This window comes from Acomys russatus, chromosome 19 (assembly GCF_903995435.1).
Source record: "Acomys russatus chromosome 19, mAcoRus1.1, whole genome shotgun sequence".
In the NCBI taxonomy this organism is placed as follows: Eukaryota; Metazoa; Chordata; class Mammalia; order Rodentia; family Muridae; genus Acomys; species Acomys russatus.
The window spans coordinates 55,759,752-55,899,298 of NC_067155.1; the positions used below are offsets into that span (position 1 = coordinate 55,759,752).

A 139,547-nucleotide genomic window follows, 5' to 3' on the forward strand; every position below is an offset into this window, starting at 1 on the left:
GGGCCGGTGGCCAGGGCCTAAGGAGGGAGTTCCGGGGCATGGACCACACAGATCTTTAGTGGTTAAGATCTTTGTCTGTCTGCTCAGCCTGATCTTAAAAAGAGCCCTGCCCAGGCAGCAGCAGTGCAGAACACACTGTTTACTTCTAGGGAACTTTCTCCCAGGCTCAGAATGCTGACTTCCTGGTGGCTGAGTGCCTCTGAGCCACCTCCTCTGGCTTGTTCCGAGCTGTGTGTGCCAGAGCTAGGGAAACTGTGTTTCCACTGCCTGCACAGGCCCCATCCCTACGTCCCTTCGAGTTTCCAGCTGCCTTTCAGACAAGTGGAAATGCAAAAGCCAGCTGTTATCCTAGAGGAGGCTGGGGAAGGCCAGCCCGGTGACCATCCCCTGATGATGTCATCCTGGCCCCTCTACCGTGACTCTTGTGGTATGCTTTGCTCCTGGCCATGCAGGTCACCTGGAAGGTGCTTTTCAGAATGTACCAAAGTCTGGGGGTCGGGGTTGGGGGTGCTGGTGGGGTTTTTAACAGCCTGGGTTGGAGAGAGCCTGGTTAATATGTGTGAGCCGGCTCTTCTTCTGTAGACCTGATACCTATTCCTCATGGGAGGCTCTTGAGGAGGAGGCTGGGCAGGTCCTGTCACCAGGGTAGGTGAGTGCCAGTGGTCACTGGGGCTGTGACTGCACAGGCAGGGGTTCTGGAGCAGACACATCAAGCAGGGCCTCAGTGGGATCAGGGGCTAGATCATACACTGTGCTGACATACGGAAACGTCACAGGGCATCCTCTGCTTACCTCCTGATGGGCGTGTGTTCCTCAGAGCCAGTCCATGGGGTCAGTTCCCCACCTCAACTTGCAGGCCGCATGTTCTACCCTCTCAACTTTGACACATCCCTTCTGCTCTTCTGTGGGGTCCTTAATTGTCCTCCTCCCTGGAACACTGCCAAGCCCCTGAGCACAGCTCATACAAGGGACAATGGGCCCTTAGGAGCTGGAGTGACTCCAGCCTTGGAGCTGGGCAGCCAAACAGGCACAGGCAGGGGAGCTGCAGCTTAGACCGCAAGAGCTTTTGGACCTGAAGCTACCAAAACCTCCACATGAAAGGGCTGGGAGGGCTGGTGGCTCCCTGCCCACCACTTATGACCTTTCCGTAATCCCTAAATATCCTCCCCAGCCACCTGCATGGCTGAAGGAGGCTTTGTGGAGTCACCTGTGGCTTCCTTGAAAAGCCCTTCAGTGACCCAGGTTACCCAGAGCTTTCAGCCCTGTCCCTGTGTGAGAGCCACTAACAAGTCTCAAGCCTTGCCAAGCTGTGTGTTGCCTTCTCCACAGTGGAGGGCTGCCTGGTTGGATGCACAGGACAAAGGGGGAGGGGGAGAACTTGACTCCTGCCCGGACATTTGAGCCATGTTTTTCCATTCTGTGCTTTCAGGAAAGTTCTGTCCTTTTTCACCCTTGTATAGATTTGTCCCTCTGTCACCAGTCATTGAAAGAATATCTCAGGATACAGAAGGACCCTGCCATGCCCCTTAACACCCCCCGGGTTCTGCCTGGTGCACTCTGAGTAAACACTGCCAGGTCCTGTGCCTGGCTCTGCCTTGTGGGAGTGTGTGATCTTCAGGCAAGAGCCTCTATTCACATCAGTCCTGATTTGTTGATTCTTTATGCACTGGACCGACACTGGTCTGTGCTTTGGGGACACCACAGTGACTGTGACAAAGTCCATGTTGGTATGGAGCTGACATTTGGCCAAGGGAATAGGCAAACATGCCAGATTTGTCTGAGCATTCTCTGGGCCACATAGGGGTCAGAGACAGACGGCTGTGGGAGTTTGCAGAGTAGCCAAAAGCAGTGTCTTTGGAGAAAGCTGACTGTTTAAAGGTCCTTAGGCAGAAAGTTCCAGAATAACTAGGGCTCAGGGTTGTGGTAGAGAAGAGGTAAACGTGATAAGATGACATAAAGTGGGTACTTTTTTTTTTTTTTAATGTATACATGTGAGCCAGCAGACCAGAAGAGGGCACCAGATCTCATTATAGATGGTTGTGAGACACCATGTGGTTGCTGGGAATTGACCTGGGGGGCCTTTGGAAGAGCAACCATCTCTTCAGCTCTGAAGGAAGAACTTTTTAATTGGAGTGTGCTGAGGGTAAATGCTTAGGGTTTCTCAGGGAGGCAGACACTGATAGTTTTTAAGCAGAAGACCAACTATCTTAGTGGTTGCATATGTGTGTATGTGTGTATCATAGTGTGTGTGTGTGTGTGTGTGCGCGCACATGCATGTATACATGGAAGGTGCACATGTTCATGCATGCATGTATGGAGGTCAGAGGTTATATTCTACTGTCTTATTTGAGGCAAGGTCTCGCACTGAACCTGAAGCTCACATTTAACTAGACTGGCAAGCAGCAAGCCCCCACGTGACAACCTCCCTCCCCCCCCCCCCCCCCCCGCCCCAGTGCTGGTGTTAAAGCCTCACCATGCACAGCTGGGGCTCTGGGTGAGAGGCTTCATGTTTATGCTGCATGTATCTTACCAGCTGAGCAGTCTCCCCAGCCCTGCTGTAGTTTTCTTAAGGTGGTTATGCTGAACTAGGAAGTTAACACACACACACACACATCAGATTTCTCTGGTATAGAAAAGGTCATGGGGCAGGACAGTAAAAGGACAAGTCCATGGAAGGGCTTGGGTTGGTCCAGAGGAGAGATGGCAGAGCAGAAGAGCCAGTGAGAAGTTTAAAAAGGCAACTAAATAGCCTGGTTTACAGAGAGAGTTCCAGGACAGCCAGGGCTACATAGGAGACCCGGTCTGGAGCACATTTGCTGAACCTGCCTGCATGGTCACATTTGTAACAGGACAAACCCTTTGGGGTTCTTGTGTTTCGGTACTCCATCAGTGTGCCTGCCACACATCACACTAGAGCTAGAAGTGGTGTTGTGTGCTTACTCTGTGCACACACCGCACATGCGATACTTGCTCCAAAGCTGTAATCAACAGAGGAACCATAGGAGGAACCCAGTGTTTAGACACTGTCATTTGCTGTCCCCATTTTCCAGTAGCACAAACCACCTGCCTAGGGAAGCCATGGGGGGGATGGGGGGGTAATGGAGGGTGGGGGAGAATTGGGTTGGGGACTGGACTGGACGTGCCTCTGAGGTGGAGCACTCTCCTGGTGTGTGTGGGTCCCTGGGTTCTCTCCCCACCTCGGGACAGGGGTGTGCTGTGGTGCAGTGGGGTGTTAGGGGCTATTAGACATAAGTGACAGAGCTCAGCATTGGGAACTACAGGTTTAAGGCTTTGTCCTAAAATGTAGCTCGGGCACACACCTTTCAGAGATCTTGAAGACAGAGCCAACTGGCTGCCGAGGGCCCATGAGAAGGGCGGGCTCGGGCAGCTGGTGGGAGCAGAGAAAGGCACCATTATTAGGGATTTGTTTGCTGGGATTTTTTCTTTTTGAGGCGGGGTCTCACTGTAGCCCTTGTTATGACTTTCCTGCCCCAGTCGACAGAGTGCTGGGATTGCATCAGGCCGCCGTGCCTGGCCTGGTCTAGTCTGTTCTCCCCAGAGGTTAATCTTGTGACCTGCCACCTGACCTCTAGGTATTTATTTACTCCAAAGGAATGAGCACGCACACTCCCACAGCCAGCCTGGCCCCTCAGCGGCTGCACCTGGGTCACGGTCAGTGGATGTCGGGATGGACACCGGGGGCTTGCAAGCACTGTTACAGGAAGGGACAACAACAACACAGAACTGACTGGCACGTTGCACAACTCGATGCGTCTCAGAATAATTACAGTGAGAGGAGGAGGAGGCAGGCAGGCGTGCAGATCAGGCAGGGCTCTTACAGAACGTCGTAAGGCACACTGCGTGGAACAGGAGGCTCAGGACATCAGGGCTCTTCATCCTTTTATCTAGTTTATTTATTTATTTATATGTTTTTGGTTTTTTTCAAGGCAGGGTTTCTCTGTGTAGCCCTGGCTCTCCTGGAACTCGCTCTGTGGCCCAGGCTGGCTTTGAAATTAGAGATCCACCTACCTCTGCCTCCTGAGTGCCGAGATTAGAGGTGTGTGTGACATCACTGCCTGCCTTCATTCATCCTTAGTTTTTTACAGTGCTGGGGATTGACTCAGGGCCTCCTGCACACTAAGCTAGTGTGCTCCTGCTGAGCTGTGTCACTGATCCACTTTTACCTTCCATTTATTTTAAAAAATTTTGAGACATGGTTTTGCTATATAACCCTCCCTGGTCTGGAACTTGCTATATAGACCAGGCTAGCCTTAACCTTAAACCCTCCTGCCTACACCTCTTGAGTGCTACGGCTAAAGGAATGTGCCATCACACTTGGCTTATTGTTTTTAGATTTTAATACTTATTGTCTATTTGTGCATGGAAATCAGGGGACACCGTGAGAGTCCGTTTTCTACTTCATTCGTGTGGGTCCCCAAGATTGAGCTCAGGTCATCAGGCTTGAGAGCCTCGCTCCTCTGAGCCATCTCTCTGGTGGGTCCTACGTTTTATTCTGAGACCGAGATTTCGAGTCTGGCCTGGACTTGAGCTCTGCAACCCGGGCAGGCTTTGACTTTGCAATCGTCCTGCCTCGGCCTCTCACATAGCTGGGAGTCCAGGCACGCGCAGCACAGGCCCCATTGGTTCAACTTCTTGACTTAGCTGCTGCTCTTGCAAGTGTACGTAGACATAAAATATGGGGTTGGGGGCTGGAGAGATGGCTCAGAGGTTAAGAGCACTGGCTGTTCTTCCAGAGGTCCAGAGTTCAATCCCCAGGAAACCATGTGGTGGCTCACAACCATCTATAATGAGATATGGTGCCCTCTTCTGGCATGCAGGTGTACCTTCAGACACAACATTGTATACATAATAAATCTAAAACAAAAAACAAGGGGTTGGGCTGAGGGTAGAGCACCCACAAGGTCCTGGGTTCCATTCCAGGCACCACCTTAAACACAACTTGTCAAGCTGCACACTGTAAACATATGTTTTATGCTTGTCAACAGTCCCATCCGGGTTTTATAAATTTGTGGGGAGAGCCTTGTGGATGGCCATACTCAGTGACCCCTGGCCTGCATTTCTAGGTCAGAGATCTTGGGACCCAGGCCTCTTCTGTCATAGCCTGTGTAGTTGTATGTACCCCACATCTGCCTTCCACCAGCCATGCAAATGACGATATCTAACCATTGGGTTCCTCCTACGGAAACCTCGTTTATAGTGTGGGTTGTGGGGAACTAGATTGTCATAGATTAATTTCTTTTTTTTTTTTTAAAGATTTATTTATTTTATGTATATGCACACTGGAAGAGAGCACCAGATCACATTACAGATGGTTGTGAGCCACCATGTGGTTGCTGGGAATTGACCTCAGGACCTCTGGAAGAGCAGATAGTGCTTTTAACCTCTGAGCCATCTCTCCAGCCCTGACTAATTTCTTCTCAGTAAGTTAACCAAGTGAATTCACTGCCCTGTGCTCAAATTCCCCGCGTGGATCAGGAGAGAACTGGAATTGTGACAGGCCACGCGCACGGGCTCAGACCTTGGATGTCAGAGGGTCCCATTGACCTTTCTGCTCGTACAGCCAGAGCACAGAAAGAGCACCTCTTGGCCAGCTGACCCAGGACTAGAGCCAAACTTGGCTCTCATTGGCTGGCCGCAGTGCCCGCCATGATCCCTCGGCTGCCAGGGCCAGGTCAGCTGCCTGTAAGCCAAGCCAAACAGTGGCTGAGGCTGGGAGAGGGCACTTGGCCAGGACAAAGCAGGACAGGGTTCTGGGAGAGGTGGGCACAGGTGGGAGAGGGGTAGGGGGTTGGGGGAGAAGCAACAGATGGTCCTGCCCCTACCCGGAAGGGGCAGAAACATCCACTTTGGTTAAATGTTTGACTCGGCAGGATCTCTACGAGCTTCCCAAAGTCTATGCAGCAACTTCTGCCCTTCTGCCTGCTCTTACCCCTCACGGACAGCCTGTTTCTTTGTTTTACTTCCCTGAATTTCCTCTATAGATTTGTAGACATGTGCCAGTTTAGCCATTCCCACCCTCTCTCCCTCCACTCTTTGGTGCCTCTTTTTCTTTAAGAGAATTACATTTGTCTATTTGTTGGAGAGGCTTGGAGTTCATACAAGTCATGGTTCACGTGTGGAGGCCAGAGGACAATTTAAGAGTCTTTACTCTCTCTCTCTCTCTTTTTTTTTTTTTTTTTTTGAGACAGTGTTTCTCTGTGTAGCCTTGGCTGTCCTGGACTCACTTTGTAGACCAGGCTGGCCTTGAACTCACAGCGATCCACCTGTCTCTGCTTCCCGAGTGCTGGGATTAAAGGCATATGCCATAAGAGTCTTTACTCTTTCTACCATGTGAGTCCCATGGATTGAACTCAGGTCATTGGGCTTGATAGCAAGCACTTTTTTCTGTCAGGTTATCTTGCTGGCACATTTTATTTTTCTTATTTAAAGCATTTTTGACCAGCCACCAGGCCTCTCTCGTGCCGAGTGGTTCTGTTATCTTAAGCCTGGCTTCTAAGTGGGCCTCTCCTCTCTTCTAACGCAGATGGGGGCAACCATAGCATCCATGACTCCCCGCTTCCCAGCCTGGTCTCCGGGGACGGGGCCCAGGCCGACAGTCCCCCCTCCACTCCCACTGGACACAACTGGGAGATGAATTATCAAGAAGCGGCGATCTACCTCCAGGTGAGTGTGCATCTGGGGTGTACCCGAGGCAGGAGTTTGTTAGCTTTCTCAGCTCACCCTTTGGAGCCATGAGCATTGAGGTTCTGGTGCCCTGGAGACTTGAACCCCAGACAACAGGAGGCCTGGGGTGGGCAGTCTGTACACAAGCCCAGAGCTCTCTTTGGGAGCTCAATGAGATCCTGCGATATGGATTCTCAGCCCATCTTTTCTGGTGAAGATTAAACCCACCCCTACCACCACCACTTCTGGGTGGTTATGAGTCCTGGGGTTCAGAGCTGAGCCCCTTCCCATTGGGATGTCATACCTTCCTCTTCCTTAGCGGTTGGTTGGACCCAGTTGCACAAGAGTTGCATTTTTTTTTTTTTTTTAGTAATTTAAAACAGAAGCTTCCAGACCTCCTGTGCTTCTGAGGCTGCAGTGAGATTGTGGGGGACCCTGCCCTGCCATGGACCACAGGGCCCTGCGGCCTCCCCTCCACACAACCCTGTCACTTGCTTCTTCCGTTTGGTTTGTGGTTTGCCTTCTGTTGGCTGATGAGGGCAGTAGCATGCAGATTTAAGGAAGTGACTCGAGTTCCTCAGCTGCCTCAGAAGAGGAAGAGAGGGTCATGGGGACAACAAGGGTTGCCCTGCAGCATGACTGGTTTCCCAGTACATTCCTTGATGTGAGAATCTGGCTGCCCCCCCCCCCCCCAGGACATTGAGTCACTGGTGTGTGAATGAAGTGAGGCTCCAACCTCTGTACTGCGGCATTTGCAGTGCACTGTTGTTCATCGTGTGTGGGGCTGTTCTGTGCATCATAGAACACTGAACTACGTCCTGTGGTCTGCCTGGGGTGAAATCGGGGTGCTGCATCCTTCTACATTGGAAAGCCCTAAGCAAGGAACCATGTGTACACAGCACAACAGAGGCGCTACTGGGCCTAGTCGTTGGCTCCTCCCAAGTGATACTGTCACTCAACATCCTATGGGGACTGTTTGGTGTGCCAGCCATCAGATTCCTGGCATAAGGCCCCCTTTCTTCACCTACCTCTGGGGAAGTCCAGCCTTGCCCTGTTCACCCTTGGCAAGGAGGTCAAGGGACTTTACTAGGCCCACGCTGCTAGTTTGGCCCGTTCGTGAACGCTTTATTTCAAGGCTTAAGAATTTCATCCCCTGTAGGGATCAGACACATCTATGTGCCTAAGAGACGGTCAGTTTTAACAGATTTAAGGGGCATTTCTTGAGCCATCATCAGGCAGAGGTGGGGCCATTCAGCGAGGCTAACCTGTCTAGGGCCTGAACCATGGCTTGGCCTCAGCAACCCGCCCCACTTTGTGCCGCCCCGCACCTCTCCAACCCTGGCACCTCCGTGCATGCGTGCTGCTCAGCCTCTCCGTCTTTGTAGGAAGGCCAGAACAACGACAAGTTCTTCACCCACCCCAAGGATGCCAGAGCGCTGGCGGCCTACCTCTTCGCACACAACCACCTCTTCTACATGATGGAGCTCCTCACAGCCCTGCTGCTGCTGCTGCTGTCACTGTGCGAGTCGCCCGCCGTCCCTGCGCTCCGGCTTGGCATTTATGTGAGTGCCCCGGGAAAGGGGGCTGCTGTGCCTGGTCCATGATTTCAGGGGACCGGGAGAAGGTGCCCTTCTGGTTTCTAGCAACTCCAAGGACAGGCCTGAGGCCTTGCAGAGCTCACTTAGAGGCCCGTCTCACCTGGCCACCCTGTAGTTAGGCCTGGGAGAGCCACAGCCAATGTGGGTGAAGCCCCACTGAGGGCCTCCCTTGAGTCACTGTCCTTTCGTTCCATGGGGAAGTGCTGGCTATAGAGGTTGCTGTTCACATATCCTTTTTTGTTTTTTGTTTTGATTTACTTTTTGAGACAGGGTTTCTCTGTGTAGCCTTGGCTGTCCTAGGCTCACTTTGTAGACCAGGCTGGCCTCGAATTTACAGAGCTCCAGCTGCCTTTGGCTCTCAAGTGCTGGGATTAACGGCGTGCGCCACCATGCCTGGCTCACGTATCTTTCTTTTTAAAAGAAGTTACTTATTAGATGATGGTTAAACTTGGTGTCCTTTGTCTTGTTTTTGTTTTTTATCCTGTTTTTTGCTTTCTGGATGCCTTTTGTGGAATTTTTGTAAGTACTGTATAGTTCTTCCCTAGAACATGGCTTTTTTTTTTTTTTTTTGGTTCTCCTTGAGCCTCAGACTCCTTCCTAACTTTACACTAGGTGGGTCCACATCTCTTGAATGTCAAGTTTATTATTAGTTGTCTGGGAAAAGTTCTGTCTCCAAGGCCTTATCTTGGCATTTTGTGGTTTGGTAGCTGTGTGTGTGTGTGTGTGTGCGTGCACGCTCTTTCGCTTTGGGAGAAGTCCCAGGAGAGGGGAGTTACCATGGATGGGCTCCTTGAAGACAACCTTTCCCCTCTGTGGCTGCAGGTCCACGCTACCCTGGAGCTGTTCGCCCTCATGGTGGTGGTGTTTGAACTCTGCATGAAGTTGCGGTGGCTGGGCTTCCACACATTCGTCCGGCACAAACGCACCATGGTCAAGGTAATACATCTGTCCATCCCACTGCAGCATGTTCTCCTGGGTCCCTGTCACACCTGTGTCTGTGGCTCCATTTTAAAATCCCCTTGGGCCCAGTGTATGCTCAGAGTGTAGCCCACTGAGCCCATTTGCGTATGCCGGAACCTACATGGTCACCCCAGGGGCAACTGCCCTGGCCTTCTCATTTCACATGCAGCCAAAGAAAGAGTGAGGTCACATCCCCAGAAAGTGGGGTTCAGACCCAGCTCTGTGACCTCAGTGGGATCATGCCACAGGCTATGCACTTCATCTAGGAAAACATCCTCAAATGAGGAAGCTGGGCATGGTGACGCATGTCTGTAATCTCAGCACTTGGGAGACAGAGGCAGGCGGATTTCTGTGAGTTCGAGGCCAACCTGGTCTACAAAGTGAGTCCAGGACAGCCAAGGCTACACAGAAAAACCCTGTCTTAAAAACCAAGCAAACAGTGCCAGGCGTAGTGGCTCATGCCTTTAATCCCAGCACTTGGGAGGCAGAGGCAGGTGAATTGCTGTGAGTTCAAGGCCAGCGTGGTCTACAAAAGTGAATCCAGGACAGCCAGGATTATTACACAGAGAAACCCGGTCTCGAAAACCAAAACCAAAAACCAAAACCAAAACCAAAAAACAAACAAACAAAACCACAAGCAAACAAATCCCCAAATGAACTGAGTCCTCAGGGGCTTCCTGGTACCGTGAGCTTGTCGGGAGAGTATCCACGGGCACACACAGACAGGGTGCTGTTCCACTGTAGAGAGGAGCCGGACACCAGCTTTATGTCCGGCCACACATCTGTACTGCTGTTGAGAGAGGCAGACGTGAGAGGAGCCCTGCCGGTCCCTGTGGGCCATGCCCATCAATGTCGCAGTACGTTGGAGGCCAGGACAGGCAGGTAACTGTGTTCCGACCCATCATCTGCAGACATCTGTTCTGGTGGTGCAGTTCATCGAGGCCATCGTGGTGCTGGTGCGGCAGACATCCCACATGCGGGTGACCCGGGCACTACGCTGCATTTTCCTGGTGGACTGTCGATACTGTGGCGGCGTGCGGCGGTAAGGCCTGAGGCTCAGTGGCCAGATAGTCCTATGTGGTTGCCTGGTCCTCCAGGGTGACAGGGAGGGGAGTAAGCAGGAGCTGAATTGACTAGCCGTAGCCCAGTCCTGTTTCCAGGCCTAAGTGCCTTAGTATGTGTGAGTGCATGCCGCCTCCTTCCTGTGGAAGGTGACCTTGGTCTCCCAGGTGATCTAGCCTCCTGCCATGCCTTCTCTCTTAAGGCACTGTCACAGGTACCGGGTGGAGGTGGCTGCAAGTGCCCTCGTTGTCCCTGTCACCCACTGAGTAGAGGCCTCAGGTGCATTAGGCCTAAGCTAAACATGGTGCCCTCCCGGGTACAGTAGGATGTGGTGTTGTAAGTCAGGTGTACCAGACCCATGTCCCCGACACGGACAGCCCCTCCCCCCTTGCCCTCCTTCAGCTGGCCGTCTTTCTCCATAGCAACCTGCGGCAGATATTCCAGTCGCTGCCACCTTTCATGGACATCCTTTTGTTGCTGCTCTTCTTCATGATCATCTTCGCCATCCTTGGTGAGCGCCCTGCGTCCGCCAGTCAGTCTCCTTCCTCGAGCCTGCACCACAGCGCCCTACGCTGAGCAGCTCAGCAGCAAGAGATGCTCAGCTGCTTGCAGCTCTGGAGGCTGCAAACCCAGCACCTTACTACCTCCCTATGTGGTAGAGGGGCCTGGGCAGCTGGGTCTCACTGTGTAGCCCAGGCTGGCTTAGAGCCCTTGAGTGTCCTGCTTCAGTCTCCTGAATATTGGGGCTGCACTCATGCACTGCCACCCACTCTTGTCGGATTACATTTGTCTTCTATGTGGGGGAAGGGTCTTTCCTCTGGGTCAGATTTCTCAGGCTCCTGAGGAAGGGCAGAGTAATGACCCTGCCTGGCTGCCTTTTGTATGACTTGGCTGTCCTGTCCTCAGAGTACAGAGACGCTCTGTCGGCAGACTGCATCTATAATCCAGCTCACAGATGTGATCCGTTTAGTTTGAAAACTTCGAACCAGTATCTTAAAATTCAATCTTACACAAAAATACAGATTACTGGTTGGGCATAGTAGTGCACGCCTTTAATCCCAGCACTCAGAAGGCAGAGGCAGGCGGATCACTGTGAGTTCAAGGCCAGCCTGATCTACAAAGAGTTCCGGGGCAGCCATGCCCTTTTTTCTCGAAAAAAGGGAAAAAAAAAAAGATTATCAACCATTTTAAAAGAACCTGCCTGACAGAGCCAACACTTATTCCCAGGCGTCAGCAGGTTTGCACACAGCGGCAGGACCCTTTAGACAGCAGATGTGTTCTCCAGAGTGCTACAGTCCATGCCATGCCCTAGTGCCCTCCCCCAGCCTCCCTCCCCCAGCCCACCCCCTCTCATTCATTTTGGATCCCCCCACCCCACCCCACGTGCGCACCCCTGTGTGGGAGCTCCACCCTAACTCCACTCTTGGTCTGCTTTTCTACCACATTCTAGGTTTCTACTTGTTCTCCACTAACCCTTCTGACCCTGTAAGTAATTAGTTCTTGGTCCCTTGGGGAGGCCTTTCTGTCAGAAAGGGTAGCTGGGAGGACCCTGGCCACATTAGGAGTCCCCATCCCTCAGACCTGAGGGCTGCTGTTATGGGCAAAGCTTCCAGGATCAGGTTTGGAATGTTGGAGCAGTCTAGTAGAGAAGGGTGGAGGGGAGCTCCTTGCAGGGACAGGTGGCAACCCTGGGGAGACCCCCTCCCTCCCCTAGTAGCCTGCTCGTACCATCCATGCAGACTCATGAAGCGCAGGCCTCCGTGTGTACGTGCTGCACCTCTGCTTTAATGCCCCTTGTATTCCAAGGGCGAAGGTGGGGGGAGAGGTGAGCCCCGGAAATGACTGTCCAGACCAGGCACCACACACACACACACACACACACCTTGCCTTGTAGTACTTCAACACCCTGGAGAACAGCATCGTCAACTTGTTTGTTCTTCTGACCACAGCCAAGTAAGTGTGGGTTTGCTTCCACCACTGACCTCTGTCCTCACTGCAGCCCAGAACCGTCTCCTTCCACCCAAGGCTCTCCCCTTCTCAGTGCACACAAGGCTGGGCGGAGGGGAAGAGGGGTGTGTGGGAGTGAAGGAGAACGGCCATCCCTAGCAAGGCGTCCTTAGAGGTTAAGGTAACCCTCTGCCACACAGCTTTCCGGACGTGATGATGCCCTCCTACTCTCGGAACCCCTGGTCCTGCGTCTTCTTCATAGTGTACCTCTCCATTGAGCTGTACTTCATCATGAACTTGGTGAGTGTCTGGTCTGGACCCCACTGCAGTGGTGGGCCCCAGGGCCGGAGATAGCGGGACACCAAGCAGGTGTGTCCCAGGTCCACAGTCCGGTGCAGTGCCCTGCAGAATGCTGTGGGCACGGCCAGGGTTCCCAGGCTCTGTGCTACCACTGCTGCAGACAGTGCTGGACTTTTTTTTTTTTTTTTTTTTTTAAAGATTTATTTATTTATTTATTTATTATGTATACAGTGCTCTGTCTGCATGTACATGTACAGGCCAGAAGAGGGCACCAAATCATATTATAAATGGTTGTGAGCCACCATGTGGTTGCTGGGAATCGAAGTCTGGGCCCTTAACCTCTGAGCCATCTCTCCAGCCTCCACGGTGCTGGACTTTTAAGAGGGAGGCAAACTCTCGACTCTTCATCTTTGCCTCCTTACGGTAAACATTTTGCCTTAACGAAACCAGCCAGGATTGTACGTAAATACAGCCTCAGCCATGCTGCGGATCTGTCAGCGTCGTGTGCAGGGAAGGCAGCTGAGACTTACAGGGACATGTGTGCCCTTCACCCTGCAGCTCAGAGTAGCCCGGCACTGCATCCTGTCCCACCGTGTGCCAGGAACTTCTGCCCCATTACTCATGAACCATGAGAAAATCTAAGCCGAATGCATTCCATGAGGGACACAAAGTTCTTGTGCACACTGGGGCCGCAGCGACACTTGCTGTAGCTCAGGGCCACCAGGAGTGTTTTCTGCCATCACAGACTGTAGCCCACACCAGGCCAAGACCTACAGCAGCAGGGGAGTGAGCAGAGACTGGGGCTTCCCATGACCTTTGGGGTTTTTGTGGTGCTGGGAATCAAACCTACATCCTTTGGGATGCTGGCCAAGCTCTCTACCCCTGGACCACCCCTCACCCATTGCATTTGAGATTACAGGCATGTAACCTGGTTTTACGGGGTGCTGGGCATGGAATGGGGGGCCTTCTCCACATTAGATATCCACCCCTCCAGCTGAACACCCCCCCCCGCCCCAGCTCTTACTTGTGAAGTTATTAAAAGCATCCTGTCGCTGGTTCCCACAGTCAGGCCCAGGAAGAAATGGAGGGCTGGCTTAGTGCCCAAGGGCGCTTACTGCCTTTGGAGAGGGCCTGGGCTTGGTTCCCAGCACCTACAATGATGACTCAGTTCTGACCTCCGAGGGCTTCTCCTCATAGACGGTGCACAAACACGCACACCCGGGCGCACACGCATGAATTAGAAAAACCAAAAGGAAGAAAAGAAATGGAACATACACTCTGTGTGTGTGGCTTGGTGAAGTCTGAAAATGTGCAGAGTTGAGCTTTTCAAATTCCTCAAATCACAAAGTAACACCCCCGCTGCTTCCTGTAGTGGTTTAAAGTTGTCATCTATTGAGCGGCGTTTGGAGAAGCAGACTCTCTTTTCCTCTCTCACCACAGCTGCAAGAGACTTGAGAAAGCCCACAAGGTGAGGGACCTTTTTTCCCCATCAGCCAGCGAGCAGCACCACAGTGGACACTGACTGGGTGTCTTCAATACAGTCCAGTGTGACACTGTGCACTGTCCTACAAGCACAGCCCTCACCCACCTCAGTGGGGGATAGGAGACCATTTATTCTGGAACTAAATATGAGTGACCGTGGCCTGGGAACACAGATTGAGGCTACATCAAATCCCGTGTTCTGTGGAATGTTTGTCATAACAGAACAAAGAACGTCATGAATCAAGGAACTTTTCAAATACGTTGGTAGCAATGCCATTAAGAAACAGGAGAGATGGGGCTGGAGAGATGGCTCAGTGGTTAAGAGTATTGCCTGTTCTTCCAAAGGATCCGGGTTCAATTCCCAGCACCCACGTGGCAGCTCGCAACTGTCTGTAACTCTAAGATCTGGCACCGCTACACCAATGCACATAAATTAAAATTAAATAAAATATTTAAAAAAAAAAAAAAAAAAGAAACAGGAGAGCTCTGCTGTGGACCTCAGGTGCTGGCCCAGGGCATCCTCAGCCTTTGGGTTGGTGGTATGCTTTGCACATTCTGAAGGATTTCCTTAGTAGCCACCTAGCCGTTAGGTGGCATGCAGAGGTGGGTAGGGAGTGGCTGTGAAGGACCCGACATAGTTTGTAATTAGGTCCTGGACCAGCCACATTCTCCAGGCTTTGAAGGTCTCATCAGCCTGTAGTCAAGCAGGTGTGTGTACTTTCCAGCAGCCTTTGCCCACAGCATTATCTAGACAGTGCCAGGCCCTACACAGGTCAAGTGCTTGGTCCCCAAGCTTCAGGAAGCTATAAACACCAGGGGACCCTTTTGCTTCTTACTCACTAGCTGCATATCTGGGTGCCTGTAACCTCCACCTCAGGGTCAGTAATTTCCTCAAGGGACGCGCAGAGTGAGGGAGATATGATCGCAGGTTTATCGTAAAGGAAGTGCAGGGAGTCCAGACGGAGATGTGCATGGGTATGGTGGATACCATCCTGCCCTCTCCAGACTGGCAAACCGCCCAGTGTGAGGCTCTCTGGAAACATCACCACCCTCTCCTCTGGGTGTCTAGAGAGACTCCATTATCCAGGGATGATGGAAGTGTGGACAGCCACAGGGAACTGCATAGAGGAGTGTGGCAGGCACAGCGCTGCCAGGCTGAGTGGGCAAAGCCCCCCACTGCCACCGCCTCAGCATTCTCCCTCCAGAGTGAGGCGGGACCCTGGGATGCCGAGGGTCTGATGACTAGACCAAGGGAAGCTCTCCCTTCCATGTGGCTGGCACTACATCAGAACAGCAGGGAAGGCTTGTGCCTGGTGCCACATGGCCTGTATCCCTGGCACACAGGAGGCAGAGGCAGGAGAATGGCAAATTCCAAACCAGCCATGGCTGTATAGTGAGACTTGAGTCTCAAAAACTGAAAGAGAGGGCCAGTGTGATAGCTCAGCAGGTAGAAGCAGTTGCCTACAAGCCTCACAGCCTGAGAGAACAGAGCCCCAAACGTTGTCCTCTGACACCTCCCCCACACAGAGATGTGCGCGCGCGCGCACGCACGCACGCACGCACACACACACACACACACACACGCACGCACGCACGCACGCACACACACACATGCAATAATTACTTTTAGTAAGCTTTACTGGCACCCAGCCACATCCTTGTATTTATTCTCATCTGTGGCTGATCTCTCCTTGGAACGGTCTAACCACAGGGTAGAGTAAACTTGTGCCAGAGCCCATCTGTCCATGCATCCTAAAGTCTTCCCTGTGTGGCTTGTGGTAGAAACATACTTGCCTGCCCCCTACATGGAAAACTGGGGTGGGGTGGGAGGGTGCTCAATTGTATCAATAGAAGGAACAGGAGCTTTCAACAGCTTTGAAGGACAAAGTGCCCTCAGATGTTCCGCGCCCTCTGTTCCCCTCCCTTGTTAGTAAGCTGACTTTGCTCTGGAGTCATTCTAGAATGTTCGCTCCTTGCATGCAGACTCCTGGTATCCCTGGTGACTCACAGGAAAAGTGACCATGGTAGGAGGAGGAAGCTCTAGGGTCAATGTCCATAGGGCTTTATTCCTGGGCCTGCCCTCTGGCCAGCTATGTGGGACAGAATAGGGGCCTGAGGAAAACCTGGAGATAGTGTCTTCAGGAGAGAGATGTGCCAAGGGTGGCCATTCATGTCCTCCACTGTCAAGTAGCTGCCGCTGTCCTGAACAGTGCAGCCCACTGGAGGGGCTCCTCAGTGGCTACCCAGCCCCATGTGGCTGGATGAAAGCCCAGTCTTTGGCTGGAGGATGGACCCTGAGGCTCCACGTTTGTCCTTTACAGCTCCTGGCTGTGGTATTTGACACCTTCAATGACATCGAAAAGCACAAGTTCAAGTCTTTGCTGCTGCATAAGCGAACCGCCATCCAGCACGCTTACCGCCTGCTCGTCAGCCAGCGGGTAGGCAGCCAGGCTCAGTCACGGGGGCGGGGACTTCATTCCCTCTCCCCACCGAAAGTAGCCCTTTCGGCTTTGCCAGAGCCGGCGACCCTGTGGCTGCCATGCATGCAACCGATGGCAGAAAATGCAGGTTGCCAAAATGGGTTATGGGAATAACCGCCCCCAGGCATGGTGCCGCCTGTGTGCTCATGTCACTGTGTTACACCGCACTGCCTTCCCTCTCCCCCAGAGGCCCGCTGGCATCTCCTACAGGCAGTTTGAAGGCTTGATGCGCTTCTACAAGCCCCGGATGAGTGCGAGGGAACGCTTCCTGACTTTCAAGGCTCTGAATCAGAGCAACACACCTGTGCTCAGGTAAGAGCCAGGTGCCCTGTGGGGGCAGTGTGGCCAGACCGTCCCATCCTGAGGTTCTGGGCATTAGGAGGTGGGCATAGGGAGACCATGGCAGGAGTTTACACAACCCTCACGTGGTCGTGTTCCTCCGTAATCTTTGACAAGCCACAGAAGCCGAACAACAGCCCCTTTCAGTCTGGTTTGATAGAAACGTTTGGAGCTAGAAATGGTGGTGCGCGCCTCTAAAACTGGTACTTGGAAGGCTGTGGCAGGAGAATTGGAAATTTAATGCCACCTTCAGCTGTGTAGTGAGTTTGAGGCCAGCTTGGACTATTTCAAATTTTGTCTCAAAATAATAAAATGATGAAAAGGCTGGAGAGGTAAGATGGCTCGGCAGATGAAAGTGCCTGTTGCTAAGCCTGATGACACGAGTTTCGTCTCTGGGACCCACATGGTGGAAGGAAAGAATCAACTCCTGAAAGCTGTCCTCTGACTTACACACAAGAGTTCCCTACAACCAGGCAGTGGTGGCACACGCCTTTAATACTAGCACTTGGAAGGCAGAGGCAGACAGATCGCTGTGAATTTGAGGCCAGCCTGGTCTACAAAGTGAGTCCAGGACAGCCAAGGATACACAGAGAAACGCTGTCTTGGAAAACCAAAAAAAGGAAAAAGAAAAGAAAAAGAGTTCCCTACATATGTGCATGCATACATATTCCTGCTTGGAAGGGCTGAGGCTGAGAGATCCTGGGTTTCGGTGCTGGCCTTGAGGCTGGTAAATGCGAGGGTGCTGTCTACTCAGCTGGGTACTGCCTGCTGTGGAAGCGAGGGCAGCAGGCTCTCTGAGCAGAGGTCACTACTCTGTCAGTCCCTGGAGGCCTCTGTTCCCCTAAGGGGCAGTGTTCCAGGGCAGAGGTGGTAGTTGGTGTGGACTAAGCAGATTGAGTCATCCTAGCCCCTGCTGGGCAGAGGCGACTAGGACGCTGCAGGTGTGAGAGTCCTGGCTCACTGCTGGGCCCCACAAGGTGTCCATCTTCCTGTGAAAGGTAGCCTTGGTCAGGTGTTGGGAGCAAACGCTGAATGTCATGTGTGTGACTATCTTGTCACTTTGCTTGTGACAGCCTGAAGGACTTCTATGATATTTATGAAGTTGCTGCCCTACAGTGGAAGGTGAGTGTCCCCAAGTCTGCACTCAGCAGGTAAGAAGGGCACCTCAGCCACAACTGTAATGGAATGCAGACCCTGTGACTCAACCTCCCCAGATAATAGCATCCCTTCTCAGAGAGATGGGCCATACGCAAATATGGTCCATACACGGAGCACTATGGGCACTCGGTCCCTAAATGCCACTGCTGTTTCCAGTTTAGCAGCAGGAGGCTAGCCCCTGTGGAGGCTTTGGCTAGGGTCTGGTCCCTGGTCATCTCCCCCTGTGCCCACACCCTGCCCTGGGCTAGGTTCTGATCCCTGACCCTGCTATCACCTCCCCTGGGCCCTCTGCATTGCAGGCAAAGAAGAACAGACAACACTGGTTTGACGAGCTCCCCCGGACGGCTTTCCTCATCTTCAAAGGTGAGTGTTTGTGACCAAGCTGGGAAATAAACAGTTAACTCAGGAAGAACCAAGATGGATCAGCCAGACACCCATAATCACAGCACTGGAGAGCCAGGACAGGACACGGGACAAGAAGGTGGCGAGTGTGAGATCATTCTGGGTTATATTGCAACACCCTATCTTGAAAATAAACAAAGCTGGGTGTGGTAGCCCACACCTTTAATCCCATCACTTGGGAGGCAGAGGCAAGTGGATCGCTGTGAGTTCAAGGTCAGCCTGGTCTACAAAGCGAGTCCAGGACAGAGAAACCCTGACTTGAAAAACCAAAAAAAGAAAAAAGAAAGGAAGAAAGGAAGAAAAGAAAATAAATAAGAATGTTAAACCAGATGCCCATTCACTACTGTTTATGGAATAGTCACCCTTTAGTTTCAAGGCCATTTTTTTGTTTTGTTTTTTAAAGACAATGCCTGGCTGTTCTGTAACTTGCTATGTAGACCAGGCTGGCTGCCCCAAACCCAGATCTACCTACCCTTGCCTTCCAAGTGCTGAGTGCTAGGGTTTAAGGTGTATGCCCTTGCCTCGGCTAGTCTTGAACATTCTAACCTTTACATTTCCTTCTCTTCAAACAGGAATTAACATCCTTGTAAAGTCCAAGGCCTTCCAGTATTTCATGTGTAAGTGTCACTGCTCTGGACCCCTGTCCCTCTTAGTCTTTTGTTCTTGAAGGTGGAGGGACAAGAGGTCAGAAGGTGCCAAGCATGTGGCTCAGGCTCTGAGTTCTGTCCCCAGCACCCCTGCCTCCCAAGAAACGGCAAAATTCTGTAATCCAGGCACACCCGGATTGCTGTGCTTATTATGTGTGGCAATGTCATTATGTGTGGTCATTTCCTGGTGCAGTCCTATGGCTGCTGTAGCCCAGGGTCCTTTGGGACTACAGTGTTGATAGGGCCCTTTCCTCTGCAGACCTGAGCCTGTGCAGTGGTTAAGGAAGCAGGTCTGTTTTCTCTCTGCCTGACCCCCACGTACTCCTCATAATTCGGTACTTACATCCAGAGTCTGGCCAATCTGACACAGTTCCATTAGCCACATGTCATTCTTTTTTTTTTTTTTTTAAAGATTTATTTATTATTATGTATATAGTGGCTCTGCCTGCATGTACACCTGCAGGCCAGAAGAGGGCGTCAGATCTCATTATAGATGGTTGTGAGCCACCATATGGTTGCTGGGAATTGAACTCAGGACCTCTGGAATAGCAGTCAGTGCTATTAACCTCTGAGCCATCTCTCCAGCCCTCACACGTCATTCTTAACATTTAAGCTAACTGGGAAAAGAAATGTAGCCAAGTGTGGTGGCTCCTGACTGTAGTCCCAGCACTTGGGAGGCGGCAGAGTGATTGCCACGAGTTCGAGGACAGCCTGACCCAACAGCAAGCCCTTAAAACGTTTCGGGGATGGAAATACCACTCGGCGGTGGGGGGAGCTGGGCAGCACCTTCAGAGAAGCTCGCGGAGCTCCCATAGACTCTGTTGTGGTCGATGAGCTCTGATTCCTTCTGGGAAGAAAGGATGCCCAGATGCGCAGTGTGACTGACAGGTAGAGGAGCTCACTGCGCAGCACTGACTGTTTCCAGGCTTTCCTCAGACAAGGTAGCAGATCTCTATGGAAACTGACCTCCTGGGTAGGATAGATCTTCTTGATCACATCATCAATAAAAAGTGCCTGAAGCTGGGTATGGTGGCACAGGAGGCAGATCGCTGTTAGTTTGAGGCCAGCATGGTCTACAGAGAGAGTCCAGGACATCCAAGATAACGTAGAGAAACCCTGTCTCCAAACAAACAAACAACCAAACAAAGAAGTGTGCCTTATTCATTTATTTTCATTTTCCTTTTCTGTTTTTAATTTTTGAGATGGGGTCTGTCTTACTCGGGAACCCAGGCTACCCTGCAGTGTGCTGTATAACCCAGGCTGGCCTTGAACACATGCCTCTCCTCCTCCCAACTGCACCTCCGAAGTGTTAGGGCCACAGATGTGAGACAACATGGTCAGCTGGATTTTGCCTTTTTATTGATAACAAATTAGGAGTCTACCTTGGGACTTCAGATTTTCAGCCCCAGGGCTTTAACCTGACTCACTACTCTAACATACCTTAACCGTAGGGTCCCCAGCAGTGCAAGCACATGACCTGTGGCCCAGGGTCCCAGCATAGCTATGACCCTGTGTCACCTGGAACATTGCCTAGGGACACACACAAGCACTGTGCTTCAGAGATAGTTGCTGTCTATGCATGGGGATGTCACTGAGCCTTTTGTTTTGAGACAGGGTCTCACTATGTGGCCCTGGTTGGTCTGGAATTCACAGAAATCTGTCTTCCTCTGCTTTCCCAGGTGTTGAGATGAAACGTGCCACTACACTGGCTTCTTTCTTTTTTGTTTCTTGAGACAGTTTTTCTGTGTAGCCCTGGCTGTCCTGGAACTCACTCTGAACCAGGGTGGCCTCAAACTCAGAGATCTGCCTGTCTCTGCCTCCTGAGTGCTGGGATTAAAGGCCCGTGCCACCACCGCTACACTGCCTTTCTTTATTTCATTTTATTTAATATTTTTAGAGGTTCTTTCTTTTAGCTTTATATTATTAATTCTGTAGTATATTTATATAGTTTTAAGTCATTTTTAAAACAAAATATATTCAAGTAAATATAGATTATATCCATTACCTCACAATGGCTGACATTTTTTATGGCTTATATTTCTGTTGTTTAAAAGCTGTAAGAGGGCCACCATGGTGGCTCAGGGGCTAATGAAACTAGTTGCCAAGTCTCCACGGACCCAAAGAGGAGACCGACTCCCATAGGTTGTCCTCTGACCTCCACAGACACCTGGTGACACATGGCCCACACTGCTCCCCACAAATAAACAGCCAATAAATAAACAAGTATAATGTCTGAAGCCTGTAATTCTAGTACTCAAGGGGCTGAGGCAGGAGGATTGTTAGGAGTTTGAGGCTAGCTTAGAGCACATAGCAAATAACCAGGCTAGTCAAGGCCACATATAACACATTCCTATTTATAAAAAGAAAAAACAGGCTGGAGAGATGGCTCAGAGATTAAGAGCACTGGCTGCTCTTCCAGAGGTTCTGAGCTCAATTCCCAGCAACCACATGGTGGCTCACAACCATTTATAATGAGATCTGGTGCCCTCTTCTGGTGTGCAGGTGTACTTGTGGGCAGAACACTGTATACATAATAATACATTTTTTTATTATTATGTATATGTTTGCATATACACGCGCAGGCCAGAAGAGGACACCATTATAGATGGTTGTGAGCCACCATGTGGTTGCTGGGAACTGAACTCAGGACCTCTGGAAGAGCAGTCAGTGCTTTTACCCTTTGAGCCATCTCTCCAGCCCAATAATAAAATTTAAATACCAACAACACATGCATATAGCTCCCCACCATAGATGCACGAGCACACTTGAGACAGCCTCCCCAACTGTGGCATGTGTCTCTGGTGTAGAGAGCACTGCATAGTAACACGGATTTCCCGTCATGTGCATGTTTCCCTGTGTTGCGCATTGTGGCACACGCCTGTAATCCCAGCACTGGGGAGGCAGAGGCAGGCGGATCGCTGTGAGTTTGAGGCCAGCCTAGTCTACAAAGCGAGTCCAGGACAGCCAAGGCTATAAAACCAAAAAAACTTATTTCCCCGTGCATCTAGATTCTGGTCCTGGGGTGGATCTCAGAATCCAGATTGCCAGGTGGAAGGTTCATGCATGTATGATGTTGCTATGCTCGTGTAGTCATTTTGAGAGAAAGTCTTATATTTTATGAGTGTGAGCGTGTTGCCTGCCTGTGTATCTGTGCACACCTCATGTGTGCTGGAGCATTCAGAAAGTCAGAAGAGGGCATCATATCACTGGGACTGGAGTTAACAGGTGGTTGTCAGCCACCATCTGGGTGCTGGAAACCGAACTCAGTCCCCGTGCAAGAGCAACAAATGCTCTTAACATCAGTCATTTTGAAGGGGCGAGCCCATGTGTACTGGCTGTGTTGAGGACGTGGACTCATCTGAACCCAGTTGCTATGGTGACACAAAGTGCTCCACTGCCGCCTTTAGCCATTCCTGCCTGCTTCCTAGAGGAAGTCCCTGGTTGATGCTCTAAGCAGATAGTGAGAGCTCTCAGCAGAAGTGAGAACCCTCCAGGAATGGTGTGTGGCCCAGGCTTGCTCTGTTCACACCTCCAGGGGTTCCTGCCCATGGCCCTGTAGGCTGGTGGGGGGCTGTCCCTCTGACTCCCTCTCGTGGCTTCTCTTTCTCAGACTTGGTGGTAGCTGTCAATGGGGTGTGGATCCTGGTGGAGACATTCATGTTGAAAGGTGAGCTGTGGCTGGGGCCTCTCCCTGCCTTACTCAGAACCCCCACCCCTATCCCCACTGACCACAGCCTCCACTTCTCTGCCTTCCAGGTGGGAATTTCATCTCAAAGCACGTGCCTTGGAGTTACCTCGTGTTTCTTACCAGTAAGTGTGCTGCGTGGCTCTGCCTGGCTGCTGGCTTAAACCTACCTGTGGAGCTCTAACCGGGCTATAGCACCTCATGGACCTTCCCCAAAATGGAACTTTTGAAGGACCCTTTACCCTGTTCTAAATCACTGCTCTTCAGCCCTTAGCCATGTCTCTCAGCCTCGCCTCATGCTGGACTTTCTGCCCACAGTGGGCTGAGGAGAGAGCCCAGATCAGCCGCTGATATCTCCTCCCTCTTGTCCTAGTCTATGGAGTTGAGCTGTTCATGAAGGTGGCTGGCCTGGGCCCTGTGGAGTACCTGTCTTCCGGATGGAACCTGTGAGTAGGGTACACCACCACCCTGGGCGGAGGTGTCCATGTCAGCCGTCCTCTCCCCACCTATACCCAAAGGGCAGGCAGCTGTGGGGCCTCAGCCCTGGAGGCTCAGAGGACAGCTAGCTCTGTCTGCCTGTGGTTCAAGACTTCCCTGGGGCCACCCACACCAGTCTGGGCTGGTCCCTAGTTATCCAGCATCTTATTAAAACCACAAAAGTCACAGAAGGTGTCACCTCCTCTTGGCTGGCAGTGGCAGCAAAGGCCTGCCATCCCAGCACTCAGGAAGTAGAGGCAGGAGAATCAGGAGTCCAGGCTCATCCTTGGCTATATGATATATACACCTAGCCTGGGCTATGTGAGATCCTGTTTTGTTTTGTTCGTTTTTTGAGACAGGGTCTCTCTGTGTAGCCTTGGCTGTTCTGGATTCTATTTGTAGACCAGGCTGACCTTGAACTCACAGTGATCCACTGCCTCTGCCTCCTGAGTACTAGGATTAAAGGCATGTACCACCATGCCTGGCCCGTTTTGTTTTTGTCTTCCTCTGTCTATTTATTTTATTTGTTTATTTATTTTTGGTGGTGGTGGGTTTTTTTGAGACAGAGTTTCTCTGTGTAGCCTTGGCTGTCCTGGACTTGGCTTTGTAGTCCAGGCTGGCCTCAAACTCACAGCATTCCATCTGCCTCTGCCTCCAAAGTGCTGGGATTAAAGGCATGCGCCACCACGCCTGGCCTTTTGTCCTTTTTTAAAATGTTTGAGACCAGGTTTCTCTGGTGTGTAGCTCTGGCTGTCTGGTATACTCACTCTGTAAACCAGGCTGGCCTCAAACTCACAGAGGTATCTGCCTCTGCCTCATGAGTGCTGGGATTAAAGTGTGTGCCACCACCACACTGTGGTGATACCCTTTTTTAAAAAAATATTTTATTTAATTTTAATTTATGTCCGTTGGTATGGGAGCATCAGATCTTGGAGTTAGACAGTTGTGAGCTGCCATGTGGGTGCTGGGAATTGAACCCGGGTCCTTTGGAAGAGCAGGCAGTGTTCTTAACCACTGAGCCATCTCTCTTACCCTTTTTTTAAAAAAAGCAAAAGCAAATGAAAAGAGCCACAGGGCCTCACTGTGGCTCTGGAGGTGCCACACCCTCCTTGATTTAAAGTTAACTCGTGTGTGAAGTCAGACCACACTCACGAGGGCTTGGGTCATCAAAATACAACCCAGCCAGAGCAAGGATGAGATCAGGGTGGTTGGGCACACCTGTCATCACCACTCAGGGCAGAAGTCCGAGGTCTGCCTGGCCAACACAGAGACATCATATTAAGGCAGGGGCCTGGGGGAACAAAGGACAAAAGATGAATGGGCTGGACATCGTAGACGCTTGTGTGTCATGCATGAGGCCCTGGGTCCCATCCCTGGCACTGTGTCATACAAGAACAGTGGGATGTGTGCTTACCTGATGTGTCTGAGTCCTGCCTTCAGTTCCCAGTGTGGCCAGCCAGCCAGGGGCTTCTGCCTTGCCCTTAAGAGCAACACAGGGTCCACAGAGGCAGTTTCTAGGCACACAGGCCCTGGAGTCAGAATGCCCGAGAGTGACTCTCAGACCCGAGTGGTGGCCGGGGGAATGGCCAACTGTAGAATGTTGTCCTGGGCACTGTGGACCTGCGCGCTGTGGTTGGTCAGGTCTCTGTGGAAGCCAGTAAGAGCTGTGATGTCACTGACAAACTGGCATCTTTCCCGGCCCCAGGTTCGATTTCTCCGTCACAGCCTTTGCCTTCCTGGGATTGCTCGCGCTGACACTCAACATGGAGCCCTTCTATTTCATTGTCGTCCTGCGTCCCCTTCAGCTGCTGAGGTGACCAGCAGGGCTTGGAAATGGGCAGGGGGGGTGGATGAGAACCCTTGGAACTGGCTAAGAGGTTTGCTAGCTAGTAGCAGGGGCCCCCATCTTTAGCAGTGCTATGCAGGACAGGGGCACCCGATGCTCTCGATGGGCAGGATAGCCCAGCCTGCAACCCAGGAAGAGCCACACCACTTATCGGCCCCATCTTTAGTCGGGGCATCTTACCTTTTTTTTTTTTTTTTTTTTTTTTAAATTTTATTTTATGCTTTGGTGTGGGGATGTCAGATCCCTTGGTACTGGAATTACAGATAGTTGTGAGCTGCCATGTGGGTGCTGGGAATTGAACCAGGGTCCTTTGAAAGAGCATACAGTGCTCTTAACCACTGGGCCATCTCTCCAGCCGTAGGGCATCTTACCTTTGAGGGACTGGAGGGACATCCCTGGTCATTGCTTCCTGTTTCAACCTGTGTTCTTGGGCACTTTGCCAGTGGAGTCCCATTTTTTCAGGTCTAGTGAGGCTCTAGTGGAGCCCCCCTTGCCTATGTGCCTTCCTCGGGATTTGGGCTCTCGGAGCCTCAGGAGTCAGGGCTGCCTTGACTGCCTGCCGTATCCCCACTCCTACCATTCCTTCCAGGGCAAGTCCGCTGTTGCTCATCCCTTCTTTGTACCTCTCTTCCTGAGAGTCTCTGAGTGTGACTTTGCACCCCTTTCCTGGATGGGCTTGTCATTCTGTCTGAGCTGCTGGCTTCATCTGCCCACTCCAGTAGGGACTTGCTGCATTTTTAAAAAAGATTTATTTATTATATACATAGTATTCTGCCTGCATGTACACCTGCACACCAGAAGAGGGCACCAGATCTCATTATAGATGGTTGTGGGCCACCATGTGGCTGCTGGGAATTGAACTTAGGGCCTTTGGAAGAGCAGCCAGTGGTCTTAACCACTGAGCCATCTCTCTAGCCCCCTTGCTGCATTAAAAACAAACAAACCAACACATAACATGATATGAAACTAGCATAGTTGGTAGCACCCCAGAGGGTCTTGGCCTGCTCCTGTGTCCCGCATCTGTCCCGTCCAGTGCCACAGTTTGAGTCACGAAGGAAGTGAGCTCGGCTGTGCATGATTTCTCAGCCTTGGCTTGACCTGGGGAGAGGAGGAGGAGGGCTTACAAGGTTCTGGCCCATTTGAGGAAGCGGGCTGTGGCCATGCCCCTGCCTCTGTAGCCCCAACAACACAGGGTTCTCATTGCCTCAGGTTGTTTAAACTGAAGAAACGCTACCGCAATGTATTGGACACCATGTTTGAGCTGCTGCCACGAATGGCCAGGTACTGCCCTCCTCTCAGCCTGCAGGTCCAGGAGGCATAAGGCTTGTGTTAGGGGTTCAGGGGAAAGCAGGAAGAAGGAGGCATCTCAGGAGGGCTGGCTTCAGGGGTGTGTGGGCGGGAGTCTTCAAAGAGACAGAGTCTGGACCATACAGGTCCCCTCGGCAGCACTGGCCTGGCTGAATTGTCTAGTGGGGAGGGCAGGAGGCTGTCAACTCACCACCTGTGTCTACGTTCACAGGTAAGGGGTCACCTGTGAGCCTACCTTCACAGGTAAGGGGTGCATCTCTGGTCAAGGGCCGTCTGTCCCTAGTGTCCCCCCGCCATGAGCCACACGGCCCCTCCCCTGTAGGCATTTTTTGGTGGTCACTTGGCCGGGGCTAGGGGCATGCCTCCCGCAGTCAGTGCCAGGGGACCAGGACGCGCTGCAGCCACCCCTCCCGCCTCCCGCCCTGACTATCCTGTCCCTCTGCCTCCCCAGCCTCGGCCTTACACTGCTAACCTTCTACTATTCCTTCGCCATCGTGGGCATGGAGTTCTTCAATGGGCGACTGTACCACAACTGCTGCAAGTAAGCATAGGCCGTGGGTGGCCCCGAGCCTGCACAGCATGGCCTTTGATCCTAGGCTGGGAGTACACAGCTGAGTGACAGTGTGGGAGCCAGCCAGTGTTACCCGTCCCTAGCAGGGTTCTCGATCCACACACACCCCCTACACCCTTCCCCAGAACAAGAGCAATCCTCACCCCTGATCCAGGAGATGCTGGGACTGAGGAGACTAGAGAGATGACACATGACAAGGTGATAGGGATGGGGCATGAAGAGAGAGGATGGCACCCTTGTGGTTCTACCCATTCCTCCCTTCCAGAAGGAAATGAGGATGGTCCACTACTGCTGTGTCCACTTAAGACTGGCCCACTCGGCCTTGAGCACTGATAGGTAACCAGTGACCGTGGTATATATCCAGCTGAGGGCTGCACCTAGAGCCCACAATGATGGTCACCATGGCGCTCAAATGCACATTCCAGACCTCTCTTTCAGGGTCTGGGTACCTATCAGGCCTTGCTATCAAGCTCCCTGGTGGCGTGGGCATCTACTTTTACAAGTGGCAGCAAGGATTTTAACAGATTATAAAGCTGGAATATGGCAGATAGGGTCCCCTCCAGGTGGGGCAACTGTGTCAAAGCTGGAACACATGGGCAGTGCTCCAGAGAAGCCTGGGGGAGCAGAGGGAGCCCCATCTCTCACTAGTTCCACCTCCCCCTTAGCATGTTGCAGATATGCCCAGTGATGGTACATGGGGCAGGATATTGGAGGGGGCACTGAGAGACAAGGAGACCCCCTAGCCAGATCTTGGTTTGCACACTTGGCCTAGTGAAGGCGTTCAGTCATCCAGTGACCCTCCTGCCCTTATGTCCTCCTTGTTAGCACCAGCACTGTGGCTGACGCCTACCGATTTATCAACCACACAGTGGGCAATAAGACCAAGGTGGAGGAAGGCTACTACTATCTCAACAACTTTGACAACATCCTCAACAGCTTTGGTGAGTAAGGCCTGGAGCATCCTCCAGGACCTAAGGGGTCTGGCTCAGAGCTGCAGAAGGCCCTCCCTCTCCCTCTAGGCACCGGGCGGCCTTCCTAGGGTCCCTTCTACTGCAGCGCTGGTGGTTGGAGAACAGGCAGATCCAGTCTTGCTCAGGCACCAGACCTCACAGTGACAGAGATAAGAGGCCCTGGCTGGAGGGCTGTGGTGTCAACATGGCACGGCTTGTCAGTGCCATCAGAGGCAACCCAGCACACAAGTGCTATTTCAGTAGTCACAGCCCTCGACCGAGGCCCTGGGCCTCCTCTCTGCTCCCTGGCTCCTTGCAAAAGCCTGATGATGGGGAGGGCTGGACACGGCCTCTCGAGGGAAGGGAGAGCTCCTCTTTCTCCAATCTATACTCAGTTGAGTCTGCTGCTTTCTCTTCACCACCAGCTGCAGCCAGACCTGGCCCTGCCATGGGCTCTTCTGGCAAAGGGCACACCTTTTGGGGGGGGGATAGTTTGGGGACGGAGAGGGCCTTTGACACTGGCCTGAGGAGTACTCCTTTCCCTTCCAGTGACCTTGTTTGAGCTCACAGTTGTCAACAATTGGTACATCATCATGGTAAGCTCTGGGCCCCGTCCCCACCCTTGTCCTCACTCAGAGTTTGGGTGCATTTCTCTTCCATGGGTGTGGGAGGGTCTTTATCATGTACTGTGGGTGACACCACCCCTCAGCTCTGTGCTGCTGGCTCCCCCACCGCCTTGTGCACCCAGGCAGCCTCTGGGTACCTGTTGGTCAGTAGTGTATCACACCAGGCCCTGTGGTGAGTGCCTGTAGTGTCAGCTGCGTGGGAGGCTGAGGCAGGAGGATTGCTGTAGTCCACAGACTGTCTCTATCTAAAGAGCATGGTGAGGGTGGGTACAGTCCCTGGCCCCATTCTTTTTTTTTTTTTAAGATTTATTTATTTATTATTATGTATACAGTGCTCTGGCTGCATGTACACCTGTAGGCCAGAGGAGGGCATCAGATCACATTATAGATGGTTGTGAGCCACCATGTGGTTGCTGGGAATTGAACTCAGGACCTCTGGAAGAACATTCAGTGCCCTTAACCTCTGAGCCATCTCTCCAGCCCCCCGGGCCCCCATTCTTAAAAATCTCTCCAGTCAAAGACTTATCTGTGCTGGCCCAGCCTCTAGTTGGCCATGCTGAAGAGAGCTGGGGGCTGATGTTGCAGAAAGGAACACTCAGATAACAGGAGTTACAGGCCGTCACCTCAGTGGCCCACATAAGGCGGGCCAGGGAAGAGCTGAGGCTCTGGGCCTGGGCTCACTCACTGCCCCCTCCAGGAAGGTGTCACCTCGCAGACCTCCCACTGGAGCCGCCTGTACTTCATGACTTTCTACATTGTGACCATGGTAAGTCCCACCACAGCCCTTCACGGTCCCTCTGGGCTGCAGGGTCGGGGAGGAGAGGAAGCGCCTCGCCTAACGGGGCCATGGCACCCACACGCTGCCTCTCCCTGGCCAGGTGGTGATGACCATTATCGTGGCCTTCATCTTGGAGGCCTTCGTCTTCCGCATGAACTACAGCCGCAAGAGCCAGGATTCGGAAGGTTAGCACGCTTGTCTGCCTAGGTCTCATCTGTCCCCACTGCTAGAAAACTCTAATTGCAGAAAGTGCTTACAGTTTCTAAATGTAAAACAAGAAGCCGCCATCATTTCGTTTTTAGTGGGGAAGGCTGTGGGAGGAGTGGCCCTTTGTCTCCCTCCCATCTGTGCACAGACTGACCAGCACATACTGCTAAGAGCCAACACCCAGAGAACATGTCCTTCTGTCCAGGGCTGCGTTTCGTCATAATACCCCGCAGCTACTGATTCCCAGTGTGAATTCTCAGTTCCTACAGTTCTCTGCGCCCACACTGCTCTGTAATACACTCAGACCACTACAGCTCCCGGCCTCCCATGTGTGAACTTCCCTGCAGAGGTGACCAGTGTCCCTTCTGCAACTCAGTCACTAGGCTGTGTTCGCTTCTTCCTGCATTACACTTGCATTACAGAAGAGGGCACCAGATCTCATTACAGATGGTTGTGAGCCACCATGTGATTGCTGGGAATTGAACTCAGGACCTCTGGAAGAGCAGCCAGTGCTCTCAACCTCTGAGCCATCTCTCCAGCCCCTGAGCTAGTTGCTTTTATATATGCCCAAAAATATGTGTGACTAGAGACAGGTTTACTATGTAAGTGATCCTCCTGTTTCTGCATCCTGTATGCCACCTGATACGTTTCCATTTTCTTGGAGACTTTGTCTTCAAGCCCTCTGTGAGATAAGTGCTCGTGTAGGCCAAGCTGGCCTCAGACTTGCTAGGTAGCCAAGGCTAGCCTCGAGATGGTTCATCCATTCTGTACACCCAATGTTGAGATTGTAGCACCCGGTTCTCCTTGATGCCCTGAGTGCCTGTAAGCTGTTGACATGCACGTTATGGGGGGGGGGGGAGGGACCGCCAGTGGCTGGGGCAAGGAGTAGGTGCTGCTTGGGAGGGAAGATCCCAGTTACACCATGGGGGGAAGCGGTTATGGGACCTGGCTCTCCCCACCCTCAGTGGACAGTGGCATCATCATTGAGAAAGAACTGTCTAAAGAAGAGCTTCTGGCCATCCTGGAGCTCTACCGCGAGGTGCGGGGTACTTCCTCCGACGTCACCCGGCTGCTCGACACCCTCTCTCAGATGGAGAAATACCAGGTAACAGGCCATAGGTTCTGCAGTTGCAGAGCGGGGCCTTCCATCTCAAGCTGGTGGCACTCTAGGGCCCAGCCCCAGGTGAGTCCGTGCCACCTGTAGCCATACATGACTCATGACCTTCCGTTCCTCCCTAGCAAAATTCTTTGGTCTTTCTGGGACGGAGATCAAGAACCAAAAGTGACCTGAGTTTGAAGATGTACCAGGAGGAGATCCAGGTAGGGGTCGCCGCCCTGGGACGGTCCCTTCTGGTGGAGGGCTCAGGAAGGCTCCGTGTCCTCTGTGGGACTCAGGACCAAGGCCCTTCGCAGCAGCATTCCTGGGTGGCCACTTTCCCACCCAGTCCACTACATGGCCATGCTGCCCCTTGAGAGTGTCCAGTGCCCCACCCCCTGTTGTTCTTTCTAGAGATCTGAATGACAGGAGGGAAGAGACCAGAGCCCCCGCAGGACCTGCCACCCAGGCAGGGCGGCCGCTCCCCTTTCCTGCCTATTGCCTGATGGGAACAGGGGCCTTGCTATTTGTTTTAAGAAGGATAAAATCAATCTTCCTTCCTTCCCTTCCTCCCTTTCCTTCCCTCCACCATCTCACAATCTTTCCATGCTGGCAGCTGTTAGAAGCATATAAACACCATTTGGGTTGGCACCATGCCCTTCCTGCAGAACCCAGTGGCGTGAGTCCAGCTTGGGCTCTCTTGCAGAGTAATGCAGCAGTTCATTATCGCAGGACATTGTGGTCGGTTCCCTTACGGATGTGGAGGCCACTGGTGCCACTGACGCTGACCCCACCCCAAACAACAGAACAGTCTGTGCCTCCCAGAGCAATGCGGCAGCTCAAGGCATCTTAGAGGCTATTGGCACCCTTCTCCTAGCCTGCCCAGCCACTCTGGCATCAGCCTCCCTTCTGCTAATGAGGGGCACAGACTTTGGGGAATGTTTTAGGCTCTAAATGTCCCATTTCTTTAAATATGGGAGAGCAGTTCAACGCTTGCCCTACCTGAGTGCCCTAGGCCTTAGAAGCAGCTGGCTCTGCCTCCACTGTTTCCCCTGCTGACCCCTGTAGAGGTTCTTTTGCAGCCCCTCTTTGGCTCTGTATCCCTCGATTCAGCTTGGGGAGTGGGATGGTCGGCAGGCGAGCCACCCGCCCCAAGCGCCTGCTTCTTCTCTAGGAGTGGTATGGGGAACACGCCAGGGAACAGGAGCAGCAGCAGCAGCAGCAGCTCGGGGGCAGCGTGCCCGGAGTGGCCACCCAGCAGCCCCCTGGCAGTCGCCAGCGCTCCCAGACTGTCACCTAGCCGGGTCTCATCAAGCCAGTTCTTCTATGCAATAACACCATAGTATTATGTACTACGATGTATGGACACCATGTGTGTGTGCAGACACACTCATATATATGCACATACTTACACAGAGACAGAAGGACTAGCCAGGGCCTGTTTGAACCACCTCATTCTGCCTTCCTGAGCTCCTTAAGTAGGCTTGGACTAGCTAGAGACCCAGGCCTGGCTGAGCCCTTCCTACCATGGAAAACTCTGGAAGCCCTCTGCTCAAGAAGCCCCTGAAATAGGCTGTGCTGTCTTAGCGATGCCAGCTTTCCCAGTGGCTACACAGGTGGGACGTGACTGCCTCCCTGCTGCCACCTCAGGCTTTATCCCTGCCTTGTCCCCACTAGTCCTGCAGTCACCACAGGTGTGTGTCCAGTATTAGGGACAAAACCACTAGGAAGAAACCCCACATCCTGCAGGATGGTGTCTGTAGATGACAAAGTACCAGAAGGTTCCCTTGAGAGATCAGCGCCTGGTACCGAGTGGGACATCTAGTCCAGCCTCTGCTGGACAGAGATGGCACCAGATAGCAGCGCGCACACTCCGCCATCTAGTCTGTCCTTGCTGCTCAAGCCCTACAACAGCCTCCTGGGGAAGCTAGGCCCGGCAGAGAAAGCCAACAGGCATTAGGCCAGGGCACAGCGTCGTCCTTTCTTTAAGTCACCTGCTCAGCAGTTAATGTGAGCTGGTGCTGAAGGCAGCGCCCCCCCCCCTTTCTTCACACAGTGCAGTAATAGATACCCTGTCTGAGGAGGGAGCCACAGCACAGCACCCTTACTGCCCATCACAGCACTCCCTGGCCACCACCATACCATGGGGAGCTGCTTTTCAGGGACTCCAGGCACAATGAGGATTGGCTTCCCCCAAGGTTCTCATAAGCTAGGGGTGTGTGTGTGTGTGTGTGTCTTGGTGTGTCGAGTGAACATTCGGCCACCTTCTACCAGTGCCTTGTGGGAGTTTTGACCTCTCAACAAGGTGGTAAACCGATGGGAGCAAAGGTAGCAGAAGCGGGGATAGAGCTATGGTCACCTCATTCCACTGCTCTGTCCACCAGAGGATGAGGTGCAGAGGCAGCCAGGGCTGGGGAGAGTTAGGGAAGCAGCTCCCATCTCTGCCTGGCACTCCTGCTAACCTGGCCTTCCCTACCCGCTGTTGCTTTGGAGTAAGCAGGCTTAGGTCCCCTCATGGTCCCACAGCTGAAGAACGCAAGCTGGGAAGTGCATGTTTTCACTTTAAATAAAGCACAGCCCCCTGGGAAAACCACTGGTTCCCACAGTCAGGAGACTGGTGAGGTCCCTTTCACTTTAACCGGCTCTCTGGAGCTCAAGTCTGGACTCTGGGCCACAGCCCCCTCCCAGAGAAGCAGTTTCGTTGCACAGCTGGGTGCCTTAGCTTCTGAGTGTGAGTGGCATTTGGGAAGCAGGAAGACGGGAGGCCTCCAAAGAGGGCCTGGGGCCTTCGAGCATCCAGCCTGGTTATAGGCCCTTAGTCTACCCTAGGAATCTTTTTTTTTTTTAAACCCTAGGAATCTTAAGTATCCCTCAGGCTAGGGGAGCAGGGCCCAATGTAGAGTTACTAAAACCTCTGGGTTTAACACATACCGGCCAGGTGCCAGAGGGGAAGAGGGCTGGCAGGCCAATCTGCAACCTGTCATGTCCACTGGGGACACCTGTCCCTCCCTACGGGATCACCAGGGGACTGAGAGTTACCCAGGCTGTGAGCTGAGGGCCCTGGAACCCTGTCTAGCGCAGATACCCCTTCCCTCAGTTCAGCTGAGTGGGGACCGGCAGCTCTGTGTCACAGCCTAGCTGGGGTAGCTCTGGGACCACGCTTTTCCCAATGAGGCAAAGGCACTCTGCGGGGATAGTGGCCAGCCCCTTCCTCCTTGCTTCCCCTCCCCCACCCCAGCCTTACTCCACGCCATGCAGACAATCATTTTGTATGGGTCAGGAGCCACGTTGGAAGGTTTTATATGATTTGTTACCTAGAAACCCACTGTGCCCAGATTTCTGGTGTCAATAAAGAGACTCTGCTTTGTAGCCACGCCTGCAGCCTTTGACTTCCAGCTCATCAGTGGGTGAGCCACCGACCCCACCCAACCTTACAGTCATGCATGGGCCTCTTCTGGTACACTTGCTTGAAATAGCTTGTCTTTTATTCTTTGAAGGGAAAAGGGAAAAAAGCCAAATCTCCTAGTTACGGCTGAAGGCAGTCAGGGAATGACTGGCATTTTTAAAAGGCTGGTCACACCCTTGCAAGGAGCCCCTGGGGAGGAGCACACCTCCTGGCTCCCCTTGAGGTAGGCGCAGGGCCCAGGCTGGCTCCTGTTCTGTAGATTGGGGAACCGAAGTCCTGAACACAAAGTTCTAGAAGAGCCTAGATCCACAGTCCAATGTGGAAGCCAGTCACTGAGCAGGGCAGGGCCCAGGCTGTTCGGAGCCACCTGGCTCAGTACTGTGTTTTACTGTTAACTTGACCTATTTCCCTTGGTTGTACCGACCCAGAGGCCAAGAAACCTATGTGGTGTCCACGAGCTGACTCTGCTCAGCCAGCACTACACTGTGGGACTCAGCTGAGCCTGCGAGGAAGGCACAGGGCTGCCCAAAGCCCAGCAGTGATGGGGGCTGACAGGACACCCTCCCCACAACCTCTGCAGTCACTCAAACTCCCATCGTTTCCACCTGCCATTGTCCCCAGCAAAGCCAGCCGCCAGATCCCCGCACTAAAGCTATTGGGGGCCAGCAGTTAGGACCTTCTGACCCCCACGGCTTTACCCTAGCAGTGATCGGCCACCGTTCTGGGAGCTACAATGGGAACTACAGAGGGTCTCCTCTCAGGAGGCTAGGGGAATGGCTCCGAAGCCACCAGGCCAAGCAGCTTCAGTCAGTCAGACCTTCTTCAAGTGAATCACCCCAAATTCCGTGAGCAGGACCACAACAAGGAAGCTGAGGTAGAAGAGAAGCAGGCAGAAGCCATAGGCCTTGCTGAGTCGGAAACACTGAAGTGGGACAGAGACCAGAGAGAAGACCAGGCTGAGGCCCAGGGCGCTGGCCAGCACCCACACCAGCAGTCCATCTGGCTCCAGCTGTGGGGAAAACAGAGGTGGTTCAGTGCCCATCATGGGAACCGCCTGGGCCAATGGGCACCATACCAGGGGGACGAGAGCGTTATTATGGGGTCCTTGGCACACAGCTATGGGGTCTGCCATGTGGGATAGCAAGGCTCTGTTTTGTAGATGGAAACTTCCAGACTCCAAAAGCAGAAGGGACCTTACCTAGCAGCTTTCACTTCGGCCAGCTTCGGCTTTTCTTCCTGGCTCCCTGTGCTGGCACGACGGGCATGCATTCCCACACCCTGTTTTAGGGGCGCTGGGGATTCAAACCCAGGGCTTTGTGCACACTAAGCAAACATCCTGCTAACTGAGCCACACCCTTAGTCACCCAATGGCCTTTTGGATACAGGACCTTGCTCTGTAGCTTAGTCTGGCTTTGAACTTGGGGGTAATCCTCCTGCCTCAGTCTTCCCAGTACTGGGATAACAAGTGTACACCACATCCATTTCTGGCTGCATACTGCTACATACTGGCTTCTGTGTAGCCAAGGAGATGTTCCTACATCAACACACTGGGTGGGTGTGGGCAGGATGCAGGAGGTGAGAGGACACATCTTTCAAGCCCAGAAACGGCAGCTGTGTGACTATGTGCTTGTGTTTAGAACTTGCTGTCTCTCAGGCCCTTCTATACCCCCACTGAAACTACAGGTGGCCCCAGGTGCACTTCCCAGCACTTACACTGGGGGTGCAGGGTTTGTTTGCTTTGTGCAAAAGCTTCTGTAGAATGTCACCTAGGCATCCTGTCACCTAGCCATCCTCCTCTGAGGTCCACAGGCCTGTACAGGTTGCCTGGCCCTGCTTTCTGCAGTTTATCAGCCTTTGAAGGGAGTTTCTAGGCAGAACCCTTGTACAACACACATTGGTCCCAAAGAATCTTGGTTAAAATGTAGATTCTGGGCCAGGCAGTGGTGGGGCACGCCTTTAATTCCAGCACTTGGGAGGCAGAGGCAGGCGGATTTCTATGAGTTCGAGGCCAGCCTGATCTACAAAGCAAGTCCAGAACAGTCAAGGCTACAAAGAGAAACCCTGTCTTGGGGGGAAAAATATAGATTCTAGTCTGAGAGTGTTAGCCTGGCACATATGAAGCCTTGCCCTGCATAAGCAGGACATGGTGGCTCACACAGGTCTCACGCATCACTCAGGAGATGGAGGCCTTCCTTAGCTACATAACAAGTTCAAGGCCAGACTGTATCGAGGAGGGAGGGTGGCCAGGGAGATAGCTCAGTGGGTAAAAAACGCTTGCTGCACAAACATGAGACCCTGGGTTTGGATCCCCTGACATGCCTGTGACCTTAACACTAGAGAGGTAGAGACAGGGGGATTGCTGTAGGGGCTGGCTGGTCACCAGCCTAACCCACAATCACTGCACCCCAGGTTCAGTGAGTGCCCTGGCTGGGAGGACTAAGAGGGTCACAGGAGGCCACTCAATGTCTGCCTTCAGCTTCTGTGTATGCACAGGTGTGTATAACTGTATATACATGTGCATACACAGACGGGGCTAGGAGTGCAGTGATGGCGTAATGCATGCTTAGCATGTGTGAGCCATAGGTTCGAATCCCCAGGCCTCCACAAATTCCAGACTCCATGAACCCCGGGCTATTCTGTGTGTTTGAGAGCCCTTCCTCAGCACGCTGGGCCCCGCCTCTCTTCTCCCAGCTCCTCCCTGTGGATCTGACTTCCAGCTCTGGCCCTCACCCCAGAAGCCAGGGTGTGTCATCACTCCATCTCACTGGCAAAGCCCAGAGATGCCCTGCTCCCTCATTTACAGAGCAAAAGACTTCAGATGTGGGCCCAGGACCAGAGCCTCAGGCCACTGCCCACACCCTACAGGCTGTATCTTAGTAGCTTTGCTTGCATGGGAACTCCTTTGAACTCTTACACAAAATATTCTCAAGACATTCTGTAATCACGTTAGCCACCCCTCGAGGCAGCTGGCTCACCTTCACTTCCACAGCATGATTCCGGGCGATCTGTAGCAGGCATCCCAGCCCTACACCCACCAGGATGTCTGCAGCAGGTTCAGGAAGCTTACTGGAGCCCTTGCCCAACCTCGCAGCCCTACCTCACAGTGGCTCAATCCCAGCCCTGGGCTCACAGGCCCCTCAGCACGTGGCCTTCTTGACTGTGCCCCCCACCTCCTACCACTGCCCCAGTGCTAACACCTCTTAATACCTCTAATAAAATGGTTGTCAAGAGCCCAGTTTGCCCTCAGCCCATAAGAGTCAAATGGGGTGTCAGAAATGCCTGACCTATGAGCACTCAGCAGATGGGGAAACTGAAGCTAAGTGACTACACCCTTGTGCCACACAGAAGCTGAGGATGGGGCAGGCTAAGGGATAAGGTCACTCCTATGGATCACTCCAGGTTGCTTTCTTTATACTAACCTGAGATGGTTCGGTTGTCACAGGCATCCATCCTACAAGGCTGGAATCTCAATTCCCCCATCTACAGATCCAAAAGTGAAGCCACAGGTCCCCCGGCCAGTCCCAAGGGTGGGGCTGAGCCCACCTGTGCCTGACTCTCAGGGTGGACACACCACACCAGGGCTCCGAGAAGCCTCACAAAGGATACTGAAAATGATGCCACCAAAGCAGGCGGAGAATGCCATCCGAGGGTAGCCTTGGCGGGCCAGGGTGAAATCTGAGAAGACATCTGTACAGAAGGATTGGCTGTGAGGGGCAGGGTCCTGTTTACATAGCCAGTGAGTCAACAAACACTGACAAAGGCCCTCTGCGGGAACCAGAATCTTCTAAGACACCCTTGACTCTAATCCTGGTTAGCCACTCTTTCTCACTGGGAGCCCCTTAGGGGTGTTGCACCACACTCTACTAGCTCTCACAGCACCATTGTGTGCTTTAGGTAACACACTCAAAGAGCTGAGCTGAGAACAGCTCTGTTCTGGATTCCCAGCTCCATACTAGAATGTTCCTATTCAATCTGTAACCTGCTCAACCATGGTGGTTTAGTGACACCCCCCCCCCCCCACCGCCAGTGATAGGCACTCACAAATGACAGTGGACACCCTATTGGTGCGGAGGGCACACATCCTGGATGTCTTTTCTAGATATGACTGTGGCTAGGGAAGGGAAGAGCCACCCCGGAGCCCAAGTCACCCCAAGTCACCTCCAATGCTGTTTCCCCAGGCCAGGAGGGTGAGTCCTAGGACAGTGTTGCTCACACGGAAAACGACGCCCAGGGACCGCAAGATGTTCACTACCTCGGTGGCAGCTGCATTGATCCACAGGGCGCTGGTCAGGAAGCCCAGAAATGCAAAGAGCTGCGGAGGGAATGAAGGGTCCTGATAGGTCCAGCAGGACACAGCCACAGGTCCCTATCTGTATACTGAATGGCTGAGCCGTGACCCAGTGGCAGAGTGTTTGGCAGGCAGTACTCAAGACTTACAGTGAGTTAATCAGTGCTTGTTATGCAGTAAGTAGTCAATAAAAGAATAGCTTAGTGCTGTTAGGTCCTTTCTAAGATTTTTATTCTATTTATTTATTTATTCAAATATGTATCCATGTGCTTGATTTGGACAGAGGGTCTCACAAAGCACAGACTGGCTTCGAAGTCCCTACATAGCTGAGGATGGCCTTGAACATCTGGCCCTCTTGCCTGCGCTCCCAAGGGCTGGGATGAAAGGCACACACCACCACAATGGGCTTCCCACATTTTTTGAATATTTACTTTGTGGGGGTAGGTGGGTGCCGCAGTGAAAATATGGAGGTCAGGGGACAGCTTTCAAGAGTCAGTTCTCTCTGTCCACCAAGTGGCTTCTGACCGTTTGGCAAGCACTTTAACTCACTGAGCCATCTTGCCAGCCCTAATTTTTCCCCATAAATAACTACTTAAAAGAGAAAGACTTGAGTCAGGCAGTTGTGGTAATTTGGGAGGCAGGGACATATGAATTCTGTGAGTTCAAGGACAGCCAAGGCTGCATAGTGAGACTGTCTCAGAAGAAAAAAAAAAATTTTTTTTTTAAATGAAAAATTTGGCCGGGCATGGTGGTACACGCCTTTAATCCCAGCACTGGGGAGGCAGAGGCAGACGGATCTCTGTGAGTTCGAGGCTAGCCTGGTCTACAAGTGAGTCCAAACAGCCAAGGCTACAGAGAAATCTTGTCTCAGAACAAAACAAAACAAAATTAAAACTAAAAAACTTGGGGCCTAGGACAGCTCAGTTGGTGAAGCACTCACCTAGCAGGCACAAAGCCCCCGGTTTGAGTCCCAGCACCACCTATTCTTAGCACTTGGGAAGTAGAGGCAGGAAGATCAAAAACCTACATAGCAAGCTTGAGGCTAGCCTGGGCTACAAGAGATCTTATCTCAAAATACTGAAATAAGTTGGGTTTAAAGTTCTGGAGGAAACAGATCTCTGGACAAACAACCTAAACATCATGCAGAGAGACCTGGAGGCTAGGAAGAGCAAAAAGACAATTAATTGCCTGACACCGAGACTGTGGACATCAAGGCGAACAGCTGCTCTCTCGGGCAACAGCCTCGAGTTCCTCAGAAAGCAAACCACGCGGTCACCACAACCCAGTGACTCCACTCCCAGCAAAGTGCACAAGGAAATGAAGACACTTCTGCACCAGGCTTTTTTTAGTTTGTTTGTTTTTTTGTTTTCCTTAGAGACAGGGTTTCTCTGTGTAGCCTTGGCTGTCCTGGACTCGCTTTGTAGACCAGGCTGGCCTCGAACTCACAGCGATCCACCTGCCTCTGCCTCCCAAGTGCTGGAATTAAAGGCGTGCACCACCACCACCTGGCACAGCACCAGGCTTTTATCCAAATGTTTACAATGTTTTTTTCATTAGTAAGTATTAAAAGTAAAAGAGTTGGGCTGGAGAAATAGCTCAGCAGTTAAGAGCACTGGCTGCTCTTCCGGAGGTCCTGAGTTCAATTCCCAGTCAATCACATGGTGGCTCACAACCATCAATAATGTGATCTGATGCCCATTTCTGCCTGCAGGTGTACACGCAGGTAGAACACTGTATACATAATAATAAATAAATAAGTATTTTTTTAAAAAAGTAAAAGTTAAACATATATTCTTATATTTTTAACAGCTTGATAGGCAAAGCAGAGGGCATGGTGTCACTGAAGAATGGCTGTAGCAGTGGTGGTGGGACCCACACAGATGAAGGGGACTGAGTTTGAGGGATGCTTGCCTGGCAGGAGCAAGGCCCTGGGTGCCATCCCAGACTAGCCTTCATTAGAAAAGGAAGGAGCCGGGATGACCTGTGAAGACATGACTGCCACTGAAAGACACCGGGCACAAATGCCTCAATGTCCAGAATGCAGATGGGCTGCGGTGGGCACTACCGAGGGGTCAAGTTCAAGTCCACCTTGCATAGCAAGACCCTCAAAGGGGCTGGGGAATACAGCTTAGGACCACAAAGGAGGGCGGAGGGAGGGGAAGGGGTGGAGGATGGGTGAAGGAACTGGATGTCAAGCCTGAAGACCCGCATTCAATCCTCCAAGCCCACCAGATAAAAGGAGAAGCCAGTGTGGTGGGGCCCACGCCTTTAATCCCAGCACTCGGGAGGCAGAGGAAGGCAGATCGCTGTGAGTTCGAGGCCAGCCTGGTCTACAAACGTGAGTCCAGGACAGCCAAGGCTACACAGAGAGACCCTGTCTCAAAAAACAAAAACAAAAACAAAACAAACAAACAAAACCCCACAAAACAAAACAAAAGATAGAAGGAGAAAGCTGACTTCCATAGGTTGTCTCTCACCTCCACAAACACACCATGGCTCATATGTGTGCATACAACACACATAAGTGTAATAAAAAAATTTTTTTAAAGAAGCGGAAGAAGAAAGATCCATAACAGGCAAATCTAGAGAGAGAGAGAAGTTGCAGGGGGGCCAGTAAGGCAGCTGCTACCAGGCGCACTGTTCTGGAGGGGGGAGGCGGTCCCAACACTGACCAGTAGTGGTCACACCACTCTGAATGTGACAAAGCCGTTAGCACTGGGGGGCAGCTCAGCAGAGCACTGTCCTACTGTGCTTGAGCTCTGAGTCCCATCCTCAGCACTGGGAAGCACAACCACAACTGATGTGGGTCACACACCTGATCCCACCGCTGGGGACTGGAGGCACGGGGATCGTGAGTTCAAGGTTATTCTGGGCTACGTAAGGCTTTGTGCAAAAAAAACAACAACAAACAGGGGCTGGAAGAGTTGGCATGAAGCTAAGAGGACTTGCTGTTTTGTTTTGCTTTTAAGATTTATTTATTTAAGATTTTATTTATTTATTATTATGTATACAGTGCTCTGCCTGCATGTACACCTGCAGGCCAGAAGAGGACACTAGATCTCAGTATAGATGGTTGTGAGCCACCATGTGGTTGCTGGGAATTGAACTCAGGACCTCTGGAAGAGCAGTTAATGCTCTTAACCTCTGAGCCATCTCTCCAGCCCTAGATTTATTTATTTTTATGAATATGAGTGCTCTGCTTGCATGTACACCTGCTCATCAGAAGAGGCATCAGATCACATTATAGATGGTTTTGAGCCACCTTGTGGTTGCTGGGAATTGAATTCTGGAAGAGCAGGTAGTGCTCGTAACCTCTGAGCCATCTCTCCAGCCCCACTAGCTGTTCTTGCAGGGGGTCTGGATCAGTTTCTGGCACCCACATTGGAGTGACCCAATAACCACAGGTAACACCTGTTCCAGGGAATCCAGCACCCTCTTCTGGTTTCTTAGGGTACCAGGCATGCACATGGCACACAGACACACATGCAAGCCAAACACTCTTGCACATAAAATAAACAAACAAAACCCAGAAAATAATGGAACAAACAAAAATAAAAAACAAACAAAAAAGTACGTGAGTAATATCTCAATAAAATAAGCCCATTCCGATCAAAGTAAAAAGAAACCCAAACAGGAAAATGGTTTGGGGTTCAGCTCCCCTGTAGGGTATACTTTGTTATTCCTCTAACCACCCCAGAAACACACCCAGGCCACCCCATCACCCTTCAATTCTTACCCAGTGCAGTCTAGGGGGTTCACTGTTAGATGTGGCAAAGAAGGTCACTGAAGCCAGGCCTGTGCCCACGATCACCACCACAGCCCAGACAGGAAAGAGGCCTCCGATCTCATAGATGCCATCTGTGGGGCAAGAAAGGGGGCTGGGATCCCCAGCTTTCGCTCCTCGCTTCCTCCCAACAGTCCCCACAGTGACACGGGAGCTTTGAGTAAGTTCAGAAGATCAAGGTCAGCCTCAGCTATGCAGAGAGTGGAAGGTTGCCTGGGGTACACGAAACACTGCCTCAAAATGCCAGAAGTGGGTGCAGGGGTGGGTGGGTGGAGTGGGGAGGGGCGGGCAGCATGTTGAGGAAGCAGTTGAGTCTGTAGACAGTGTGTGCCCAGCATGCATGAAGCCTGGGTTCCTCCTCCAATATCCAGTATCACACAAACCAGGCATGATGGTGCACGCCTGTCATCTTAGCACTTGGGAGATGGAGGCAGAAAGATGAGGAGTTTATGGTCATCTTCTGCTGTGTAGTGAGTTCAAAACCAGCCTGGGCTACAAACTGAGACTATATAAAGTAAAAAAAAAAAAAAAAAAGAGAGAGAGAGAGCTGCACAGGCATGTTCACATTTAGCTGTGTGCAGTCCTGGGCTCCATCCTAGAGAACGCCTCAGTGACTGTGAGGTAGGCTCCAGACTTGCCCTGGTGGGGAGGCAGGGCCCTAACTCCCCCAGGGACAGAGGCTACAAGGAACCAGGCTCCCAGGTACCCCCATCTCCATTCCCCCTGCCCCCTCCCCAACATCCTCCCATAAACTGGGGCACACAACTGTGGTTCTGGCTTCACCCTGGCATGAAAATCACGTGATGCTCACTCATGCCTCTGCCCTCAGACTCCCACCACACCGCACCGACCTTGCGTTGAGGGGAGAGTCAGCTGAAGGCAGAGAAAGGAACAGTGTGAGTGAGTTACCTCAGGAATAAACTGGTGAAACTGAAAAGTGCCTGGTGAGTCTGCGTGGTCCAGGCAGAACAAGGCAGAAATGAAACTGCCATTTCAGGACCGATGGGGAATGCCAGTGTGGTGGGGACCAGCAAGGCACTCTGAGGACAATGGAGGGCTCTGGCCAGGTTTTCCTTCAAGACCTTGGCCCATTCTGTTTTGTTTTGTTTTGTTTTGTTTTAAATACAGGGTCTCACTGTATTGTTTTGGCTTTCCTAGAACTCGCTTTGTAGACCAAGCTGGCCACGGATTCAGAAATCTGCCTGCTTCTGCCTCCCCACTGCTTCGGTTGATTAAAGGAGTTTGATACCATGCCCAGCCTTGTTCAATAATTTAAAAATTTTTTTCAGCCAGGCATAGTGATGTACGCCTTTAATCCCAGCACTTGGGAAGCAGAGGCAGGCAGATCACTGTAAGTTTGAGGCCAGCCTGGTCTACAAAGTGAGTCTAGAACAGCCAAGGCTACACAGAGAAACCTTCTGTCTCAGAAAAAAAAATTTTTTTTCACTGTTTTTTTTTTTTTTTTTTTTTTGAAATGTGCATTGGTATGTCTATGTGAGAGTGTCAGAACCCCTGAAACTGCAGTTATAGGGAGGTGTAAGCTGACATGTGGGTGCTAGGGATTGAACCCAGGTCCCCTGAAAGAGCAGCCAGTGCTCTTAACTACTGAGTCATCTCTCCAGCCCCCAATTTTTAAATTAAATTTAATTTTTTTTAGTTGTAGTAGAACTGGACATAGCAGCCAGCACCTCAGTGGGTAGGCAAGTGCTCCATCTGAGCCCTGCCCACCACCACCCCCCATCCTTCCTCAGTCTTGGTTGGAGACAAGCAGATGGGCCACCGTTTACAGCTCCACCTGCAGGCGGCAGGACTGGACCACTGATAGGAAGTCCCTTGGATAATAAGCATGCCCTGCACTCTGGTCTGATGAGACCCCGGAGGAGGAGGAGGAGGAGGAGGAGAGGAAGGAGGAAGAAGAAGAGGAGGAAGGCAGTGGCCGAGGGGTACTCACAGACCCCCGACTGCAGGGTCAGGACCAGGACCAGGGGGCTGATGACCAGCTGCAGACAGTTGAGTGGCCGCTTCCAATTCCGATCATCCTTGTCCGGGTCCACAACAGGCACCGTGAGCAGCAGTAAGAACTCCACAGGCAACTGGAGGAATGGGAAGGTGGCAGCTGGAGTCGGGGTTCAGCAGAAGCTCCCCAACTCTGGAGAGCTCATGCTCTCTGTTGCCGCAGAGCACCCACAAGCAGGCCCAGCTCCATGCCTGCATGCACACTGGCCCCATCTCTGTTTCCACCTCCTCAGTGCCAAGATTAGAGGCGTGCCCTGGACACCTCATTCGTGCAGTGTGGGGATTGGGATCCAGGCAAGCTATGTCCTCGCCCCATAGTCCCCAGTTTGTACTAAGGAAAATAGGGTTCCAATGACGTCATAGCCACAGGGGTACAAACAGTTCATTCTTTATTCCTGAGACTAATCAAGGCCTAAACTCTACTCAGGCCACTGGTGGGTTTCCTGGTCCAGGGCAGACACTTTTCTTACTCTATAGATGGTAGATAGCCCTGGGTCAGGTCACCAGCCAAGGCTGAGGACTCAGTTTCCCCACTGTGTCCCAGGCTGGCTATTAAAAGGGTATTTTGCGCCTTTAATCCCAGTACTTGGGAGGCAGAGGCAGGTGGATTGCTGTGAGTTCAAGGCCAGCCTGGTCTACAAAAGCAAGTCCAGGACAGCCAGGACTGTTACATAGAGAACCCCTGTCTCAAAAAACCTTTTTTAAAAAAGGCATTTCAGGCTGGAGAAATGGCTTAGCGGTTAAGAGCACTGTCTGCTCTTCGAGAGGTCCTGAGTTCAATTTCCAGCAACCACATGATGGCTCACAACCATCTATAATGGGATCTGATGCCCTCTTCTGGTGAGCAGGAGTACATGCAGAATGAGCATTCATCTACATAAAATAAATAAAAAATTTTAAAGGGCATTTCAGTAGACTCCAGCTGAAAGGCCACAGTGGCCAGGTGTGGTGGTGTATACCTTTAACTTCAAGACTCCAGTGGCACAGGCACGTGGATCTCTGTGAGTTCAAGGTCAGCTTGGTCTACATAGTGAGTTCTAGGGCCACACCATAAGACCTTGTCTCAAAAACAAAACAAAAGCTGGGTGGTGGCGGCGCATGCCTTTAATCCCAGCACTTGGGAGGCAGAGGCAGGCAGATCTCTGTGAGTTCAAGAAGGCCAGCCTGGTCTATAAAGAAAGTCCAGGACAGCCAGGGCTCTGTTAGAGAAACCCTGTCTCGAAAACAAAACAAAACAAAAGCCCACACTGTAACACAGTCACAAGGCCTGGCTCCTGGGCCCTCTTACCTTGGCCACCTTCAGGATCCTGCAGGACACTGACTGGGTCCTCCACTTCCTGTAGTCCAAGGGATTCAGGGCTTGGATCAAGATCTCAGCAGTGGTCTCCTGACCCAGCAACAGAGGCCGGTATTCATCTCCTGTATGTAGCAGGCAAGGTGGGTGTGGCTGTGTGTGGCTCACCCAGCAAGGCCCATTCTCCTTGTGTCCTGTCTCCCCTGCCCTCCCAGTCCAGCAAAAGGCCCCTGAACTGAGCATCAGCTGAGCCCAGGGAAGGTGGGTCCCCTGATGTCCTTATCCCACGGGCCCAGGCCTCACCATAGTCATAACTGTTGGTATTAGAAGACACCCGGTCATCCTCGGAATCAGACAGCATCTCTGTGGGAAACAGGAGCAGAGCGGGCTTGGTTAACATACCCCATGAATCCCAGAACCCTCCAGAACCATGCTGGGTCAGGGGGGTCACCTCGGGGGACAGGGAGGAGTTAATACGCCAGTGCCCAGGCGGTCCCCTCCTCCATCCATCCCTTCGTCTTTATCCCCCTCCATCCTTGGCAGGGTTTCACATAGCCCAGGCTGACCTTGAACTTCTTCCAGCCTTCATCACCCTAGTGCTGGGATAACAGGCGCGCATCACCTTGTCTACTTCATACAGAACTGGCAAGGGAACCAGGGCCCTGTCCGTGCCAGCCATACCCTCTGAGTCCTTTACTTTAGCTTTCTTAGCAATGGCTCTACACACTCAGAAATCCCTACATTGTGGGACCATGACACATCGGTGGCAATACCGAACAAGACGGAACAGGTGGATCAGTGCCTGATGGCTACACTGGCTCTCTCTCTTTTTTTTTCTTTTTCTTGCTATGTATTCCAGGCTATCTTAGAAATATATATATATTATTAAATATACACATATATTATTAAACATATATATTATTATATATATATATTATTAAATATATATCTACTTATATACAAAAGCACCTATGTGGAAGTCAGAGGACAATTAACAAGAGTTGTTTTTCTTCTTCCAATATGAGGATCCTGAGGTTCAAACTCAGGTCATCAGGCTTGGTGGCAAGCATCTTTGCTTGCTGAGCCTTCTTGCTGCCCCTAGCCCGGAACTTTTGAGTCTCCTGTTTTTACATCCCATGTGCTGGGTTACAGGTGTGTGCCAGCACACCCAACAGATAACTACAGTGCTTTTTGTTTTGTCTAGAACGTTCCTCTAACATTCCAGCTCTCATTAGGCCTGGAACCTGGGAAGAGCAGGCTCGGAGGAAAGTGCTCCCTTCCCCCATCCCTCACTAGATGGGGGTGGGGGGCCAGGTCCGATCTTCTTTCTGCCTCCCTCAGAATCACTCGTTTCTTCCCATCCTGACTTGCTTAGCTTCCATGTATCTGCAGACACAGCAGAGGGCCAGGTTCTGAATTCTAACAGCTTGCTTAGCGGAGAAGTGGGAAAATCCCGGCAGGCTTCCTGTAGGAGGGCCCTCAGCCCCTGCTGTATGCCAGAAATGAGACCGTGCTGCCCTCTGCAGGTTCACAGCTACAGAATGGCTTGCCGGTTCCCAGGTGTGGCCTTTGGGGTCTGGGTCTGTGCCTGTGGCTGGGATACTGGTTCTGCCCTGCTCCAGCAACTTGGTCTTTGGAGGATTTGATTTCTCTCTGGGTCTGTTTCCTTCCTGGGAGAGGAGTGAAGTAAGAGTCCCCATACAAAAGAAGTGTCACCAAGGGGATGGAATCAAATAATATGCCTGGTGTGTCATAAACACTTGACTCCTGTGTGCTACTTGTATCTGTGTGTCGTGTGGGCATTTGTGAATGCATTTTTGAGTGCATGTGTGCATGCGTGTACCTTCTGTGGACCTTATTTTGTGTGCTGTGTATCTGTGAGTATTTTGTATGCGTCATGTACACATGTGCACGTATGGTGGGCGCGGTGCACTTGTGTGTATATGTGTGTACCTGTGCTCTGTACATGCACCTATCTGGTTGGTTCATATGGATTCTTCCCAAGGACAGAGGTGCACTCAACTTGTCCTAGTGAGGCCTATTTTGGTAATGCGTGGAGACCTGTGACCCTTGACCAGAAGGGTCTACAGCTCACCAGCATAAACCAGAGCATGGGTGTGGCCTGGGCCACAGGAGACACACTGGCCTTGGGAAACTCAAGGCAGCAGGGAGGCACAGAGGCACCCAGTCCCCTCTCCCCGTTTGTGGAGGTTCCTCACCTGGTGTCTCGGGCATGGAGTGGACCAGAGAGCTGTTCCGCTGCCGTTGGTAGACCCAAGTGCAAAAGATAACTGTGACCACATAGAACACATAGAGGCCCAGGTAAACTGCAGACAGAAGGACAGATGTCACCAGGTGGCATCCAGGCTGCAGCCGTCAGCCCAGCACAGTCCTAGTGGGTGAGTGGCCATCTTTGTGGCTGTACCTTTTTCTCGCTATTCTAGGCCCACCTTTCCTGCCTCCATGCCTTGAAACCCCTCCACCAGAGCAGGAAGCACGGGTGGACATTAACTCTTTACACCACCATGGAGGAAAAGAGGGCAGCAGGCAAGTCTTGAGATGTGGTCCCCGATATCCCCCTGCTGGGCTACCCTGTCTCTAGCCTATTCCCTTGGATGGCTAGAATGCATGCCAGGTGGCCCCAGCTTGCCAGGCTCCCATTTACCCACCCCTACCTTCTTGCCAGGGAAACGGGGGAGTAAACAGCCCCCCTCTGTGGCTGGTCCCTGGGCTGCGTGTCCCTTCCTGGCTTCCCTGACTCACCTATTGGTCCCTCTTAGTCATCATGGACCAATTTTGCTGTGAGGCCCCTGGGGCCGAGATCACACCTGAAAGTCACTAAGGTTCCACCCTCCTTTTGTTTTGTCACTTGCTGGCTTGAATAGCAGTTGTCCCTTTGAATCAAATCAACCTCTCTGTCCCCAGATATTTCCTGGAATGTGTCCTGGAGTGCCCCCCTCCCCCCAGTGCTCACCCAGTGCCCATGCCAGCGTGACCCTGCCAAGGTAGAGTGCAGTAAAGGTCAGGAACACAGCCACCATATAGAAAGCGATGTCCCTGAGGAAGGGTCTGGAGGCAGCCATGAATGGATGCAGGATGGTGATGCCTCCCGCCACCACGGTGGTGACCAACACCCCTGCGCCTAAAAGACAGCAGACCAGAGCTCAGGAGCCGGCACCCTGGGTGATCCCCAACACCTCCATACTCCAATGGGGCTGTGCTCACCAAACAGCGCCCCGATGGCCAGGCCGGCAGTGCGTGGGTCTGAGAAAGCCACTAGGGCGCTGAAGATATCAGGGGCACCATTCCCAAAGGCCAGGAAGGTGACACCATGGGGAAGTATGTCAAGGGGGTTCCATGCAGATCACTTCCTGGCCCTGCAGCCACGTCCCCCTGTGCCCCTGCCACCTAGGACTACCCATCCTTACAGGGAACTGGATAAAAGGATACTGCCACGTTGTGGGAAAGTTTAAGACTGGTAGAGATGGCTGACAGGTTAGGGCAGAAACTAGAGGAGGAAAAAGGCAGCTGTCGGGGTCTGCAGGGAGGGGACTCAGCCAGGAAAGGGCTTGCCTTGTACACATGAGGATCTGAGTTCAATCCCGGGGACCCGTGTGAAAAAGCTGGATGTGGTAGCATGTCTTTGTAATCCCTAGTGCTGGGGAGGTAGGGGTCCCCTGGCCAGCCAGTCTAGCTCACTCGGCGAGCCCAGGCCAGTGAGAGAGCCTGTCTTGAGAAACAGAATGCTTAGCATCCTTAAAAACAACACCTGGCTGGGCGTGGTGGCGCACGCCTTTAATCCCGGCACTCAGGACACAGAAGCAGGCTGATCTCTGGGTTTTTGTTGTTGTTGCTCCAAGACAGAGTTTCTCTGTGTAACCATGGCTGCCCTGGACTCACTTTGTAGACCAGGGTGGCCTGGAACTCACAGTGATCTGCCTGCATCTGCCTCTTGAGTGTTGGGATTAAAGGCATGAGCCACCACGCCCAGCTCAGGTGAATCTCCGAGTTTGAGGCTAGTCTACAGAGTGAGCTCCAGGCCAGCAGTGGTTACACAGAAAAACCAAACCAAAGGGGGCTGGAGAGATGGCTCAGAGTTTAAGAGCACTGAGTGCTCCTCCAGAGGTCCTGAGTTCAATTTCCAGCCACCACATGGTGGCTCACAACCATCTATAATGAGATCTGATGCTCTCTTCCGGCCTGTAGGGGTACACACAGGCAGAGCACTGTATACATAATAAATAAATAAATAAATCTTTAAAAAAAAGAAAGAAAGAAAGAAAGAAAAACAAAACAAACAAAACAAAAAGAGCAACACCTGAGACTGATCTTTGGTCTCCATAAACACATGCATTCGCATGTGCATACACATGCGTGCGAACCTTTCACCAAGCACGGCCAGCAATGAGCATGCTTACAGTGACTGGCTCCTCCCCCACCATTTCCCAAAACCAGGTCACTGGATTTCAGCTCCCAGGATTGCATTTTCCCAACTCTAAGCTGGACACAAGCCCAGCCACACTCACAACTTGGCTGCGGTGACTCCCAGGATCAGAAAGAGATAAAGCAGCCAGAAAACCTGGGGGGAGGGGAGGGACCAGAAAAAAGAGACAGTTAAGTCTCTCCAGAGACACATGCCCACAACTAGATCTCCAAAGCACTGACTCACATAGAGGGTTATGGCCAGAGGGAGGAGGTTGGGTGGAAAGCGGCAGAAGATGCCCTCGAGGTAGTCCAGGTATCCCCCGTCACTGTGGCAGTCGGGATTCATCCTGACGAAGTTGCAGCGGTCAGAAGTGTTCAGGCCACACACGGCGCGACACTGCGCAAAGGGAGGGCAGGGGATGTGGGTGATGGAGCCACGGAGGGAGACCAGATTGGACCCGTCTCAGCACTTGAACATGTCCTCCCTTCAGCCTGTCCCTAACTCCCGTCAACCCAAAGGTTTCCACTGGACGTCTTTTGTTTTAAATAATAAAACTTGTGGGCCTGCAAGATGTCTCAATGGGTAAAGGTGCTTGCTGAGCACCAAGCCTGACGGCCTGAATTTGATCGCCAGGTCCCGAGTGATGAAATGACTCTATAAGTTGTCCTCTGGCGTCCACATTCATGCTCCCTTTCCACATACACATAAAATAAACAGATAAATAAATGTAAATGAATGTAACAACTTAGCACTGTAATTCACGAATACGTGTTTGTTTCAAAATAAAATAATATGGGCTGGAGAGATGGCTCCGTGATTAAGAGCACACACTGCTCTTGCAGAGGGCTCCAGTTAGGTTCCCAGCCCCTACATCTGGCGACAGATGTGATGCCTCTGGCCCACGAGGGCACCTGTATCATGTGCACAAACCCAAACATACACACATAATTAGAAATAATAAAGACAGCCGGCCCTGGTGGCCCACGCCTTTAATTCCAACACTCAGGAAGGCAGAGACAGGTGTATCTCTGTGAGTTCAAGGCCAGCCTGGTCTACAAAGCGAGTCTAGGACAGCCAAGGCTAAACAGAGAAACCCTGTCTCGAAAAACAAAACAAACAAACAAAAATTATAAAGATATATGCTTAAGGCTGGATGTGGCGTGCTGGCTCACCCCTGTAATCCCAGCACTCAGGAAGGCAGAGGCAGGCAGATTGCTGTGAGTTTAAGGCCAGCCTGGCCTATAAATTAAGTCCAGAACAGCCACAGAGAAACCCTGTCTCAAAAACAAACAAACAAAAACAAACCAAAAAAAAGCTTTAAGAACCATACATGCGTGCGCGCGCATACACACACACACACACACACACACACACACACACACACTCCACTAGCTCTCTTGTTCCCTGCCCCACCCATTTTCTCACTCTTCCTCCAATCCCACTGTTGCCAGTCTAAAGCATACACATCCTTGAGTTTTTCCCCTTTTCCTCTTTGTTAGCACTGTCACTCATTTTGTTCTACAGAAATCAGGATATCCAGACCTTGCTTCTTCGGTTTGCTTTATCTATTACTAATCAAGGTCACAAGCGAGTAACATCAATAAAGACAAAACATGAGCCTAGTGTGGTGGTTAATCCCAGCACTTGGGAGGCAGAGGCAGGTAGATCTCTGTGAGTTCGAGGCCAGCCTGGTCTACAAAGCGAGTCCAGGACAGTCAAGGCTGTCCACCTGCCTCTCTGCTTCCCAAGTGCTGGCATCATAGAGGCACGTGTGGGATTCCAGGACCAGGCAAGCCACTGTCCATGCCTCCGTCCCCTATGTCACTGTAGTCTTTCAGACAACGGCAGCACTCTGAAGCGCTGTGATACTCAGAGGTGTCCCTCAGAGAGTGACTCACTCGGCCCACAGAACTTCCTCCCACATGACTCCCCCTGCACTGTCAGAATAGTTCACCAGGGTAAAGCCCTAGAAGTGAAAGTGCTGAGTGGTATGCTGCGTGACTGGGCTACAGAAGCTGCAGCAGCGGGGGACCGGAAGATCAGGTGTGCTGGATGCCATTATAGGAACAGAGGAGGATAAGGACACAGGGCTGGGCGGTGGTGGTGCATGCCTTTAATCCCAGCAACTCGTACTCAGGAGGCAGAGGCAGGCGGATCTCTGTGAGTTCAAGGCCAGCCTGGTCTACAAGTCCAGGACAGTCAAGGCTACACAGAGAGACCCTGTTTCAAAAAACAAAACAAAAAAAGAAAGAAAGAAGACAGAGAGCAGGGCTGCTGGCGGCCACTGTGACCCCAGGAGGCCCACCCAAGCGGAGGGTCCGGAGTAGACTACCACCCCTCCTTGTCACCCATGGAATACTGGGAGAATTTAGAGGGTGGGCCATAGAGTCTTATGTAGCACATGTTGGCCTGGAGCAGCGTTGGGGATGGATGACCTTACATTTCTTATCCTCCTGCCTCCATCTCCCTCAGACTTGGTATTCCAGGCATAGTTTATGCAATGGGGTGTGTGGGTGGGTGTGTCCCAGGGCCTTGTGTACCTGCGATAGCACTTTACAAGCAGTTCATAGTCTGAAAGCACCCCACTGTGGACTCACAGACTTGGTCACACCTCACCTCCTAGCATGTCAACAATGGGTCTGCCACACTGGTGAGACATCACCTTCCTTGGACACAAAAGGCCTGGGAAATTGCTCAGTGGATTTTACTTCAAGAGTGAGAAACTGAGGCACGGAGAGGGGAGGGGACACCTTACCCAGCTATGGTTAAATGTGTGTCACCCAGCTCTGCCTGACAACGGCCAGCACAGTGGCCCTTCTTGCTCAGTCTTTACTTCTGTTCTCTCCTCTCCATCCTTAGGGTCAGCCTGGGGACAGACATACACACACACACACACACACACACACACACACACACACACACACACGACATGATGATACGGAGGGAGGCATACACTCCCACTGTCTCAGTGACAACAGAATGAGTCAGTGATGCAAGCCCTCTGATGGTGGCCTCCTGTCACCTGGCCTGACTAAGGAATACCCTTCTCTTCCCAAGGCCCAGCACTCGCCCAGCCTGCTCTCACTCAGTCTGCAGTAGAGGGTGGCACTACTCTGGGTCTGGCCTAAGGGACAGGCCACCTCCCCAGAGCCCTGCCACCTTCTTCCCTGAGGCTCCACTTCGGCCCAGGAGAACTCAGAGAACACTGGGCTTAGGGGTCCAGCATGGGCAGCCAATTCCATGCCTGGGAACCACACGGACCACAGAAATGCTAAACCCACAGGGCCACTTGGAATTCTGGGAAGTCGCATGGCCTTCTGAAAGACACCCAAGTTCTAAAGCAAAAACAACCCCCCTCCCCGTCTCACAGAACTTAGTGGGCGAGACAAGAAGCAAACCGGATGTGGCCTAGGATCACAGAATCTCCCTCTAGCCAGTAGGGCTATTGTGAAGGACAATGAAAGAAAATGGAGCAGTAAGGAGCCCTGAGTGTCCTGCCGTGAGCTGTGCTAAAGGGCTTGCTGTCTCTGAACTCAGTTTTCTGCATTCAAAGTGCCCTGACCGGGCTGGGGATACAGCCCAGTGGTACCATGATTGCCATGCAGGCATGATGTCATGCATTGTCGTGTCCCTAAGCCTAAAAATAATTACAACAGTAATAACAACAGGCAGAGCAGGTGTAAGGGAGAGCAAGTGGTGTCCCTGAGTCTTCGCACAGGACCCTCTTCATAACCAAAGCTTGGATGCTCAAGTCTTACAAGGGTTCATCTTGTAACATGACACTGTAGTTGCGCAAAACTCACAGCTCACCTCGTCACCGAACAACACAGTGTAAATGCTAACATAAATGATTGTTATACTATGCTTTATGTTAAGGAAAAGCCACGTGTCCAATACATATCAAATATTTTTTTTCTTCTTTCTTTTTTTTTCATATCAAATATTAATATACAATTGCTGTGAGCCCTTAGATGTTTGAGCCACAGATTTGAAAGGCCAGTTCTGTATATTGATTTTTGTCATTCTCAGTTGACTGCATTCTGGAATTAATCCTGAAATGAATAATATACGACTTAAATGTTAATTATTACTTTCAGTGGTAATGGTATCTGATTAACTCTTTCAAATAGTTATTTTCTATTTAGCAAAAAATCTGTTGGCAATTATAGTGGAAAATATATCAGTCATAAGGTGGGAGTGAGTTCTATTTCACAAGGCACTATCATCACTGGGCCTGGATCATCTTGTTGTGGGAGTCTGATCTGTGTTGGATGTTTAATAGCATCTCCGAACCCTGTATATTTAATATCATTTAGCACCAAAAAAAAAAAAACCAAAACTCTGGTGATGGGGGGTGGGAGCTTGAGATAGGGTTTCTCTATGTAGCCCTGGCTGTTCTAGAACACAGCCTGCAGACCAGGCCAGCCTTGGAACTCAGAAAGCTACCTCCCTGGGTCTCCCAAGTACTCGGATTAAAGGCATGTACCACCATGCCCAGCAACCACCAAAATTTTAATAGATGATAGTAAGTGTCCCATAACAGAAACACTTCTAGTAACAAACCACTCACTGCTCTATAGTCAGGACTTAGATTAGATGTGGAAGTGGGAGGGAGTAGCAATGAGGAAGTTTATGGTGAATAAATTATGCTACAGAATAGGCATATATTATATTACAATTTTAAGGTTATAGAATAGGTATATATTGACATTGTGTCTTGCCTGAAGTACTTTTTAAAACTTGCCACAAGTGTGTCAAATTTGAGCCCTTCAGCTTTATTAAATGCTGCATAATGAATAATTTTCTTATAAAAGTTTTATAAATTTAATTTCTAACTCACTCAAAACAGTTGATTTATCATTGGAGATATGGCTGTGTAGCAAGTATTTATTGAAAAATAAAAATAAATTATTTTAATATTGAAAACAAAAAACAAAAAACCAAAGTGCCCTGACCACTGTCACTTTGGTGCCATTTGTGCCTACATGCTCCACTACCCTCCCTCTGAGGTCCATGGGGGGGTTGTCAGGGCCATTATGACTCCAGAAAGAGGCTTTATGCTCAGCCAGCAGCAGTCAGGAAAGTCCCAAGCTTTTATGTGCTAAACTGTCCCCAAAGTGCCAGCCCAGGCACCTGCAAAGACACAGACAGACAGACAGACAGACAGACCTGAATAGACACAGACAGAGATACAACACACACACACACACACACACACACACACACACACACACACACACACAAAACAATAAAAAAGAAGCTACTACAATGGCTTGAAATTCCTTGACTAGAGACCTCAAACTGAACCTCCCTCCTCTGGTGGAGTCTTCCTCTTACACAGCATGCCAGCCACAGTTGTTTATGAAAACATCACCCTGCCCCTGCCCCAGAACCTCCGCACCTACTATGCAGGCCTCAATGAAAACAGCATCACAGCACGCCTTTAATCCCAGCCATCGTGAAGCAGAGGCAGGCAGATCTCAGTTCTCTGAGTTCAAGGCCAGCCTGGTCTACAAAGAGATTTGCTGAGAAGAAAGAAAAGAAAACCCCCCCTCTCAGAGGCCTTCCCTGATGGCCTGAGGCAAGGCAGCTGGCCTTCCCATCTCTCACCACACCCGAATTCTTTTTTACTTTGTTATTCTACAACTTTATTTCTAGGCCTGTTTCCAGAGCAGTGATACCCACGGGGGGGGGGGGGGGGGGGGGGGGGGGGGGGGGGTGTCCATAAATTCTCCAATTTTGCACACTGCAGGGGCCCAATAAACATTAGGTACCCTGCTAGGCTAGGCATGGTGGCACACTTTAGTCTCAGTACTCAGGAGGCAAAGTTCCAGGCTAGCCTGTCTCCATACTGAGACCCTGTCTAAAATACAAACACACACACACACACACACACACACACACACACACACACACACACAGTAGTTAGGCACGTACCACATACCAGCATGGCAGCTCATGTCTGTAATCCCAATACTCAGGAAACTGAGACAGGAGCATTAAACATTGAACTGAGTTTAAGGTCAGCCTGGGCTACAGTGTGAGTTCCTTCATTTAAAAAAAGAAAAGGAGTGCTGGGTGTGGTGGATGGCTGTGGGTTCAAGGCCAGCCTGATCTACAAAGCGAGTCCAGGACAGCCAAGGCTACACAGAGAGACCCTGTCTCAAAAAACCAAAAAGAAAAAAAGAAAGAAAAGGAAAGAAGGGAGGCTGACAAGAGCACATGCTGAGGGTGGTGCCCTCAGCCTCCTAGCACAGGGTCAAGCCTCCAGCACAGAAGCTGTTTAAGGAGTCCTGTCCAAGGGACAGGACAATATGCTAAAAAGGGAAGTTCGGTTTGTCACAAGGGTGCCACCGGGCCACTTCACTCACAGCCAACTTCACAGCCTTGACCCTCCACTCAGAGTCACAGAAGTAGCAGCCCATGTGCCCATGTTATAGGCCTAGTAACTGTGAACTGCCCAAGCGGCTATAAAATGGCCTTAACTGCCCAGCTGCCTTCTCAGAGGGTGGGGTGAAGACACCACTGACAGTAAACTTGGCGTAGGTGTCAAGCCTCCCAGCACAGGTGGCTCGAGTGTGTGATTTCTGACACAGAGAATACAGGTGCCAGGACACGCATGGCTCAGTGGGAAGGATTGCGTGCCCAACATGCTTGGAGCCCTGAGTTCTACCCACATATCTATATAAAGTAACCAAGCATGGCCGCACACACCTGGAAGCCCAGCTCTCAGGAGGCGAAGGCTAGAGGCTCCTCCTCTATGCACTGAGTTTGAGCCAGCCTGGGAAACATGAAACCCTGTCTTCAACAAAGAGAAGAAAGGGCCGGGTAGGGGCTGCTCAGTGGTTAGAGCTGCTCATTCCGAAAGCATGAGAGGACAGGACGTACGTAAATGCTTCCGTATGCTCATGCACATGTGTTCACATGCACCCACCACATGTAAGCCTCCACAAATGCAGCATGCATGTATACACGTATATATCACGCTAACCCCCGCCCCACATACACACGGCAAAAGGTAAAAAAGAAAAGGTACGAGCAGCCCCTGCCTCATGATCCACTGTGGCCTCTACTCTCCCATTGTCCCTGTAGCTGTCCGGCTGCCTTTGTCAAAACCTGGTGCCCACCACTCCTCCCGCGGAGACCCCCAATCAAATCTTTGTTCATGGCCTTGAACTCAGAGATCTGCCTGCCTCTGCCTCCCAAGTGCTGGGATTAAAGGCGTGCGCCACCACGCCTGGCTCATAAATCAGATTTTGACATTCCTCTGCTCAAAACCCTGCTCTGGCTCCCAATTGACCTTTTTTTTTTTTTTTTTTTTTTTAAATATGAGGGCTTTATCTGCAGAAGAGGGCATCAGATCACATTAGAGATGGTTGTGAGCCCCAATGTGGTTGCTGGGAATTGAACTCAGGACCTCTGGAAGAGCACGTGGTGCTCTTAACCACTGAGCCATCTCCTCTCCAGCTCCCACAAGGCCTTTTTTAATTAGGCCACCATTACCTCTCCACCCACCTGGCTTAACTTTATACACAGTTGGTGAGCCCTTCTGGCCTCTTTGCTGTCAGGAAGTACCCTAAGCCTAAGCCTGCCTCGACGCCTTTACATTCGTTCCCCAGCCTTTATTTACTCCAGATGTCTGTCTCTAAATGTGGCTTCCTCCTTCCCTTCAAAGCCTGGCTCCAAGGTGAGGGCATTCACAGAACAAGTCTGTCACAGAGCTTGGAGCACTCACATTTACCCAACACAGTGTTACTGTCTACAGAACTCACTGCTCTCTGAGGTCTGACTTATCTGTCTGACTTATCTGTCTGACTTATCTGTCTGACTTATCTGACTGAGCTCACGTGGATCTCAGGTTCCAGCACCCTCAGTGCTAACACATAGCCTGTGTGTAGTAATTAGCCGGCAATAGGCCAGAGACACCCCACCCAACCCACCTTCCCGCCCTGTACGGGGGTACTCACGTCTGCCATGGCAGTCTGGTTGACAGCTCCAGGCGAAAACTGGATGCGCTCATGGGCTTTTGTGGATGCCGCCTCCAGTATCAGAGACACACAGAGGACGCCAGGCACCCAGCGCAGATCCAGCCCTCTGCCTGCCATTGGCCCCTAGGGGCCTGACCAGCGCCCGCTGCTCACTTCAGCTTCCAAGGGCTGGCCACTCCAGTGCCTGCAGGGTAGGGTAAGGAGGGGCATTATCACTGCAGGCCCCAGGAGGAGGAGGAGGAGCCCAGAGACCTTTTTCGGGTACCAGGCCTGCCGGAGGCTTAGGGAGCATGCCAGACAGCTGAATGAGATCAGTATGAGAGGTAAGCAGCCCCACGAACAAGGAACTCCTTTTTGGGCATCAGGATGGTCCCGTCCCGGTGCCCCCCACCTCCATGTAGTCCAGGTGAGGTGAGCACTCTTATCATTGGGCTATATCTCCAGCCTTGGCGATTTTTTAGGTCAATTCTTGGTTTTGGGGTTGGTTGGTTGGTTGGGGGGGGGGGCGTTGGTGGTTTTTTGTTGTTGTTGTTGTTTTGTTTTGTTTTTTTTTGGTTTGTTTGAGATAGGACAGCCTGGAATTCACTACGTAGCCCAGGCTACCCTTGAGCTGGTAACAATCTTCTTGCTTCCAGGCTGGAAGTGTTGGGATTATAGATTTGAACCACGGCCTGCTTCTAGCCCTCTTCCTGCTCCCCCCTTCACGCCCCCCCCCCACAGGGTTTCTCTGTATAACCGTGGCAGTCCTAGACTCACTTGGTAGACCAGGCTGGCCTCAAACTCACAGCCATCCACCTGCCTCTGCCTCCCTAGAGCTGCGATTAAAGATGTGCGCCACCACGGCCCTCTTCCTGCTTTTTATTTTGAGGCAGGATCTCCCAAGTTTGCCAGGCTGACCTTGAGCTCATTATACCTTTCACCTCAGTCTCTTCAGTAGCAGAGATTTCAGATGTGCACCAACCACTGGCTCCCAGCCTAAAAATACATACTTTTGAGGTGGACTTGCCGTGACCACCAGGCCAAGACCCAGAGGGGTACCCCATTACACCTCACAACCTGATATTGTGTCTTTCCATGTCTTGCAGTGCGCCCGCCCAGCACATTACGCCAAGAATCTCATCTGGTGCCTACATGGGGAAACTGAGGCACGTCGAGGTGAGGTGATGTGCCATACCATATTGCCCTCTCTGAGGGTTCAGAGGGCTGAGGATAAAAGTTCAGCAGGCCACCCAAAGTCATGTGGCAAGGAAGAGAGCCACAAAGCCAACAGTTCTAACATGGGGAAATTGAGGCCCAGGGGGAAGTGGGTTGCTCAAAGCCACCTAAACTGCCTGGGACCGGTCAAGCCGGGTGGAGCTATAGTATAACCCACTTCCCTTCAGCCACATGGTAAGAGTTTCTTTTTTCTTTTTCTTTTTTTTTTTTTTTTTTTTTTCCAAGCAGAAAACTGGCTCAAAGTCTTAGGCAAGATGCCTCACATGTTTTGTGCATTTTATTTTTGCAATCAGGGAAGCAAAGGCCGTCTTTTTTTTTTTTTTTTTTTTTGAGGGGTGTGATTCGTTGCACAAGTGTTTCTCGATCCCATCCCCACCAGGCACCAGGAAAGAGGACAAGAAGAGACCCCGGAGGAGAGGAAGGAACCCAGCCACTTCCTCACCTGTTGACAGGAAATCAGTCTCTTCCCTCCTTGTTCCAGCTACTCCTCTTGGCACGGGCGTGGGGTGGAAAAACACACGGCCTTTTGGTTCTGTCTCCGTTTTTTCTAGGTGGGCAGCCTGGGGGAAGTCTGGGCATATGGCCTCTGTGTCCGCATCTGTGAAATGGACACGAGAGCTGACCCAAGGGGCAGGCAAACACCGCGTCCCCAATACGCGTCTCCTCTCCGCCGCGCGCCGGTTTCTTTTACTCATTTCCAAATAAGCATTTATAGAGCGCCTCCCGCATGCGGACACCTGTGGGCAGCGCTGGTGGGTAGGCACACTTGATGGTCAAGGATCGGAACCGAGCAGCGCTTTCGAATTTGGGGCTCCAGTTGGGACCCGGGTTGAGAAGTTGAAGTTGGGGTGACGGGTGCTCGGATTGTTCCTCTTACCTCTGGCGGGGCCTGGATCTGCGAACTCGGAGCCTTCTTCCAGCCGGATGACTGGCGCCACGACCTTCCGCCCCTAAGAGCCGGCCCGGAGCAGCTGGGCCACGCCCACATGAGCCTCGTCCCGCCTACCTCCCCGCTGGGCCACGCCCCGGTCCTTCTTTCACCGCCTACGACACGCCCTTTAAGGCTAGCTCCGCCCCAGTCCTTAAAGACGTAGGCTTAGCGGGGGGCGGGAGGGGGTTGGTGGGGCTGGGGGGGATGGGGGCTGGGGCGATGACGAACTGTCCCTGGCAGTCTTCCCCATTCTCCACCTCGCTTTCTGTCCCCAGCCTGTCACTTCTGTTTTCCCCGCAGAAGCTGTGAAGAAAGCACGTGGTTTATAGACACCAGGAGGCCCGAGAGAAATCTGAAGGGGGAAGCTTGGAGATTCTGTTAATTAGACTCAGATGGAAGCTGTGGTAATGAAAGAAGAAACAAGGCATGGTGGCCTGTGCCTATAGTCCCGGCACTCAGGACGCAGAGGCAGGGGGATCGTAATTGGAAGGCCAGGCTAAGCATCCCAGCAAGACATTTTCTCAGTATGACAGTGATGAAGATGACGGTGAGGATGAAGATGATGGTGGTGATGATGGTGGTGGTAGTGATGAAGATGACGGTGATATGATGGCAATCATGAAAATGACGGTGATGTGGTTTTTTTGTTTGTTTGATTTGTGAGTTTTTTGGTTTTGTTTTTTTTGTTTTTCGAGACAGGATTTTACTTGTAGTCTTGGCTGTCCCAGACTTGCTCTGTAGACCAGGCTGGCCTGGAACTTAGAGAGATTTGTCTGCTTCTGCCTCCCAAGTGCTGGGATTACAGGCTTGCACCATCAGGCCTGGCTGGTGGTATATTTTTAAACAAAAATCCCAGAGGGCTGTAAAGATGGCTCAGAGATTAAGAGCACTGGTTGCTCTTCCAGAGGTCCTGAGTTCAATTCCGAGCAACAACGTGGTGGCTCATAACCATTTATTAAGAGATCTGGTGCCCTCTTCTGGCATGCAGGCATACTTGCAGACAGACCACTGTATACATAATAAATAAATAAATCTTTAAAAATAAACCCCAGCTGGGTGTGGTGGGGCATCCCTTTAATCCTAGCACTCCGGAAGCAGAGGCAGGTGGATCAATGTGAGTTTGAGGCCAGCCTGGTCTACAAAGCAAGTCCAGAAGAGCCAAGGTTAACACAAAAATCCCTGTCTCCAAAAAACAAAACAAAACCAAAAAAAAAAAAAAAAAAAAGGAAAAGAAAAAGGAAAAAGCAGGTGTTAACACAGGAGCTGCAGTTTTGTTTGGTTTTTTTTTTTTTTTTTTTTTTTTTTTTTTTTTTTGGTTTTTTGAGACAAGGTCTCTCTGTGTTAGCCTTGGCTATTCTGGACTCACTTTGTAGACCAGGCTGGCCTCGAACTCACAGTGATCTGCCTGCCTCTGCCTCCCGAGTGCTGGGATTACAGGCATGCGCCACCACGCCTGGCGTTGTTTGGTTTATTTTATTTTTTTATTTTTTTATTTTTTTTTAGAAAAAATGAAAACAATTTGAGGTTCTCCGCCATTGATCTCCTCAGCCCAAGACATTTTACTTTTTTCTTTTTTCAGATTTATTTATTTATTATGTATACAGTGCTTTGCCTTCATGTGCACTTGCATGACATAAGAGGGCACCAGATCTCATTATAGGTGGCTATAAGCCAACATGTGGTTGTTGGGGATTGAACTCAGGACCTCTAGAAGAGCAGCCAGTGCTCTTAACCTTTGAGCCATTTCTCCAGCCCCAGGAGCTACAGTTTTAGGCAGATTACAACATCACAAAAAGCAGGGAGCAGTATTAAATTCCTTCCCTCAAAAGGAAAGATTTCCTAGATGTATCAGTTAGCTATTGCTGTGTAACAACCATCCATAGTCACAGATGATGTAATATATCAGCATCTTAATATATCTGAGTGTTTGAAAGTCATGATTTTGGAAGAGGTTCCCTGGAAAAGGTTCTGGCTCAAGCCCTTCTTGTGCTTGTATCTCCAGCTTGAGGCTGAGGCTGCTTAAACATGATGTGATCCGTCTGCTGAATCCTGGACTTTCCCAGCACAAGACCTGCCAAGGTCGATGCATGTTCCCGTGATACCTTGGTGGGGTGGGGGGGGAAGGAGGCCGCACAAGGGACTGGAGAGTGAAGGGAGAGCTATATCACCTTCTTGGAATTTGTGGTGGAAGCTAACAGTGTAGAGTACCATCACTTCCTTCATAGTCACTGGCCCAGCCAGGTTCACAGAGAAGAAACAGCCCCCTGACTCTCCAAGGGATGTGGAAGGGCATGTGATACCCAAGACTCTGATGTGACCATATTTGGAAAGTATCAGCTGCCACCGCATTTTGGTCCACAGAAGAGGCCAGCATCGGCTTTTGTGAGAACAGGAAGAGATTATATTGTTCAGTAGGAAAGGAAAGGACTGCCCTCCGCCCCTTTCCAAGTCCCACTGGGTGGATGACTGCCGAAGGCATCACATTTGGACTCGTCCTGTCTTCAGTCTCAATTTTGAGGCATGGTCTCTCTATGTAGCTCAGCCTACCTGGGACTCAGGATCCTCCGTGAGTACTTGGATGACAGGTACGTGCCAGCATGCAGCTCCTAGCCTCAGTCCCTTAGGAACTAACCCCAAATCAACAAAAGATGTGACGGGCTGGGTATAGTTTATTTGGCCAGCATCTTTGAAGCCCTGGGTTCCATCCTCAGTATTACATAAGCTGGGTGTGGCTGGCACACCTGTAACCTCAGCACTTAGGAGATGGAGGAAGGGTATTGGGAGATCTGGTCAACCTTGGCTACAGAGTAACTTCAAGGGCCTCCTAGGCTACACAAGATTCTGACTCAAAAAACTGAAACCAATTCTGAGCAGCGGTGGCACACTACTGCCTCCTGAGGCAGAGACAGGTGAATGCCTGTGAGTTCGAGGTTACCCTGGTCTATGGAATGAGTTCTAGGACAGCCAGGGCTACATAGAGAAACCTTGTCTCAAAAACCAAACAAACATGGGCTGGAGAAATGGCTCAGCAGTTAAGAGCACTGTCTGCTCTTCCAGAGGTCCTGAGTTCAGTTCCTGGCAACCACATGGTGGCTCACAACTATCTGTAATGTGATCTAATGCCCTTTTCTAGCCTGCAGATGTACATGTAAATAGAATAGTCATACATAAAAAAAAGAATAGTCATACATAAAGTAAATAAATCTTTAAAAAACAAACAAAAGCAAGCACACTGCAGCCATTGATGGAGGACCTACAATACTTGTGTGTATGTGCCCTGCAGGAGTGGGGCAGCAATCTCCATTTCACTAGTGGGAGAAATTGCTGCTCAGGGACATGAAGTGTTTGTCCCCAGGGTATACACTGGGAAGTGGCAGACTGGATGGCAATCATGTCTGAAGTACCTTTTTCCCTCCATGTTTGACATCCTGGTTCACACAGATAAGACCAGATCTGGCCCCATATTCAGCATGCCTGCTTTTTCAGAGGCCAGGGTATGGGTGGCAGCTGGGACATAGTACAAGAACCTGGGGACAGTGCTCGCAGAAGTAATAAGTGGAAGGAGAAATGGGACTTTCTATTTCAGTCTAAGAGGCCCTGAGTCAAAGAGGTTCCTTAAAGATTCATAAGCCTCACCTTAACTAGTACCCTTCCAAATGATGCTCTCATCTAAACTACTACCTTTCCCAATGATGCCCTCATCTTAACTAGTATCCTTCCCAATGATGCTGGCTTCCCTGGGCAGTCACAGGGCATCTGGTTAAATCCACACAGAGCCGAGGAGCTCATTACTGTCCTGGCAGCTGGAGAAGCAGCAGATAATGAAAGAAATTTCTCATGGGCCCTGCCTGGGTGCTGGGTGCTCCTCAGCGGGAATATTCCCTCCAGGAAACTGGTGACAATGGTTCTTGTGGATCATAAGGGCCTTGAAAATTCATGTGTCTTTTGTTCTGCCTGTGTCACTCTGAGGTTTTTGAAGTACCAGCAAGAAGGTTTAGACACGGGTCTGAGAAGGAAAACGCTGGGTGAAGCAATCAGCAGGGCACACTGGAAGCAAGCCAAGGGTTTGGCAGCAGGGATTGGATGGGTATGCCGCTGCACGCGGGAATACCACTATGGACGCTGCTTGGATGGCCCTAAAACTGCACAACCACCAGGCACGGTGTTGCACATCTCTCATTTCGGCTCTTGAGAGATAGCGGCAGGAGCATCTCCGTGATCACTAGACCAGGCTTGTGTACATAGTGAGTTCAGGCCATCCAAGGCTACATAGTGAGATCCTGTCTCAAACAACCAAACACATAAAAAACCCAAACACACAAGCCAGGCGTGGTGCTGCACGCCTTTAATCCCAGCACTCGGGTGGGAGAGGCAGATGGGGAACTGTGAGTTTTAGGCCATCCTGGTCTACAAATTGAGTCCAGGACAGCCATGGTTACACAGAGAAACCCTGTCTTGAAAAACCAACCAAACAAACAAAACCCAAACACACACACACACACACACACACACACACACACACACACACACACAAAACAATATACCTAACAAAGAAACAAAAAGTGCAATCCCAGCCGGGCGTGGTGGCGCAAAACCAAAAAAAAAAAAGTCATAACACAAAGCAAGCTCCTCCCCTCCTGCAGCCAGGGCCAGGCTTTGAGAGGAAAGCAGAAAAGTTAAGCTTGGACAGAAGCAAGCATGGTTGTGTGTCATCCCCCCACCCACCCCCCTACTCCACTTCCAACCCTTGGCTGTGAGGGCAGTGTTCAGGGAGCTTCCAAACCGAATTTGAATCCCTGTGCTCACATTTCTAGTTCTGTGACTAGAAATCACTTCACCTGCTTGAGCCGTAGTTTCCCCAGCCTGTTAGGGACTTGATGGTTGAAAATGTTTCCAGTAAAGGATTAATAAATGACAGCAGTGACTGGAATTGACGCCAGAGGATTAATCTCTCTAGAGCACAAGCAGGCAGCTACATGCTTTCAGGTCAGCCGTTCATGTAGTCTTGTTATGTTTTTAGGTAGGGTCTCATATCCCCCCAAAATGTCTTTTTATTTTTGAAAGTTTTTTTAAACAAAATATTTATTTATTATGTATACAGTGCTCTGCCTCATGTACACCTGCACACCAGAAGAGGACACCAGATCACATTATCGATGGTTGTGAGCCACCATGTGGTTGCTGGGAATTGAACTCAGGACCTCTGGAAGATCAGTCAGTGCCCTTAACCTCTGAGCCATCTCTCCAACCCACTCCCCACCCCTAAATGTCCTTTTTTTTTTTTCTTTTTGGTTTTTCGAGACAGGGTTTCTCTGTGTATCCTTGGCTGTTCTGAACTCTCTTTGTAGACCAGGCTGGCCTCGAACTCACAGTGATTCCCCTGCCTCTACCTCCTGAATGCTGGGATTAAAGGCATGTGCCACCACACCCAGCTCCCCAAATGGCCTTTAACATAGTGTGTAGCTGAGGCTAACTTTGAATTCTCGATTCTTCTGCCTCTGCCTCTTGAGTGCTGGGTTTACAAGCATGCACTACCATGCCCAGAGAGGGACCTTACATTTTTTCTCTTCTTTAAAGATGGGTCTGGGCTGGGCAGATAAGAACAATGGCTGCTCTTCCAGAGGACCCGGGTTTGGTTCCCAGCCTCCACATGGTGCCTTATAACCATCTGTAACTTCAGTTCCAAGAGAACTGACATTCTGGGCACCAGGAACACACCTGGTAAGTCTCAAGCTAGTGATCCTCCTGCCTCAGCCCAGTGAGTGCAGGGCTTACAGGTTTATGTCTTTTAAGTGTGCCCTTCAGGAAGCACCTTTCCCACCCAGGAAAATATTCTAGAAAGTTATGCAACAGAGTAGGGGTAGAGGGAATTATTGAGTTCTTTTTTTGGGATGGGGACAAAGGTCTCACACTGTAGCCCAGGCTGTTCTGGAACTTTTGGCAATCCTCCTGCTTCAGCCCCCCCTGCCCTCGAGTGCTAGACTTTTGGGTGTGAGTCACTTTGTTCAGGTGAACCCATGGAATTTATCCCTGGTTGGTCAGAAGCACAGGTGCCCAGTGGCTTGTAATGGTAATGGTCATCCAAGGTGGGGACAGCTTGTGCACTCAAGCCCTTGGCTTCTGGGGTCTGGTGCTTGCTGCAGGTTGAGGATCTGAAAGGTACTGAACTGCCTGTCGCAACCTTCCTTTGTGTTGTTTTTGAGAGAGGATCTCACTTTTTTAGCTCAGATGGTCTTGAAATCTTTGAGAGTACAGGTACAGGTCTAGGTACTCCAAAACCAAGCTTTAAAAAAATCACAAGCCATGGGGCTGGAGAGATAGCTCAGAGGTTTAAGGGCACCGTCTGCTCTTCTGAAGGTCCCGAGTTCAGTTCCCAGCAACCACATGGTGGCTTACAACCACCTGTAATGAGATCTGGTGCTTTCTTGTGGTAGGCAGGCACAGGTGTGGGCAGAATACTATATAAATAATAAATAAATTTTTTTTAAAAAAATCACAAGCCAGGCAGTGGTGGCGCACGCCTTTAATCCCAGCACTGGGGAGGCAGAGGCAGGTGGATCTCTTGAGTTCCAGGCCAGCCTGGTCTACAAAGGGAGCCTAGGAGAGCCAAGGGTACACAGAGAAACTCTGTCTCTAAACAACAACAACAACAAAAATCATTTATTTCCCTAGCTCTCAGAGGTAGACTCCGGAAGATCTCTGTGAGTTTGAGGCCAGCTTGGTCTACAAAGTGAGTCCAGGACAGCCAGGGGGCTATTACACAGAGAAACCCAGGAGAGAGAGAGGGGGGTGGGGGAAGTAAGAGAGATCATTTATTTTCAGACAGGGTGGCCTGAAATTAACTCTGTAGCTCAGGCCAGTCTGGGTAAAATCTTGAAATCATTTCATTTGTGGACAGACAAATAGGAAAAAGAAATTGTGGCCTGGGAAATGGCTCAGTAGTAGAGAGCACTTGATGCTTTTGCAGAGGACTTGGGTTCGAGTCCCTGCACCCACATCAGGCAGTTCACAGCTGAGCCCCAGGGATTGTAACACTCTTTTCTGGCCTCTACCTGTGTCCACATGCTCAAACACACACAGATGAATCCCTAAAAATAAAGGAAATCGAGGCTGGGGAGATGGCTCAGTTGTTAAGACCACTTGTTACTCACACAGAGGACCCGGCTTCAGTTCTCAGGTGGCTCACATAATGCTAGTTCCAGGGGATCCAGTACTCTCTTCTGACCCTTTTTTGTTTGTTTGTTTTTGGTTTGTTTGTTTGGTTTTTTTTTCCGAGACAGGGTTTCTCTATATTATCTTGGCAGGCCTGGACTCGCTTTGTAGACCAGGGTGTCCTCGAACTCACAGCAATCCTGCCTCTGCCTCCCGAGTGCTGGGATTAAAGGCGTGCGCCACCATACCCTGGCTCCTCTTCTGACCTTTGAGAGTATTGGTCATTCTGATGTTGCACATTTATACATGCAGGCACTAAATCTAAAAAATAGAAGAAATTAAAAGAAGAGAACGAAGAATAATTTGGAGAGAGAGAGAGAGAGAGAGAGAGAGAGAGAGAGAGAGAGAGAGAGAGAGAGAGAGAGAGAGAGAGAGAGAGAGAGAGAGAGAGAGAGAGAGAGAGAGAGAGAGGAGGAAATGAATTTCTGGGGATGGAGGCCTAGAGTTTTCCGCAGGGGCCTTTAAGAGTGGCCCCGCCCCTGCTGGACCACAGACTCCGCCCACCCCGGAAGCCCAGGCGCAGACCTCGCCCCAAGGAACGACGGTCACGTGGCCCGGTTGTGGCTCGCGATGGCAGCCCCCATGGACGGGAGCCCCGGAGGCCGGACGGCCCGGGCGCTGCTGCGGGTGCTGGCGCTGGCCTCGCTGGCCGGCCTGTTGCTGAGCGACCCGGCGGCCGCCCTTTCCCCGCTGGGGACCGGCTGGCAACGCCCAAACCCTGACCCACCGGTCTCCCGGGTCCGCTCGTTGCTCCTGGATGCCGCGTCGGGCGAGCTGCGCCTAGAGGACGGCCTTCACCCCGACGCGGTGGCCTGGGCGAACCTCACCAACGCCATTCGCGAGACCGGGTAAGGGTTGGCTGTCCCCGTCACTGCGTAGCGGGTGACAAGGTCCTGGACTGCCGTCTTGCCGCCCTGGGAAGCCGGGTCAGGCCCGGTGCTGGTGGGTGACGTAGTAACTCCCATCCCTAATCACTGGGGACTTCCCTGAGGGATCTTTGGACCAGTCCCTGTCCACAGTGGCCCCGCACTTAAGCTGGCCTAGTACTCGCCTTGTAAACCTGGCTGGCCTCTGCCTGCGGAGTGCTGGGACTAAAGGCGTGCACCAGCACATCAGGCTCTATTGCCCGTTAGTCCCCAACCTTAGGGATAGTGACAATTGTCCAAGATCCCAGGCCTTTTTCTTCCTCTATAGCCAGGGTGGTAGGAGTGAGTGAGCCTGGCTCCAAGCCAAAGAGAAAATTGAGGGTCTCTAAATTCACATGCATAGACAATATCTGCTTAGGTGTTGCTGCTTATGGCCTGATGCTGTGGATATGGAGGTAGGTGCTCAGAGTGATCACTGTCACTCTTGGAACACAGGCTGGCCCTGTCATCTGTTGTCTCTCCTTAACTCCTTCACCTCACTGGATCCCTATATCACCACCGTGGACCTAGAACTTGAAGGTGCTTAGTCATTCCTTTTTTTTTTTTTTTTTTAGATTTATTTATTTACCATTATGTATACAGTGCTCTGACTGCACGTACACCTGCAGGCCAGAAGAGGACATCAGATCACATTATAGATGGTTGTGAGCCACCATGCAGTTGCTGGGAACTGAACTCAGGACCTCTGGATGAGCAGTCAGTGCCCTTAACCTCTGAGCCATCTCTCCAGCCCTGCTCTGTCATTCTTTTTTTTTTTTTTTTTTTTTTTGGTTTTTAGAGACAAGGTCTCTCTGTGTAGCCTTGACTGTCCTGGAACTTGTTTTGTAGACCAGGCTGGCCTCGAACTCACAGTGATCCACTTGCCTCTGCCTCCCGAGTGCTGGGATTAAAGGCGTGCGCCACCACCGCCCGGCTGCTCTGTCATTCTTTTTTTTTTTTTTTTTTTTTTTTTTTTGGTTTTTTGAGACAGGGTTTCTCCGTGTAGCCGTGGCCATCCTGGACTCACTTTGTGGACCAGGCTGGCCTCGAACTCACAGCGATCCACCTGCCTCTGCCTCCCGAGTGCTGGGATTAAAGGCGTGCGCCACCACGCCCGGCTTTGCTCTGTCATTCTTATCCTTGTGTTGTGGCCTCAGGGACCCAGAGCCAAGCAAGATTCCGGCTGAGAGAGACAGACAGACACAGAGTCCCACAGGAAGCCGGAGCCTGCAGTCTGCTTGGAAACCCAGATTCAGGCTGTGTTGGGGGAGCTTGCAGAACCTGCATGCCCCCACCAATCCTCTATGTACTCATCCTCAGAAGACTACAGCCTCTTGCAGCATGGGTCCCCCATGGGTTTTGGGGGGCACAAGATGCTAAAAGTTATCTCCAGTGTTGGTGGTCCTTGGAAGGTTGATGCAGACATAACAGCCGGGCGGGCCAATCTGGGAAGGCTTCCAGGGAGAGAAGGCCACACTGACTTGCTGCTCTCTTTGAAGGGAACCACAGCTCTGGCTGGCATCAGGGGTGCACCCGTGACTTGATCTGGTGGCCTGTTCCCTGCTGACTCAAGAGCAGTTTTGCTCTTGTTTAGCAGAGCCAAGAGGGCATGACGAACCCCTGTTTGGATGCAGAGGCACAGGAGCCAGGCGTGCATGGGGAAGGGGTTTTGGACGGGGGTGGGGGGTGGGGGGGGCTGTAGGAACCAGGCCCGACTGGGCTGCCTGCCTGTCTTGCTGTTTCATGTCTTGTTTCTAGCAGCTTCCGTGCCTGTGTTTCTCTTGGTTAGCTAGTCATGTTTACTGCTCTGAGAACTCGCCCCTCCCTTCCTCGAGACTTGTCCTCCTGTGTGCAATCACCTCTTGAGGGATTTCACGTGGGAGGAGGATTCCTGTTTTGCTGCCTATAAGAAGGCTCTTTGGAACTCTGAAGGGAACTGATCCTGCGGCTGCTGCTCTCTTAGCACGAAGGACCCGCTGTGTTAGTGTGTGTGGGTGTGTGCGCGCGCATGCACACATGAGTTAAATCCGCAGTCCCTCACCCTCAACTTGGTACCGCGGTGGGGGGCATGAAGTGGGCTGGGAGGACTCACAATAGTCAGGGAGGGTCTTCCTTGGTTGTGCTGGGAATTTGTTTCAGCTGCTGTGTGACCCCAGGGCAAGTGGCTCCCCTTCTCTGAGCCTGTTTCCAATCTCCTTGGGAAAGCACCACTGTTGGCTGGATGAGGTGGCGCACACATTTAATCCTAGCACTTGGGAGGTAGAGGCAGGTGGGTCGCTGTGAATTCAAGGCCAGCCTGGTCTACAAAGTGAGCCCAGGACAGTCAAGGCTACACAGAGAAACCTTGTCTCAAAAAAAACAGGGGAAAAAAAAGAGAGAGAGAGAGAGAGAAAGAAAGAAAGCACCACTGCTGACTGAAGTGAGGGAAGGGAAGGAGTAAAGGTCCTTCAGTCATTTTATGATTGGGGAGACTGAGGCCCCTCACTATGCTGTCATCTCTTCTGCTCTGTCCCTTCTCTCCTATGTCATAGGCCTCTTCACTGTGAGACTCCAACAGTACAGGGGGTTCATAGTGGGAGACCCCGACTTATAGGCAGGGAAGCAGACCCTTGAGGACTTGGGTCAAATAGAAGACATCTGGTCTGCCCTGATCACCTGTCAATGGGAAGCTCCAAGCTGGGGGTGCCCCACTCACTGCTTTGGAGTGCAGAGGTTAAGGCCTGGACTCCGTTATAGGTAGTTGCGAGTCTCCCAGTGTGGATGCTGGGTACTGCGCTCAGGTCCTCTGCAGTGGCAGCAAGTGCCCTTAACTCCTGAGCCATCCCTCCAGCCTCCTCCCCACTAAATTATTTTTGTTGTTATAATAAAAGCAGAATATTTTAGCCAGGTGGTGGCTGTGGCTGTGGCAGCGCACACCTTTAATCCCATCACTCAGGGAGATAGAAGCAGGAGGATTTCTGTGAGTTTGAGGCCAGCCTGGTCTATAAAGTGAGCCTAGGACAGCCAAGGCCACACTGAGAAACCCTATCTCAGAAGAAAAAAAAAAAAGTAGATTTCTTTTCTTTTTTGAGGCACTCTGGCTGTGTAGTCCAGGCTGGCCTCACATTTCTGTTCCTCCTGTGTCAGGTGCACGCCATCATGCCCAACAGTGTCAACAGTCTTTGTTTTTTGTGGGGATCCTTCTGGCACTTTAGAAGGATTACCCTGTTAGGGGTAGTCTGTTCCCACATCTCCTCTGGTCTCCTGCTGTTTGAATGTTTGCCTGCAAGTGTGTCTGTGTGACATGTGCATGCAGCCCCTGTGGAGCCAGAAGAGGGCATCTCCTGGAACTGGCATTACAGACAGTTGTGAGCCAAAGTGCAGGTGCGGGGAACTGAACTCCGGTGCTCTGCAGGAGCATCGGTGTTCTTGCAGTGCTCTAAAGAGAGCAGTTAGGTGCTGTTCACTGGTGAGGTAAGTGTCTTGCCAGCCTCTCAGGCTTCTGTTGTTGGTGTGTTGGTGTGTGGGTATGTGTGGGTATGTATAGTGTGTATGTATGTGGGTATATGTGTAGTGTGTATATGTAGGTGTATGTATGAATGTGTAGTGTGTGTATATAGTGTGTATATGTGTATTCTATGTGTAGTGTTTATGTATGTGTTGTGTGTATATGTAGTGTGTTTATATATGTATGTGTAGGGTGTGTATATGTGTGGGGGCATGTATGTATAGTTTTTGTAGTGTATGTGTGTGTGGTGTGTGTACATACGTGGGTGTGTATGTGTAGTGTGGGTGTGGGTGTGGTGATTGTAGGTTAGAGGTCTACCTTGGGTGTTGTTCCTCAGGTGCTGGCCACCATGATTTTTGAGACAGGATTTCTCCCTGGGTGTAGCTCCTTGATTAGATGAAGCTGGCTGGCCAAGGAGCCCAAAGACGTGCCTGTGTCCTCCTCAGTGCTAGAATTACAAACATGGGCCACCATGCTTGTGAAACAAATACTTCACTGACTGAGCTATCTTTCCAGCAGAGAACCTTTTTTTTAATTTAATTTTTTAAAGAGAAAGGGTCTCATGTAGCTCAGTCTGTTCTCAATGACTTTGATCTGCGATCCTCCTGCCTCTACCTCCCGAGTGCCGCCCTCCGCTGCTATGACGCCCAGTTTATGCAGGGTTAGGGTGGAGCCCAGGGCTTGGAGCATGCGAGATGAGCACCTACCATCTCCCATCCAATGGGCTTCCCAGCATTTGGGAGGCAGAGGCAGGCAGATCTCTGAGTTCGAAGCCAGCCTGGTCTACAGAGCAAGTTCCAGGACAGCTGCACCGAGAAACCCTGTCTCAAAACCAGTGATGTATTTCTTTATGTGTGTGCCTGTGTGAGGTTATGTGTGTCTTCTGCATGCAGGTGCCTGCAGAGGCCTGAAGAAGACCTTGAATCTCCTGGAGCTGGCCTGACATGTTCTTGTGAGCTGCCTGATGTGGGTATTAAGAACTGAAATTGGGTCCTCTACAAGAGCGGTGAACACTCATAATTGCTGAGCCATCTCTGCAACCCTGTAAAGAAATATTTTAAAGGCAATTCTATTAAGAAAATAAGAACAAGGGTTGAGGCAGTCATTTATTGGGGGAGGTGGAGCTTTGGGGAATCAGGTCACAGTGAGAGACTTCATCTCAAAAAGGAAAAAAGATGGTAGCCTGACTTGATACCAAGCCTGCTCTGCCCTTGGTGACTTCTGGCCTTATATCGGTTGGGCACTGGGCAACAGTGCTTTATAACAAACAGTCCCAGTGGCTGCTGACCCTCATGGGGCTGAGGCCCTGGGGCCACTGCGCATCAGGCCTCAGGTCTGCAGACCTGCTCTGCCCTGGGTGTTTTCCCTTCTGGGACCCATGGGCTGGTTGTGATGTCTTTCCATGACAGTGGCAGAGGCACAGAAGGACTGGGGCGTCAAGAGGCCTCTTGTTCTTCTTAATAGCACTGTGTCAGTTCTCCCCTTGACCCTCTGGGCAAAGCAAGCTGTACGTCGGACCCAGCACATGTGGCCGTGTGGGCAGAGCATGTGGCCATGGGTGGAGACATTTCAGGGCCTCACAATAAAGCCAGGGGTCACAGGGCATGCACCATTGTGATGACAAGCTCTGTGCCTCAGTCCCCACCTCTTCCATGTGATGGGGCCTAGCTGGAAGAACTGTGGGGTTGCCACTAGACAAGTCAGGTGTGGCTGCTGGGTCATTGCCAGCTCAGCAAATGCCAGCCAGCGTGACTGGGGAACCTCAATTGGCATAGGTGGGAGAGAGGAGGCTGATTTAGTTTGTTTGAAATACATCCTTCCTGTCTTCCATGGAACACTTCCTGTCCCAGGGATCTGGCCCAGCAGTTAGGCAGGTGCAGGCAGGCAGGCTGACATCTGTGTGGGCAGTTGTTGACATGCTCTAAAACTTGGGGCTGGCCAGGTGTAGTGTCACATGCCTGTGATCTCATCACTTGGAAAACTGAGGCAGGAGGACTGGAGTTCAGGCCAGCCTGGGCTAATAGTCAGACCCTGTTTGAAAAGGGGACAGAGGGCTGGGGAGATGGCTCAGCGGTTAAGAGCACTGCCTGCTCTTCCAAAGGGCCTGGGTTCAATTCCCAGCACCCACATGGCAGCTCACAACTGTCTGTAACTCCAAGATCTGACACCCTCACACCAACACACATAAATTAAAATTAAATAAAAATATTTTAAAAAGGGGGAGGGGAACAGAAACAAAAAATGGGGCTGGAGGGCTGGAACACTTGCCTGGCCCAGGAGGCCCTGGATTCCATCTGTAGTGTAAGGAGCAGAAATCCAGACACACACACACACACACACACACACACACACACACACACACACACACACACACACACACACACACACACACACACCTGTCATGAGTCTGGCTGTGGCAGCTGGCTTTGCAGAGGTCCCTGCTGTTGACTGACTGTCCTCCCTCTCCCTTCCAGGTGGGCCTATCTGGACCTGGGCACAAATGGCAACTACAATGACAGCCTGCAGGCCTATGCAGCTGGTGTGGTGGAGGCCTCTGTGTCTGAGGAGGTAAGGCCAGTGTGGGAGCCTGGGGTCCCAGCTGCCTGTCCTGTTCCACCCCACCCCCCAAGCCATGACATCCTCGGGGCCTTGGGTGGGATCAGTGCCAGAACCTCCTGTCCTCCATGTAGGGGAGAAAAAGACCCGGGTCTTCAAAACAGCACATAAAGCTGGGCATGGTGGAACACAGCTGTTACTGCATGAGTTGGGAGCCTGAGGCAGGAGGATTGCAGAGTTTAAGGGTAGCCTAGGCTAGAGACTAAAACCAAATCAAACAAAGCAAAAAACCTAGGCTATGACTCACGTCTGGCCTCCTAGTAGTTGGAGGGGATGGAGGGACAAGCTCCAGGAATCCAGAACCAACCTTGGCTACCTATCTAAAAAGAGAAAAACAGTGTAATCTATTGGTTTGGGGTACACTCTGTAGACCAGGCTGGCCTTGAACTCACAGAGATCCGACGGCCTCTGCCTCCTGAGTGCTGGGATTATAGGGGTGTGGCCCCCCTTTCTGATACTAGAGATAAACCTAGGACCTTTGCATGTTGGGCAAGCCCTCTCCCACTGATCTCTTCTCTCAGGGTTCTCTGAACTTTTTATTTGAGACAATCTCATGAACTTGCCTAGCCTGACCTTGAAATCACTCTGTAGTCCATGCTGGCCTTGAACTTGTGACCCTCACACCTCGGCTTCATGAGCGCTGATACACATCACCTCACTTGCCTCCTACTTTTGTTAAATTAGCTTTCCTGCATGTGTCAAGTCCCCAAACAGCATAGCCTCTTGCTTATCTGGTTTAGAATTGAAAAAATGGCAGTCACTGTCAGGCGTCCCACCCATCAGAAGAAATCAGCTTGGCTGTGGGTAGCAGCTTTGCCCATATGGGTAGTGTGCGAAGTGGATACCTATAGGAAATTACTGGGCATCAGCTTATAGAGTGGGATCCACTCATGGTCCAGTGGCCACTATTTGAGTATGTATCCCATTGGTGACCCAGGCACATGCAAGGGCTCTCCCAAGTGGCTTTAAGTAAGAACACCCAAAATGGTAGGTGGGAGCAGGCTGGAGGCCCTGTCCTGGTGGAGCTTGATGGGCTAGTGACAGCGGGGGACCATGAGAATGTGGCCGGTGCTGTGAGGATGGAGGGCTTCTGGGAGCAGCCTCAGGGACTCGTCCTAAACTTAACCACCAGCGAGGCCTCCTAGGAGTCTTTCTGTCTAGGGAGGTGTTTGGGGACACTGAGGCAAGGCCACAGTGGCCTTGTGCTAGGATCCTGAGGGATGTGCCTGGCACTTTGCCTGTGTCCTCTCACTGGGTCTCACCCAGGCCCCTGAGGCATGCCTGGCCATCTCTACTGAGAAGAGGGGATGAAACTCAGTCCTGAGGGTGAAGGCACTTCCTCAAGGTTAGATAGCCGTTCAAGCCGAGGAGCAGCACTTGAATCCAGCTCCGTGTGGCCCACATCTCCAGTCCTGATGGTTCACTCTATTGCTGCCTCCCATGGTCGGGTAGGGGATCATGGCTAGTCCTTGGATGAGCCTCAGGTAGGGTGGGCAGTGGACAGTGCTCTGCAGGCTCCGGAAGCCACAAGGAGACAGGGAGCATTGGTGGGGCCTGCAGGTGAGCAAAACTTGGGATATGTCACTGAGCAGGCTGTCTGTCCTCAGGGTGCAGAAGGAGGCTTTCTGGTTGGGTGGTATGTGGCCAGAAGTTGCCGTCAGCAGCTGTGCAAGCACTGTGGGGCTTTCAAAAGCAAAATGCACATTTTGACATGGGTCCCCGTCAGCCCTGTATTCAATGTTTGGGTGTTTTGGAGGACACAGATACTTGCCTACCTGTGCCTCAGTTTCTCCATCTATAAATCAGATGCATTGGTTTCACTTCACTGTAATGAAATACCCAAGACAATGAGCTCAGAAAGGGTCATAACTCTTAGGGTTCCAGCCCAAGGCTGGGTAGATCATTGCTTTGGACCCCAGTGACAGGGACATATACACGGCATAGCAAGGTATTCCCTTTATGAACCAGAAGACAAAAATGGAACAGGAAGAGAGTGGGTCCCCTTTTAGTGCTGTCCTAGGTCCTGTCTCCCAGCAGTGCCACCTAGTGGACCAAACCCAGAACAGCCTCTGAACAGCCAGCCCAGGCTGGACCACTGTGTGGGGATGGCAACCACACCACCTTGTTCAGAGCACTGAAGGCTGCAGCATATCCATCCATCTGTGTGATGCTGCTCAGAAGCATGAGCTGCGGGCCAGCAGCCCTCCTCCCAGGGAGCATTGGCTGTGTGCCCTGGTTATTCTAGGCTGGGTCAGACTGATCTTGGTGGGCTCCCTTGTGCTGCTGTAGTCAGCTGGCAGGGCACTGGGGTAGCTGGGTGGCCTAGGATGACCCCATTCAGTGTCCATCAGCTGGAGGACAGGGAGTGCTGGCTGGAGTCTCTTTCCCCAGCAGGCAAGCTTAAGCTCATCCACACTGCACCTGGGTAGTGCCGAAAGCCTGGCACGCTTTTCTGGCCCCATGAGTCAGCAGGGGGACCTGTTTTGTTTCCTCTGTCCTCCATACTTAGAACAGAGCAGGGAGCAGTCCAGAAAGCAGTGGTACATGCTTGCAGTGCCTGGAGTGATCCTAGCAGCCAGAGGCCGAGGAGGGTGAACCTGTCTAAAAGTCCAAGCAATGGCTGGGAAAGTAGCTTCATTTGTAGATAGCTTGCCTAGCAAGCACAGGCTCCAGGTTCCATCCCCAGCACTGTATAACCAGGCTTGGTAGTGCACATCTGTTAATCCCAGCACTTGGCAGGTGGAGGCAGGAAGATAAGGTGTTTGAGGCCAGCCTCAGGTACGCAAGACCTTACCTTCAAACGACCCAAACAAAAGAAAACAAAATCAGACCTCAAGGGCTAGGCTGTGGTGCTGTGGTCTTTCAGAACATTTGCTTGGCTTACATGAGGCCCAGCCTCAATCTCCAGTACAGACACCAACAGAAACAACCCACGACCCCATATTTGGTGGCAGAGCACATTGCTTAACCTAGGCCCCGGCAACAGAGGGGGGACGGTCTAGTCTAGACTGTCCATGTCACAGGCCCCAGAGGAGGGAGACTTGAAGGGTGACCAAGAGCTATGTAGGCTGGGGGCTGCCTTTGTACTGTGGTGGGGCGAGTCCTTGGGTCCTGCCTGGAGAGAGCAGCAGCTGCCCTGCCCTGCCTCCCCACAGCTCATCTACATGCACTGGATGAACACGGTGGTCAATTACTGCGGCCCCTTCGAATATGAAGTCGGCTACTGTGAGAAGCTCAAGAGCTTCCTGGAGGCCAACCTGGAGTGGATGCAGAAGGAGATGGAGCTTAGCCGGGACTCTCCGTACTGGCACCAGGTGGGCTGGGCTGCCCTGCTTGCAGAGAGGTGGCTCTTTTGGGTGTGCCCATCTCCTGTGCAGTCCCTGACTCCGCTCCAGTACCCATCAACATCTGCACTCCCCCTCCCCAAGCTGCCATCCTTCCATCTGTCCGCTTGATGGACCTCCAGCTGCCCATTCTGGCCCAGATGTCCAGCCCTGCCTTCCTGCTGCCAAAGAACCCAGATGCAGCTAAGTGGTGGCATGTGGGCACGCGGTTCTTGCTGTCAGGGAGGTGGCAGAAGGCTGGAAACAGGCGAACACCATTTCCGAAAGGGAGGGAGAAGAAAAGTGAAAGCGTGCAATGTAGTGATTTTGAATTCCCTTCCTGGGCAGCTGGCTAGGTTGTCAGCGCAAAAGGCACAGAACTTGTGAATTCTCTACAGTGCTGAGGGTTTAGCTGTGCAGCACAGTCGGTAGCCTCTGTGGATGACCATGCTGCCCGTTTGCACGACCTCCAGCGCTCATGCCATTATCCTCCCTATAAGTAGTTGGCCCTGCCAACCATCACCTGGCACCTGTCCTTGCTGCATCAGGTTCTCTTCCCTCATATGCCCACTCATCCCTCTGTGTATCTGCCTACTCACCCCTCCATATGTCCACGTCCCGACCAACACACATCACCGCATCTACCCTCCAGACCACCCATGTGCCCCCTTCTGACCATCCATCTATGCATCTACTTACTAAGGTATCCGTTCATGTACTTGACGAGACACACATGCACACATCAACCCATCTACCCTCCAGGTCATCCATTTACTTTCCTGCCCGTCCATCCATCCTTCTGTCTGTCCACCTCCCTCCCATCCATCCATCCATTCCCATCCTGTTGGTCCATCTCTCTTGTCTGTATAAGTTCCTGGTATGTGCCCAGCACCAGCCAAGACCCAGTGAGGGGCATGGTGATGCCTCTAGTTACAGGTGCTGAGGCAGAACTGACAGTGGAGAGAAGGCAACCAGTGCCAGGGGCAGTCACACAGCCAGCTTCTAGGACTAGGGAGGTTTTGGCAGACTTGGTGGAGGAGGTGGCTTTTAAGTGAGGGTGACTTAGGGTCAGCCTGAGGATGTGTCATAGAGTTGATACTGAAAGCAGGAAAGAAGTCAGGGCCGGCTGGAGCCTATGAAGCACCCCTGGGCCAGGTCAGAGCCCCTGCAGTGGTGGAGAAGGGCGAAACTGGGGGGCCTTACCCTCCCTCTGCCCCTCCCCTAGGTGCGGCTGACCCTCCTGCAGCTGAAAGGCCTGGAGGACAGCTACGAAGGCCGTTTAACCTTCCCAACTGGGAGGTTCACCATCAAACCCTTGGGGTTCCTGTAAGTGCCCCCCTCCACTGCAACCTGCGCAGGGTGGGTAAGAAGCCATGAACTTCATAGTCATCTCGGTTCCATGTCAGCTCTGCCACTTCCTACTCCCAGAACACAGTGGGCCCTGAGCCTCAGCTGTGACATGGATGAAGAGTAGCCACTGACCCTCCCATCCTGTCTCCTCAGCCTGCTGCAGATTGCTGGAGACCTAGAAGACCTCGAGCCAGCCCTGAATAAGACCAACATCAAGTTTTCCTTGGGCTCGGGTTCCTGCTCCGCCCTCATCAAGCTGCTGCCGGGTGGCCGTGACCTCCTGGTGGCGCACAACACTTGGAACTCCTATCAGAACATGCTACGCATCATCAAGAAGTACCAGCTGAAGTTCCGGGAGGGGCCGCAAGGTGGGAGGAGGAGCAGCCTTGAGAGAGGCTGTGCACAGGGGCGGGTCTTTGGGTGGAGCTCTGGAGCAGCGCCAGGAATTCTTACTTGGCAAGCAAGACCTTTCAGTGGCCCCCAAAAGTTACAAACACCCCTCTGCCTGCACCTACCCTCCTTCCTTCTTACAGCTCTTTGATCCCTGGGCCTTCTTGCCCAGAAATGCTGTACCACTCAGCTCCATGTCCTGGCTGGCCTTGAACTCTAGTGTGTGCCCAACATAGACCCCTCACCCAACAGGCAGACAAATAATGGCAGTTGGGAGAAGCCGGTTGCATACAATGAGGTGACACTGAACTAGAAATCCTCCTGCCTCAGCCTCCCTCATACTAGGATGACACTCACTCACTACCATGTTTCTTACATTTTGGTTTGTTTTTGTTTTTGGTTTTTGGTTTTTGGTTTTTGAGGCAGGGTCTCTGGTTTTTTGTTTTCAAGACAGGGTTTCTCGGTGTAGCCTTCATTGTCCTGGACTCCCTTTGTAGACCAGGCTGGCTTTAAGCTCACAGCCTTCCTCTGCCTCCTGAGTGCTGGGAATGCTGGGATTAAAGGTGATGCCATGCCCGGCTTATTTCTTATATTTTAACCCTTTAAAACCCTTCTTAAGGGCTGGGGATATGGCTTCACAGCAGAATGCTTGCCCAGCTTCAGCAAGTTCTCCCAAACAGTACCACTAACACACCATGGAAGTCATGTGTAGGGGAAATGTGCTAAATAGGCCTCTTGTGTGTGGCATCCTCAGCCCTTGGGACGTCGCCCTGGGGATTGGCTGTTTCCTGTAGCTGTTCAAAGGTCCCTTTTGAGTTTGCATTGCTTTGTTCCTCATTAGGTATCACTTGTGTACAGCCACAAACCTAATGGGCTCAGAGTAGACACTGACCCCCCTCTGAGCTTGCCATGGCTGACCTTCCTGATGCAGTCAGATCCAGCTACGTTTTTAAGTGAATTTATTTATTTGCACCTTTATAAAACTAATTCACCATTCAGCAGTGTTTAAGTGTTTCCAGCTACACTGAGGAGCATCTTGCTGTCCATCATATTGCAAGTTTGTTATGGAACTAGTAGGGACAGTCAGTGGGGCTCTTCCCCCCTTCCTTCTCCTGTTCCCCCTTCTGCCCTTTCTCTCTCCTCCTCCTTCCCCCTCCTCCCTCTCCCCTTCTTCTCTTCCTCTATCTCCTCCTCCTCTACCTGTCCCCCTTCCTTTCTGAACTAGAGTCTCAGTATATAGCTCTGGCTGGCCTGGAGCTCAGGTGTAGTCCGGAAGGCCCTCCTGCCTCACCGTCCTGGAGCTAGCAACCCAGGCAGCTGCCACCCGCATATTCCATTTGAAGGGCCCTGTTTGCTTTGACAAATGACCGAAGGGAGGAGGGTGGGCCTCTTGAGGACTACTTGTGCCTCACTTGAGACTCCAGCCTTGGGGGATGGGGGTGGGGTCCCCACTGGGCCTGCCTGACCAGCTCCTACCCTCCCCAGAGGAGTACCCCCTGATTGCTGGCAGCAACTTGGTTTTTTCATCTTACCCGGGCACCATCTTCTCCGGCGATGACTTCTACATCCTGGGCAGCGGGCTGGTGAGTAGTTAAGGCACATGCACCCTAGGGACGTGGCACACAGAGACTCTGCGGATACAGTGCAGGGCGTCTGAGCACTGAGAGGGTCTACATCCTTAGGATCTACTACTGGTCTTGGGGACCTTTGCAAAGCCCTTGAGCACAGTGGCCTTGGTTTGTTTTTCTGTGGTCAGCATAAACACCGCCTTTCTGCTGGTGACCTTGCTCCCCTTGCTCTGCCCTCTCCCCACCCCCTAACCTGGCCAGTTCTGAGGAGCTGCTGTTTGAGGTGCTTTGTCTCCTCCATTCCCCTGGCTGGCATCCAGGCCCCTTTAAAAATCTGTTCCTGGCGCCCAAGATGACAGACTGATGCTGCCAGGAAACAGACTTTGCTTCAGAAAGCGCCCTGGGTACAGTGGATGTGAGGGCATGAGCAGGCATGGTGGGGCTCCTGTCTTGTTGCTTCTTCTGAGTGTGAGAGAGGCTTGAGAGAGCCGGGGGTGGGAGGCGGCCCCTGAGGGCTTTAGTCACAGTATGATGGAACTGGAAGCCATGGAATCCCATGCCTTTCCTGGGTCTGTGTCATGGACCACTCTGACAGTGTAGCCTGCTAGTGACGCTCTCAGACTCCATAGTCTCACTATCTAACCCTGGTCGGCTTAGAACTTTCTATGTAAATCAGTCTGGTCATGAACTCAGAGAGATCCACCTGCCTCTGCTTCCCAAGTGCTGGATTTAAAGGTGTGTACCACTATACCCAGCTTTTTTTTTTTTTTTTTAATTAAATTTATTCATGTTACGTCCTGATCTGCAGCTCCCTCCTTCCTGGTCCTACCCTACCCAGGTTTTATTTTTTATTTTTTAAATTTATTTATTTATTTATTTGTTCATTTGTTTTTCCAGGCAGAATTTCTCTGTGTAACAGTTCTAGCTGTCCTGGAACTCTCTCTGTAGACCAGGCTAGCCTTGAACTCACAGAGATCCTTCTGCCTCTGCCTCCCAAGTCCTGGGATTAAAGGTGTGCGCCACCACTACCCGGCTGGTTTTATTTTTTATTATCTTTTGTTTGGTTTTATTTGTTTGTTTTTCTATCTATTTATTTATTTTAAGGTAGTATATCACTCTGTAACTCGAGCTGTCCTGGAACTTGGTATATAGCCCAGGCCAGCAACCCTTTTTTCTCAGCTTTCCAAGTAGACTGGAATTACACGCCTGTACCAGGCTTGGCTTTCTTCTCTTTAGATTTTTCATTCTTGTTTTCGTTTTTAGATACGGTTTCTCTGTGTAGCCTTGGCTGTCTTGGACTCGCTTTGTAGACCAGGCTGGCCTCAAACTCACAGCAGTCTGCCTCCTCTGCCTCCCAAGTGCTGGGATTAAAGGCTTGCGCCACTACTCATTTTGGTTTTCTTTTTAAATTTATTTATTATTATGTATTCAGTGCTCTGCCTGCATGTAAACTTGCCCACCAGAAGAGTACACCAGATCTCATTACAGATGGTTGTGAGCCACCATGTGGGTGCTGGGAATTGAACTCAAGACCTCTAGAAGAGCACACAGTGCTCTTAACCACTGAGCCATCTCTCCATCCCCCCTCCTGGTTTTCTAAGGCAACATCTCATGTAGCCGAGGCTGGCCTATATAGCCAAGGCTGGCCTATGTAGCTGAGGCTTCCTTGAGCTCCTGATCCTCCTGCCTCCTCCTCCCTAGTGCCGGGGTTAAAAGGTGTGCAGCACTGTGCCTGCCTTCAGTGCCTTCTTTAAAATACTGGCCTAGGCACACCCCTAAACTTCCTCGCACTTGGGAGGTAGAGGCAGGAGAATAATCAAGACTTTGAAGCTAGCCTGGGCTACAGTGTGAGATTGTAAATGCCTCCAAAAGAAATAAAACTTGAAAACACTCCCCTATGTGGGTCCTGCCATCTTGGCCACTTTTTAGCCCTCCCCTCTGTCACGGAAGACTCGGCCAGCACCCTTGGGGGCACAGAGGATTGCGCTCTGGCTTCAGACTAGGGGGTGGTGGACCCTGCTCCTAGACACATGCAGCTGCAGGCTTCCTAGCTTCAGGTCTCAGCGCACCTGTCTTTCAGGAGCAGGCAGCAGTGTGAGCGTGTATCCCTGGAGAGGGTAGGAAAGGTTGCCAGGGCTGCCGCTGTGGAGATTCTCCTACCACAGGGCCACCCTCCAGCTGCCAGGACGTGGCCGCCAGGTCGGAAGTGGAGTTTCATAGGCACTGCTTGGCTGTTGATCCAGTTCTGTTGTTTTGTCAGAGATGGGGGCCTTACTCTGTAACCCTGGCTACCCGGAGCTCACCGTAGACCATGCTCAGCTTGAACTTGTGGCAATCCTCCTGCCTCTGCTTCCTTAGTACTGGGTTACAGGCATGTTCTACCACGCCTGACTGGTTCTACATAGGTTTTAAATAATGAGAACAAGGGAATGTTTATGTAGACACATACAGGCTCCAGGGGTGGGGCTGGGGGTGCGGAGGGGAACTGAGGTGAGAGGCTTCGTAAGCAGCAGTGAGTGGCTCATGACTCCAAGTCAGATGAGGTGGGCTAGCTGGGGCCTTCCCAAGCTCCCTGGCCACTGAGGTTCCAGATGAATAGCCTCAAGTCACCAGCTGTCCCTGCAGGACTTGAAGAAGGGGTGGGAATGAGATGCTGTCTCTTGGGGGAGAGCTCACTCTGTGGCAAGAGAGGCACCTAAGAGTGCCACTCAGGGCTCCCCAGAGTCTGATCCCCAAAGCAGAGCTGAGTGCATGGCCCCGAGTTTCCCCCAACCCAATGCTTTTCTTTTCTTTTTTTTTTTAAAAATATATTTATTTATTATGTATACAGTGCTCTGCCTACATGTCAGAAGAGGGCATCATATCACATTATAGATGGTTGTAAGCCACCATGTGGTTGCTGGGAATTGAACTCAGGACCTTTGGAAGAACAGCCAGTGCTCTTAACCTCTGAGCCATCTCTCCAGCCTTCTAGTGCTTTTCCAAGGAATCCCTAATGGATGTATACCAAAGCAGGTTAGGGTTGTAGGAAAAGCATAAACATTGCCTCCTGAGCCAAGACTGGCAGGGCTGCCACATGGAGTCTGGAGCCCACCTTGTTTCCCTCACAGGTCACCCTGGAGACCACCATTGGCAACAAGAACCCAGCCCTGTGGAAGTACGTGCAGCCCCAGGGCTGTGTGCTAGAGTGGATTCGAAACATAGTGGCCAACCGCCTGGCCTTGGATGGGGCCTCCTGGGCAGAGGTCTTCAAGTGGTTCAACAGTGGCACGTGAGTGTCTTCCTGTCTCAGCCTCTACTTGGGAACCATTTAGTACTCAGACCACAGGGGACCCATTGGGTTCCAGGGCCCTTTGCCCTGCCCCTTCTTGCCAATGCGGGGTGGCTCGAGCCCCTTCCTTGTTTTATACATGGTGAGACTGAGGTTCAAGAAGGAAAGGATTTCTTTTCTCCTGCAAGCTCCTCCCCTTGGGGCTATCCAGCTGGAAGACGTGTAACTTGAGGGCTCAGCTCTGTGGAGGAGGAGAATGTGCATGGAGTGGGACCTGGGAGCCACAAGTGGGCAGGAGTCGGCGCTTCACTTTAGGAAGTGCTCGGGAGTCACCATCTGTACATGAGCAGGGCTGAGCCTGTGCCGCAAGAAGGTTTTGTGGGCTCCTAGTCAGCCTGCGGCGTCAGGGTGTTGTCCACCGGTCCTGAGGCTGGAGAAGGCTTCCAGGCCTTATGTGGTTCCTTCCTTGTGCCCGGCAGGTACAACAACCAGTGGATGATTGTGGACTACAAGGCATTTGTCCCCTCTGCGCCCAGCCCCGGAAGCCGGGTGCTTACCATCCTAGAACAGATCCCGTGAGTTCCTGGGGCAGAGGGAAGAAGGGAGGCTGAAGCAGCGGTGCTCCTGATAGGAACAGGAGATTCAGGACACAACACGGTTCCTGCTCAGGGTGCCAAGGGCCCTCGCACTGCCTGTGCCCCAGAGCGTCCCCTCACTTGCTTCGCCCATTTCTTTCGCTCTCAGGGGCATGGTGGTGGTGGCTGACAAGACTGCGGAGCTCTACAAGACAACCTATTGGGCTAGCTACAACATCCCGTATGTATCCCTCCTTTTTTCATGCCCTCCCCCGTGCCAACTCACCTCTCTGAGGCAGGGTCCTTCCCCAGGTAGCATTTTAAACATAAAGAACAAGGAGAACTGCCCCAGTCCCTCTCCTGCTGGGAAAGTTCCACGTCAGTCATGTGTACCCTCCAGTGCTAGGCCCTGCTGTAGGGTGGCTTGGGGTGGCCACACCTTGGGACTGGGCATTGCTAATCCTTCCCATGGCTCCTAGGAGGTAGAGATGCCCATGCGGTGCCCAGGCTGAAGCTGAAGTGTGGTTTGGGCAGCCTGAGCCCCAACAAAGCCAGTCTTAGCTGGGTTCTTGAGATCTAGCTCCCTTATATCCTGTGCTTTCCCAGGCTGCCATTGGGTCCTTGTGACCATGATCCATGAGTGCAGCAGCATGTTCTCATCCCACAGATGTGGAAACTGAGGCAGGGATCCTGGCTCACCCACAGCTCCGTGGTCAGAAATAGTGAAGTAGGATTTGACCCTAGAGCCCAGGTTCGTGCTGAAACCTGATGCAGTGCCAGCTGTCCCACTGTGACTGCCCCTTCCACCATGCCGGCCACAGCCACAGCCAGCTGTGTGGCCAGGGGGAGTCCTGGGTGACCACCCTTTTGTCCCAGCAGGTTCTTTGAGACTATATTCAACGCTAGTGGGATGCAGACCTTGGTGGACCAGTATGGAGACTGGTTTTCCTATACCAAGAACCCTCGAGCCCAGATCTTCCGGAGGGACCAGTCGCTGGTGGAGGACATGGACTCCATGGTCCGGCTCATGAGGTGCGTCAGCATACACCTGGCTTGGTGCAGTGAGCAGCCTGGTGTGTGTGTGTGTGTGTGTGTGTGTGTGTGTGTGTGTGTGAGACAGGACTGCTGGACTTGCCACCAGCCTTGGTCTGTAGATGGTGGGCCCTGCTCCTTGTCATCGTTAGGGAGTCCCTTCCTCCTGCTAGGTGGAGATGCCTGTCGAGGAGGACCTAGGCTGGAGCTGAAGTGTGGCTGGGCAGCCTGGTCCCCACAGATGCAGTCCAGGAGTAGACCAGGTGTCTGTCCTGCTCGGAGGAAGGGCCTAGAAAACCTCCCCTAGGAAGAGCCCAGTGATAAGGCTGGAGTGACCCATGGAGCAGTAAAGGTGGTCCACATCTGACCCTCTGCTCCATGAGGAGCTTGGCTCCTGCCTAGGGTAACTGTCGTCCCTTCTGTCTGCACCCAGGTACAATGACTTTCTTCATGACCCTCTGTCACTGTGTGAAGCCTGCAACCCAAAGCCCAATGCGGAGAATGCCATCTCTGCCCGCTCAGACCTCAATCCCGCCAATGGCTCTTACCCGTTTCAGGCCCTGCACCAACGTGCCCATGGTGGCATCGATGTGAAGGTTTGTCACCCAAGCCAGTTGTCATATGTCCCGGGAGAGGATGGGTTGCATAGGTGCAGGGTCAGAGGTCAGACCTGGGCTGAAATTGGGTCAGGTTAAGGGGACATCTGCTTTGGGGTCAGCTGTAGGATGGTGCTCTAAGGAAAGGTCAGGGTGAGAGTTGGGCCTCACCAGCTCAATGGTGTGTTCTCTGGCCCTCAGGTGACCAGCTTTTCACTGGCCAAGTACATGAGCATGCTGGCAGCCAGTGGCCCCACGTGGGACCAGTTGCCCCCATTCCAGTGGAGTAGGTCACCATTCCACAACACGCTGCACATGGGCCATCCGGATCTCTGGACATTCTCACCCATCAAGGTCCCGTGGGACTGAGGATCTGCCTCTGCCCTGCTGCCTCCGCCCTCTGTGGCCAGTAAGGTCACACAGCTGCCGTCCACCCCTCAGGGCGCCATCCTCACTGGACTTTGGTCCTAGGGGTCTCCTTCGCAGGGACACACATCCAGTGAGCTAAGAGCTGAGTATCCGGCCCCCGAGCCTTCCGCCCCCACCCCCCATGGCTTTTCTGCCCCTGTCACCAGTGGGCTGGGGCTTATGCTTGACTGTGGGCCTAGTGGGATCCTGGACACCATTCTCCTAGTGCTGGTCCCTCAGTATATGGGGACACTGATGGGGCTCGTCATGGTTGTCACTACTGGTCTGTGGGCCCATCGCCTCAGGAAGCAGCCCTGCATCTCCTCTGGGCAGCTTTTCTGAGGGCAGAAGCTTGAAAACAAAAACCAAAGTTTGTGGCTGCTGTACCTGGAGGGTCTCGAGTCTTCTTTCTGCAGGAGTGCCAGACCATCACCCCACACTCCCTCTCTTGCCCCCAGCCAAGCCTGCACCTGGCTTCCAGGTAGGTGGCCCTGGTTCTGTGCTGTGGGGAGTGAAGCCCAGGCTGTGCTCCCATTAGACAGGAGAGGCCTTGTGTGGCAGCACCACACCCTGCCCGTTGTTCTCTCCTTCCTTTCTTCCCGTCCTTTCTTTTACTCCTATGCCAGCCCACTTACCCACTGTGCATCTGCGTAGCCAGCCACCTGCCCATCTGTCTACTCACCCATCCACTCTCTCATCCATCCTGCCATCTTTGCACTCATCCTTCCATCCATCCATCCAGCCACCTGCCCACCCACCCACTCATCTACCTGTCCACGATCCGTCCTCACCTACTCAGCCAGCCAGCCACCTGCCCACCCACCCACCAAGTCCTCTCTGTGCACTCTCACAGGTTGCCCAGCTGTGGGGCACAGAGAGCTCACAGCCTGTGAGCCAGAGGTCCTGAGAAGTATACGCAGCTTTACCCCAGCCATCCTGGCACCTGTCATGTATTCTGAGTTTTGTTGGAAGTGGAGAATTGAGGTTTTTGTGTCACCAAAGTCAAATTTACTCCACCTTCCCTGCCCCGAAGACAAGTGTTCAGGGTTGGTTTTCCAGGAACATGGGGGGGGCCACTGGTTTTCAAGATGCTCTTGTCCTGTCAGTAAGGACTTTATGTTAGCATGTGGTGGCCTTGCCTATGCATCCCCCAGCTGATTTGTCCCCCACCCTAGGCCCCTCAGTGGCCTAGCTGTGGTCCCCTCTCCTGATTTGCAAATGTGTGGGCCCCACTTTTACCCATGTCCCCACAGTGTGAGTGGGGAACATTGCTCCTCTGAGAGTCAGGGAAGATATGGGGGTGCAGAGGGAGACTGAGCAAGGCATGGTGGCCGGTCCTGTCCTCCCAGCACTCCTGAGGCTGAGAGGAGGATCTCCAGGTTCAGGCCAGCCTAGGCTGCATATAGACCTCATGTCACAAACAAACCTCAAAAGATCTTTGCTTTATAAATATATACATTTTTACTTTTACAATGAAAAAGTGCACATTATAAACACAGGTAAAGGAGGATGGGATTGCTGTCAGGTGCATCCCTGCCCACTCTCCTCAGGGGTGCTGGTTTCCCCTTCTTGGGGTGGCCAGGGCAGCAACAGTTGTCACTTGGGGAGCCCATTTAGACCTAGCTGCACCTTGAGAGCCTGCAGCTGCGCCAGACTGATGTTGCTGCCGCCACACACTATGACAACCAGGGAGGCCAGTGAGGCTTTCAGGCGGCCCTCAGCCTGCAGCCTGCAGACTACGCCACTGTACACTGCGGCCAACGCCGCGCCACATGCAGGCTCCACCAGGATCTTCTCGTCATCTGCAGGGGAGGGGGCTGGTCAGTTCTCAGCATCATCAAGTCTCGGACCAAACCTCAGTTCTTCAGCCTGTGCTAAGGGTTCTCAGGCATGCGAGAAGGTCACTAGGCATGTGGCAGCAAGCTGAGATTATAAATAGTTGGCAGTTGTTCCTTTTGGCCACTCTGTTCAAGGCTGAACCCAGAGAGTTCCATTAAAGACCACCTCCAACTCATCTCAGGCCTTTACCTCTTGACTCTGGCTACTCGGAAGCTCAAAACAGGTGCTTTAAAAGCTAGTTGGTCCTCCTTGCTGCCATAGTTACCAGACTTATGTTTTCATGAGTGGCTTTGATATATATTTTTTTTTTACTACTGACTTGCTTTAGCTTCCATTCTTGAGATATTCTAGGCTGAGGAGAGAGAAAATCCAGGCTGAAAGGATCCCCTGGAACATACCCACGAACTTCTCAATGGCGGCCACGGCCTCCTGGTCTGAGATGACCTCAGAGAGAATGGGGTGTTCATAAAACAGCTTCAGGGCTTGCGCCCCCACAGTGTTCACACCCAAGGCCTTGGCGACACTGGGAGGCGGGAGTGGGAGTAAGGAGAGGGATGGGTACAGGAAGGAGACAAGAAGGATGCTCATGAGAGTGAGGGACTACAGGGGAGGGGTGGGAACGGGGAAGCCCTGCCCAGCCCTGGGAACCTGCGCAGAGGCCTAGGGCATCAAACTGGCCTGACTCAGGCCTGCAGACCTTGCTGCCTTGTCCCCACCTTGTAGCCTCCACTAACTTTGTTCACTTGCCTCCTTCCCAAACCTTCCAGAGGGATCCATGGTCCCATGGCTTGCTTAGATTCTCACACAGCCTTTCCACAGCCTAATAGGCATAGGGAGAGCTAGTCCTTCCTGAAGTAGCAGGCGCTACCCACTTCCTAAGCTCAGTTCTATAGAAGGGGAAGCAAACAGATGGGGCAGCTACATCACATCTACCTGGGATCCAAAATGGCTACCTGAGTGCCAGCCACTGCACCCATACTCCATCTGGCAGGGAAAAATAGTGGTCGGACAGCATCACTCCCAACAGTGACATCATGCCCAGAAATCTAGAAGAATCCCTTACCTGATCCAGTGTTCCCTACCTGTGACAGAAACTGTCCTCTCTAGAAATCTCTCAGAGCCGGGGACTGAGTTCTTTTGAGTCTGTTGTGTCATCACACTTGAGTGTGTTGACCTAGCATCTTAAGTGGCTGTTTTGATGCCAGCCACCACACTCACACTCCATCTGAAAAGAGCAAGTGAGGGCAGAAGGGCTTGTGGATGCCTAGTACAGATCTTGCCCCGCCTCCCTTGCAGCTAGGTGTGGCCCTATGGCCAAGTTCTACCCGATGGGTGGTAGGAGGAGGTACAGACAGTTCTGATTGCTGAGGGTTGGTCTATCAGAGTTCAACCTTGTGGTGCAAAAGCCATCCACACTTGATACAAACCAGACCTTGAAAGTTGAACTTGAGTGCTTGCTTCAGCAGCACATACACTAAAACTGGAACAGTACAGAGATTAGCATGGCCCCCGTGCAAATTCGGGAAATGTTCAATAAAAGAAAAAGTTGAACCTTTTTCCCATCTATGAGTTTACAGTACAGTTCACTCTTGCGATGCTGGGTGCCAGCCGTGAGCCATAGCTCTCCAGCATATCAGCCAGAACCAGCCAGTTCTGTCCTGTGTGCCAAGCAGCTTAGGTAAGACATTTGGCTGGCCAGGTTGAATTAATTCACAATTTCAACTCTAATGATGGGTTTGCTGGGGTGCAACCCCACTGTCAGCTCAGGAGCAGCCCCACTTTGTCTTTAGATACATTCTTCCTCCCCCCTCCCCCCAGGCAGAATGTGGTGGCTGGCACAAAAACAGCCACTCTTTGAACCGTAGGCCAGCACACTCAGTGGTGGGGCAACAGACTCCAGGAACTCGGTCGCCAGCTTCAAGGAGTTGCCCCTATAGGCTTTCTCTTTTTCTTTTTTTTAAGTAGGGAAAAATAAAGTTCACTTTTGTTTAAGCTGCTGGTTTGGGATTTGGTTATAAATTCTTTGCAGGAAAGAGGGTATTTTTTTCCTCCCACCCTGTGGCCAGGGTCAGCCAGGGTCTTGCACATTTTGGAGGCCAGATAAGACATGAGGCACGAGGACCTCAAGGATGATGGACATCACCATGTCACATGAACAGACGTGCCTCGCATGGCTGTGTGGCTTTGGTCAAATGACAAAGAGTCTCGGTTTCACAGCTTGTGCAACAGGGAGGTGCCTTAGGCTCACCTGGTGATCTTGGGCAAAGTGACCAGCTTTCCTTCCTTGATGGCAGCATGGAAGCTGTGGGCGCCAAAGGTCTCCATGGCGATGATGGGCACATCTTCCCAGCCCACCTCCTGCAGCCCCTGGACCACTCCGCACAGCAGGCCCCCTCCACCCACAGACAGCACAATGGCCCCAGGCTTGGCACTCAGTGTTTCCTTCAGCTCCTTCACAATGGAAGTGTGGCCTTCCCTGGGCAGGAGAAGGGTGGCAGGTCAGGTCAGGGCTTCCTGAAGACACAATGGCTGGTCAAGGATGCCAGCTAGGATCTATATTTGCCTCCATCTCAGACAGTGATGAATCCCCCTAGCTGGCCCCTGTCTGCTCCCCGGCCATGGCCTCATAGGACACTGGTTATGTAGGAGAAAAGACCCCTTCCCCAGAGAGGATGCCCGTGGGAGTTGGTGGACAAAGCTCCCACTTCCTGCCCATGGTGGACACTGTCCTTGGATGCTCACCCCCCACAGACTCTCAGGGGCTGAGATCGGTTGCCCAGGGCAGATGCTAGCTCATGAGAGCCACCTTCACGGATGCTTTCCCAGCCCGCTTGTTCCTAGTCACCCCCAGATGAGTTGATCTTCCTGAGTCTCTGTATCTGGGGAACCCCCCTCATCACTGATGTATGCATCTGGGTGTTTGTGTGTTGTCTCCTGCGCACAATGGGTGTGTGGCAAAGAGAACCAGCAGAAACTACACATTATGACAGATAACTGCAGGAGGGAGTAGGGTGGCCCCAACTTACCAGATCAGAGGGTCATCGAAAGGGGAGATGTACACCCAACCCTGGTGGTTTTTTTCTAGTGCCTTGGCCAGTCGGGTGGCATCATCCAGCGTCTTGAGGGATGGGGGCAGGAAGAGATTGAAATGAGGGGTGAGGAGGGGGTGGGGAGGGGGGACTCTGTCTAGATGCCACCCATGCACAGGTCTGCACTTACCTCTCCCGCTATTTCAACTGTGGCTCCTTCGCTCTTGAGCCGCTCAATGGTGAGGGCAGGCGTGGTGCAGGGCACAACAATAGTGGCTGGGATGCCTAGCCTCCTGGCAGCGTAGGCAGTCGCCATGCCCGCGTTGCCCGCTGTCAGGGTGGCAATGGAGAGGGTGTGTCAGTAAGGAGGGCCTGGGAGCCCAGGTGGGGTTTCATGTCAGGCTCTGGACTTCCCTCTCCTTCTGAGTGACCTCTGCCTCATTATGGAACCCCAAATCTGGACTGCTATGAATGGATGCATTGCTGCAGAGACTAGAGCCCAGAGAGGGTAAGTGCCTGGCCACAGGACACACAGCCTAGGATAGGAAGGGAAAGAAAGTTGCCTGGGCACTTACCTGAGGAGCAGACAAAATGTTTACAGCCTTGATTTGCCCTCTGTGAAGACAAGAGGAGGAGGACTCAGACTATCCCCCAGTCCCCTCCCAGTGGGACACCTTCTATCTATGCTGAACTCACCTTCCTTCTTTTAGTGTCTGAGTCACCTTCCCTCAGGCATCTCTTCCCCAAGGAGACTACCTGGGGCAAGGGGGCAGGTGTCAGTCTATAGAGACCCTCATGGGTGGGCACCCCTTAGCCAGAGAGAGCCCAGATACGTGTAACCTATTTTAAAATTTATTTATTTATTTATTTATTTATTTATTTATTTATTTATTTATTTATTGTTTATTTCAGACAGGGTTTCTCTGTGTAGCCTTGCCTGCCCTGGATTTGCTTTGTAGACCAGGCTGTCCTTGAACTCACAGAGATCTACCTGCCTCTGTCTCTTGAGTGCTGGGATTAAGGATATGTGCTGCCATACCTGGCTAAAATTATTTTATTTTAAAAAATATTTATTTAAAATTATTTGTGGCCGGGCGTGGTGGTGCACGCCTTTAATCCCAGCACTCGGGAGGCAGAGGCAGGCGGATTGCTGTGAGTTCGAGGACAGCCTGGTCTACAAAGTGAGTCAAGGATGGCCAAGGCTACACAGAGAAACCCTGTCTCGAAAAACAAACAAACAAACAAAAATTGTGTGTGTGTGTGTGTGTGTGTGTGTGTGTACGTGCGCATGCCAGTGCTCTTAACTGCTGTGATGTCTAAACTTCAACCCCTAAAATTATTATTATTACATTTTTAGAGTCAGACTCTTGCTGTGCAACATATGATGCCATTTGCTCTCTACCTTTCTGCCCCAGTTTTGAATCCTGGGTGTACATCTGCACACCTGGCTCTAGAACTGTCAGGTGGGAGGGACTGCCCCTCCTGCCAGGATGCCACCCTGCCCTGTACCGTCTTGCAGAGGTGGCCAATGCCTCGGATCTTGAAGGAGCCCGAGGGCTGGGAGCTGTCCATCTTTAGGTACACACTAGTGCCGGCCACTTTGGACAGTGCCATGCTGTCACGCAGCGGGGTCTTCACATGCAGGGGCTCCTGGGCGGCCATGGCTGTGGGTCAGGGAGGAGATACAGAAGGTCAAGAGAGGCTGCCCTCTTGGGATCTGGGACCCATCCTTCATACACATGATGATAAAGAAAGGGCACAGAAATGAATTTCAGCCAAGTAGGTGGCCAAGCCCTCAGCTTCACCCCCAAAGTTGGTCATGACCTCAGAAATGTCCTTAGGCTTTAGCTTTGGGCAAGTGCAGGGGAAGGGGCTTGTTCAAGCTGGCTCAGATTAAGCCACAAGATGGGGCCAGGGATAAAGCAAGGCCAGGGCCAGCCACGTTCTGTGTCTGCAAAGCCACCAGGAACCAACCCCAGTTGACCTGGTCCCAGGAGCTAAGAGCACGTGAGCAGACACAAAAGAAATGGGCCATGTGGGGGTCTCTGTGGAGAGCATCCCTCAGGTCCCCAGCATTCCTGCATGCTCAGCATTTTGCCCTACTGTATATGACTTATTCAAGCACGCACATGCGTGCGCGCGTGCATTTATGTAGGTGTGTGTGCAGACGCCTGAGGTCAGCATCAGATGTCTTCCTCGGTTGCTCTCCAGCTTATTTTTTGAGACAGGGTCTCTCATTGAGCCTGGAGCTCACTGATGCAGTGAGACTGGCTGACCGGAAAACTCCTGCCTCTTGCTCCCTAGGGCTGACATCTCAAGCATTTGTTTCAGTGCTTGGCATTTTTTGATGCGGGTTCTGGGGGTACAGACACTAGTCCTCATGCTCTCAGGGGAAGCCCTTCACAGACAGAGCCTTCTCCCAACCCCACACATGCTTAAAAAAAAAAAAAAAAAAAAACGAAAAGCAATACAAAACAAAAACCCCAGTATGTTTTGGTTGTGAATCTAGCCTTTGACCCTCTTATCTCAGTCTGCTGATTGCTGGGATCTCAGGTGTGCCCCATCATACCCGGTGTGCAGCACATACATATTTTTAAAAATGAGCTTTTGGCTTGGTGCAAGCCTGTAACCCCATCACATGGTAGGTGATGGGAAGAGGACTTGGCATTCAAGGTCAACCTTGCCTATATAGTAAGTTTGAGGCCAACATGGGCTACAAAAGTCCTTGTTTCAAAACAAAAGAACAAAACCAAATCCCCGCCCCCAAAGACCTGGAATCCCAGTATCAAGCTCTGAAAGGCTTTCATAAAAAAATAAAAAGCCAGATGTGGTGGTGCACACCTTTAATCTCAGTACTTGGGAGGCAGAGGCAGGTGGATCACTGTGAGTTTGAGTCCAACCTGGTCTACAAAGCAAGCCCAGGATAGTCAAGATAACACAGAGAAACCCTGTCTCAAAAAACAGAATTATAGAATTTTTTTCCTGGCATGAGGACCAGAGAGGCAACACAGACCCTTGACCCACCCTCATCACATGCTCCCACATTGAGAGGAAGCCTTGACACAGGCAGAGTCTACAGTGACATGTTCGAGTTTGGCTAATTGCACCTTGAGTTCCCTTTGGTAGCCATGACAGTGAAGAAGGCTTTGGGTTAATGCTGGCTCAGCCTTTGTCACGTGGCAGCCCTGTGAGAAGCCCCAAGAAAGATCTAGAGTCAAGTGGGATCAAACACAGGCAGATGGTGGCTCTTTGAAGCATCCACACATATGGCACATGTGTATGTGCACATGTGTGTGTATGACGGAGACTCAAACTCATGATCCTCCTGCCTCAGAGTCTCAAGTGCTGAGATTACAGCCAGCCCCACCAGACTCCTCTTTCCAGTAGCCCTCTTGAATGACAGTCGAGGAAGGATGGCACACAGCGAGAGTACCTCCAACTTTGCTTTATCCTTCAGCTCCTGGCTAACCCCATCTTGACACACTGGGCCTTCTCTGACCTAAAAGGTCCAGCTGATGTTGTATCTGTCTGGGGGGTAGGTTCTCACCACAAAGACCCCTTCTAGTTGGCTTTTGGGAGCCCCACTTTGGTCCCCATCCCAGGCCACAGCATTGGGGGTCTTTGGGGAAATGGGCAAGGTACTCCGCACTGATTCCCACCCTGGAGGCCAGTCCCACCAGGCTCCCGCAAGAGGAAAAGGCACAGGGGGTCATGGCAAAGGTGGTTGGTGTGGGGCACGGGCTCCATCCAGGCCAGAAGTCCCCTCCTTGTCATTTAGCTCATGCAAGCACTTGGCAAAGACAGCCTGTCACATCCCACCCTCCGCGACACCCTGAGCTGGAAGGACCTACACCATCAGCCCATTTTACAGATCAGAACACAGAGACTTGAACCAGATGTGCCCCATCCTCTCTCCCCTTCCCTAGTACCCCACTCTGGCTGTCCTTGGCTGTCAATCCTGGGGTGAGGCTGAGGCTGGGGGCCACATACCCGGCACAGGAGCTGGACAGAGCAAGCCAGTGAGAGGGGTAGATTGTGTCTGTGTCCTAGAAGAGCAGAAGTTTGGCAGGACTCTGGGCTCCAGGGCTTTATTTTCCAGCTGAGCCTCTAGGCAGCCAATAAGGGCCTGGGCAGGCCACGCCCCCAAACAAGTCCTGCCCCCTGGTCCAGGCTTGGATAGCAACAGAGGGAAGGCACTCAGGCCTGGCCTCCAGTCCTAATTGCAGCCTTTCCTACAGCCCTGTCCACCTCTCCTCCCCCTTCTATGTTTTCTTCATTTGCAAATGAAGACACTTATCTCCCAAGGGTGTGTAGGACCTGGGGGTGCACGGAAGAGCCCTTGCCAGGGGCCCTAGGGTCAATCCCACAACAACAGAAAACCCAGGCAGTATAGTATATGGCCAAGAATCAGGCACACCCTGGCCACATGGCAGCTCACACCTTCAATGCCAGCACAGTAGAAGCCAAGGCAGGAGGACAGCCTGGACTAAGGAGCGAGATCTTGTCTCAAAACAGGAAGGAAAAGGGCCGGGAGAATGGGGCTCAGCCACTGAACCTCAAATTAGCATCAAACTATAGAAGAGGGTTATACAGTGTGGAAATGAGAGAGTGAGAGGTGGGACTTGGGGAGTTGTCTCCCAGCCCTGTGATTGACAGAGCTGCTTACTGCCACCCTCTAGGGGCTCTTCATAATAAAAGGGCAGATGAGTAAGACCCAGGGGATATGGGTTCGAGTCCTGGCTCTGCTCTTATTAGATATATGACTCTGGACAAAAACCTTGGCCTCCCACAGCCTCTGCTCATCTGTAAATGGGGACGACATGGACACCTCTGCTCCAGGCTTTGAAGATGTGAGTGCATGTTAGGTGAGATTTCAAATTAAATGGGCAGACAATGTGTTAGGAGCCTTCATCATCACCATTGCCATAATCACTTCTGACACGACCATCAACACTACCCACCACCATCACCATCACTACTATCACCATCACCACCACTGTCACCATCACATCCATCATCACCATCACCACCATCACCTTCACCATCATCACTACTATCATCATCACCATCACTATCACCTCTATCCCCACCACCTTCATCACTGTTATCATCACTACTATCATCATCAACAACACGCTACCACCACCGTCGTCTTCATCACACCTACCCTCACTACAATCACCACCATCACCATCAACACCACCATCATTCTCACTATCATCACCATCAACACCACCATCATTCTCACTATCATCACCATCAACACCACCATCATTCTCACCACCATCACCATCAACACCACCATCATTCTCACCACCATCACCATCAACACCACCATCATTCTCACCATCACCACCACCATCATTCTCACCATCATCACCATCAACACCACCATCATTCTCACCATCATCACCATCAACACCACCATCATTCTCACCATCATCACCATCAACACCACCATCATTCTCACCATCATCACCATCAACACCACCATCATTCTCACCATCATCACCATCAACACCACCATCATCACCATCAATACCACCATCATTCTCACCATCATCACCATCAACACCACCATCATTCTCACCATCATCACCATCAACACCACCATCATTCTCAGCATCACCATCAACACCACCATCATTCTCACCATCATCACCATCAACACCACCATCATCACCATCAATACCACCATCATTCTCACCATCATCACCATCAACACCACCATCATTCTCACCATCATCACCATCAACACCACCATCATTCTCACCATCATCACCATCAACACCACCATCATTCTCACCATCACCTCCATGACCTAGAACCAGGAGGTCTTACATCAGAAAACTCTCCCAGCTTTACTCCAAGTCTCTGACCTGTTCCTGGCTGTGTGCTGAGGTCTGTGTGCCCACAAGGATAAACACACACACACACACACACACACACACACACACACACACACATATGCACACATGTGCATGTGCAGCCTGACTGCTTCTTTTTCTGGCCTCTGATCCACAGGGATGACCATGGGGTGTGAGTCAGGGACATGAAGTAGGTAAGCCGGGATGACGTGGATGTCACAAAGCCCATGTGTGGACACAGTCACTTTGTGTCTCTCTGTACTGGTACCTCATTGTCAGAGCAACAGGGTCCTGGTCCTGCACTGTGTGTCTCCTGTGTGTGGGGCCTCACTTGTGCCAAGACACACAGTGCATTAACTTCCTTAGTCCCATATTATAGGTCACGACAGGCTTGAAGGAGGGTGTTCACTGAGAGCCATTGGGCCGGAGGGTAGCTGAGGGTAATACTGTGGGGATTCATAGTCTTTAGGGAATGCCGACCTGCTGGTGAAGCTGGCACAGGCGAAGGGGCTGGGCAGTTTGGGTACACCTGAGGGGGGTCTAAATTTCATTTCTTAGATTAAATTTGATCAGGGTCTCCTGTAGCCCAGGCTGGCCTCCAACTTGCTAAGTAGCTGAAGATGTCTTTTTTTTTTTTTAAGATTTATTTATTATTTATACAGTATTCTGCCCACATGTGTGCCTGCCTACCACAAGAAGACACCAGATCTCATTACAGGTGGGTGTGAGCCACCATGTGTTTGCTGGGAATTGAACTCAGGACCTTCAGAAGAGCAGATGGTGCTCCTAACCTCTTGAGCCATCTCTCCAGCCCACTGAAGATGTCTTTTAGTTCTTGATCCTCCTGCCTCCACCTTTAGAATCCTAGGATTACAGGCGTGTGCCAACCATGCCCACGTTACATGGTACTGAGGGTCCAACTCAGGCCCTGGAGAATGCTGGGTAAGCCCCACACTCACCACCTTTTCCAACCCTTTCACAAATGCCTCCTTCCCACACCTCGATCCGGTATGGCCATTCTCTGGCGAGTGATTTTTGTACCCGGGGGACACTAGACAGTCTCTGGAGATGTGTTCGAGTGTCACCAGAGTGAAGAACATCATATACAGTGACACTCATTTCCCGGGGCAGCTGTCCTACAACAGGAAATGGGCCGACTCCAGATTTCAATGGCTGTGTCTGAGCAACCACTCCAGCCTAGCAGTGTAACACACTCAGGCCTCCTTGTTCTGCTGTCTCTCTTCCTGGTATTGTGGCCAAGACTTACTCTCAAGTGTACAAAACATGTCTGGTTTCTTAGGTTTTCGAGACAGGGTTTCTCTGTGTAGCCTTGGCTGTCCTGGAACTGCTTTGTAGACTAGGTTGTCCTCGAACTCATAGTGATTCACCTGCCTCTGCTTCCCAAGTGCTGGGATTAAAAGTGTGCACCACCACTGCCTGGCCATAAATACTTTTAAAAAGATCTGTTATTAAGTGTGTGTGTGTGTGTGTGTGTGTGTGTGTGTGTGTGTGTGTGTGTGTGTTTTCTCATGTGTACAGGTGTCTGCAGGAGGAGGAAGAGGGTGTCAGATCCCCTGGAGCTGGAGTTATAGGTAGTTGCGAGTCACCCAGTGTGGATGCTGGGTACAGTGCTCAGGTCCTCTGCAGTGGCAGCAAGTGCCCTTAACTCCTGAGCCATCCCTCCAGTCTCCTTGCTACTAAATTATTTTTGTTGTTGTCATTATAAAAGTAGGCTCTTTTAGCCATGTGGTGGTGGGTGGGGGCGGTGGCTGTGGCTGCGGCAGTGTACACCTTTAATCTCAGCACTCACGGAGGGAGAGGCAGGCGGATCGCTGTGAGTTCTTGGCCAGCCTGGTCTACAAAGTGAGTCCAGGACAGCCAAGCCTACACAGAGAAACCCTGTCTGAAAAAAAACAAAAGAGAGAAGAGAGGGACGGGAGGATTTGTCTGAACAATGGGGCCTCCTTTGATTTGGGCTCTGTGTCCAACCTCTGTGGGGACGGCTAAGGACCAGGAAGCCATTGGGTTTTTTTTCACTGTGGTCATCAGCTGTAACCCTCACTAGATGGGTGGGGACCTCCCAGAACCCTCGTGGGACTGTTCCCCCATGGCACTGTATGTTGCTGACTCTCACTGTGCCTGTGCGTCATTTCCAGTCTTTGCTGATGTGTAAAAGCAGCCACCAAGCCAAGGTCAGGACCTGGCAATTGCTGGAGCCTCTCCCATGGTGGATGTGGGGAGCTGGCCAGGTCAAACGGGGAGGGGGGGCATGGCCACAGCTCATTGGCGAGTGAAGAGATCTGTGACAGAAAACCTCACACCTGGGAGAAGCCTTCATGATTCTGTCTTACATGGCTTCATTCTTAAGTCAGGTGGGTGCTTAATTTGAGGTGACAAAGGTGACAATTTGCTTTTTTTATTTTCTTTTTTTCCTCCTTCTCCTAGGGGTTGCAACATACTGGTGGCAAAGCAGTTGGGGTGGTAGCTGGTCAGTTACCTGGGGACCTTCTGTGCCTCCAGCCCAAGGCATCCCTTCATGGGCTTAACCTGCCAGGTCCCTGTTCCCACCTCTCGGCTCAGGAGTCTGTGCACAAAAGGGTATGAGGTGAGACTTGTGACAGAGGCTGGCTGGCAAGTGTCAGAGGCTCCACTTACCTCAACAGAGTGTCCTGGGAACACGGTACACAGACAGTTGGGGCTGAGGTGGTGAAATGGGGATTAATGAACAACTGGCCCGTGGTGGCCTAAGGTGTCAGGGACAGGAGCTGGCTGACAAACACAACAGTTGCCTCGTCCACACCCCACCCCACCCCCAGCCCCCATCAGCACCTCAACACAGCTCTGCCCCTGCTGTGTGACCTTTCACTAGCAACTTGTTTTCTCCGAACCTGTTTCAGATCATTGGAATGTTTTGTTTTATTTATTTATTTTTATGTCCAGGTTTTTGTACATTCCGTGATGGAATGATGTCACTGAGATCTGTGCTGTGGGCTCCGGTGACAACAGAGCACTAGCTGCAGCCCCGGTGTCTCATCTCTACCAGGAGAGGAGACAAGCAAAGGCACAGGGAGGCTAACTTACCCAGGGTCCCTCAGCCAGGAAGTGGGGCAACTCCTGTGTGCAGCGGAGGCTGGCTCCAAGATCTGCATTCTGAATACCAAACCATAGGAGCCTCATGCCTGTTTGGCTTTGTTTCATTTCTGTTTTCATTAATTGTTTATTTATTCTCTCTCTCTCTCTCTCTCTCTCTCTCTCTCTCTCTCTCTCTCTCTCTCTCTCTCTCTCTGTGTGTGTGTGTGTGTGTGTGTGTGTGTGTGTGTGAACACATGCATGCAACAGCATGTGTGTGTAGAGGCCAGAAGTCAATTTTATTTATTTAATGTGCATTGGTGTTTTGACTGCCTGTGTGCATGTGTGAGGGTGTCAGACCCTCTAGAGCTGGAGAGTTACAGACACTTGTGAGCTGCCATGTGGGTTCTTGGAATTGAACCCGGGTCCTCTGGAAGAATAGCCAGTGCTCTTAACCGTGGAGCCATCTCTCCAGCCCTGAGAGGTCAAGATTTTGGCATCAATTCTGTCCTTTCACAATATTGGTCCTGAGAATTGAACTTAGGTCATCGGCTTGGTGACAAGTATTTTTACCTGGCATACTATCTCAACATTCCTCACCTCATCTTTTTTTTTTTTTTTAATGAGTTTTTCAAGGGTTTTTCTGTGTAGCCTTGGCTGTCCTGGACTTGCTTTGTAGACCAGGCTGGCCTCAAACTCACAGGGATCAGCCAGCCTCTGCCTCCCATGTGCTGGGATTAAAGGCATGCGCCACCACATCCAGCCTTTACCCCACTTTTTAAAAAAGACAGTCTTGCTATGTAGCATTTTTTGACATTGAATTAATGGCAGCCCTCCTGCCTCAGCCTCTAGAGTGCTGAGGTTACAGGCATACTAGCACTTGGCTTGTCCTATTACTAATTTTTTTTTTTAAGATTTAGTTTTACAAAAAAAAAAAAAAAGATTTAGTTTTACATATAGTAAAACTATAATCCCAGCACTTGGGAGTCAGAGGCAGGAGGATTTTTGTGAGTTCAAGGCCAGCCTGGTCTATATAGTGAGTTCCAGACCAGCCAGGGTTACATATTAAGACGCTGTCTCAAAAACCAAGACAATGAAAAATGATGACGACGACAATGACGATGATGACGATGGCAATAATTATTATTATTATTATTTTGGTTGTTAGAGACAGAATTTCTCCATGTAGCCCTGGCTGTCCTGAGACTCACTCCGTAGACCAGGCTGGTCTCAAACAGACATCCACCTGCCTCAGCCTTCTGAGGACTGGGATTAAAGGTGTGCGTCACCACCTCCTATCTTATTCTTTTTAATTATGTGTGTGGTGTGTGTGGATATGCGCATGTGAATATAGGTGTCCATGGAGGCGCTAGAACTGCTGGAACTGGAGTTGCAGGTGGTTGTGAGCCACCTGGTGTGGGTGCTGAGGACTGAACTTGAGTCTCCTTCAAGGGCAGTTTGTGTTCTTAACAGTTTAGCCAGTTGCCAGGCGTGGTGGGCCACGCCTTTAATCCTAGCACTCAGGAGGCAGAGGCAGGCGGATTGCTGTGAGTTTGAGGCCAGCCTGGTCTACAAAGCGAGTCTAGGACAGCCAAGGCTAACACAGGGAGACTCTGTATCGGGGAAAAAAAAAACCAACCAATAAAACCAAAAAACAGCTTAGCCAGTTTCTCCTCTGTTGCTGTCTCTGTCTGTCTCCCTCTCTCTCTGTCTCTCTCTGTCTTCCTCTCTCTCTCTCTCTCCCTCTCTCTCTCTCTCTGTGTGCGTGCACAAGCATGTGAATGCATGTGTGCACACGTGTACAGCTAACTTGGGTGGTGGAGGTGAAAAGAGGATCTGTTCGCTGTTCTCTTCAGTTGCACAGCAAGCCTAAGGCTAGCCTGATCCATTTCAATTCCTAGGGCCTTGTGGTAAAGAGCTTGGCTGACGTGCACAAAACCCTGGGTTCTATCCCCAGTGCTGGGGGAGAGCGCCTTGGGTGCATGCTGTGGCTATATCGTAGGCATGTAATCAATGTAGATTCTTGCCTACAGCTGAGGTATTCCTCCACCAGAAAGCCTTCTCCAGAACCCACCCTACAGTCACCGGTGGAGACTTTTTCTGCCTTTTGTCCTTTTGTGTCCCTGGTACCCCCGCGCAAGACTGGGCACTTGCCAACGGTGGGGGAGGGGTTGACGTGAGGGCAGAGGTGAGCTGGGTGGGGTCTTCGTCACAGATCACGGCTAAGCAGGTTCACCTGACCCCAGGTAGCCAGCCAGGGGTTAATCATCAATCCTGGGAGGGGAGAGGTCACCCTTCCCTAAGGAGGATACATATGGGACACCTGTGTTGCCTGGGCCTTTCTTTTACATCTAGGACACCTGGCCCTCCACCTTGTTTTAAGGCAGTGTCTTCACTGAGCCTGGAGCACACATATTGGACTAGACTGAGTAGGAAGCTTGGACAGCTTTCTGCTCCCACCCCCATAACGCTGGGATTATAGGTACATTATTACCTCATCAGGCCCTTTTACACGAGTGCTGAAGAGTCGAACTCGGATCCTCACAGACTCTTCTGGGTACTTCATTTGACCCTAGACCTCAGCATCTACATGCTCACCCCCACCGCCAGCACCCTGCTTGGGCTCCCAGCATCCTACCTGCTCCCAACTTCTATAGCAAGGGCATCCTGAGGGTTGGGAGTAGGCAGGGGACACAATATCTTGTTTGAGGTTAAAGGTCTCGGGACTTGGCAGGCGGTAGGTGTCTGGTAAATATTTATTTATTGAGTACACGAAGGAGGAGTGAACAGCTATTGCTTTGAACAGTAAGAAATGGCTGGGGTTCCTCTGTTGGCTGTCAAATAGCAGAGATGGGACTGTGATGCGGATAGGACAGTTGCTGCCTCATCCTCATCTCCTTCCTTCCTCCAACCCCTCACCCCCATCCCCCCCCCCCCCTTTTTTTTTTGGTTTTTCAAGACAGGGTTTCTCTGTGTAGCCTTGGCTGTCCTACACTTGCTTTTGTAGACCAGGCTGGCCTCAAACTCACAGTGATCCACCTGCCTCTGCCTCCCAAGTGCTGAGATTAAAGGTATGTGCCACCACGCCCGGCTTTTTACTCTTTTTTGTTTTTTGTTTTGGTTGTTTTTCCTTTTTTCTTGAGACATGGTCTCCCTATGTAGCCCCAATTGTCCTGGAACTTGCTATATAGACCAGGCTGGCCTTGAACTCACAGAGAGCTGCTTGCTTTCTGCCTCCCAAGTGCTGGCATTTAAAGACCTGTGCCACCATGCCTGGCCTGCATCTTTGTTTTCTCGTCTCAAACCTAAGCTGACCCCAGTGTGGTCCGGGGAAAGTCACAACTCCCCCCCCACCCCCACCCACTCCCCTGCAATGCCCTACCGCCTCCCCTGACCCCTCCTCCCAAAAGCTCTGGGGGTCAGATCTGGGGTGTCTGTGTTAGGGAGGTGTCCAAGGTGCTGGCCAGCCCCTGTGGATGTATACTTTTCTTTCTGAGCCTCCATTGCCCCACCTAGGACATGAACCCAGGTCGTTCTTGAGCGATGAGCTGCGTGAGGAAGGTGGGGAGGGTTGAGTATCTCCTTGAGTCTTGATCAGTTTTTTGTTGTTGCTGAGAGTCCTCACCAGGACCTCAGAATGAGGAGCTGTCCCTTTAACAAGGAGGAGGAGCCAGGCCCTGGTGGCCGGAAGCTGTTCTGGTAGCCAGTGAGTCCAGGTTGGTCCTGGCTGGACTGTGGGCTGTGCTGGTCTAGGGACTGTCCTTCGAGAAGGTAAGGGAGGCGTTATGGGTGTGGCTGAGGACTGTGGGGGCAGTGAGTGGGTGTGAGGGTAGCTAGTACTCCAGTAGCATCTGTCCTGCCTTGTCACCCCACAGGAGGCAGGCCCTGGGGACCCTGAGGGTAGATACTAGGTTGTACTGGCTGGTGGAGCAGTCGGCCAGGCGGTCTAGACTTTCTCCTGGTTCGGCTGCTATCTGCCACCTAAAGGCACATGGGGAAAGGACCCCAGTACTACCAGGGTTGGCACGCGGCTTGGCTAGGGTGAGCAGCCCTGACAAGTGAGCTCCAGTGTGGAAGTCACAGGGCCCCGGGCATCCAGGCTCCTGCTCAGCCCCAGCAGCTGCCACAGTGGTGGGAGGTGGGGTTTCCTGGGCCTTGGCTCAGCTGGGTCCCCATCCTGATGGTGATGAGGTTTTTGTCATCAAGGGGGTGAGGGGTGGGGGGTGGGGCAGACAGGCCTGGGGACAGAGCCAAGAATTTCAACCCTTTTGTTGTTGTTGCTTTTGTTTTTTCTTTTTGGTTTTTCGGGACAGGGTTTCTCAGTGTTAGCCTTGGTTGGCCTGGAACTCACTCTGTACACCAGGCTGGCCTCCAACTCCCAGAGATCCGTCTGCCTCTGCCTCCCCAAGTGCTGGGATTACAGGTGTGTGCCACCACCAAGCGCCCAGTTTCAGCTCTTAAGTAGTTGTTGGTGAAGTACCAAGCAGCGTCATTTTAAATTAATGATGCTGATGATGGGGAGGGGGAGGGGGTTGAGGGGGTTGAGGGGGAGGATGATGACACCAACAGTCCAGGAGTTAAGATACCACACAGTGTGGAAGCACACACCTGCGTTTCTTTGAACTCTGAGCCACATTTCCTGACCTGTGTGTAGCCTTGAGCACCAACCCCTCTGGGCCATGGAGTTAAATACAGGCCTCTGTCAGGGTTTCTCGGTACCTTCTGAGATAATGAGGAAGGTGCTGGGCATGATGCCCAGCTCCCAGTAGGCCCCACCCAGCGCTTAGCTCTCATCAAGTCATGCAAGGGTACAGTGGGCACCTTTACCCCATGGCTGGATGTGATCCTGGAGGAGCCCATGCTGTACAGAGCTGCATCCAGTGCGTGGCATGCTCATGGTCAACTGATTTTTATCCTGATGGTCCAAAAGACCTTTCCTGACTCCATGCCCAAAGGAGACCCTTCTGTTCACCTCTAATAAACAGTCACGTGGGCTGGAGAGATGGCTCAGAGGTTAAGAGCACTGTCTGCTCTTCCAGAGGTCCTGAGTTCAATTCCCAGCAACCACATAGTGGCTCACGGCCACCTATGATGTGCTCTAGTGCCCTCTTCTGGCCTGCAGGCATACATGCAGGCAGAGCAAGGTATACATGATAAATAAATAAATCTTTAAAAAAAAAAATAGCCACGCTTTCCTACTATTTCGTTGCTCTATAGATCCTTTCACCAACTACAAATTGACTCCGAGATAGACGGATGTCTTGCTCACTATGCCATCCCAGCTTGGACATGCACAGCGGGGGTGTGCCTGCAAGCGTGGAGAGAAGGTCTCAGTGAGGGAACCTGTCTAGAGCATTCAGCCTGGAGCATGGCAGTGGGTGCCAGTGCTTTGTCTGCCCCCACAGCCTGTGAATTGGCATGTGTATTTGTTCCCGCTTTACAGAAGAGGGGAAAGAGGCACAGGGTGGTTGAGGGGCTTATGTGGGTCACACAGCTGGCTTTTGACTTCGGTCTTTGTTTTAGCTCTTGATACCTGTGATCTGAGGTTGCAAAGCTGAGGGGAGGGCCAGGCCAGCCTGTGAGGGATGTCTTAGCTAGGGTTTCTATTGCCAAAAGGAAATTGGGGAGGAAAGGGTTTGTTTGGTTTATCCTTCCATTAACACTGTTCATCATCAAAGGGAGTCAGGACAGGAACTCAAACAGGGCAGGAACCCGGAGGCAGGAGCTGATGCAGAGGCCATGGAGGGGTGCTGCTTACTGGCTTGCTCCCCATGGCTTGCTCAGCCTGCTTTCTTATAGAACCCAGGACCACCAGCATAGGGGTGGCACCGCCAACAGTGGGCTGGACCCTCCCACATTCATCATTTATGAAGAAAGGACAGCGAGGGCAGTAAGGGCTCTCCCACAGGCCAGCCGTGTAGGGTCATTTTCTCAGCTGAGGGTCCTTCTACAAAAAATGACTCTATCTTGCATCAAGTAACATAAAAACTAGCACAGAGAGTCTGGGGACCCTGTGAGAGGTCCAGAAGGAGATGGGGTGGGTCTGCATTGTTTTTGCCTTGTCTGAGGACTTCCAGGGCAGATTAACAGACAGACCCCCCAGTTCTGGTTATTTGAGTCCCTTGAGTAAGAGTGGGTAAGAGGTCCAGGCTCCTGGGCAGGAGGGGTGGGGTTTAGCTTGCCCCCTCGTGGCCCAGTTTGGAGCTGCAAAGGGATTGACAAGTCTTTTCTGCTGTACAGTCAAAAAGGGAGGTAGTTTTTGTTTGTTTGGTTTTTGTTTGCTTGTCTTTCAAGACAGGGTTTCTCTGTATATCCTTGGCTGTCCTGGACTCACTTTGTAGACCAGGCTGACCTCGAACTCACAGCGATCCACCTGCCTCTGCCTCTTGAGTACTGGGATTAAAGGTGTGCACCACCACGCCAGGAAAGGGGGGTAGTTTTAATTTTTGTTTTTGTCCCTTTGGTTTGGCGATTTGAAACAAAGTCTGGGATCACAGGTGTAAGCGACCAACCACCCAGCTGTTCCTTTTTTCCCTTTCTTCCCTCATTTTTTATTATTTGTTTGTTTACTTATAGACAAAGTCTACGTGTCCCTGGCTGGCCAGAAATTTTCTCTGTAGGCCAGGTTGGCCTTGAATTCATAGATCTGCCTGTCCCTGCCTTCTGTATGATGGGTGGTATGTGTGTCACCACACTTGACTCCCCCCTCTTAAAATTGCTCTCTCCTTCCACCTTTAAGTGGTTCCTGGGTTTTACCACATTGCATGCAGTACCAGAACAGACCAGAAGAGGGCGTCAGACCCCCAGAATTGGAGTTATAGCTATTTGTGGGACACTATGTGGGTCCTGGGAACTGAACCTGGGTCTTTTACAAGAGCAGCAAGGGCTCTTAACCGTTGAGCCATCTTACCAGCCCCTCCCCTATTCTTTTTGTTTGTTTCTAGACATGTTTTGTGTAGCCCTAGCTGGCTTCAAACTTTTATGTAGCCAACGTAAAGTTATCACCTCACTGAGTTAGGACACACATAGACCTCTGTAAAGCTACAAAACAAACGCTTGCTGGCCAGTGTGGTGTCATAGTAACACTAAGGAGGTGGAGGCAGGAGGAGGGCAGGCTCTGGGCTAGCCTGGGCTACATATGGAGAGCCTATCTCTCGACAGCAACTACAACAAAAGCATCTTTACTTTTAGAGACACGGGCTGTGGCTCCTACAGAACGGATAACCGGGAGGAGGGTATAAGACTGCCAATGACAAAGATGGAAGGGCCTGGTCTCCCTGGCACCTGCTTAACCAGCATTTTTATAGGAAAAAAATTATGATTGAATGAATGCATTTGTTTTGTTTTGTTTTTGAGACAGGGGTTTATCTGTATAACAGCCCTGGCTGTCCTGGCCATACTTTGGAGACCAGGCTGGCCTCGAACTCGCAGAGATCCACCTGCCTCTGCCTCCCAAGTGCTGGGATTAAAGGTGTGCGCCACCAACACCCGGCCAAATGGATGCATTTTTATTACTCTTTGGTCACACCCTGTGTCCTCAGCACTATGGGAAGTCACAGACTCTAAGTGAAGGGCACCCAGGACAATCTGCCTTGCTCAGGCAGGAAAACCAGGGTCCAGAGAGGGGTGGATACTTGCCCGGACCTTGAAGCTTGGAAGCTGGATACGATTTGGGGTGTCCAGGCTCAGGGGCCTCATCCTCCCTTCTTCTGTCATAGTTAAAGAGTCTGAACAGCACATGACCCCTTGCAGGTCATCCATGTGCTGCGGGGATGGAGGGAGCCTCGGTGGAGCCTTTCCACAGGGTCACACCCCTGCTGGAGAGCTGGGCGCTGTCACGGGTGGCAGGCATGCCCGTCTTCCTCAAATACGAGAATGTGCAGCCAGCTGGTTCCTTTAAGATCCGGGGCATCGGACACTTCTGCCAGCAGGTAGGCGGGGGTGGGGGGGGGGCGGGGAGGGCCCAGGGCCATGGAGGAAGTGTGGGCAGTATAGAGGGGAGGAGAGTTGGATGGAGCACCCAGTCACACCCCACAAAGACCTCCATGACCCATGAGGGGAGTGACCCCAGCTGCATCCTTTCTCTCTACAGATGGCTAGGAGGGGATGCAGACACCTGGTTTGCTCCTCAGGTGACCTCACCCTCTCTGTTTCACTGGAAATCCTCGAGACTGGGGTGGGGGCAGAGGAGCCAGCTAGAGCAGTGGTCTCTCCTCCCTTCCTTCCTTCCTTCCTTCCCTCCCTCCCTTCCTCCCTTCCTTCCTTCTTTCTTTGTAACAGGCTGACAGTACTCCGGACCCTCCTGTTTCCACCTTGCAAGTGCCAGGATTATAGGTCCGCACCCCCCAGGCCCCCCTGAGGTTTCTCTACAGAATTAGCCTCATCAGGGTCACAGTGCCAGACAGCCACATCATCTGTTTTCAAATCCCTTCCCCATAATCCGAGACTACTTGTGGTAGTTCACCGGCGACAGAGACCCACCTCACAAAGGTTTAAACTACAGGCTCCAAGTTCTGAACATCACCTGGGTAAACAGCTCCCAGGCAAAGCTGGATCTCGCTTTTTCTTTCCCTTTCCTTTCGTCACAGGGCAGGAGGTTGAGTTCTCTGATTGGCTTGATGTAGATCAACTGTGTCTCTCTGCAGGGGGTGGGGGCGCTGTGGTGGCAGGGCCGGGGGTGGGGGTGGGGGTGGGAAGGGGGAGGGGTGGGGGAGGGGGCGGTGGTGGGGGGTGGGGGAATGAAATCCTTCCTCCACTGTTCCCAGGGGGCAACGCAGGCATCGCAGCCGCCTACTCAGCTCAGAAGCTGGGCATTCCTGTCACCATTGTGCTCCCACAGAACGCATCCGTGCAGGTGGTGAGGCGGCTGGAGGGGGAAGGGGCCGAGGTCCAGCTGATTGGGAAGGTAAGGAGGAGGTGCTGGGGGGAAGCAAGAGGGAGGTACACGGCAGGGGCAGGAGAGGTGCGTGGGGGGGGGCTGTGTCCTCCCCCACCCCACTCCAGGACATCACCTCCATTTATTTTGGATGAACAACGGCCAGAAAGAATCTCTTGGTCTTCAGTCTTCTCTCGGGAGGGTGAAGAGAAGAGAGAATGGGAGGGACATAGGTGTTGCCCTTTGAGGGCTGGGACCTCTGGACCTGTTGCCCACCCTGAGAAGATTCCTGTCAGAAGGCTAGAGAGTGTTCCCTGTCTTCACTTGGTACTGGGACATGAAAGGCTGGCAGGTTTTTTGTTTGTTTTGGTTTTTTGAGACATGGTTTCTCCTGTAGCCCTGGCTGTCATGGACTTGCTTTGTAGACCAGGCTGGCCTCGAACTCACTCATCAGAGATCCACCTGCCTCTGCCTCCTGAGTGCTGGGATTACAGGCGTGCGCCACGGCGCACAACAGTCTGGCAGTTTTCATAAGACAAAAGCCTTCAGGTGATGGTTGTGCCATTTCTTGTTCTGAAAGTAATAAGAGAGCCGGGCGTGATGGCGCATGCCTTTAATCCCAGGGCTCCGGAGGCAGAGGCAGGAGGATCTCTGAGTTCGAGGCAAGCCTGGTCTACAGAGTAAGTCTAGGGCAGCTAAGGCTACACAGAGAAATCCTGTCTCGGAAAAAAAAAAAAGGAAGTAATAAAAGCATCAGAAGAGCTGGCACGTAAGCACCCGAGCCACAGTGCCCAAAGCTGTTTCCAAACACTGCAGCATGCTTGCTTCTTTTTGTTTTGTTTTTTGAGACAGGCTTTCTCTGTGTAGCCCTGGCTGTCCCGGACTCACTCTGTGTAGCCCAGGCTGGCCTCGAACTCACAGAGATCCACCTGCCTCTGCCTCCCGAGCACTGGGATAAAAGCTGTGCACCATAATGAGCCCTCCCCCACCACTTCTGCACCTCTACTTCCTTTGCTTTACCAACCAATCACACCCTCATCGACTCACACACCCATGGATCCCGGAACACGGTGGGGCATCTCTGTGCCGCCTGGCCTTTACTCCTCAGACCTCAGCAGGGCTGTGTCACTGAACGGGACACAACAGCTGTCACCCACAACTCTCAATCAGTATTTGGTGGGGTCTGTCCCAGGCACACACTCCTTGCATTCAAAGCCCGTTTTGCCCACCACCCAGCTGAGCTCCATGATCAGGGAGATGCTCAGAAGGATGAGAGCTCTGGGTGACCTATGGTGGGCACAGGTGTCAGGGACCAGCCCTGCTTGTGCGTCAACTCGCCCCGGGCCACCATTGGGTGACAGGCTTTCCCAGGTAGTCTGTAGGGACGCAGCTGATATGTGAGTTTGGTGTGAGGGACTTGTCCCCTCCCATGGGCTGAAAGTGGGCTCCATGTGACAGCCTTGAGTACATTGGCTCTGTGCACCTGAGCTGTTCCGAGTCCTGTCATCACACAGCATTCGGGTCCCTTTGTGTTTGATGACCTTTGGCCTCAGCAGAGGCTGCTCTCCTCTTCCTGGGAGGTGTGGCCTCTCTCAGGGGAGACTTCCTCCAGCCCCTGTAGGAGACCCCAGTTTTCCCCACAGTCTCTGTGGAGTCTGCAACCCAGCTTTTTTTAAGGGTCCTTTACTTCCCTTTAGGTCTGGGATGAAGCCAACGTGAGGGCACAAGAACTAGCCACAAGGGACGGCTGGGTGAACGTCTCCCCGTTTGACCATCCCCTGATCTGGTAAAGGCCTATAGCTAAGTCCCCAGTGAGCCAGGCTCAGGGGGTGGAGAAGAGTCTCCGAAGCCAGGCAGACACGGGTTCAGGATTGGCTTCTTGGGAATCGTCTTTTGCACAAAGCACTTCGCTGCCCATGCCTCAGTTTCTCCACCAGCAAAATGGGGATGCAACATGACATATCTTTTATTGAGCGCATGCTTGGGGTTGGGTGCAGGCTGCTGGGCGTTCCCTCGCTTTCTACTCAGCTTCTGAGAAGTAGAGGCAGCCATTGGGAAGCCCACTGGGGCACAGAGAGGTCAAGGGCACACAGCCAGTCAGGGGCAGAGACAGGTGTCTGCTTACAGAACCCCATTCTAAGTCACAGGCTAGTCCCTCTTAACCCTCCCTGAGAAGGATATTTCTTCCCTAAGTGGCGGGGAGACAGGGGGGATTGGAGGAGAAAAGGCTAAGAAAGAGCCTGGGATGGTGATGGGAGATGGGTGGGTGGATGAATGGATGAGGCCAAGGGGACCCCTGCTGCATCATCTTGCCTCTTTCAGTGGCCAAGGAGAGGGGTCACCTATCCCGGAAGCCCCATCATTTGCTCCCCTCTCATCCCACAGGGAAGGCCACGCCAGCCTAGTGAGGGAGCTGAAGGAGTCCCTGGGGACCCCACCGGGTGCCGTGGTGCTGGCTGTGGGGGGCGGAGGGCTCCTAGCAGGCGTGACTGCTGGTCTGCTGGAGGTAGGCTGGCAGCATGTGCCCATCGTTGCCATGGAGACCCGCGGGGCGCACAGTTTCAACGCAGCTTTGCAGGCAGGCAGGCTGGTCACACTGCCAGACATCACCAGGTGGGCCTGGTGGGCATCGGAGTGGGTAGAGGGTGGGGGTGTGTGTCTCCATCCAATGGTTTCTTTGTCCAAGCTAGTGGGGGTGTGGGCACCTCAAAGATCTGCTCGCCTTGAAATTCCAACCAGTGTCACCAGGGTCCAAGTTCGAGGGTGTGAAAAAGCCTGGTTTGTGCATGCACCCCTACTATCCTGGCATTTTAAGAGGCTGAGGCAGAGGGCTTCAGAGTGAGGGTCCAGCCTGGACTTGTGTCAAGAGAGTCTGTCTCGAAAACATACATACACAAGATGATCAAGGACAACATCTGAGGTCAACTCTGACTTCTACATGTACCCACATAAGTGAGCACACAGGCACATGCGCGCGCGCGCGCGCACACACACACACACACACACACACACACACACACACAGTAGATGGAGCCATGTAAAATTCTCATTGGTTGGAATTTTTACCAAAGTGACCTCAGTATCTTCAGGAATGACAGACAAGCAACACACAGCAGCAGACAGTGTCTCCCTCAGCCGACTCTCCGGCGGCAGATGTTGCCCTGAGTGGGCCTGTGTGGTTTTCCCTCTCTGCACACACATCTGGCTAAGCAGGAGTAGTGTCTGACCACACCACGTCTGTCTGACTGTCAGTCAGTCAGTCTGTCTTTTTTTTTTTTTAAGATTTATTTATTATGTACACAGTGTTGTGCCTGCATGTACACCTACATGCCAGAGAGGGCACCAGATCTCATTATAGAGGTTGTGAGCCACCATGGCCACCATGTGGTTGCTGGGAATTGAACTCAGGACCTTTGGAAGAGCAGCCAGTGCGCTCTTAACCTCTGAGCCATCTCTCCAGCCCTGGTTTATCTGTCTTTGAAGCCTCTTCTCCTTGGGCCAGAGGCTCCCAAATGTGTCCGAAGTGAATGAATGCCTTAGACACCCTTCTTCCCTTTTTCTTCGAGACAGGGCCTCCTGTAGCCCAGGCTGGCCTCAAACTTATCATGTATCGGAGGCCCAATCGTTCTGCTTCCACCTCCCAGGTGCTGGGGGTCGAGTGTGTGCCACCACACCCTCTTTGAAACAGGGTCCCACTAACTTGTCTGACTGGCCTTTGACCTTGAACTTGCCATCCTCTTGTCTCAGACTCTTGAGTACGGGGATGACAGGTCTGGGCCACCACCATACCTGGCTCATTTCTTTGCTCTTCACCGTTGCCCCTATCTGTGTCCTTAGTTACCACAGTGACAATGGATACCACAACCCACACTTCTCTAGTGCCTGCTAAGCCTTGGGCCCTGAGCTCTTTACAGCCTTTCAAGTCTCTTGATCCTCCTGGCAACCTCACAAGTCCATTATTCATATGAAGAAACCGAGGCCCAGAGAGATCAAGTGACTTTCCTGAGACTGCAAAGCCAGTGCAGAGCCAAAGTCAGTTAGTAGACACCATGGCTCCAGCCTCAGTGGACTGGGATCCCCAAGAGTCAGAGACCCCCAAAGGTATCCCTGGGTTCAAACCACAAACCCTAGCTCACCATGGATAGCTGGACCTCAGCACTGAGGGTGGGGCTCTAAGGCATCTGCTCTTCCACCACCCCACCCCACCCCACCCCTGCATCCTGTAGTGTAGCTAGGAGCCTGGGAGCCAAGACAGTGGCTGCACGGACCTTGGAGTGTGCAAAGGAGTGTGAGATCCTCTCTGTGGTGGTAGAAGACCGGGAGGCCGTGGGAGCTGTGCAGAAGTTTCTGGGTGAGTAAGGCCCAGGCTATCTGTCCATGGTAACCGTGTCCTCATTGTGATTGGCTGGGCATCAGTGACGTCATGGGGCATGCCCACTAGTGGACGGGAAGAGGGAAAAGTCTCAGCAGCTTCAGGACATTTGCACACACCCTTCCCACGTTCCTACCTCTGGATGTCTGTCCTGGCCCTGATGATCCGTTATGATGCCTCCTCTGAGAAGCCACCGGATCTCCCAACACCACCTAACTAACCAGAGACTTGCAGTACACTAACCCCTTGGCCCACAGGTGCCTGGTTTTTAATCTACTGTGGGGTGACAAGGTGGGGGGGGTGGGGCTTTGTGCCTTAGCCACTGTTACATCCTGAGAGTCTCCCTAGCACATAGCCAGGCAGTGAGTAAGGTATTTGTTTGAAAGAATGGATGAATATATGAATGAGTGGGGAAGGTGACTAATGGATGGATGGGCTGAGGAGGGAGAGAATGAATAGGGGGTAGGTGGGTGGGTGGGTGGATGGGTGGATGGATGGATGGATGGATGGATAGGTGGATGGATGGATGAATGGATGGGTGGGTGAGTAGGTGGATGGATGGACGGATGGATAGATAGATGGATGCGTGGATAGATGGATAGGTGGATGGATGGATGGATGGGTGAATAGATGGATGGATAGATGGATGCATGGATGGATGGATGTGTGGATAAATGGATGGATATATGGATGGATGGATGGATGGATGGGATGAACAGGTGGATGGGTAGATTAATTGGTGGGTAGATGGACACATTGACACGCAAGCTAATGGATGAGCAATCAAATGATGGGTAAAAGATGAATGAATGGCTTCCAGATGGATGGCTTGCTTTACAGACAAAGGCTACACTGATGGATGGACAGAGAGGCAGACAAGTGTTGGCGTAAGGAGTAGATCTGCAGAAAGTCCGACCTGTGATTGCACTAGAGATGGATGGAAGGACGGACACCTCCTGATGAGCACCAGCTGACAGCCCTCCCCTGTCCTCTCCACAGATGATGAGCGCATGCTGGTGGAGCCTGCCTGCGGTGCTGCCCTGGCTGCTGTATACTCAGGCGTCCTAGGGAGGCTCCAAGCTGAGGGCCGCCTGAGCCCCGCCCTGGCTTCCGTTGTGGTCCTTGTGTGTGGTGGCAACAACATCAGCAGCCAGCAGCTGCAGGAGCTGAAAACCCAGGTGGGCTGCAGCTGATGATTCCCAGGGACCCCAGAGATTCCTGGGGACATCTTCATGGCCGCTGAAGGAGCCTCGGTTCCAGTGGTCCTGCCCTTTTCCTTCAGGTAGCCCTCCTGCCTTACTCTCCGCAGTTCCCTCCAGCCCAATGAATAAATCTGCCTGAGCTGAGTGTGTGTGTGCCTTCCATGGGTTCTGTGTTTTTATCCCTCAAGCTACACAACCCTGAAGCTAGTTCTGAGACAAATGACACCACATCAGGCATGGGCGGCTGTACTGCACCTTGAAACATGCCCCTCCATGGAGGCGATGATGTCACCGCCCCCCCACCCCCCACCCTCCACCCCCTTAACCCCCCAACCCCTCCCACCCATCACATGCTTAACTGCCAGTAACTTTTCTAAGAGCCCTTGAGTCCTTTTTTACGTCAACATTCACAATGTCCCTGCTACAGTGTGCGTGTGAAGGTGACACAATGCACCAAGGTCACACAGCTGTCATGTGTGCACACATGATTCTCAATGTCACTAGGTTATGTTAACGTGGATGCTGGAGGTGGTGGGGCTAGAGGGGCAGTGGAGTCCGCTGGTGCACATTCCCCCTCCCCCCCCCCCACCCCTGCCCCATCCCCTCCTGCACGGTCAGGCTGCTTTAGGAAACAAGATGACATCAACTCCATTGAAGCCACTAGGGGGCAGCAGAGTGCCTCCTGTGGGGACAGAGTCCCAGGGTAGACTTGTGTCCCTGCAACCCTGGAATTTCCCCTTGGCTCTCATTCAATCTGGGGGTGCTGAGATGTCCTTCCCTCTCTGCGTCTGACAGCCCACAGGGCAGGGTTCAGGCAGCAGTGACCTCTGCTCTCAGATGTGCTGCCTTGTGTTCTCTGAACCTCAGAGATGGCCCTCACTTGCCAAGAATCCCCTAGACACCTGCCGCCCCAGTCCTGTTTCCTTACGAATCTGCCATGATAGAGACTTTGGTGCAGGGAGTCCTGGCTCTGGATACAGCCAGACCTGAGTGGATCTATTCTTGCTAATTATCCCCCTTCTCCCTCCCTCCTCCCTCTCTCTTTCCCTCCTTGCTCTCATTCTCTCTGTCCCCCCCTCCCATTTTCACTGTTCTCATGTTCTGGCCTGTGACATGGTCTGTTGGGGGAGGGTGACCTCAGACTCGCCACAGGTGTCCTTCAGTGGCTTCTCTGTGAGGTCCAACCGTGGGAGTCAGGAGGACCCAGGGTCTAGCCACTTACTGAGCACCTGTGCCTTGCTTGGGCCTTTGGACCATTTTATCCAAGGATGACCTATGTGGCACAAACAGTTGCTACCCTCATTCAAATGAGGACACTGAGTCAGAGGAGTTGACACATTTGGTCTGCGCCATATAGCTTACACATAGACTCCCCATCCCCCATCACCCGCACCCCGTTGCTCAGCCTGTTCCCTGTCGGCCTTGCTCTCTCTGCTTCTGACTCATACACATCCCTCAAACCCAGTCGCCTCCTCCATGAAGTCTCCCAGGACACTCCAGGCTGGCAATATCCCTCCCTTCTCCCATCCCTGTACCTGAGTGGCAGAGGCTGTCCCTGGTCCAGGTGCTCCTGGATCCCAGGCATCCCTTGGCAGGGTTTGGGCCCTGTTGCTTGCTGTCCTCCTGGGAGACCTGTCAGCTGCTGTTTGTGCCTTGCCCGGTCTCTGGAGCTTCAGATAAGACAGCCTCAGAGGGCTGTTGACCCATCCTGATAACACGTGTGTCCCTGAGCTCAGCTTAGACCCTCCTGTTGACGACCAAGGCATTTAAAAATAGGGAGGGGACCCTGGGGGGAGAGGCAGGGGACAGAAGAACTGGGGACACTGCAGCCTTGCTGCAGCAGGGCCAGGTTCCGTGGCTGGGCACAGGAGAATAGAGCCTGGGAGCTGGCTGGGGTCAGAGGGCATTTGCATGGGGCTGTGTCTGCTGCTGGTGCGTGCTCCTGTGACACCCACCCTGCTGGCCTTGCTGTGGCTCCTCAGCTACCAGGGTCCATCCAGACCCTCTGTTTTGTCTTTAATCTTTGCTTTGGGAAAGGGGCTGTTGCTACCCAGGAGCAGGGAGGAGGAGGGAGGAAGGCAGGGTTAGGTGGCAGCTGCTTGGCCCTTTCAGCTGGGATGTCATCCTGAGAGATAACACCTGAGGTTGACCTCTGCCTTCCGTATACGCATATATACACATCCACGCTCACACGCACCCACATACAAACACGATCTGCTGCTTACAGGCATTTGAAAGAGAGGTGAGGATCAGCACTTGGGAGGCAGAGGCAGGAGGATCACTGTGAGTTCGAGGCCAGCCTGGTCTACAAAGCGAGTCCAGGACAGCCAAGGCAGAGAAACTCTGTCTTGAAAAACCAAACCACACACACACACACACACACACACACACACACACACACACACACACACACACACACACAAAAAAAAAAAAAACCAGAGAGGCGAGGAAGATGGGAGAAGGTATGTTGCAGAAACCACATAGACTGTTTGATTACAATGGTGTATTTAAAGGAGTCCCAGCCTTTAGATGGGCTAGCTCATAAGCTACATCTATGAGTCTTTAACAGGTAAGAGGGAAGGGTGTTTCGTTTTGTTTTGTTTGATAGCAGTAGGGATCAAAGTGAGGCCTTACATAGTCTAGGCTAGCCTCCTACCACTGAGCCACATATACAGCCCTGAAAAGGTATAATTTCCTCTGAGGCTCAAAAGCAGTGAAGGGGAGCTGTAATAGCAGCACACGCAGAGATCTTTAAAAATATATATTTATTATTTGTACAGTACTCTACCCGCATGTGTGCCTGCCCACCACAAGAAGGCACCAGATCTCATTACAAGTGGTTGTAAGCCTCCATGTGGTTGCTGAGAATTGAACTTGGGACCTTCAGAAGAGTAGCTAGTGCTCTTAACCTCTGAGCCATCTCTCCAGCCCACATGCTGAGGTCTTGAGGCAGGATCCCATGCCTTCCTCAGTCCTGTGCCCAGCCTAGGACTCCCTCTCCAGCTCGAGCCAACTTGACCACTGAATGGACAAACGTTGCCTGCAGCGCCCCTCCCCTCCACCGAGAACTCTTTACGGTTCAGTAAAGTGAGCCCATGGCTGCGAGAGGGGTTGTTTGCCCAGTGTGGACTTGTACTCTGCCCACGGGAGCCTTTGTGTCTAGGGATACATGGATTGCAGTGGATGGATGACAAGTTCGCACAGGGATCCGAATTAACAGGCAGCCGCTGGATCCCCACTGAGCGCAACTCTCTCAGGCTCCAGAGCAGTGGTTCTCAACCTTCCTAGTGGGGCAACCCATGACTACAGTTCCTCATGATGTGGCAACGCCCTCACCAACCACCCATAAAATTATTCCGTTGCGACCCCATAACTATGATTTTGCTGCTGTTATGGATTGTAATGTAAACACTTATGCTTTCCGATGGTCTTAGGTAAGCCCTGTCCAAAGGTCAGTTCCTTCTCAGAGGGGTCGAGACCCACAGGTTGAGAACCACGGTTCCAGCTGCCCTGCATAGACTCCTAACTTGGGTTTTCTTACCTGTGTCTTCCTGGCTATAACTCACAGCCCGGGCTCTCCTGCTCGGGACCTGTGGTCCAGACAGAGCCCTCTCCCCATTTCACCTGCCTCTCCCTTCCCCAGTGTTTGTGCTGTTTAAATTCCACCAAAAATGTCACGGGCAGGCTCCGAGCCCGACTTCCAAATTCCCTGATAAATCCAGCAGTTGGCAACCCCGGGAGACACTTTGTGCAGCAGGAAACCCCATAAATCACCCACTGCCATTCCGGCGTGGGCAATATCTTATGTAAAAAGGTGTTTCCTGGGAGCGCCATGGGCAGGAGAATCCTATTACAGGCCGCCCCATTAATTATAGAGAGTCAAGCAACCCCTTTCCTGCGATTTTTTATCTTAAGTCCGAAAACTGATTGCCGTCCCCCAACCCTTTCCCCGCCAAAAAGACCTAAAGAATAAAGATCAGTGTTTGAAGAACAAATGGCCAAGCTGCTCCTTTTACAGTAGGCCTGGCAGGGATGGGGTGGAGAGGGGCAGGGGGAGGGCGATCACTCTCATACCTCAGAGGCCTAAAGTGATAGGGACCTTGCTGGGCCTGGTACAGTGTCTTGACTCCCCAGCCCCTGAAAGTAGGCTTGATAACTAGTCTCACATGACATGGAGAAAAACTGAGGCAGCTCTGAAAGAGAGAGAGAGGCAGGATTTGAACCTAGGTCTCATTACCCAGCAAGGCGTGTCTTCTGCCTACCTCCACATCCCGGAGGAAGAATGGCCCGAACTGTGGGACTTCATAGCAGCCTTGGTTTCTCTCCCATGTAATGTGAGACCCCTCTGACTGTCCCACAGCAAACAGACAGGGGTACAGGCAATATCTAGGGGCTGCCAGGGCACCCTGGCAGGGGACACACCATTCTAGGAGGCCATCAAGATCTTATTTCCCACTGTGCAGAGGAGGAAACTGAGGCTCTCAGGGGTTCCGCCACCCCCTAGTTGGGGGACACTACAGCACGAGGAACTATATCTATTAAAGGGTTGCAGTGTTAGGAAGGCTGAGGACCACTGTGCTAGGTGGTCCCAGGAAAGTCAGCTTCTCTTCATTCAGGCCTTGGCTTCAGCGCCCATTTCCTCTGTGGACTCTTTTGGGCTGCAGTCTTGCCTCTCAGGTCTGGACCTGGAGAGGGTTGTCCTGTAGTGAAACACACAAACCTCAGACTGTGGCCTAAAAAGCAGCAAAATGAAGTAAGTTTAAAATAGCAAGGAGCCGGGCGTGGTGGCGCACACCTTTAATCCCAGCACTCGGGAGGCAGAGACAGGTGGATTGCTGTGAGTTCGAGGCCAGCCTGGTCTACAAAAGTGAGTCCAGGATAGCCATGGCTAACACAGAGAAACTCTGTCTCAAAAAACCAAATAAATAAAGAAATATAAAATAAAATAACAAGGTCTGGCAGGGCATGGTGGCACACGCCTTTAATTCAGCACTCAGGAGTCAGAGGCAGGTGGATTGATGTGAGTTTGAGTCTAGCCTGGTCTATAAAGCAAGTCCAGGACAGCCAAGGCTACACAGACACCCTGTCTTGAAAAAACGAAAAAACAAAACAATAAAACAACCAACCAACCAAAAATAACGAGGTCTGAGAGACAGCTCCGCAATTAACAATGTAGGATGTTCTCGCAGAGGATCCAAACAAAGGATCGGGGTTCAGTATCTACATGGCAGCTCACAACTCTCTGTAATTCCAGCTCCAGGGGACTTAATACCCTCTGAAGGCACCTGTACGTACATGGCATCCACTCACACAGATATGTATATACACACACACACACACACACACACATACATGCACACCACATGAATTTTAAAATTCAAGAATGCTCCCAGCGCTGCTGGTGCACACCTTTAATCCCAGCATTCAGGAGACAGAGGCAGGCAGCTTTCTGAGTGTGAGGCCAGCCTGGTCTGCCAGTTCCAGGACAGCCAGGTCTATCCAGAGAAAACTGCCAGAGCAAGTTCCAGGACAGCCAGGTCTATCCAGAGAAAACTATCTTGAAAAGAGAAACCAAACCAAACCAAACCAAATTTAAAAGAATGCAAACACAGCAAAAAATATAACATTGTAACTGGGGGGCCCCTGGCCTCACTGCCTTGTTCACCTCAAGCTAAGCACATTCTCCTACTTAAATGTTGCTTATTTGTTCATTTTTGTTTCAAAATTTTATTCTAAAGGTAACTTACCTTGTTTGCTGAGTTAGGGCAGGGGAGCACCCTCCCAATGTCTGACGCCTGTATACACACCCCTCTCCTCTTAGATAGGGTCTCACTATGTAGTCAGGCCTCAAATTCACCCTCCTCCTGTCTCAGCCTTCCTAATTCGGAGATCGCAGGTGTATGCCACCACCACACTCAGGTGTCACCTGCAGTTACTGCTCCTTCCTTCTTATGGTTACGGTGTCTCTCTGAACAGTGCAGCAGGACCAAATTGAAATGGACCTGTGCTCAGACTCCTGGTCAGTGGTTGAATGAATGATCGTGTGAGAGGCTGGTGGAGGTCTCCAGGATTTCCAACTGTGACCAGAGACAGCGAGTGACCTAGATACATACAACACAGCACAACTATGCCAAAGCCAGTCCTAAATTAAAATGCCACAGGCCCATGCAGTCAGCACAGAGATGTCTCTAGTTCTGTGCAGTGGACCACTTAGGGGCCAGCTCTCTGGGCAGACACATTCCTGAAATGTCACCTCCAGCCTGCATTACCCCACAATGGCGTGTCCATCCCTGCAGCATCGGCAAAGATTCCTTTAGAAAGATTTTAGATATGCAAGTGTTTACCTGTGCTCAGTGCCCTCAGAGGCCAGAAGAGGATGTTGGATCCCCTGGAACTCGAAGAGATAGTTGTGAGCTGACATGTGGGGTGCTGGGAATCGAACATAGGTCCTCTACAAGAGCAACAAGTGCTCCTAACCACTGAGCTGTGTCTCCAGCCCCCTACAAAGCATTTTTGATAGTCTCATCTGTAGACCAAATTGGCACAGCCCTTGGAAAGAAAGCATCACTTCTACTGGGAGGGTATGGAAGGTCACTTTATAGCGTCCAGCCAGTTCTCAAGCCAAGCCCTCTGGATGTTTGATAAGGAGGCCTTGGGGACACCCAAATGGGCTGGTCCAATCTGCCAGAGCCCAGATGTCCAGGTACCAGCCTAGAGGCCTCACATGATGACATCATGTGAAGCAGACAGTGACAAAACTGACAGTGTCTCCAGCATCAACCAGGGAACCCAAGACTCTCAGCACCGGCATCTGTCTGTCTTTAAAAAAAAAAAAAAGCCAGGCGCGGTGGCACATGCCTGTAATCCCAACACTCAGGGAGGCAGAGGCAGGTAGATCTCTGAGTTTGAGGCTAGTCTGGTCTACAAAGTGAGTCCAGGACAGCCAAGGCTACACAAAACAAAAACGCACACACCAACAAATAACAGCAGTAAGTGACATATATGACATATCTAGGCAAATAGTAAGAGAATAAATGTGCCAGGTGGTGGTGGCGGCACACATCTCTAAGCCCAGCACTTTGGGAGGCAGAGGCAGACGGATCTCTGAGTTTAAGGCCAGCCTGGACATCCAGGTCTAAACAGAGAAACCCTGTCTCAAGAAAAAGACAGACAGACAGACAGACACACACACAGACAGAAACAGAGAGACAGAGACAGAGAAAGACAGACAGGGAGAAAGAGACAGACAGAGAGACAGCGAGGGAAAGAGACAGAGAGGGAGGGAGGGGGAGAGAGAGAGGAGGATGGAAGGTGGGAGAGAGGGAGGAAGAGAGGAGGGAGGGGTAGGTTATGTTTTCATGATATCCCCTGGAAAGGCTGAAGTGGAAAAATAATTTTTGAAAAGATTCTGATGCTAGGACCCTATTAGCTGGATCTGGATAAACAGAAGGTCCCCAAAGCAAACAAAATGGCACTTACATGTTGATTGATTTTTTTTTCCTGAGATAAGATGAGACCCAGGGCTTTGTGGCTGCTAGGCAAGGACTCATGGTGACACTCCTGCCTTGGCCTCCCGAATTCTGGAATGACAGACAGGTGCACCCTGCCCCACCTGCCTGGTGCTCACTTGAAAATGTTCAAAGCATTTTCTCAAAGAAGGAGTTTGAGCAGACGGCACACCATACTGCAAATGGAGGAAGTTATCACTACCAGGTCTTTCTTGGCAGGTCCCTTCCAGAAAGTTCTGTGAGTGGACTGTGATATCATGGGCTTGTTTAACCTTGACAGTGATGTCTACCTGTGTATCTATGTATCTATTTCCCATCTATCTATTTCATCTATCTATCTATCTATCTATCTATCTATCTATCTATCTATCTATCAATCATCTATCTATTCTCTCTCTCTCTCTCTCTCTCTCTCTCTCTCTCTCTCTCTCTTTCTCTCATCTGTTTATTCCTTTGAGATAGGGTCTCTCTACATAGCCATGGCTGTCCTGGAACTCATTGTGTAGACCAGGCTGGCCTCAGACACACAGAAATCCTCCTGCCTCTGTCTCTTGAGTGCTGGGATTGAACGCGTGCACCACCATGCCTACAAACTTCATATTTTAAATCTCTCACTCTTTTCTTTTTCTCCCATTCTTATCCCTGACCCTTTCCTTTTATGAGCCAGGCTTTCATATACCCCACCCCAGGCTGGCCTCAAACTTGCAGTGTAGTTGAGGATGACCTTGAACTTGTGAACCTCCTGCTTCTATCTTAGTGTTGGGATTTCAGGGTTTCGCACCAAGCCTGGTTAGACAAAGCCAGGACTGGGAGCCAGGGCTCCCTGCATCTGGGATGAGCAACTCCACCCACTGAGCCCCGAGCCTAGATGGGATTCCAAACCATTTCTGAACCAAGAGAACTCACCCCAGAAGATTTTACTCCAGTGAAAGAGAGATGGCTGGGGTTTGGATCTGATGTCTGGATGAACATGTGTGATCCCACAGGCATGCCTATGGTGCCTCTGGAACCTTCCGGCTACAATGACACTGTTGCTTTGGATCTGGCCACTTCCTGAGTCACATTTTGAACAGCAAGAGGCTGGCAGATCTGGCTTCTGACCCCAAACCACTGCAAAGTCTTCATGAGAATTTAGGCCATCCTCTTGTTCTTCCTTGGTCTCAAGTGTCATCCCTGGAGGTGGCAGCTTGGAGGGAGGGTTGTATCAAATGCCCCCCCCCCCCACTAAACGATTATCTGAAGCATTAAAGAATTGAGGTGTGAAAAAATGAGGTAGGACAGAGGGTAAAGACATTTGCTGGATCTGATCCTCACATGGTAGAAAGGATTACCACTCTGCCACACCCATGCCATGGCACACGGACGCCCCACCTTCTGCCCCACAATAAACAAAAAAGTAAAATTAAACACGTACAGACATAAGAAGGCTGCACCAGAGATGACTCAGTCATTAAAGGGCACCTGCTGCTTTCCCAGAGTTCGATTCCCAGAACCTACACATCAGGTGCCTCATAGCTACCTGTAACCCCCGCTCCAGGGAGATCTGGCACCATTGGCCTCTGTGGGCACCAACACTCACACACTCACACATACAACACAGAGAAAGGGAGAGGGGGGGAGAGGGGGGAGGGAGGGAGAGAGAAGGAGAGAGAAAATTAAAAACAATAGCATAACTCAAATAATAGAAAAATCGAGAGGAATTTAAATGAAGACATAACTAACAGTCATCCTGCCATTTTCTATGTCCTCAGGAAGCCACAAGTACACAATGGGGTGAGGGACGTCACTTCAGACTCCTCAGGGTCCCATTATCCGGTGCTGGGGTGTGAGTAGACGGAGACAGACCTGGATCCCAGCTTGCACTTCGGCAGGAGCCACTGTCCAGAGCCACAGCTGGAGCCAGGCTGGATTCCGGGGCTCAGGGTTGTAGAAGCTTCTGTGCACCACGGTAACGGCCCATTTGCAGGGACCGGCCGCCCAGGTGTTAATATCACTAATGGCACAGGAAGGGGAACCTGGCCGCTGAGCTGAGCAGGAGAAGTAAGCGGAGGAGCACGCGCATCCGCATAAATCAGCTGTGAGAGGTGCAACGACTGAAGCGGGACTTAAAATTCCAGTCAGGGACCTGGTGCTCTCCTCATTGGAGCTGCAGAGGGAATTTATTCTGTTTATATGTTTTTACTGCATGACAAGGCTGGAGAGCAGAGCCCTCCACAGCCGTTTCTACATTTTAAATATTAGTTCAAAGGATGGGGAGAGGCCGGCTCTAACGCTCTGTGCAGCAGAACCCGGGATCCGGAGAGCAGAAGTACGGGCATGCATGCTGGGGTCCAGAAGGCTTAACTAATGTCCAGGGTTGGTCAGAATTTAACTATCAAGGGCCCACATGTTTCTAAAGACACAGGGGGACAGGCGATGTCTTCTTTTTCCAAATCTGAGGACATAGGCTTCGACCTTTTCCAAACCAACTTTATTTGAGGTTCTTTAAGGCTTATGCCTCCCTTCCAACCTACCTACCCTAGATGGGAGAGAAAAGAGGCTAACCGGAACAGGAAAAGTAAACCTTCTTGGATTCAGTTCCTGGGAGCGATTCCCCCCCCCCCCCCCGCTCCTCCCCCCCGCCCCGCCCCGCATCGTTGACAGGATTTCAGCAGCAATTCAACCAAAGTTGCTGCTGAAACCTGGAACAGGAGCCGGAAACTGGAGCCCCAAAGCCTTCGTTGGAGTAGTTCTCTCTAGGAGCATCTCGAAGTGGAGCAATGAACAGCCAAACAATACCAAGACCCCAAAAAAAGCCCTGCCTCCTGTTTTGGCCATATATATCTATATATCTCCTCTCAGAGTCTGTACTAAGATGTGTTTCAGCTGGCAAAACCCAAGCCCTTGAATGACGTGGTTTGTCTCCTAGTGGATAAGCATCACCTGTTCTCTCATAAGTCTGTTCCCCATCTCACACTTGGGATCAAAACCAAAACATGTATACATCCCATTACATAGCCCACACTTGGGATCAAAATGAAAATGTGTTTACGTCCCCCACATGAGGACATAGCCAGAGCTTGGTTCACGTCCTTACCTATATGTATTTTTAATTTTTTTGGTCTTAATTTTTTAGAGACACGATTTCTCTGTGTAGTCCTGGCTGTCCTGGAACTCACTCCATAGATCAGGCTGGCCTGGAACTCAGAGATGTGGCTGACTCTGCCTTCCAAGTGCTGAGGCATACACCACCATTGCCTGGCTTTAGAAATAATAATAATAATAATTATTATTATTATTACTACTACTACTGTTGTTGTTGCTGCTGCTGTTGTTGTTATTGTTATTATTTTGGTTTTTCGAGACAGGGTTTCTCTGTGTGGCCTTGGCTGTCCTGGACTCGCTTTGTAGACCAGGCTGGCCGCCTCAAACTCAGCGATCTGCCTGCCTCTGCCTCCCGAGTGCTGGGATTAAAGAAGTGCGCCACTACTGCCCAGCTAGAAATTCTTATTAAAGATTTTGCTGTTGTTTTTATTTCTCTCTTCCTCCTTCCCTCTCCCCCTTCCTGTATGCCATGTGAGGGTAGTTGCCAACAGAGGTCAGAAGACGCCCTAGTGCTGGAGTTACAGAAGGTTGTGAGCTTCTATGTAGGTAGTAGGACTCGAACTCACAGCCTCTGAATGAGCAGCCAGTGCGCTTAATCTCTGAGTCATCTCTCCGGCCCTTTTAACTCTTGTAAGCTTTTCATTTTTGAGTTCAGGTACTGGAGAGGTAGCAAGGCATTAGCAGAGACATCCAGGAAACAAAGCAGGAGGAGGGTGGGTGGTAGAGAGGGAGAGGATGAAATGGGGTGCGGTGAGAAGGAGCTGTCCTTATGTCTTTGGACCTTGGTGACTCTCTTATGCTTTGTCTCCGCTTAGCTGTGCTAACTAAAGCCTGGAGGGGACTTTAAACGAACTCTAGGCACATTTTTTCTACCAGCAATGCCTCTTTCAAGAATCTGTCCCACCCCTCACACACAGTACTGGAGATTGAACCAGTACTTAACCTGCGTGCCCCAAGCGAGCGCTCTATTATGAGCTACTTGCTAGTGTTTTCTGTTTATTTTACTTTTTAAACAGTCTCGAACAGGCTGGGGTTGGCCTTGAACCTGTAATCTTCCAGCCTCGGGTTCCCAATTAGCTGGAATTACGTGCAAGTAGTTAGGGTTATATGTGTGTACCCCATGCCCAGCTCAGAGTCCCTTCTATTTTTGCTGAATTTCACCTATCCATTTCTTTATCAGCATCCACCCATCCATTCATCTATCCCTTTATCTCCATCCACCCATTCATCTAACCTTTCCACTATTCGGTCATCTATCATCCATCCATCTGACTGTCCTTCCCTCTGTGCATCCATCCATCCATCCATCCATCCATCCGTCCGTCCGTCCATCCCTCTATCTGTCTCTCTATCCAAATCTCCCTCCATCTCTTCCTCTGTCCATTTGTCTCTCGCTCCATCCAGCCATTATCTACCCGTCCACCCATCACTCCTCTGTCCATCTGTCTCTCCGTACATCTATCCATCCATCCACTCATCCATCCATCCATCATGTCCATCAGTCTCTCCATCCATCCATCCTCCATCCACACATCCTGCAATGTCGTCTCTAGGCAGCTGTTGGGGGGCCCCTTTCTGGTCTCAGGGACAACACAGACTCTCAAAGCTGAAGTCCTTGACTGAGCACCTGGCTCTGCCCCTTCTCAGTTGTATGGCTCAGGCAAGCTCACCGCGCCTGCTCAGTCTGGGCCTCCTCCTGCAGAGTGAGAGTGATGACACGTGTCTGGAATAGGACTGAAGCTTGAGGGAGACATCAGCTGAGGAACTGAGGCAGTCGGAACAGTGTGGCGCCATAGTCCAGCAAGCTTGGGGGTTCTAGGGACCTCTGGGAGCTTTTGGCCTTCACTCTGGCTATTGCTTCTGGGGACCAAGATATATGCATTTTGAGCAGGTGCCTTCCTCTGGTTCTACTCAGGAAAGCATGGGTGCTAGGATGTAAATGCTCTTCCCACTCTCCCTTTCTCCATCCAGCCTTTCACAGACTTTGCTCCAGCAAGTATTCCTTCTGCTGACACCTGCAGAACACTGTCTTGGGGCAGATGAAGGTGTAGTTTCTCCTCACTGTGGCCCTGGGCCCTGAAGACATCTGGGAAGCTACAATGAGCTCATGAGAGTAGGGGTGGGTTGGGCCAAGTAAGGCTTTCTCGTGTGTGTGTGTGTGTGTGTGTGTGTGTGTGTGGTGTGGTATGTGTGTCTGTGTGTATTGTGTGTGTGTCAGTGTGTGTATTGTGTGTTGTATGTGTATTGCGTGTTATATTTGTTGCGTGTGTCTCTGTGTGTGTTGTGTTGTGTGTGTCTGTGTGTGTTGTGTGCTGTGTTGTGTGTGTTGTGTGCTGTGTGTGTTATTGTGTGGTGTGTGTGTGTGTATTGTGTGTTGTATGTGTTGTGTGTTCTGCATGTCTGTGTGGTGTGGTGTGTGTGTGTCTGTGTGTGCACATGTGTGGGTGAGGGTGTACTTCTGTGCGTAGCTGAGTGTTGGGAATGGGAACTGAACACGGGAACCAGTTCCTTGAGCCTTTCTCTTCAATCTCCATCCCACTCCTTGCATGAAATCATCTGAGTCCATTTCACAGCAGAGCAAACTGAGGCTCATAAAATAAGCAGTGACTGGCTTCTGGTTCCCCAACAAGGTAACTTTGGGGACCCAGAGCTCCTCGTTGAGCAGGCCTCTGAAGCTCCTTGAGGTTTTGGTGAGTCACTGGGTGATACCGTCATCCCCTAGCTAAGAGTGGTCTTTTTCCCTGCCTCCATTCCCCTGGGCTGAGGATATGGACAGTGGAGAGGCAGCTGTGTTCGCACATTATGTATGCATCCACCTGGAAGACGGGACACGACGGTGGTCCCAGTATGAGCTCTGCGGTCCCCATGGATGAAGCTTCTTGACACCGTGGGGCTCAAGTGTCCCATATAGACAGGTGGCTGGGGTACCTCAGGTGCAGGAGACCCATTCTCTCCCCTCTTGAGTCCCTTCCCCTCCTCCTCTACTTTTCCTCTTCCCCCTTTCAACCACCTTCCCTTGTGTCCCTCCCTTCCCCATGCCCCCAGCTGCTGTCACAGCCTGTCTTCAGAGAAGCAAAGGGGAGCGTCCTCTCTAACCCCAGCGTCCAGTCCCATTCTAAACGGACCTCTCTACAAAGCCCACTCATGGCCAGAAAGCCAGCAGGGGTCCTGGTGGAGATTGGGGTGTTACAACCCCCTCCCCGGCACAGCGCTTCTGGAATCTACCACAGCCAGGGCACCATATAGGAGTAGAACGAGAACCTGTGTGTGGACTGAGTCCATTTCTGCCTCCCTGCAGCTCTGTGACCTAGGGTAAGTCCCTCTGTCAGCATTCTGATGGGACAGCAATACCTTCCAGGGCCCATGGTGAGAAGTAGCTGTGAGGTGTTTGTTCTATCTAGTGCTGGAACTAGGCAAACCCCGACAGGGTTGCTTAAAATCAAAACCAACCAATCCCACACAAAACTAAGATATTCATCTGAGCAAGGAGCTAGAGACCAAGCGTGGCTTCATCTAGACCACTGGTTCTCAAACTTCCTAATGCTTCCATCCTTTAATACAGTTGCTCATGCCATGGTGACCACCAACCATAAAGTTATTTTGTTGCTGTTTCATTAACTGTGATTTTGCTACTGTTATTAATTATAACATGAAAATCTGACGGGGTGGGGAGGGGGGAAAATCCCCCAGGGGTCGCGACCCACAGGTCGAGAACCACTGGTGGTCTAGACTGTCTCCATGAACCTGAGAGATGCTCTGAGCTACCAGGAGACCCCATGGCTGTCCATGGAGTATAGCCTTGGGTTTTAAAAGAAAAAGAAGAAAAGAAGAAGAGAAGAAGAAGAAGAAGAAGAAGAAGAAGAAGAAGAAGAAGAAGAAGAAGAAGAAGAAGAAGAAGAAGAAAGAGTCTGGGAGGATGTGCAGGCCCACCTCACCACAGGGCCTGGCATTCTGGGTGATGGCAATCCTTTGTGGATCTGAATTTCCTAAATTCTTCACAATGAGCAACTAGCCACTGTCTGATGGAGTATGAAAAGTGGGAAGATTGGCCGCCTTGCAGGATCTGAACAGGTTCCTGTCCTAGTGGCCATTTCAAGTAGCTATTTCAAGTAGCCCGTCCCCTGTCCTCCCCTTCACCAATGCTAAAATGGGCCAGCTTCCCAACTGGAGCTTGAGTGACAAAGGACCCAAAGGCAGAACCATTCATTTTCACACCATTTCTGCCTTTCTGGTCCTACCAAGCCTGAGCTGAAAGGGAGCGAAGGAAGAAGTCTCCCCAAGTCCTACTTTTCCAAGTCGGGAAACGGAGGCAGAGAGGAGAGAAAGGCCTCCTAAATCACAGGAGCCTGGCACACAGCTCAATGGGTAGAGTGCTCACCCAGCATGCATGAAGTCATGGGTTCGATCCCCAGCACCACACACATCAGTGGGGGCACATCGTAATTTCTGTGCTAGGTAGGCATTGCCTCAAGTTCGAGGCTAGCTTGGTTATACAGGAAGACTCTGTCCCCAAACACAAACCACCACCACCACCAACAACAACAAAAGTCACAGTCAGCGCTGTCTGTCTAGCCTTTTTCTAGAGACAGCTCGTACTTAACGAGGCTTGGAGAACCACAGGCCCACTCCCCAGAGCCCTCCCGCCCTAGCAGCCTTGAAGAGACCTGCAGCTGCTGCTCACATGGCTGTAGCTTTTTAATGCTATGGTTTTCAGCTGCTTGGAATAGCATGCAATATAAATAGGGGTGAAACCAGACCCACACCTCCCCCCCACCTCTCCCTGAGACAAAGTCTCACCGTCCAGCCCAGGATGGCCTAGAACCTGCCATCCTCCTGCCTCAGCTTCCCAAGTGCGGGGACTATAAGTACACACCAGCATGCTAGACTGGTCTTCTTTTGACATAATGGAGGCAGACACAACGTGCCCCTGTTCATTCCTCAGTTGTCCTGTAGGCCTACTGTGTACCTGGCCAGCGTGTGATTTGCATAAAAGCAGAAGAGACCACCCCCCCACTACAGAACTCAAAAAGTGGGGGGCTCCGTTCGTGGAGGCACTTGCTGCCAAGCTTGAGGATCTGAGTTCTATCCCTGGGACCCACATATTAGAAGGAGAAAGCTGACTCCTCAATTTTACCCTCCAGATTCTGCACACACATCAGGGCACACACATTATGGTATACACACACACACACACACACACACACACACACACACACACACACGAAATAAAAATTTTAAAAGAAACTATCAAGTAAGAACAAAACCCAAGGGCTGGAAAGATGGCTCAGAGATTAAGAGCACTGACTGCGCCAATGGGCAGGACACTCTCCACAGTTGAGTGGGGAGTGGGGTCTGACTTTCTTTCTTTTTTGTTGGGGGGCTGACTTTCACACAAACTCTGGTGCCCCATATTTGACCATGTCCCCTGGATGGGGAAGCCTGGTGGCACTCAGAGGAAGGATAGTAGGCTACCAAGAAGAGACTTGATACCCTATGAGCATATACAGGGGGAGGAAGTCCCTCTCAGTCACAGTCATAGGGAAGGCGAGTAGGGGGAAAGCAGGAGGGAGGGAGGAATGGGAGGATACAATGGATGGGATAATAATTGAGATGTAATATGAATAAATTAATAAAATATATGTTAAAAAGAAAAGAGTACTGACTGCTCTTCCAAAGGGTCTGAGTTCAATTCCCACAACCACTGTGAGATCTGGTGCTCTCTTCTGGCCTGAAGGTGTACATTGGGCAGAGCACTGTATACATAATTATAATAAACAAAATGAATCTTAAAAAAAAAAAAAAAGAACGAAACCAAAACTAATGGCCTTAGTGCAGTGGTTCTCACCTTCCTAATGCTGTGACCCTTTAATACAGTTCCTCATATTGTGGTGACCCCCAACTATAAATTTATTTTTGTTGCTACTTCATAACTTTAATTTTGCTACTGTTGTGAACCTTAATGTAAATGTCTGTGTTTTTTGGAGGTCTTAAATGACCCCTGTGAAAGAGTCATTTGTTCCCCAAAGGGGTCTCAACCTATGGGTTAAGAACTGCTGCCCTAGTGGATGGGGGAGGGGTTTTGGGTACATTTGCCCTGACTCTCAAGATACTGGAATAATAATAATAATTAAAAAAAAAAAAAAAAAAAGAAAAAAAAAAAGACCACACAGAACTGAGGGAGAAAAGGATTTTTTATTAATCTTTCTTTTTTAAAAAAGTTGATTTTTTTTCGTTTTTGTTTTTTGTTTGTTTTTTTTGTTTTGTTTGTGTATTTTTTTTGGTAAACCTCTTTCTGGCTCCCCTCCCCCACTCTGTCCCACCCTCCTCTTAAAAATATAAAAATGTCCGGCCCCAGATAACTAGAGTACAATAAATAAACAGTAAACACAAAAACATACTTTATTTGTTTCTTCTTTATACAAAATAAGGAAACTAGAAGCGTCCGACTTCCAAAAAAGTATAATACTGTTCGTCCTGATGGCCCAGCCTCCAGGCCCCGGGCAGGGAGAGTGATCCGTGGGCAAACGCCCAGCGACTTGGCGCTCAGCTCAGGGGCAAAGCAAGGGTGGGAGGGTTCGAATCCTGCCAGGTCCCCTCAGGCTCAATTTAGGAGGAACAGGGAGTTAGGCCCAAACTGGCCAGGTCCTGACCGCTCAGGTTACTGGACAGGCTAACCTTCAGCCTCAAGATTGACCACCAGGGGGCGCCAACTCTCGAGCGGATTTGTCTTCCAGCAAAGCCTCCGTTCACCAGCGGTCCTCTTTATTTTTCTTCTCTGGCCGAGACGTTCCTCTTCTCTTTCTCTCCCTCTCTCTTTCAACCTCTCTCTTCTTAACTTTTTTTTTTTTAAGAGAAAGAGAGAGAAATAAGATTTCACAATGCCTTGGCTCGTAGGGAAGGGTAGCGCCTCGGTCTCCGCTCCTTGGTCTCAAGCCCCTCTTAGTTCAGAGGTGATGGTTGATGGGGGTTCGGAGGGCTTCTAGAGTGTGCTTGGAATCTCGACCTTCCAGAATATTGACTTTGGTCCCAAGAAATTGCGCAAGCGCGCGCCGAAACTCTGAGGGGGTAGAGATGCGAGTTGCCGGGTGGGTGCGAACCAAAGAGAGGACTCTTGAGAGTTACCCAGGCGGCGTCCCGGGCTCGATGGCAGGAGGGTGACTCGGCCCCCTCGGCCTTACCATACGGCTGCCTCGTTGAGCTCGGGGTTGGGATGCGACAGGGGTCCGCTGTAGCCGCTGGTGCCGCTCATGGGGAAGGGCGGGCTGGGCCCACCGCTGAACACCTCTCCCGGCATGGGGTGCAGCGCGCCCGGCAGGCCCGGCTCCGGGCTCGGTGTGTCCGGGTGCGAGATCATGTCGGTGAACCTGGGGTTGTCTGCGCCGTGAGGCCCGGCCAGCGGCGGTTCCAGCGCGCCCAGCGGCGTCGAGCCGGGTCCCGACGCTGCCAGGAAGCTCGAGTCGGCCGGAGACTGTGCCTGAGAAGGCGGGCCATGAGTGAAGAAGTCATAGTTGCCTCCCGGGGCATAGTAGTCACTTTGGTAGTCTGCGGGAAGGACAAGGGATAAGAGAGGGCGTGAGGTCAGACTGCCAGGGCTGACAGGGACCTAGGGGACCCGAGGACGCGAAGGCAAGGACGTACAGAGAAGGCCGTCGGTACAGATATGGAGAGAGAGCAGGAGAGCATATCACGGACCCTAGGTTAGACCGAGATTGTAAGGTGGCTCTGCCTTGGGGATGGAAGGTGGCCAAGGAGGGCGGCCATGGGTAAGGGAGAAAGGGAGAAATGCAGAACTGCAGAAGGGCTGGGAGGGATACTGAAGCTGCAAGGATGCTGAGCAGTACGGTCCATAGGTAGCGAGGGAAGAGAGACTGCGGAATCGCAGGTTCTCAAACACGCGGAGATGGAGAGAGAGAGAGAGAGAGAGAGAGAGAGAGAGAGAGAGAGAGAGAGAGAGAGAGAGAGGAGAGAGAGAGAGAGAGAGAGAGAGAGAGAGAGAGAGCGAGCCTGTAGAGGCCAGGGGCGCAGAGCAAAGGGAAGACTGAGTGAGAGGTGGAGAAATGACACGGGACAGAGATCTGCAGCGACGTGTGTGTAGCGGGGGTTGGGGGTGGAGCGTTAGAGGGCAGCCCCAGACGTGTCACTACACTCAAACAGCCAAGTGATGAGAGCGTTAAGTAGAGGAAGAGGGAGACGGAACAACAACAACAAAAAAAAAAAGCCGCGGAGAGGGTGCAAGACGAAAGACTATGAGAGCCAGAAGCCGGATGGGCTCAGAGGTAAAGAGACAGTGGACCCAGGAGGACCAGGCTTGGTAGCCCGCAAGGCTCAGGGAGCAAACAGCTGCAGCTGCTGCAGCGCAAAGCACCCAAAAGGTTCAGACCTGGGCTGTGGCCCCAGCGAGGAAAGCCAAACTCGCACTCGGCAGCGGCCAAAGTGCGTAAAGCAGTGGACAGAAAGCCGGGGCTCAGGGGCGCGAAGGGTGCACAGGCAGGGACAACCTCGGTGTTTTTTCTCTTGCTCCTCTCCAGTCACCAAGCTCAGTGACAGCGAGGGGGTCTGGAGGTCAGGACCATTTGAGGGTTTCTGGGAGGTAGAGAGAAGAGGTAGAGAATCTCCACTCTCTACCCAGAGGATCTTGCTAGGAAGCGCAGGTTATTTTGAAGTTATTTGAGGACAGAGACCTTTGGAAGAATTGTCGCAAAGAAGAATTCTTACAAATTCAGGGGTGCAGGATTCACAAGTAAGGCGCTTAAACCGCCACAAATAATTGCTTCTGTGGACACCCTCTGGCCTTCCCCTGGAACACAGCTTCCTCCCACCTCCAGATCGGCCTCTCCAGAACTGGGGTGCGGGACCCCATCAAAAGGAGCACCTAACAGCCTGTTGATGGGACAACCCGCCTTGTACTGCGGGAAAATCGGCATCCCCCAGGCCAGGGTCTCTTCTGGAAACCCACTCCCCTTACTCAGTCGCAGGGTCTGAGTTCACAGGCTGGCTCTGGATGATTCCGTCAAATCCCCCCCCCCCCAACATAAACACACAATTTCCGGAAACCCTGAAAGCCGTCCAAATCAGGGCATGGGAGGAGGGTTGTATGGAGACTTTCCTGGAGTAGAGGCAGTTTAGGTCTCCAATTAGGCTTTTGAAAACCTCAAATTCCGTACTGCCCAAAAGTGAGGAAGATTGAGAGAGACAAATTTGGGGGCCCTCAAAGGAACGGAAAAGGAGCGCGCTAAGCAGGGAAGGCCGCGGCCCTGGAGCCGTGCGCGCCGCCTCCGCCCATATGGCGGCCGGGCCGGAGGTAATTGGAACAAACGCTGTCTGAAAAGGGCACAAAAGCCGCAGCTGGGGCTTTGTCCGAGCTCCCACGGGGAGCCGCGGGCCCCGCCACCCGGCCCCTTTCTCGCCCGCTGCCGGCCGCCACCACCGGGATCTCCCAGTGCGGATTAGGCGGGGCTGCTGTGCTGGGGGTTGTGGAGTCCTGCGCCCCCATCCCGTTTTCGGAGAAAGGGGGGCTCTTGTGTTCTGTCCCCCACAATTTCCCTCAGGTCTGCAGAGAGAGGGGGGACTGGCAGGATCGGTGCGGGGTGGTCTGGTCCTCCTGAAAACCTTGATTAATTACTCAGGTTGGGGCGGGAGTTTCCAAGCGGGTACCGCCCCAACTATCTCTGGGCTCCGGGTTGAGATTTGTGTGTGTGTGTGTGTGTGTGTGTGTGTGTGTGTGTGTGTGTGTGTGTGTGTGTGTTGAGGACAAGCTAGGTAGAAAGATTAGACGCCCTAGGACACGCCCATCACCATACAGTTCCGGCTTCCTAATCTGGGCCCCGCTACCACATTAAAATCACCGTTTCACATTTTGCCAGCAATATCCAGGGGCCTCGGACTGGTCTGTAGTTTAACTTGCCAGGCTTCCTCAGATGGAGGTCAGGCCAGTATGCCTGACTTCACTTCCTCTCCATGCCGGCACTGTCCACATTTTAAAGGGAATTCGCTTTTTGCCTCTCAAACTTGAGTTTGGAGTCCCGAAGCAGGCCAATAGGTCAGTGCCATTGGTTAAACATTCCCGGAGGCTCCATGAATCGGAAGGCTTGGGAATCTAGAGAAATCCATCCTTTCCACAGAGGGCTCTGAGACTGAGAGGATAGCTGGGCGGTCCCTTCCTTCCTCAGGGAGCTGGCCAAACGGAGAAGCTGAGAGGAAGACGGAACGCTAGGACAGGACGCTAGTGCCGCGGAGCAAGAGAAGAAAGGGGCTGCCAAGCAGGATTGAGTCTATTAACATCAAAACCCCAAGATTAATGGGGAGCACCAGCCCACCCCCATTCTAGATCAATCCCTTTGGTTGGACCGGAGTGGGCCCTAGATCCACACAGGCATTTGAAGCAAGCTGTGAAAAGGCAGGCCCCCTTTTCCAGCAACTCAAGCCTGTGGGGTTGCAGCCTTCCCTAAGCTCACCAAGCTGCAGGCAAAGAATAGTGGAAGAAAGGCAATGTCGGCGGTAGAGAGAGGGGTGTTTGGCGCTCACTGGCGCTGCCCAAGTAAGACCCGCGAAGAGTGGGCTGTACCTGCCTGCAATCCCACCTCAAGCTGTCCCACTGAGGTCTTACTGCAACCGGGTATATGTAAGTCCATGTATCCTGTGTGGGTGTGCGTGTTCGGAAGGTACCTGTGAGTGAGTAGCGTGTGCTAATGAGTCTGTCTAGGAATGGTTTTGTGTACATACTGCGTGGGTGGGGAAAAAATAAAGGCTGCCCTACGGTAGCCCAAAACGCTAGAAAGCCCAGAAGAGCTCTGCGCCCGGCCAAATAGCAGAGCGTCCCTAGGTGCCCCTTACCTCCGTAATAAGTGTATGGGGTGGACCCCAACATCTCAGACTCGTCTAAGCGGCCTCCCAGGGGACGCATGCGCCGCGGACTCCGGAAGAAGGCGTGTCTCCGGGCGCCCAGAGCGCTCAGTTGTTTCATGCGGCGTTCTTTGGATCTCCGGTTCTGAAACCACACCTGGGGAGAAGGGAAGGGTAGTGAGCTTGAGGTCAGGAATGCTGCCCCCCCCCCCACCTTCTTTCCTGCTGGGGCTGCCTCTGCAGGGTCCTAGCGCCTCGGGCACACCACAACTCTCTTTAGGCGAGGGCTGGGTCGGATTAGTCCAGGAGGGGCGGAGAGGGGCTTCGGCAAACCAGCCAAGGGTGAAGGATTTCGTGGACCCGTGGGGTGACTCATAAAGACCCCGGCTTCCTGGTCCTCGGCCTGCCCGCGGCCTGACGGCTTTATAAAGGCTTCCTACCCCGCCTGGCCCTCGCCCCTGGCTGCGGAGCCAAGCTCCAGCCGATTGTCGCTTTGCCAGCGCTAAGGCGCAAGGACATCTCCCCTTTTTGTGCTTGGAGAGGAAGTTGGTTCCGGACGCCAGAGAGGCTTAAGTCATTAGCTGCTCAGGGTAGGTTGAGGAGGTGGATGGAATTCAGAGAGGTCTAGCGACCTCGCTCAAAAATCGTATCGCCAGGACAGTGGGACCGAATCAAATCTTTTGGCTAAAAATTCCCTCCTCCAAAGGGTGCCCGACTGTCCCTACGCCAGGCCCGTAGCGTTCATAGGCTAGGCTGCTCGACGGGAGGTACGTCTGCTGGTCGGGAGGGCTGGCCCATCAGTCCTACCTGAATGACCCTCATATTGAGGCCAGTCTCCTGTGCGAGCTGTTCACGGATGTGGCGCGTGGGCTTGGGCGTGGCTGCGAAGGCTGCCTTAAGCGTTTCCAGCTGTTTGGCCTTGATGGTGGTGCGCGGGCCGCGCCGCTTGGTACCGGAGTTCTGTTCCTCGTTCTCGTTGTTAGCGGTCTCCTTGTCCGATGAGGTCGAGTTGTCGGTCTCTTTGGGGTCATCCTGTAACGGGTCCTGGAGGTCCGGGGACAAACTGCGGTCCGTACAAGATGAAACTGCGGGGCGGACGGATTAGGGACAGGACAGCGGCGTCAGCGCGATCCGTCTCCAATTCAGAACCCGGTCCCGGAAGACCCAGTCTCTTTCTGCCTTGGTCACCAGGTTTCCTCCCATACCAGGGGGCACCCCTCCCCCAGACCCGGCGCCCCCCCCCTCTTCAGGCCTGGCTTGGTTTGAAAGGACATTCTCAGCACCTCTGCCAGTCAGCAGCTCCCAGGGAAACGGGGCACGCCCTCTGAAAAACTCTTTCTTCAGGAGTGGGGACAGAGGTGGGTACACAGTGTCCCCTCTTATTCCCCCCCCCCCCGCGTCTCGTCTCTCTTTCCTCTAAATAGCTATGAACCTTCCTGTTCATTCTAGAATTTGCCAGGACCTCAAATGACACTGAAGGGAGACTTTTTTTTTTTTTCCCAGTTCTAAGGTGGTGTTCTGGAAGATGAGCCCGGCTTGCGGGGGGGGGGCGTGCCCCCCGTAGAACTGTCTCCTCATCTCTGAAGCCCCTCAAGCGGAAGTTAGCCCAGTACATCCCAGGGCAGAGCAGGCACAGGGTGGCGGTTGAGAGTGTCAGGCTGGTTGCGGAGCCCGATAGATAGCGTTAGGAGGCGAGGTGGGCAAGGGCCGACGCCTGCGTACCTGAGTTGAGGCTTCCTTCCTTGAGGCTCGAAGAGCTCAAGTAGTCGTCCTTGCACACGAACTTGTTTTCGTCGATCACGTAGAGTTCCTCTCCGGTGGACAGCTGCTTGTTGCACACCATGCAGGTGAAGCAGTTAAGGTGGAAGACTTTGCTCCGGGCCTTGCGCACCAGGTCACTGGGAGAGATGCCTTGTGCACAACCAGCGCACTTTGTGCCAAAGCGCCTGTGAGATACAAGACTCCTGTCAGTGTGAGGTGGGGGAGGTGGATCTAGTGTCCAAGTCCTCTTTGGTGCTGACCTCTTGCAACCTGCTCTGCCTTCCCAGAGACCCATGTTTCCATAGCTGTCAAACGGAGGCCTAATCTTAGTCTCTTTTGGCAGGGCTGGTTTGGGGCTCCAAAGGTGGCTCTGCTTTTAGTATGTTGATTCAGGCTCTATGGGGCTGTGATCAGAAGAGCTGGGAGTGCAGCCTTGAGTGCAGACCCAGGGTTTAAGGGTGTTCCAAGATGCCTCCCCTGCCCTCAGGTCCCTACCAAATCTACCTTGGCTGTTTCAGGAGCCCACAAAGGGTTTTAAGCTTATAGAGTAGGTTTCCACCATCCTTAGCAGTCCCTCCTGGACTGGGCCGTTTGTGTCCCAGATAGGACTGTCTGTCTGCTTTTAGCAGCGGGGTGGAAGATCTAAGCAGAAATGCCAGAACTTTCCTCTGGCTTCTGGTGCTACCTGGGAGACCTGCCTAACACCCCCTCCCCCCAAAGAGCTGTGCATAGGAGGTTCTCAGAGCATGACATTCTGGAAACAGGAAGTCAGTTTCTGCACACATGTACACCCTCCTCCCCAATCTCTAGCCCTGGCAGGCAGCAGGAGAATGGGGACAGAGGCTGATCTTACCCAGCCAGGACCTGGGATCACTCAGAAGCCCTCTTTCCCTTGCCCCTGAACAAAATCCCTTTTCTTCCTTGGGCCCTAGGAAAAAAGCACCCCCTACTCAAACACAATGGGTAGTGTGCAGAACCTAAATGAAGGGGTACAGGTTGTGTGGGGAGAAAGAAGAGAGCTCAGAATCCTGGGGGACCCCTTCATCCACTCACACTCATGTCTCTAAACAGAATGATTTTGGGTGACATTGATGTAGTGAGGGCATTAGAAACCATAAGTCACTTTTGGCCTTATCCGGCAGCATAATTGGCTATATACACCTTATCAAAAATCATTAGGTGCTTTGCAAGCATGCCACATTAGGGGCGCCAAGGCCTCTGGGGCCGGGGAGTTTACACGTGTAAAGGCGAGGCTGACATTTTCTCCTATTCAAATTCCCAAGTGCCCGGCCACTGGGGCAGGCTGCCTTTCTCCTCTGCTGAGCTAATCACGCCCCCTCGGTGCCTGGAATTCAGGCTCACAAAGCCAGTCTGGGTGCCGGGTGGAAACAAGCAGAAAGCGCAGTTGGGGGGGG

At 51.8% G+C, this 139,547-nt stretch overlaps 6 protein-coding genes and 1 non-coding gene across 7 annotated transcripts in view; 4 read left to right on the plus strand and 3 right to left on the minus strand.

Annotated features, from left to right (window-relative positions):
• The first annotated feature begins 6,518 nt into the window (after nt 1-6,518).
• Nucleotides 6,519-32,469, plus strand: Tpcn1 (two pore segment channel 1). Its single transcript, XM_051161601.1, has 26 exons — nt 6,519-6,684; nt 8,070-8,246; nt 9,105-9,218; nt 10,154-10,284; nt 10,727-10,815; nt 11,755-11,789; nt 12,199-12,257; nt 12,452-12,551; nt 16,355-16,471; nt 16,701-16,825; nt 17,926-17,974; nt 18,310-18,373; nt 18,985-19,029; nt 22,670-22,726; nt 22,816-22,869; nt 23,118-23,190; nt 24,927-25,034; nt 26,277-26,348; nt 26,827-26,916; nt 27,772-27,887; nt 28,446-28,492; nt 29,220-29,288; nt 29,401-29,485; nt 30,473-30,612; nt 30,747-30,827; nt 31,778-32,469. Exons 1-26 carry the CDS (start codon nt 6,652-6,654, stop codon nt 31,901-31,903), a joined length of 2,256 nt encoding a protein of 751 aa, XP_051017558.1. The 5' UTR covers nt 6,519-6,651; the 3' UTR covers nt 31,904-32,469.
• A 2,300-nt stretch (nt 32,470-34,769) lies between these two features.
• On the minus strand, nt 34,770-57,922 carry Slc8b1 (solute carrier family 8 member B1). The gene is made up of 15 exons (XM_051161602.1): nt 57,785-57,922; nt 50,061-50,213; nt 49,918-49,970; nt 48,841-48,899; nt 48,617-48,721; nt 48,366-48,533; nt 47,611-47,718; nt 45,695-45,754; nt 45,386-45,516; nt 44,033-44,174; nt 42,034-42,155; nt 38,168-38,321; nt 37,616-37,696; nt 36,985-37,052; nt 34,770-35,018 (listed from the first exon to the last, which is right to left on the minus strand). The coding sequence occupies exons 1-15, from the start codon at nt 57,920-57,922 to the stop codon at nt 34,821-34,823; spliced, it is 1,740 nt and encodes a 579-aa protein (XP_051017559.1). The 3' UTR covers nt 34,770-34,820.
• A 9,796-nt stretch (nt 57,923-67,718) lies between these two features.
• On the plus strand, nt 67,719-87,094 carry Plbd2 (phospholipase B domain containing 2). The gene is made up of 12 exons (XM_051161605.1): nt 67,719-68,011; nt 74,030-74,123; nt 77,327-77,485; nt 78,720-78,820; nt 78,998-79,212; nt 80,720-80,817; nt 83,913-84,073; nt 84,553-84,648; nt 84,818-84,889; nt 85,528-85,680; nt 86,114-86,276; nt 86,478-87,094. The coding sequence occupies exons 1-12, from the start codon at nt 67,734-67,736 to the stop codon at nt 86,643-86,645; spliced, it is 1,758 nt and encodes a 585-aa protein (XP_051017562.1). The 5' UTR covers nt 67,719-67,733; the 3' UTR covers nt 86,646-87,094.
• Nucleotides 87,095-88,101: 1,007 nt separating this feature from the next.
• Nucleotides 88,102-93,516, minus strand: Sds (serine dehydratase). Its single transcript, XM_051161606.1, has 7 exons — nt 93,062-93,516; nt 92,128-92,167; nt 91,743-91,882; nt 91,550-91,641; nt 90,772-90,999; nt 88,922-89,046; nt 88,102-88,486 (listed from the first exon to the last, which is right to left on the minus strand). Exons 1-7 carry the CDS (start codon nt 93,212-93,214, stop codon nt 88,281-88,283), a joined length of 984 nt encoding a protein of 327 aa, XP_051017563.1. The 5' UTR covers nt 93,215-93,516; the 3' UTR covers nt 88,102-88,280.
• On the plus strand, nt 89,974-90,080 carry LOC127204084 (U6 spliceosomal RNA). Its single transcript, XR_007832439.1, has one exon. It is a non-coding gene; the product is annotated as a U6 spliceosomal RNA (small nuclear RNA).
• Nucleotides 93,517-108,209: 14,693 nt separating the features above from the next.
• Nucleotides 108,210-115,076, plus strand: Sdsl (serine dehydratase like). Its single transcript, XM_051161604.1, has 7 exons — nt 108,210-108,419; nt 108,581-108,620; nt 109,254-109,393; nt 111,061-111,149; nt 111,749-111,976; nt 113,590-113,714; nt 114,735-115,076. The coding sequence occupies exons 1-7, from the start codon at nt 108,261-108,263 to the stop codon at nt 114,926-114,928; spliced, it is 975 nt and encodes a 324-aa protein (XP_051017561.1). The 5' UTR covers nt 108,210-108,260; the 3' UTR covers nt 114,929-115,076.
• Nucleotides 115,077-132,607: 17,531 nt separating this feature from the next.
• Nucleotides 132,608-139,547, minus strand: part of Lhx5 (LIM homeobox 5) — an 8,184-nt gene continuing 1,244 nt past the window's right edge. Inside the window, exons 2-5 of the mRNA XM_051161603.1 lie at nt 138,094-138,317; nt 137,179-137,456; nt 136,363-136,528; nt 132,608-133,071 (exon numbers count right to left, since the gene is read on the minus strand). Of these exons, the coding sequence (XP_051017560.1) occupies nt 132,704-133,071; nt 136,363-136,528; nt 137,179-137,456; nt 138,094-138,317 (1,036 nt within the window). The 3' untranslated portion in view covers nt 132,608-132,703. The remainder of the gene's footprint in view (nt 133,072-136,362; nt 136,529-137,178; nt 137,457-138,093; nt 138,318-139,547) is intronic.

Coding starts and splice junctions, on each gene's coding strand:
- Slc8b1 (XM_051161602.1), bottom strand. CDS start 57,922: ATGGCAGGCAGAGGGCTGGATCTGCGCTGGGTGCCTGGCGTCCTCTGT. Junction 45,517..45,694: donor TACCAACAGTTATGACTATG/GTGAGGCCTGGG, acceptor TGCTACATACAG/GAGATGAATACCGGCCTCTG. Junction 44,175..45,385: donor GGATCCTGAAGGTGGCCAAG/GTAAGAGGGCCC, acceptor CCATTCCTCCAG/TTGCCTGTGGAGTTCTTACT.
- Tpcn1 (XM_051161601.1), top strand. CDS start 6,652: ATGAATTATCAAGAAGCGGCGATCTACCTCCAG. Junction 18,374..18,984: donor GGCTTTCCTCATCTTCAAAG/GTGAGTGTTTGT, acceptor CTCTTCAAACAG/GAATTAACATCCTTGTAAAG. Junction 25,035..26,276: donor CGTCCCCTTCAGCTGCTGAG/GTGACCAGCAGG, acceptor TCATTGCCTCAG/GTTGTTTAAACTGAAGAAAC.
- Plbd2 (XM_051161605.1), top strand. CDS start 67,734: ATGGCAGCCCCCATGGACGGGAGCCCCGGAGGCCGGACGGCCCGGGCG. Junction 84,074..84,552: donor AAGTGGTTCAACAGTGGCAC/GTGAGTGTCTTC, acceptor TGTGCCCGGCAG/GTACAACAACCAGTGGATGA. Junction 86,277..86,477: donor ATGGTGGCATCGATGTGAAG/GTTTGTCACCCA, acceptor TCTGGCCCTCAG/GTGACCAGCTTTTCACTGGC.
- Sds (XM_051161606.1), bottom strand. CDS start 93,214: ATGGCCGCCCAGGAGCCCCTGCATGTGAAGACCCCGCTGCGTGACAGC. Junction 91,883..92,127: donor ACATTTTGTCTGCTCCTCAG/GTAAGTGCCCAG, acceptor CCACCCTGACAG/CGGGCAACGCGGGCATGGCG. Junction 91,000..91,549: donor TTCGATGACCCTCTGATCTG/GTAAGTTGGGGC, acceptor TCTCCTGCCCAG/GGAAGGCCACACTTCCATTG.
- Sdsl (XM_051161604.1), top strand. CDS start 108,261: ATGGAGGGAGCCTCGGTGGAGCCTTTCCACAGGGTCACACCCCTGCTG. Junction 108,420..108,580: donor TCGGACACTTCTGCCAGCAG/GTAGGCGGGGGT, acceptor TTCTCTCTACAG/ATGGCTAGGAGGGGATGCAG. Junction 111,977..113,589: donor ACACTGCCAGACATCACCAG/GTGGGCCTGGTG, acceptor TGCATCCTGTAG/TGTAGCTAGGAGCCTGGGAG.